The sequence below is a fragment of the Piliocolobus tephrosceles genome, chromosome 5 (genome assembly GCF_002776525.5).
Source record: "Piliocolobus tephrosceles isolate RC106 chromosome 5, ASM277652v3, whole genome shotgun sequence".
Lineage (NCBI taxonomy): Eukaryota > Metazoa > Chordata > Mammalia > Primates > Cercopithecidae > Piliocolobus > Piliocolobus tephrosceles.
In genome coordinates, this window is record NC_045438.1 from 90130120 (window position 1) to 90274298 (window position 144179).

Here is a 144179-nt window from a genome sequence, read left to right on the forward strand (position 1 = left end):
ATAAATGCATGTACCCTATGTAACCTACCCCTCCATCAAGATAGGAAATATTTCTACAACCTCCGAAAGTTTCCTCATTCTCCTTTTCAGTCAATCCCTATCCTCAACTTCTCAAAGGCAACTTTTTTTAACCTAATGTTGTTCACAATGTTCTCTTACTTTATTTTATTTTTTTGTTCTAATGTCTGTGGTATCTGTGGTGATAACTACTTTTTTATTCCTGATATTGGTAATTGGTGCTCTTCCTGGGAACAAATTTCCTGTGGGTTCCTTCATGTTTCTGCACATTCTGTGAGTAGAGGCACTGACAGCCATTGTTCTGGGTTATCTTTTAAAGATATTTGTATTGCAAATAGCTTGGTAAATGTGGAGCCCTCTAGTGCAGGTGACAGGTTTTTTGTTTTGTTTTGTTTTTTTGGGAGCTTTTTTGTTTTTTTACTTTCCGGTACAATAAAGATAATTTCTGCCTCAGGGGTAAAGTCAGGCAGGTTGCCTGCAGTCTACTATAAAGGAATAAGTTCCTAAGCCTGGGTTTCTTTAACTGAGATGTCAACCCACTACATTTGTAACACCTACCTGGCCCACTCTGTGTCTTTCTCATAGGACTTGAGGGTCTGAAAGAACTAATGCAAATGTGAAGCTCATGTTGCTTGCTGGCTGTGAGTGGTAAAGTGCTAGTCTCTAACCTAGGAATCTCATTTAGCAGGCCAGATTCCATGAAACTCTGGCAGATTAACTCGTTAGCTTTAACAGGAGGGTACAATCTCAGACTCCTCTTGAAATTCTTGATGGTTGTCAATCTTTCTTTCTTTCTTTTTCTTTTCTTTTCTTTTCTTTCTTTCTTTTTTTTTTTTTTGAGATGAAGTTTCACTCTTGTTGTCTAGTGTAATGGTGCGGTCTCGGCTCACTGCAATCTTCGCCTCCCAGGTATGCGTGATTCTCCTGCCTTAGCCTCCCAAGTAGCTGGGATTATAGGCACTTCCCACCACACCCGGCTAATTTTTTTGTATTTTTAGTAGAGATGGGGTTTCACCATGTTGGCCAGGCTAGTCTCGAACTCCTGACCTCAGGTGATCTGCCCACCTTGGCCTCTTTGTAATCCCCTGCTGGGATTACAGGCATAAGCCACTGTGCTTGGCCTCTTTTTTTTTTTTAAGTAACTAATTCTAACAAGGAGTTTATCAATTTTGCTGATCTTTTCAAGGAACAATTTTCAGCTTTGCTAATTTTTTCTATTATTTTGCTATATTTTAGTTAATTGATTTCTGTTGTTATCTTTATTTCCTCCCACTTACTTTGGGATTTACTTTGCTCTTTTTTCCTTAGCTTATTTATGTGGAACTTTTGGTCATTGATTTTTAGACATCTCTTCTTCACTAACATAAGCATTTAAAGCTATGTATTTCTGAATAGGCATTGCTTTGGATGCATCATACAAATTTTGATATGTTGTATTTTTATTCATTCAGTGTGAAATACTATCTAACTTCCTATGTGATTTCTTCTTTAACCAATGGATTATTTTAAATATCTTGTTTATTTATACATATTTGAAGTTTTCCCAGATCTTACTTTTATTGATTTCTAATGTAGTTCCATTGTGATCAGAGAACATGCTCTGTATGATTCCAATGTTTAAAAATGTATTAAGACATTTTAAGATCCACTATATGGTCTACCTTGCTGAACATGCCACATGTACTTGAAAATAAAATGTATTCTGGAGTTGTTGGATGTGGTGCTCTATAAACATCAATGAGGTTGTATTAGTCAGAGATCACCAGAGAAAAAGAACCAGTAGGATGTGTAGATGAGAGAGAGGGAGGGAGAGAGAGAGAAAGAGAAAGAGAAAGGGAGAGAGGTTTATTATAAATAATTGGCTCATGTCATTGTGGAGGATGATAAGTCTGAGATCTGCAGTCAGCAGGCTGGAGATCTAGGAGAGCAAATGGCATCGTTCCAGTCCTAGTCCAAAGGCCCAAGAAGTAGAGAGCTGATGTTGTAGTACCAGAATGAAAGCTAGCAGGCTCAAGACTCAGGAAGAGCCCATGTTTAAGTCTGAGCCTGAAGGCAGGAAAAAACCCTGATGTCCCAGCTCTAAAGCAGTCAAGTAGGAGGAGTTTCCTTTTGTTCCATTCAGGCCTTTCACTGATTGAATGGGGCTCAGTCACATTAAAGAAGGCAGTCTATTTTACTCAGCCTACCAATGCAAATGTTACTTGAACCCGGAAATACCCTCACAGACACACACAGAATAATGTTTGACCAAACGTCCAGACACCTTGTGGCCTAGTCAAGTTGACAAGTTGATACAAAACATTAACCATCACAGAAGTCAAGGTGGTTTATAGTATTGTTCAAATCACCTATACATTTCTTGATTTTTTTGTTTGTTTAACGATTCTATCTATTGCTGAGAGCAGAATGTTAAAATCTCCTGCTGTGATCATGAAATTGTCTGTTTCTCCTTTTAGTACAGTTGATTTTTCACTTCATGTATTTGGAAGCTCTGTTATCAGGAATGTAAATCTTTATGATTAGGCATATACAAAGTATTTTTTTTCTTTTACTACATCTGTAACAAAACTGCATACACATTATTTCTTCTGAAGAATTGACCCTTCTTCTTCTTCTTTTTTTTTTTTTTCGAGACAGAGTCTGGCTCTGTTGCCCAGGCTGAAGTGCAGTGACACAATTTCGGTTCACTGCAACCTCTGCTTCCTGGGTTCAAGTAATTCTCCAGCCTCAGCCTCCCAAGTAGCTGAGACTACAGGCATGTGCCATCAGGCCCAGCTAATTTTCGTATTTTTAGTAGAGACAAGGTTTCACCATGTTGGCCAGGATGGTCTCAATCTTCTGACCTCGTGATCCACCTGCCTCAGCCTCCCAAAGTGCTGGGATTATAGGCATGAGCCACTACGCCTGGCCAAGAACTGACCCTTTTATTATTATCATCAAATAATCCTCTATCTCCGGCAACATTTTTTTTTTTTTTTTTGAGACGGAGTTTTGCTCTTGTTGCCCAGGCTGGAGTGCAATGGTGCGATCTCGGCTCACCACAACCTCCGCCTCCAGCTTCAAGCGATTCTCCTGCCTCAGCCTCCTGAGACGCTGGGATTACAGGCATGCACCACCATGCCTAGCTAATTTTGTATTTTTAGTAGAGATGGGGTTTCTCCATGTTGGTCAGGCTGGTCTTGAACTCTTGACCTCAGGTGATCCACCCGCCCTGGCCTCCCAAAGTGCTGGGATTACAGGCGTGAGCCACCGCACCTGGCTAGTAGCAACAATTTTTGTCTCAAATCTGCTTTTCTGCTATTTTAATAGCCACTCCAGCTTTATTGTGCTTAAATCTTTTTCCATGCATTTCTTTTCTTTTCTTTTTTTGAGATGGTCTGGCTCTCTTGTCTAGGCTAGAGTGTGATCTTGGCTCACTGCAACCTCCACCTCCCAGGCTCAAGAAATTCTCATGCCTCAACCTCCTGAGTAGCTGGGATTACAGGAGTGTGCCACCACACCCAGCTAATTTTTTTGTTTTATTTTATTATTATTATTATTTTTGAGATGGAGTGCAAAGGCTCAATCTTGGCTCACTACAACCTCCGTGGGCCTCTGCCTCTTGTGTACCTGGAATTACAGGCACCTGCCACCATGCCGGGCTAATTTTTTGTATTTTTAGTAGCAATGGGGTTTCACCATGTTAGCTGGGCTGGTCTTGACCTCCTGACTTCAGGTGATCAACCTGGGATTACAGGCGTGAGCCACCGTGCCCTGGCTTTGCATCCTATTTTTTCAGCAGGTTCTTCCTGTATCTTGTGCCAGTCTCCTATCTCATCCTGACGCTATTCTTGCCTAACCTTCTGAGGATGCAGCCCAATAGATCTCAGCCTCATTTTACCCAGCCCCTGTTCAAGATGGAGTCACTATGGTTCAAATGCCTCTGACATCCCCCTACATCAGTCAGAAGTTCAGATCTCCAGAACTCCTGACTGATTGGCTTCAAGTTGGGGTTCCCATGACTCCCTCTTTGAGTTCTATTAATTTGCTGGAGTGGCTCACAGAACTCAGGAAATACTTATATTTACTGGTTTATTATAAAGGATATTGCAAAGGATATAGATGAAGAGATGCATAGGGTGAGATATGAAAGAAGGAGCGTGGAGCTTCCATGTCCTCCCTGTGTGTGCCACCCTCCAGGAATTTCCACGTGTTCACCTATCTGGAAGCTCATGAACTCTGTCCTCTTGGATTTTTATGACATCAGTATTCCTTCCCGCAGGGTACAGGGTGAGACTCTCTCATGGGAGAGTCTTAAGACCCAGAGTCAGAAAGGTGGGGAAACATTAGAGTGGAAGAAGGGCAGGAGAAGATCAGAGGCCTGTTCCTGAGGTTTAACACACTCAACTTTATAACAAATGACTTTAACAAGGGCTATGGGAGTTATAAGCCAGGAGCTGTGGATGAAAACCAATATATATCATGACACCACAGGCTGTTACTTCTTCCAATCCAGCCTGTTATTCATTTTTCAAGAACTCTTCGTAAGTTCTGGACCTTCAATGGCCAAGGTTCTTTTTTTACAATGCACTGATGATTTTAATTATGTTAAGTCTGTTTCCTTTTCTTTTCTTTTCTTTTTTTTTTTTTTTTGAGACAGAGTTTTGCTCTTGTCGCCCACCCTGGAGTACAATGGTATGATCTTGGCTCACTGTAACCTCCATCTCCTGGGTTGAAGTGATTCTCCCACCTCAGTCTCCCAAGTAGCTGGGATTACAGGTGCCTGCCACCATGCCCGGCTAATTTTTATATTTTTAGTAGAGATGGGGTTGTACCATGTTGGCCAGGCTGGTCTCAAACTCCTGACCTCAGGTGATCTGCCTGCCTTGGCCTCCCAAAATGTTAGGATTACAGGTGTGAGCCAACACGCCCAGTCTAAGTATGTCTTTTCTATCAGTCCTAGGGATTTATGGCATGAAGAGAAGGCTCCAATCACTATGTATCAAACTCACTCTTTTTCTTTCTTCTCTCTCTCTCCAGGTCAGCGGGACTCCTTCAGGAGACCAGTCCCCTGTCCTCACCCTCACTCCATGAAGAGATCCACTTATGACCTCGGGTCCTCAGACCAACCAGCCCAAGGAACATCTCACCAATTTCAGATCGGGTAAGCGTTCTTTTCACTCTCTTCTCCAGCCTCTCTTGCTACACTTCAATCTCCCTGTCCTTCCAATTCCAGTTCTTTTTTCCTCTCTAGTAGAGACAAAGGAGACACATTTTATCCGTGGACCCAGAATTCCAGCGCCAGTAATGGACTCGGGAAGACAGCCTTCCCTTGATGTTTAATCATTGCAGGGACACCTGCCTGATTATCCACCCACACTCCATTGGTTTCTGATCACCGCGGGGACGCCTGCCTTGGTCATTCATCCACATTCCCTTGGTGGCAAGTCAATTGCGGGGATGCCTGCTTTGGCTGCTCACCCACATTGTAGCCCAGGGCTGCTCCCCACCCTACTTCTCCATGTCTCTACCCTTCTCTTTAAACTTGCCTCCTTCACTATGGGCAACCTTTCATCCTCCATTCCTCCTTCTTCTCCTTTAGCCTGTGTTCTCAAGAACTTAAAACCTCTTCAACTCTCACCTGACCTAAAATCTAAGCATTTTATTTTCTTCTGCAACACCGCTTGGCCCCGATAGAAACTCAACAATGTTTCTAAATGGCCAGAAAATGGCACTTACGATTTCTCCATCCTATGAGACCTAGACAATTTTTGTCGAAAAAATGGGCAAATGGTCTGAGGTGCCAGATGTCCCAGCATTCCTTTACACATTGGTCCCTCCCTAGTCTCTCTGCTCCCAATGCGACTCGTCCCACATCTTTCTTCTCTCCTGTCTGTTCCTTCAGTCTCCACCCCAAGCTCTGAGTCCTTTGAATCCTTCTTTTCTACAGACTCATCTGACCTCTCCCTTTCTCCTCAGGCTGCTCCTCGCCAGGCGGAGCCAGGTCTCAATTCTTCCTCAGCCTCTGCTCCCCCACCCTATAATCTTTCTATCACCTCCCCTCCTCACACCTGGTCTGGCTTACAGTTTCGTTCCGCAACTAGCCCTCTCCCAACTTCCCAACAATTTCCTTTTAGAGAGGTGGCTGGAGCTGAAGGCATAGTCAGGGTACATGTGCCTTTTTCTCTATCAGACCTTTCCCATATCAGCCAGTGTTTAGGCTATTTCTCATCAGACCCCACTAAATATATTTACAGGAATTCCGACATCAACTCTGTCCTACAATTTAACCTAGAGTGACTTAACTGTCATCCTAACTTCTACCCTCTCCCCAGATGAATAGGAAAAGTTTTTCTCTAGCCCAGTCTCATGCTGATAACCGGCAGCTTCATGAGCCAGACCTCCAGGAAGGCATTAGAGCAGTTCCCTGAGAAGATCCCCAATGGAACTGTCAGGCAGATTCCCCAGGTATAGCTAGGTGAGATTACATGGTTTCCTGCCTAGTTGAAGGGCTTAAAAAGGCAACTCACAAAGCTATTAATTATGACAAACTTAAAGAAACTACCCAAGGTAAAGACGAAAACCCAGCCCAGTTCGTGGCCCGCTTAGCAGCAACCCTTGGACACTTTACTGCCCTAGACCCAGAGGGGCAAGAAGGCCACCTTATTCTTAATATGCATTTTATCACCCAGTCAGCTCCTGACGTTAGAAAAAAGCTTCAAAAATTGGAATCCAGCCCTCAAACCCCACAACAGGACTTAATCAAGCTCATCTTCAAGGTGTACAATAATAGAGAGGAGGTAGCCAGACGGCAATGCATTTCTTAGTTACAGCTACTAGCCTCCACTGTAAGACAACCCACAACCACGTCTCCAGCATACAAAAACTTCAGAACACCAAAGCCACAGCTCCCAAGGGCTCCTTTAAAACATCCTCGTGGACCTTGCTTCAAATGCCAAAAGCCTTGCCACTGGGCCTCAGAATGCCGGCAGCCCGGCATTCCTCTTAAGCCGTGCCCTGTCTGTGCAAGCCCCCACTGGAGGTTGGACTGTCCAACTCACATCGCGCCGCTCCTAAAGCCTCTGGAGCCCAAACGCAACGTTCCTTGGCCGACTCCTTCCCAGATCTCCTCGGCTTAGCAGCTGAAGACTGACGCTGCCCGATTGCCTTGGAAGCCCCCTGGACCATCACGGACACTGAGCTTCAGGTAACTTTTACAGTGGAGGGTAAGTCCGTCCCCTGTTTAATCAATATGGGGGCCACCCACTCCACATTACCTTCTTTTCAAGGGCCTATTTCCCTTGCCCCCATAACGTTTGTGGGTATTGACAGCTAAGCTTCAAGATCCCTTAAAACTCCCCAACTCTGGTACCAACTTGGACAACATTCTTTTATGCACTCCTTTTTAGTTATCCCCACCTGTCCAGTTCCCTTATTAGGCCAAGACATTTTAACTAAATTATCTGCTTCCCTGACTATTCCTGGGCTACAGCCACACCTCACTGTCGCCCTTTCCCCCAGTTCAAAGTCTCCTTCACATCCTCTGCTTGTATCTCCTCACCTTAATCCACAAGTATAGGGCACCTCTACTCCCTCCTTGGCGATGGATGATGCACCCCTTACCATCCCATTACAACTTAATCACCCTTATCCTGCTCAATGCTAATATCCCATCCCACAGCACACTTTAAAAGGATTAAAGCCTGTTATCACTCACCTGCTACAGCATGGGCTTCTAAAACCTATAAACTCTCATTACATTTCTCCCATTTTACCTGTTCAAAAACTGGACAAGTCTTACAGGTTAGTTCAGGATCTGTACCTTATCGACCAAATTGTTTTGCCTATCCACCCTGTGGTGCCCAACCTCTATACTCTTTTGTTCTCAATACCTTCCTCCACAACCCACTATTCCGTTCTTGATCTTAAAGATGTTTTTTCACTATTCCCCTGCACCCCTCATCCCAGCCTCTCTTTGCTTTTACCTGGACTGACCCTGACACCCATCAGTCCCAGCAGCTTACCTGGGCTGTGCTGCCACAAGGCTTCACCCCTCCACTTCTCACCTTATTCAATATATTGGTGACCTTCTACTTTGTATCCCCTCCTTTGAATCTTCTCAACTAGACACCCTCCTGCTCCTTCAACATTTATTCTCCAAGGGATATTGGGTATCCCCCTCCAAAGCTCAAATTTCTTCTCCATCCGTTACCTACCTTGGCATAATTCTTTATAAAAACACACATGCTCTCCCTGCTGATTGTGTCCGACTGATCTCTAAAACCCCAACCCCTTCTACAAAACAACAACTCCTTTCCTTCCTCGGCATGGTTGGATACTTTTGCCTTTGGATACCTGGTTTTGCCATCCTAACAAAACCATTATATAAACTCACAAAAGGAAACCTAGCTGACCCCATAGATCCTAAATCCTTTCCCCATTCCTCTTTCCGTTCCTTGAAGACAGCTTTAGAGACTACTCCCACACTAGCTCTCCCTGACTCATCCCAACCCTTTTCATTATACACAGCTGAAGTGCAGGGCTGTGCAGTCGGAAATCTTATGCAAGGAACGGGACCACACCCTATAGCCTTTTTGTCCAAACAACTTGACCTTACTGTTTTAGGCTGGCCATCATGTCTGTGTGGCAGCAGCTGCCACCCTAATACTTTTAGAGACCCTCAAAATCACAAACTATGCTCAACTCACTCTCTACAGTTCTCATAACTTCCAAAATCCAAAATGTATTTTCTTCCTCACACTTGACACATATACTTTCTGCTCCCAGGCTCCTTCAGCTGTACTCACTCTTTGTTGAGTCTCACAGTTATCATTGTTCTTGGCCCAGACTTCAATCCGGCCTCTGACATTATTCCTGATACCACACCTGACCCCCATGACTGTATCTCTCTGATACACCTGACATTCTCTCCATTTCGCCATATTTCCTTCTTTCCTGTTCCTCACCCTGATCACACTTGGTTTATTGATGGCAGTTCCACCAGGCTTAATTGCCACACACCAGCAAAGGCAGGCTATGCTATAGTATCTTTCACGTCTATCATTGAGGCTACCGCTCTGCCATTCCTCCACTACCTCTCAGCAAGCCAAACTCATTGCCTTAACTCGAGCCCTCACTCTTGCAAAGGAATTATGTGTCAATATTTACACTGACTCTAAATATGCCTTCCATATCCTGTACCACCATGCTGTGATATGGGCTGAAAGAGGTTTCCTTACTATGCAAGGGTTCTCCATCATTAATGCCTCTTTAATAAAAACTCTTCTCAAGGCTGCTTTACTTCCAAATGAAGCTGGACTCATATACTTCAAGGGCCACCAAAAGGCATCAGATTCCATAGTTCAGGGCAATGCTTATGCTGATAAGGTAGCTAAAGAAGCAGCTAGCATTTGTCCCTCATGGCCAGTTTTTCTCCTTCTCATCGGTCACTCCTGCCTACTCTCCCACGGAAACTTCCATCTATCAATCTCTTCCCACACAAGGCAAATGGTTCTTGGACCAAGGAAAATATTTCCTTCCAGCTCCACAGGCCAATTCTATTCTATCGTAATTTCATAACCTCTTCTGTGTAGGTTACAAGCTGCCAGCCCGCCTCTTAGAACCTCTCATTTCCTTTCCATCGTGGAAATCTATTCTTAAGGGAATCAGTTCTCAGTGTTCCATCTGCTATTCTACTACTCCTCAGGGATTGTTCAGGCCCCCTCCCTTCCCTACACATCAAGCTGCAGGATTTGCCCCTGCCCAGGACTGACAAATTGACTTTCTTCACATGCCAGTCAGGAAACTAAAATACCTCTTGATCTGGGTAGACACTTTCACTGGGTGGATAGAGGCCTTTCCCACAGGGTCTGAGAGGGCCACCTGTGAATTGTCAGACACAATTCCTCGGTTGGGCCTTCCCACCTCTATACGGTCTGATAACGGACCGGCCTTTATTAGTCAAATCACCCAAGCAGTTTCCCAGGCTCTTGGTATTCAGTGGAACCTTCATACCTCTTACCGTCCTCAATCTTCAGGAAAGGTAGAATGGATTAATGGTCTTTTAAAGACACACCTCACTAAGCTCAGGCTCCAACTTAAAAAGGACTGGACAGTACTTTTACCTCTTGCCCTTCTCAGAATTAGAGCCTGTCCTCAAGATGCTACAGGGTACAGTCCATTTGAACTTTTATATGGATGCACTTTCTTACTCGGCCACAACCTCATCCCAGACACCAGCCCTCCAGGCGACTATCTTCCAGTCCTCCAGCAGGCTAGACAGGAAGTTTGCCAGGCTGCTAATCTTCTCTTGCCTACTCCAGATTCCCAGCCATATGAAGACACCCTAGCTGGACGATCCGTTCTTGTTAAGAATCTGACGAATGCTCCTTCTAACAATCCCACAATATCACCCCTTACCCCAAAATCTTTCTTCAGTTGAATCTCTCCCACTGTAGGTTCCCACACTGCCCCTAATCCCACTTGAAGCAGCCCTGAGAAACATCGCCCATTCATGTCTCCATACCATCCCCAAAATTTTTCGCCACTCCAACACTTCACTATTTTGTTTTGCTTTTTTTATTAATATAAGAAGACAGGAATGTCGGGCCTCTGAGCCCATGCTAAGCCATCATATCCCCTGTGACCTGCACGTATACATCCAGATGGCCTGAAGCAAGTGAAGATCCACAAAAAAAGTGAAAATAGCCTTAACTGATGACATTCCACCATTGTGATCTGTTTCTGCCCCACCCTAACTGATCAACGGTACTTTGTAATCTCCCCCACCCTTAAGAAGACTCTTTGTAATCTCCCCCACCCTTAAAAAGGTTCTTTGTAATTCTCCCCACCCTTGAGAATGCACTTTGTGAGATCCACACCCTGCCCCAAAAACATTGCTCCTAACTCCACTGCCTATCCCCAAACCTATAAGAACTAATGATACTCCCACCATGCTTGCTGACTCTCTTTTCGGACTCAGCCTGCCTGCACCCAGGTGAAATAAACAGCCTTGTTGCTCACACAAAGCCTGTTTGGTTTTGTGTGACAACACAAATTTAATTATTATTCAGCTAAGTAGAGAAGAAACAGGAGCAATTCTCAGTAAGATGGGCTGAGAAAGGAAAATGATACATTTTTCAGTCATAGTAAAGGAAAGAGTTTTGGGAGTTCAGTGTTCTGATTATAATAGAATGCTAAGCCTGCTAAGTTTATAAGTTTGATTTATCTCAAAGTTCTGCTTATTTCATGTAGGCTTTGAATTTGCCTTGAATTTCTCCAGTATTTGCCTTGAATTTCAGAGATTTTTTTGGTGGACTATGCTTTTAAACATAAGATTCTAAAGTTATATTCAAATACTGCCACCTTGTGGGTTATTCTTTGTTTCCCCATTCCACCCTTTATTTTGGTGGAAACAGATTCAGCCAGGAGTTCATTTCAGGTTATGTCAATTAAGTTGTTAAGAGTTGTACTAAGAGCTTCATATCTATAATATATATATATATTGTATCTATATAATCTCATTTAAACTTCTTAGGAACTTTATGAAAGCAATACTATTAACTCTATTTCAGAGATGAGGAAACTAGGCTTAAAGGGTTTATGTAACTTGTCTGACATCTCACAGCTAGTAAGCACAGCAGTAAAATTTCATATCCGGGCAGCTTGCCTCTAGAATCCTTGTCTCCATTAGTAAAACTAACAAATCTAAAAATAAAACAGTATGATACATTATATGACTAAGTGATAGAAGCAGTATAAAGGGAATAATTGTTAGGAAAGGCCATCTGGAAAGGCTTCATAGATATGTGGGGAGGTGGCCCACTGTAAATAAGGATTGGAAAGATAATGATTCTATAGGAAGAATGCAGCTGGGATCATACACCTGAATCCAGAAGAACACAAACACCCTATGTGGCCTATTGTTTTGTCTGCCTCACCCTGCTTTCTTTTTTTTTTTGTATGAGTGTCTTGTTGTGTAGAGGCGGAGTTTTGCTCTGTCGCCCAGGCTGGAGTACAGTGGCCGGATCTCAGCTCACTGCAAGCTCCGCCTCCCGGGTTTACGCCATTCTCCTGCCTCAGCCTCCCGAGTAGCTGGGACTACAGGCGCCCGCCACCTCGCCCAGCTAGTTTTTTTTTTTTTTGTATTTTTTAGTAGAGACGGGGTTTCACCGTGTTAGCCAGGATGGTCTCGATCTCTTGACCTCGTGATCCACCCGTCTCGGCCTCCCAAAGTGCTGGGATTACAGGCTTGAGCCACCGCGCCCGGCCTCACCCTGCTTTCTTTTGGAGAACTACTCTTCACTCTGCTTTAACCGTGACTCTAATAGAGGCTGTCAGTCATGGTATCCTTGATTTCTCACCTAATCCAAGCTGACATGAGTCCATCAGTTGCCTAGAACCTTTGTGCTTTAGATAATAGGCTCAGTGCTATCTTCCCTAGTGGCAAACCTGAGGTGAGATATGTGATTTATGTAAGGTACTTAATTTATGTGCCAGAAAGCTGTAGTCAACCAGTGATGTTCTGCGGAAGATGGTGTGGAGTAGAAGAGAATGAGGCCAAACAATAAGGTTCCAGTAATCTCTAGGCCAGCTGCACTACTGATCTTCCTCTAATAATCATTCTTGCAGACCGTAATCAGGTTTGAGTTTCTAATCAAATTGTAATATTTTCTCTTCTGCCACCAGCACTGTCATTTCCTACTCCTATACAACTTGAAAGACAGAGAAATACACATAATGATATTAGTACTTTTAATTATAAAGGATAGTACTACCAATTTATTTTGGAAAAATGGTATATGGGGAGTTTACTATAGATGCCATGTGGCTTAGAAACATTTCTGCAGTGCTCCACTCTTGATGCCTGTGCTATTCTTTTTCTACTCCCTCCCCCCATCACTGCAATCTTTTAAAGCCATCTCTGGTTTTTTATTTTTTACTTTAAAAAATAAAACTACTTTAGAAACTCTAGTCAATTATTTTTCCAAACTTTGATTTTTTTAATCATTCAAGTAATATTTAAATTATTGCAATAAAAATTACAAAAGTCAAAATGATAGAAATTAAGAATCACCCATAATTCCACCACAGAAAAATCATTGTAGATATATTTTGACCTATTCTTTAAAGTGTAAACACAAAATTAAAAAAAAAATCAAACAAAATGGCTCATTTTGATTTCTTCCTCCCTTAACCACATCTACAATATATTTTTCATTTAATTGTATTTCATTTTTAATATTTCCTACTTATTTTAATATTTTGTCTTGCAAATAACCAGTAAGTACTTTTGAAAGCATCTAACTTTCCTGGGAAAAGGGGAGCAATTCTACATCCCTTCGCTTGGAAGGTTATTTCTTTCCTGCTTTATCTACTTATCTCCTCGTTATCTAGTTATCTGAGTTATCTTCTACTCATTCTTTACTTCATGTGTCACATCTCTGGGAAGTCAGATTAAATTTATCACAGTATTCTTTGTAATACTTATAAATGTTGCAATTTATTATGCTTGGGAATATCTGGGTCTACATGTATTTTTGTCCACTGTTGGATCCCCAATGCTTACCACAAATTGCCCAAGACCTGGTAAGTTTTACTTTTATTTATTATTATTTTTTGAGACAGGGTCTCACCCCGGTTGCCTAGGCTTGTGCAGTGGCCTGGTCTTGACTCACTGCAGCCTTGATCTCCCAGGGCTCAGGGTATTCTTCCACTTCAACTTCCTGAGTAGCTGGGATCACAGGCATGCGCCACCATGCCTGGCTAATTTTTTTTATTTTTAGTAAAGGCGGGGTTTCACCATGTTGTCCAGGCTGGTCTTGAACTCCTGGGCTCAAGTGATCCACCGGCCTCTGCCTCCCAAAGTGCTGGTATTACAGGTGTGACTCACTTTGCCTGGCTGTCATTTTTAAATTAATGAATGCCTGCTTGGAATAATTCAGCCACTAAGGTAATACTTCATTTATTAGCACTATTGATGAAGTATTATTGTGTGCTACTAAGGCCCTCTGCTAAGTGCTATATATTATCATTACATTTTCACAACCTCAAAATAGATTATTTCTCCCATTTTGCAAATGAGGAAACTGAGGCTTCAGAAAAGTGAATCAACTTGCCCAGATACAAGAAAGAGAAAAGTTATGAACTCAGGTCAATGCGTTTATTTACACTAGCAGCTTTATTTGCCATTATTGGCTTCTTTGTTCATGAACATGAAAGTCATTATATGTAGCTTCTTTTTTTTTTTTTTTTTTTAAATATCTGGAGATACAACTTAAGCTTATTTTCAAAATCACTCAATTTTTACATTACTAACTGGTTTTTGTTTTATAGGAAGTAGGGCATTCAGAATAAAGAGCAAAGAAACAATTATGTGCTGGGAAGGGCAGCAGGAGGGCTGGGTCTTAGTCTCCCTTTCTCTTTCGCTAAACAGCTGTGTGGCTTTGGGCTAGTAATCTACCCTTCCACAAAAAAGGCTTTAAAAGAGAGCAAGCAGAGCTCAGTGGGCATTAAGACATGCGCAACTCCTTTCTTTTAGAGATGAGATGAGGCCAACTCAATGGCTTGTAAAATTCACAACGTGGCAGAGCTGTACAGCCAACTTATGATTCCTAGTGTCGTTTGTTCTGAGTCACACTACCCCTCCTTGAACAATCATTTACCGAGTGCTTACCATATTAGGCATTCAGCAGCAGTATGTTTCCCATTCAGTACCCTAGTATTGATTATTGGCTACTGTCCCTCCTAGTTTTTTCACTCGACCACTTTCTAAATGGCCTTTAGATTCAGAGTTCAAGTGGAAAAAGCCTAGTGTAAGCCTGGTGTCAGGCACTGAGTGGCGTGACCCGGGTCGGCAGCTAGTTCCACTGTGGTGATCTAAGAGGGCAGTGAGGCCTTCTGACCAAAGGAGTGACTGCCAGATAATCCGGGTGTATAGTGATCCAGAGAGGGGTGAGGCTGGGTTTACGGAGACTACACCTTTGGCTTTGCAGTAACCCCACTGCTAAGGCCATGGGAGGAAACTCTTTTGTGCAAGACGCCTAGGCACCTGGCTTCTGCTGCGTAGTGACCGGGTGTCCAAGGCATCTGGCCAGGTCTCCTTCTCCACTCGGGTTTAGCCTCCCCTCCGAGTCTCCAGCTGCCTGGAGAGACGTTTCTAACTAGAGGTGGCTGGCCTGGACAGCGACACTCCCATCACCGCTGTTGGCCTAGAGTCCCCCGCTGCGGCCTTTCTCTCTTCCCCGCCCCTGGCCTTTGTCAGCCGCCCCAAGGCCGGCGAGGTCAAGCTCCTTTGGGGCGCCAGCGAAAAGACCATGGCAGAGGTGCTGCCACGCGAAACCTTCTGGGCAGGCACCAGCCAATCATCAAGAGACATACAGGAGCCCCAGCCAATCAGCGTCCGCCTTATTACTGAGTACCGCCCGCTCGGGCCCTTCCTCCACATCACCCTTCCCGATTATTGTAGTCGCCGCTGTGTTGCAGCCGCCTGCCAAACTGACCCGGGTCTGGGGACCGGCCCCTCTGGCGCGGTTCGGTTTCTCTTACTGCCTTCACTGAGGATGAGTCCCTGTGTGGTTCTGTGTGGACCCTGCGGAATCCACCGGCGCAGTTTCATCTAGCGACTGGTGAGGGAGGGCTTGGCGCTGCTCGACTGTGCGGAGCGGCTTCCCTTCAGTCTGGGGGCAGGGGGAGAGTATTCGCCTTCCGGAGGGTGCGGGTGGCTGCGGACAGCTGCGCTGGGGGACCGTAGGGAGGGGACTCTGCGGCCCTGAGGCTGCCGGGCTTCGCGCGAGGCGGCGCGGAGAGGGCCGAGTGGCCAGGGTCCCTACCGCCCCCCTCAGCTAATGAATGGCCTGTCCCGGCGATGCGCTAAGCCCCTGTCCTGCGGGACACGCCCTCCAGCGACATTGCATTCCTAGTTGTGATAGTTGTGTGGTATCACTTTCCTTCGAGTCTTGGATTTGAAACCATTCCTAGGGGCGCTCATGTTCTTTATCCCCTTCCTGGAGTCACAAGTTTGAGTCCACTCTGCAGATACCGACTCTTTCGGGAAGCAGGTGGTGAACTCTGATAAGTGGACATTGTTACGTAAAAAGGAACTAATTCTTTTTGGAGGGTGGTGGGGGGTGGTGAGAGAGACCGAGAAGACATGCCTTTTGTTTTTGTAACAGGCAGAGCTGTCTGGCTCAAAGAGTTTTAGTTCAGCTGCAAATTAGGTAACACAGGCCGGCCTTGACTCCTATTTTCCAACGTAGTTCATAAAACTTGGCTGTGTTAGCCAGAGATTCATGTAGCACCTTTTAACTTATGCTCGAAGTAGGCCATTTGAAATTTATCAGAAAAGGATGTGACTTTTATGAGTAGTAGTGTTTCAATGCCCATAAAGTCGTGTAAATTCACAGACTTGCCAGCCCCCTCTTGATCATTTCTGTTTTTGTATTTTGAATTCCTTAACTTTTATTTGTTTTAGAAATTGAAGCAAGGTAGATGAGGACGGAACTGATTTCTAAAAATAATTACATTTGCAAATATTTGCAGAAACTTTTAGTCAAACCAGAGTATACTTCAAGAAATTTTTCAGGCCGGGTGCGGTGGCTCATGCCTGTAATCTCAGCTACTCGGGACGCTGAAGCGAGAATTGCTTGAACCCGGGAGGTGGAGGTTGCAGTGAGTGGAGATCGTGCCACTGCACTCCATCCTGGGCGACAGAGTGTGACTCCGCCCCCCCCCCCCCCCCCCCCACAAAAGGAAAGATGCCTGTAATGCCAGCAGTCTGGGAGGCCAAGGCGGGCGGATCACTTGAGGTCAGGAGTTCGAGGCCAACATGGTGACACCCCGTCTCCACCAAAAATACAAAAAAATTAGCCAGGCATGGTGGTGTGTGCCTGTAATCCCAGCTACTTGGGAGGCTGAGGCAGAATCCCTTGAATCTTAAGCTTCCGAGTCGCCAGCTGCCCTACCAAACTGCTTTTGAATTCAATTATTTTGAACTGAATTCCATGGTACTTTTTTCTACTACGTTATACTACTTTCATTAAAAGTTTTCTAACTGCCTTTTGGAAGAGCAGTTTGGTGGTGTAGAATAGGTAGGATCAAGAGCACTTTTCTGTTGGTATTATTTTAGGTAGGCTTTTAAAATTTTCACATGAATTTCCTCATCAGAAAATGAAAGTGATCACATTTACAGGGGGCAATGATAAGACTGAAATAAGGATTATATTTATGTAGAGCACTATGTATAATGTATAAAACAAAATTTCACCTATAATTTTTGTGTTTGTTCTGTTGTTTAGTTTTGTTTTGCATTACTCACTTCCAAAGTATTGACCCCTTACTCTTCTTTCTAGTTTCCCTATCTGTTATCCAAGCAAGAAACCTGGGAATTACCCCCACATCTTGTCTTTGGATTGCCTGCCTTTTTTTTTTTTTTTTTTTAATCTCTAAGGAAAGGCACATAAGGCTGTCCAAAATCTGGTCTATCCTTGTGTGTATGTTAGGCCTCACTTCTGTCTTCTGAATTATTTAGAAATTTTGGAATGGACCAAGATGATTCTAGTTCTTTTATATTTACTATCCCTCTGCTTCAAATATGCTCTCACCCACAATTTATCAGGCCATCGCATATGGTACTCCTTTTTTTTTTTTTTTCCCCCAGAGAGAGTCTCGCTCAGTTGCTCAGGCTGGAGTGCAGTTGCATGATCTTGGTTCTCTGCAGGCTTGACTGACCAATTTTAAGTGATCCTCCCACCTCAGCCTCCAGAGTAGCAGGGATTACAGGGACGTACCACTACGCCTACTTTTTGTATTTTTTTTTGTAGAGACGGGTTTCACCATGTTGCCCAAGCTGATTTCAAAGTACTGGGCTCAAGTGATTTGCCTGCCTCAGCCTCCCAAAGTATTGGGACTACAGGCATGAGCCACTGTGCCTGGCCGGTACTCATCTTTTAAGTCTTAGTTTATACACAGTTTATATATCTCCTGTAGAAAGTCTTCCCTGGACCCCTCTTCTGCACTCCTCATTCCAGTGTGTCACTTGTTTTATCTTGACCATAGGTTTATAATCATGATATGTTTTAGTTACTTGCCTAAATAAAATTACTCTCTTGAGAGCTTGTTTGGAAGTTCTAGCAGGGGAGCGCAGCTACTCGTATACCCTTGACCAAAGACTGGCCCTCCTCTAGCGGGGATGGTCGTCCTTTTGGACCGTATTAAATTACTCTCATACCAAACAGTGACCCTTTGATAATAGGAACTGTGTAATAGATCATAAGTTTTGTTCAGTTAGTACATATGTTAAACTAGCTATGCATCCACCTGAGTATTATCCATGAACCTGTATTTTATTTTATCTAAAATATTTAGGTCCTAATTATTTTTGTATTCCCAATGCCTTGTGACCTACTGTGGATGTGCCGAAGAAGACAGTGTAGCGTAGCAGAAATAGCATGGACCTCATCATTAAACAGATCTGTATTTGAAGTCTGACTCCCTCTTTTCCTGGTGGTATGATTTGGGTAGTTTACTTGACTGGTCTGATGTAAAGCATTCCGTATGTATTAGGTGTTTAAATGCTTATTTCCTTTGTTTTCTTCCCCCTTCAATAAGCAGTTTTTGAATGCGTAGATAAGAAGTACAATCAATAGACATTGGAAATATGGGCCTGGAATTTAGGACAAATATGTGAGCAAGAGACAGATTTGGCGATTTATAATCATGTGTATGGTAGAGTTAAAAGCATGAAAAGGATTGAAACTATCAGGGAGAATATGAAGTAGAGGACTGAGGATCATTTGAGAGAAGCCAGTATTTGAAGGCCAGGGAAAGGGATAATGCCCTGGGAAGAAGTGGTTAAGAGAGAGAGAGAGACCATGCTTAAATGCGTCTGTGACTTCCTGCCCTTCCAGTATCTCTTTTAGACTCCTTAAGGGAAGGAGGTTTTAAAGACATAAAAGCAGGAAAAGCAAATAAGATAAGAATTGAAAATATCCAAAAGTGTTTGGTAATTTGGGGGTCATTAGTAACTTTAGCAATAATGGTTTCTTTGGAGAAGCGGTAACAGTGATAATGAAGCTCAAACATGAATTTTGGAATTAAAATTTATTACCTTTTTGTGACTGAAGAAACAATAGTAATGAAAAGTATCATTTGTTGAATGCATATTTAGTGCCAGGTACCACGTTACGTAGTTTCATTTATCATTATAGTAACCCTGTGAAATCGGTGAATTGTCTCTATTTTCAGATGAAGAAACAACTTGGAGAGATTATGTAATTTTTTAGTTATATAACTGATAACAGCTGTCATTGCTATATTTGAATCTATATATGTAAAACTCTAAGAAATCCTAGCTCTTAATCGTTTCCATGTTTATGTTCATAGTATTCTGTAGTTGCTACTTTCTCTGTATGATAGTATGGAATAACTTTTTAACATTCTTGTTTTCCCTTTTAAATGTTTAAATTATATATACTAGTGAATTAGGCAATTCTTTTCTGTTGCATCTTAATTCTTTAATGTAAGGTTTGAGGGATTCACCAATAAGTAGTTCCTTCCAGGTATTATGCATACACTGAAAATACAAAGATGGTGGGATTTTAGAGCTTTAAAAGAGTGAAATTAACTGGATGAACTGTTTTGCCACATGAATAAATAGTACCTACTTATCCAAGGACACATTCTAAAACCCCCAGTGGATAACTGAAACTGCAGAGAGTACTGAACCCTCTATATGCTATGTTTTTACAATTTTATAACCAAGAAAGCTACTCAGTGACTATCTAGTTGGTAGCATGTACAGTATGGCAATGCTGGACAAATGGATGATTCATGTCCCAGGCGAGGTGGAGTGGTTTGGAGTGGAACACTAGGAGACTTCATCGTACTGCTCAGAATGTTATGCATTTTAAATCATAAATTGTTTATTTCTAAAGTTTTCATTTAATATTTTTGGACTGTGGTTGACTGTGGGTAATAGAAATTGTAGAAAGCAAATAGATAATGGGGAACTACTGTATCATGCTTTCCATTTTTAACCTTTTAAACTACTTGAGGATTAATACCTTTTTTTCCTCTTTGCTACCAAATACTTTTTTGTTTGTTTGTGTTTTTTTTGAGCTAGAAGTCTTGCTCTGTCACCCAGGCTGGAGTGCAGTGGTGTGATCTTGGCTCACTGCAAGCTCCGCCTCCTGGGTTCACATCATCCTCCTGCCTCAGCCTCCCCAGTAGCTGGGACTACAGGTGCCCGCCACCATGCAGGGCTAATTTTTTTTTTTTGTATTTTTAGTAGAGATGGGGTTTCACCGTGTTAGCCAGGATGGTCTCAATCTCCTGACCTCATGATCCACCCACCTCGGCCTCCCAAAGTGCTAGGATTACAGGCATAAGCCACTGTGCCCGGCTCACTTTTTTTTTTTTTTCTGAGACAGAGGCTTGCTTTGTCCCCAGGCTGGAGTGCAGTGGCGGGATCTTGGCTCACTGCAGTCTCCACCTTCTGGGTTCAAGTGTTTCTCCTGCCTCAACCTCCCAAGTAGCTGGGATTACAGGCGTGTGCCACCATTCCCAGATAATTTTTGTATTTTTAGTAGAGATGAGGTTTCACCATGCTGGCCAGGATTGTCTTGATCTCTTGACCTCATGGTCCGCCCACCCTGGCCTCCCAAAGTGCTGGGATTACAGGCGTAAGCCACCGTGCCTGACCTCAAAACACATTTTTATTTGGTTCCGTTTTTTTGTTGTTGTTCAAATCAACATTTTAAGGGGAGGATGATTTTTATGAGTACTATATCAAATTACAGAATGTATAGATTAGTAGAAACAGATCTGGAGCTATTAAGTTGGTGCAAAAGTAATTGTGGGTTTTGCCATTAAAAATAATTGCCATTACTTTTAGAGGGTTGGTTGTTGTGTTGGTGGTGGTGATATAGTTTTAGGGGGTATAGGTTTGGGATCAGACTTTTAAATGTAATTGCCATTAATTTTTTTTTTTTTGATACAGAGTTTTGCTCTTGTTGCCCAGGTTGGAGTGCAGTGGTGCGATCTTGGTTCACCACAAACTCTGCCTCCCGGGTTCAAGTGATTCTCCTGCCTCAGCCTCCTGAGTAGCTGGGATTACAGGCATGTGCCGTCACGCCTGGCTAATTTTGTATTTTTAGTAGAGACAGGGTTTCTCCATGTTGGTCAGGCTGGTCTCAAACTCCCGACCTCAGGTGATCTGCCCGCCTCGGCCTCCCAAAGTGCTGGGATTACAAGCGTGAGCCACTGCGCCTGGCCATTGCCATTATTTTTAGTAGCAAAACCAGCACCTACTTTTCACCAACCTAATAGACAGGGTTATAACCATCTAGTTCAATGTTTTCATTTCCAGGTGGAGAAATCAAAGTAGTTAAGATCAGAAAACTAGTTAGATCTCAGATTTCTGACTCTTGTTGTGGTATGAAGTGGGAGTGGGAAAATACGGATTTAGAATATTTCATACTTCTCTCTAATACATAGAAGCTTTCCCTATACATATAGTAAACTCATGTATGTCCTTCTGAATAGTCTTCTTATAGCCGATTTTCTCTGCTCCCAAAGACTATACATTAAGGAAGATCTAAAAAGACCATATATATCGAGGGAAAATTTTCTCCTTTTGTCTTTAAAATTTTTTATGTAATTTTTAAACTATTGAATTAATCTTCTATGACTTTTGGATTTCAGATCCTACTTAAAAAGGTGTTTTGTACTCTGTGATTATAAAAAAAGAACCTTCTGTGTTTTCATCCAGTGCTTTCGTAGTTTCGTTTTTTTTGTTTGCCTTTGAACCATCTAAAATTTATATTGGTATAAGATATAAAGTAAGTACAGTATCTAAAGTTGTTTTTTAAAGATAGCTGTCCAGTTGTTTGAATACCTTTAATTATCATCTCTTCTTATGATGAAGGACCTTTCAGGCAGAAGTAACAATGTTAACACTGTGCCTGTGTACTTAGTAAAAACGGAATAACTGATGAGAGTGTTGGTTATTGTTGTGTTGGTGGTGGTGATATAGTTTTAGGGGGTATAGGTTTGGGATGGGATTCTTAGAAAGATGGTAGATTTAAGCGTATTCAAAGCTTGTGGGGGCATAACTAGTAGAGTGTAAAAATACAGCACAGAAGGAACGAAGGACTGGAAGGAAAGAGAGAAACTCTAGAGTACAACCAATATAGGTTAACTTTAAACATGAGAGTGGAAAAATGGAGTAAGGATGACTGATGTAAATATAGGTACCATAAATATGAAAGGTCGATAGATTTAAGAAAAAAATGAATTAACCCGTTTATGCCAGAGGTTGCAAATTTTTTTTTGTGAAAAATGAGACCTTGGCGATGACCTTGAGCATTAGGATATAAATAACTCCCGCAACCTTAGTGTTCCAATAATGGAACACTAAGCATAAATGGGTTAAGGGTATCTAAATATGGAGGTAGTTGTGTTCTAAAGTACTCAAGGAGAGCGAGAGACAGATTTTGAATTTTTATTTTCTCTTTTCTCCTTCTCTCATAGGTCACCCTTGCAATTATGGATATTTAAAAGGATCAGACAGTGTGGAGGGGGAGTTCCCCTCCTCACTCCCCCTTGGTGCTTGACTCCAGGAATAATTTATAAACTGGAATTTTTTTAAATGAAGAACTTGTATTTCATATGAACTTTATAGAGCTATTTATAACTTTTTTGATTTAAGTGCCAAAAAGTTGTATAAAGATATATAGTTTTATACTATTGTCATGAGGATTTAAATTATCCTAAAAAAGTCATTTATTCTCGGTAACTCTTCCTCAATAGCACCTTTGTGTCCTGGCTTTTTCATTTTTTAAAATTAGTTTTCACGATTCTGAAGTAAGCGGTATAAAAACAATTAGGATGGATTCACCCATGCCTGACTGCACATCAAAGTGTCGATCCCTGAAGCATGCTTTGGACGTCCTTTCTGTGGTAACAAAGGGGAGCGAAAACCAGATTAAGGCCTTTCTCTCCAGTCATTGTTACAATGCTGCAACTATCAAGGATGTTTTTGGCCGGAATGCTCTCCACCTTGTTTCCTCCTGTGGAAAGAAAGGAGTGTTAGATTGGCTTATTCAGAAAGGAGTGGATCTGTTGGTGAAAGACAGAGAGTCTGGATGGACAGCATTGCACAGAAGCATTTTTTATGGACATATTGATTGTGTTTGGTCTCTCTTGAAGGTAAGTGTCATTTGTTTATTTTAAACATATTTAGTCTGGAATATGTTTTTCTTAATCATTTTCATGCCTCCTACATGCTTTTTGGAAAAGATTTGCATTTTTTCTTACTTGTTTGCTATCTCTTACTACTGTAACTGATCTTTGGAATTAAAACTCCATATATCCTTTTACTTAACTTTTTTATGATGTAAAAATTTTAAACAATTATCAAAGCTTACTATATATAATGAACTGTTGGCCAATTTTATGTTATTTGTACATCTCATATCATTTTGAACTAAATTCTATACATCATTTGATGAGTATTATACATTATTAAAGGAAATGCTTTACATTAAATAAGCAAAATTTATTTGAGCAAAGAATGATTTATGAATCAGGCAGCGTTCAGAACGAGAAGAGGCTCAGGGAGCTGTGCTGCAGCCTGAGCAATGAGCTTTTATAGGCCGATGAAGAAGAAAGACAAAGAAAATGTATTTAATTGGTTAGATTGGAAAGACCCTAGTTAGAGGTTAGTTGGTGGTTTCTGTTTAGTAAAGACTCTAGTTTCATTTTACTGTTTACTGGTTTTCTATTTACTTACAGATGAACTTAAAGTGCTAGAGCTGCCCCAGTCTAATGGCATCCCATTTTATATTTTTGTAACAATATCTTTTAGTATTTTAAAATGGTTTATTCTTAAATAACTATATTATTAACTTTAAAAGGGTACTAGTTGTTGAACATTATTTAGGAATTGTGTTTTTGAGTAGTATGTTTCATTTCTTGTTTAGTTAGCATATGGTGTTTGTAAGTTATGAAGAAACTGATGAGGCCAGGTGTGGTGGCTCATGCTGTAATCCTAGCACTTTGGGAGGCTGAGGTGGGCCGATCACTTGAGGTTATGAGTTCGAGACAAGCCTGGCCAACATAGTAAAAACCTATCTCTACTAAAAATACAAAAATTAGCCAGTTGTAGTGGCGTGTGCTTGTAGTCTTAGCTACTTGGGAGGCTGAGGCACGAGAATCAGTTGAGCCCAGCAGGCAGAGGTTACTATTTGCCAAGATTGTGTCACTGCACTCCAGCCTAGGCGACAGAGTGAGACTGTCTCAAAAAGAGAAATTGATAGCCAGGCGAGGTGACTCACACCTGTAATCCCAGCACTCTGGGAGGCCAAGGCAGGTGGATCACCTGAGGTCAAAAGTTAAAGACCATCCTGGCCAACATGGTGAAGCCCTGTCTCTTCTAAAAATACAAACATTATCAGCTGGGTGTGGTGGCACATCCTGTAATCCTAGCTACTTGGGAGGCTGAGGCAGGAGAATCACTTAAACCTGGGAGGTGGCGGTTGCTTTGAGCTGAGATCGCACCACTACACTTCAGCCTGGGCATCTGAGCAAGACTCCATCTCAAAACAAAAAAAAAAAAAGAAAAAACACTAATCTTTAAAATTGCTTAATTTATTTAAAATTTTCTTTATAGTAGATTAGATGTGTTGTACTGACTAGGCAAATAATGAAGTATTTTGAGATACACTCTAATGTCGTTTCACTAATGAATGCAAATTAGAAACTCACTGTCAGAAGTCATGAGTTTTAAATTTAACAATTTTTTTTTTTTTTTTGAGACGGAGTCCCGCTTTGTCACCCAGGCTGGAGTGCAGTGGTGTGATTTCAGCTCACTGCAACCTCCACCTCCCAGGTTCAAGTGATTCTCTTGCCCGAGCCTTCCCAGGACCTGGGATTACAGGCATGTGCCACCATGTCCACCTTATTTTTGTATTTTTAGTAGAGACGGGGTTTCCCCATGTTGGCCAGGCTGGTCTTGAATTCCTGATCTCAAGTGATTCACCTGCCTCAGCCTCCCAAAGTGCAGGGATTACAGGCGTGAGCTACCGTGTCCAGCCTTAAATTTAACAATTTTTTTGTATAGGGATTTTGTCATGTTTGCGGAGGACCTGGAAAAGAAAAAAACAGTTCTGGTCCTTAAGGAATTTCTGGTCAAATCCAGAAGCTTATCTTCAGTGTCTTCATTTAATTTTGACTTAAAAAATATTTCTATAGTGGCTTTTATGTAGTAACATTTACTGATCAGAATAATTTTTAATTATATACTAATAGTAAAATATTCTTTTTTGGAGTTAAACTCCCTACTGATCTACTACTACTGCTGCTACTACTGCTACTGCTACTTCTTACTGAATCATTGTGGACACATTATTAAATCTTGAACTTCAGTTTTATCTATAAAAAGAGAATAATAATAGCACTTTCCTTATTTTTTTTTCCCCCAGGGACTATCCATGAAGAAAAGCATTTTTAAGTTTGTTAATGGTAGAGCTGATTCCTCTTATATCTGAAACCTTGGGGTATCTGTTTAATTTCCATATTGTCATTATAGGAAAACCTAGGTTAGTAAGAGTTAAAGCATCTGTCAGCTCCATTCTTCCCCTTTTCCAACTGTAAAACCTTGGGTTTTTTTCTCAGTTTCTGCTGGAAAGTTGGATGACTGCCTACCCTGTTGAGCTTGAGAAGGTCCCTGGGTTTGGTTTCCTGCCATCCTAGGGGTTGCCAGTTAGGTGTTAGCATTTAGGGCTACAGTTTGAAGTAGTTATGGTATGTACTGAATTTTGGTCCTTGCCCCATTGAAATCCTCAATCACTCTAACCACCTTGGCTAATAGAAGCCAGGAAATTGTGCCTTTGCCACCTTGCCCTTAGCTTGACTGTCTTATTGGCGTCAGAGCCCTGCTGATCAGTGATAGATATGTAATAGTGGATGTATTCTACTGATGGTTTTCCCCTAAATCCTGTATTGACCCTTCAGCATTCTCATGTTGGTAGGCTGTCTGCTTTTGTTCAGCATATTTTTTTCCTTTGACCTTCCAACACTTCTTTAATTGGAAGGGGTGCAGTGATAGGTCTTTGTGTCAGTTTCATCTCTGATGCCAGCTGTAGCACTTCAGGTATTATGGATTATCAGGAAGAAACCACACACATTTTAAGTGAATTTGCATTTGATAAAACTTTACAGCTATAATATTTCTAAATTGCACAGTAAATTGTCAGTTTCTTATTGCCAGAGGTATAAAACCTTAGCAGAAACTTGTTGCCTACAAAAAGCTGGAATGGAGACAGATGATCTCATGCAGGTTTTTTGGGGCTTCTTGATTCCATGACAGGATGCATGGCTGGTAAAGACTGTTTATGCTTGTGGAGTTCTGCTGTATCTGTTGTTGCTAAACCATTGCTCTTTTATACTGGTGGTTTACTTACTATGCTGGAAGAACTTGCTTTAGTGTTTCCCATTGGTAAATAGAAAACTTAACAGAATCATAGGTTATATGTATTAAATAATATACCATCTGTGAGGTATTTGCAAGAAATATTTTTTGAGTGCCTGATATGTGCCAGGCAGTAATCTAGGTGCTCGGGATATTGCAGTGAACAAAACAGAATCCCTTCTTTAAGTTTTTATTCTACTAGGGGGAGATAAACCAAAACCAAGCAATTAAATTAATGAACAATGGCCAGGCACAGTGGCTCACACCCGTAATTCCAGCACTTTTAGAGGCCAAGGCGGGCAGATCACCTGAGGTCAGGAGTTTGAGACCAGCCTGGGCAACATGGCAAAACCTCATCTCTACTAAAAATAATAAAAGTAGCTGGGCGTGGTGGCACATACCTGTAATCCCAGCTACTGGGAAGGCTGAGGCAGGAGAATTGCTTGAACCCAGGAGATGGAGGTTGCAGTGAGCCGAGATCACACCACTGCACTTCAGCCTGGGCAACAGAACTAGACTCCATCTCAAAAACAGAAAACAAAAAAAAATTAATGAGTAAATAGGAAAATGCTTGATAAATATTGATGTATTAGAGTTATTTTTGCATGCATTTGGAACCAACTATGGTAACATAAACAAAAGATATTGAAGGGATATCAGATACCTCACAGAATAAACAGGTCATAAAGAATTAACTGTCAAATTATAAATAACAAAAAATTCCTCAAACTAAAATAGAATAAGTATAAGCTAAATATAATAAACTGATTTGAAATTTTATGTCTCTCCTTTCCAGATAGTTTTTTTTTTGTTTTTTTGAGATGAAGTTTTGCTCTTGTTGCCCACGCTGGAGTGCAATGGTGCGATCTTGGCTCACTGCAACCTCTGTGTCCTGGGTTCAAGTGATTCTCATGCCTCAGCCTCCGAAGTAGCTGGGATTATAGGCATGCACCACCGCACTTGGCTAATTTTTGTATTTTTACTAGAGATGGGGTTTCACCATGTTGGCCAGGCTGATGTTGAACTCCTGACCTCAGACAATCTGCCCACCTCCCAAAGTGCTAGGGTTATAGTCATGAGCCACCGCACCCGGGAGAGTATGGCTCCTCAAACGCAAAAAGAGTTAAATGTTTATGTTCACGTGTACTCCCACACAGACACAAACCCAGAGCTAGGGACTTGTAGGGACAGTGCATTTATGGGGTATTAAAGGGGTATCAGACCTGCTTTACCATCAAAAATGTTCACATGGCCAGGAGCGGTGGCTCACACCTGTAATCCCAGCACTTTAGGAGGCTGAGGCGGGCTGATTACGAGGTCAGGAGTTTGAGGCCAGCCTGGCCAACATGGTAAAACCCCATCTCTACTAAAAATACAAAATTTAGCTGGTGTGGTGGCGGGCACTTGTAATCCCAGCTACTTGGGAGGCTGAGTCAGGAGAATCATTTGAACCCGGGAGGCAGAGGTTGCAGTGAGCTGAGATCGTGCCATTGCAATCCAGCCTGGGTGACAAGGCGGGACTCTGTTGCAAAAAAAAAAAAAAAAAAAAGTTCACTTGTAGTTAATTTTTATTTAAAGTGTTAATTTTGTATTTCTTCACATGTTCTGGTCCTTCCTTATTCCAGCAAGAGTTGGATATGTGATTTTTCTTAATTATTCTCTGCAGTATGTGAGAGAAAAATGTGTGTGAATATGAGAGATAATTGTTATTAAATTTTTTTTTTCAGTGTATTTATGGGATTGATTATCTGACTTTTTGGTATATAAGAATAGGAAGACGGCGTGGTGGCTCACACCTGTAATCCCAGCACTCTGGGAGGCCAAGGCAGGTGGATCACCTGAGGTCAGAAGGTTGAGACCATCCTGACCAACATGGAGAAACTCCATCTCTACTAAAAATACAAAATTAGACGGGCATGGTGGCGGATACCTGTAATCCTAGCTACTTGGGAGGCTGAGGCAGGAGAATCGCTTGAACCTGGGAGGTGGAGGTTGCGGTGAGCCAAGATCGTGCCATTGCACCACTCCAGCCTGGGCAACAAGAGCGAAACTCTTTCTCAAAAAAAAAAAAAAAAAAAAAAAAGTTACTGATTATAGGTAATTGATTATATATATATATTTATGTATTTTTTTGTTTGTTTGTTTTAGCATGGTGTTAGTCTGTATATTCAAGATAAAGAAGGCTTGTCAGCTTTGGATCTTGTAATGAAGGATAGACCAAGTCATGTAGTATTCAAGAATACTGGTAAGAAAATTTCACAAATGGGTCGGGCGCTGTGGCTCACACCTGTAATCCTGGCAATTTGGTAGGCTGAGGTAGGTGGATCACTTGAGGTCAGGAGTTCGAGAATACTGATAAGAAAATTTCACAAATGGGCTGGGCACTGTGGCTCACACCTGTAATCCCAGTAGTTTGGTAGGCCGAGGCAGGCGGATCACTTGAGGTCAGGAGTTTGAGCCTGACCAGCATGGTACAACCCCGTCTCTACTAAAAATACAAAAATTAGCCGGGCACGGTGGCAGGTAATCCAAGCTACTTGAGAGGCTGAGAGGCAGGAAGAATCGCTTGAACCAGTGAGTTGAGATCTCGCCACTGCACTCCAGCCTGGGCGATAGAGCTAGACTTCGTCTCAAAAAAAAAAAAAAAAAAAAAAAATTCACAAATGTATTCCTTAATTAAGGTGCAGCTTAGCTTAGAAAATTTTAATGAAATTTTATTCTTAAAGTAGTCGGGAAATTTATTTGTGTGTGGATATCTGCAAAGAAATTTTACTTTGATATATGTTGGATGGTTTTTGTTTGATATTCAGAACACTTATTTTGCATTTTAAAATTTCAATCCATATTTATGTCTATAAAAGTACAATCTAAAATGGGAGGACTGTTATAATTGTACCCACTGTAAAGTAATTCATATATATCCAGGAAGTAACATCAGCATTGAGGTAGAAGGAAAAAGGAATGGAAATTGTTCTTCCTTTTGTTTTTGTTAAGGTAGGGTCTCTGGAAATTATCATTATTTTTGTGGTTGTTGTTGAGATAGGGTCTTGCTTTGTCAGTCAGGCTGGAGTGCAGTGGCATGAACACGGCTCGTTGCAGCTTCAGCCTTCTGAGCTTAAGCGATCCTCTCACTTCAGCCCTCCAAGTAGCTGGGAATATAGACCCATGCCACCACGCTCAGTTAATTTTTTTTTTTTTTTGGAGATAGAGTTTCGCTCTTGTTGCACAGGCTGGGGTGCAATGGTGCGATCTTGGCCTGCTGCAACCTCTGCCTCCCAGGTTCAAGCTGAGAGATTCTCCTCTCTCAGCCTCCCGAGTAGCTGGGATTACAGGCATGCGCCACCACACCTGGCTAATTTTGTATTTTTAGTAGAGAGGCAGTTTCTTCATGTTGGTCAAGTTGGTCTCGAACTCCTGACGTCAGGTGATCTGTCTGCCTTGGCCTCCCAAGGTGCTGGGATTACAGGCATGAGCCACTGCATGCGGCCAATTTTTATATTTTTTTTATAGAGATGAGGTTTTGCCATGTTGACCAGGGTGATCTGTAACTCCTGGACTCAAGTGATCCTCCTGCCTCGGCCTCTCAAAGTGCTGGGATTACAGGCGTAAGCCAGCGTGCCCAGCCCCAATTATTATTTTATTCACACATTCTCAGATTCACTTATCCCTCCAGTTTATTTGCACTTTGAGATTTGGAAGTGGGAATTGGCAGAAAAGAAAAGATTTAACTGGGGCAGCGTATAGTTTGCATTTAACTAGTGAGGAAGCTGAGTAAGGACACATTCTGTATTTTCATTTCTACCCTGGATACTGTGTTGCAGGTAACAGTGATAATTCCATTCTAGGACTTTATTCATCTTCTAAAATAAAAATGAAGATTTATATCATGAACTTAGCTGTGATTTCTATTCCAGTTTAATGGGCTTTACCCTAATCACTAATTTGATTTTGTGTCTATGAAAAACAGAGTATTGAAAATTAGTGTTGCTGTACAAACAGTGAAACCACATTTGCTACATTTAGAACCTTTGTCTGTATGGATTTATAATATTTTACATTTGATATAGTTCTATATATTATTTTCATGGAAACTAAGCAGATATGGCCAGCAGTATTTTACTCATTTGGCAGTTAAACTTTAGCTGCTAAAGAAACAAGGAACAGCCTGGGCAGAGTGGCTCATGCCTATAATCCTAGCACTTTGAGGGGCTGAGGTGGGAGGATCACTTGAGCCCAGGAAGTGAAGACCAGCCTGGGCAACATAGTGAGACCTTGTCTCAATTGTTTAAAAAAAAAGAAAAGAAGCAAGGAACAAATGTTTGATTGCTTGCATTGAGACAGGCCTGTACTATGATTTGGATTTTCTATTTCTAGAATTACCTAATATCATATTAATAGATTCCTTCACAAAAGAGTGTTGGCATCTTTCAAATATTGGAGTTAAATTAGTTCTTAAATTTGTTTTAAAATATAAAAAAGTACAAAAACTAATTTTTATTTTAGATCCTACAGATGTTTATACTTGGGGCGATAATACAAATTTTACCCTGGGTCATGGAAGCCAGAATAGCAAACATCATCCAGAGTTGGTGGATCTGTTCTCCAGGAGTGGGATTTATATCAAGCAGGTATTTTGAAGTACAATCTGCATACTTTTAGAGATGAGAAAGAACTTTTGTATTTGATTGTTCAGCTTTTCATGTGAATTACGTAACTTTGTTTAAGGTACGGTAACATTTTAATGATGAAATCAATCAATAGAACTTTACTAATTTTATTTTAGATATTGTTAGCGTTAACTATATTTAGACTTTGTAAAATACCCTAAAATGTAAGATATTTGTGCAATTAGTATAAGAAATTAGAAAATGTTATACAGATAGTAGTTTAAGAGGGTAGAGCTTCTCTTGATTTTCTAGCTTTTCTATTTAACGAACATTAGAATTCTGTAAGCTGTTTCTCAAGTGAATTTGTTGTTGAAGCTCAGTGTTATTTTTGATACGTGAACAACAGTTTTTTTTTGGTGTCATTACAACATAAAATAATTTCAATTTAGAAAACAACACAATTCTTGCATTTTTCTGTAACAAAATAATGTTTTTAGGTTCCAAGCTATTTATCATGAAGATGAATATGTTTAATCTGATGAGAAGTTGGATGACAGCATTCTGGAAAGGCTATAGAGTTTTTTAACTGACGGTCTGGTAAACTGCCAGTCATTCTGTTTATTTATATTCACACTGACAAGCAATAAATAATTAAATGTCTAAGTCTCAGTTCTCAGATTGGATAGTAGGTAGTAGAACTAAAATTATTCATCACTTACGGAGACAGATAAGCAATGTTTTGGAAGGTGGAGTTCAAAAATTTGCTCTCAGGTACTGTAGGCACGAGTGATGCTTTTTGTGAACCTGAGTTCTTAAATGTAAGTAATTGTAAAAGTTTAATAGATACAATTGTAAAGATTTGGTCTGTGGTCTTACATCCTTATAATGCATGATATCTTCTGCTTCCCTAGATACAGCTACTGTTGACAAATCTTTCTGTATAACATTGTTTATACTTGTGTATGTATGTGTATCTCTAGCCCCAGTCTTTCTCTTGAACTTTATTTCAGTCGTACTGTGGGTATTCTTTCAAGATATTTAAATTTAGAATGTCTGAAGTGTTATTTTTGACACTCCTGAACTACCCTATTCGATTTTTAATGCTATAAATCTCAATTTATAAATCCTGAAGATGATACCTCAGAGCATGTCTATTTAGTTCTTCTCTGTCTCATGAACCTAAGTGCCATGTCCTTTTCAAGCTCTTTTTTTGGACAGTGACAACAGTGTCCTAATTTGACTCTTTGACTCCATTCATTTCCAACACTGATAATATTCTTCTCCGGAATTATTTGTCTTAAAAAAGAGGTAATTATGTCTTTATAGCTAAATCACCTTTAGATAAAGTCCAAACTCTGTGACTTGGAATGTAAGAACTTTTTCAGTCTTCCTAAATTACCATTGCAGCTTATATTTCCTACAGCTTCCTAGTTATATTCTTTCTGCATTTTGAAGTTCATAAAACTTCTTTGATCCAGAATATGAACTTGGAGTGTTTTTATCACTATAGTATTGGCTCTTTCTAACTTTCACCTATTATTCATATATGACATATATAACAACACTTAGCTTATATCCTGAGATTGAATTCTTAGACAGTTTTTAGAGCTACTTTGACAACATATCCCTAGTTTGCCCAGGACAATTCTGATTTATGATTATTTTCCTAGTGTAATTGTTAGTATCCTCTTTCATTCTCAAAAATGTTTGCATGATAAACTATATGACCACTATATTTAGGGCTCCATAGAGCACTGTTTTTTAAACTAAAAGTCGCAACCTAATGCATCACAACCACCAATTGAACAAAAAAGCAATAGAATCCTTAAACTCTAGATAATACTAAATTTTGAGAGAACAGGAATGAAAGCCCATATAGGAATGAAAAGTGGCTAGAGAAGTAGGGAGTAGAATGGTATCATGAAAGCTAATATTCTGGTGGGTCATCTACATAGACCTGGAAGGAACTTAGGATAATGAAAGGACTTGTGTTGGGCAAGAATCAAGCTTGGTGTCCAAGTCTTTAGTGAATGTGAGGGGGGTGAGCAAGATGGTGAGAAATCAGCGCAGGGGCAGCAAGTATACAAGCTGCTCACACCTAGTCTAGAGCTTTTTGCAGACATGCTAACCAAAAAAATTTTTTAATGCTGAGCTTGAGCAGGTCCTCAGACTCCTTAAAATGGTAATCCAACCATTAGCAGCCACTAATGATTGATTGGAATTGTGGCACAAGAAAGACACCTGTTTTTCCTTTTCTGAGGCAGTACATGATATACCTTTATTTCATGAACTGTTACGGAGCAGGGATTTTAAAGACAAGAGTGAAGGAATCATGATGGCATTAGGAAACCAGAGGGTGATTGAAATGTCTGATTCTAAGAAATATGTAGTTTGGAATATTTGAGCATGTTCCATTTGCGAGGGTTGTGAGTGAACTAGTGTACTCAAAGAGAGAGCCACATTTCAGGTAAGGCAAGGCAATGGGTGTATTTTGTGAAGGTATTAAGGATCTAAGGGATTTTATTTACCACAGAATGAGGATGAAGCAAGCATAGTGGATAGGTTTGAGAGGAAAGAAATCAGTATAAATGTCAGTCAGGGAAGAGAAAGCAAGTATGGGAGTATTAACTGAGTACCAGTTATATAGAGAGCCCCGTTAGTTATTGAAAAGGGGCTGATTCTGTATTATACAGTACCACATGAATTAACTACTATGAATGAGATAGAGATTATTAATGTTAGTATTATATATTCCAGATAATTAAAGTGAAAATCCATGCTCAGTTCTCATTTAAAAATTCAGGGGTTTTAGACTGGGCGCATTAGCTCACATCTGTAATCCCAGCACTTTGGGAGGCCGAGGCATGCAGATCACAAGTTCAGGAGATCGAGACCATCCTGGCTAATACAGTGAAACCCCATCTCTACCAAAAATACAGAAAATTAGCTGGGCGTGGTGGCGGGCGCCTGTAGTCCCAGCTACTCAGGAGGCTGAGGCAGGAGAATGGCATGAACCCGGGAGGCAGAGATCGCAGTGAGCCGAGATTGTGCCACTGCACTCCAGCCTGGGTGACAGAGTGAGACTCTGTCTCAAAAAAAAAAAAAAAAAAAAAAATTCTGGGATTTTAAAGTTAGATGACTTAAAACGGTCTAGTATTGTAACTGTTGTTTAGTAGTAACTGAAGCCAGCAATTGTAGGATGGCATTCTAATATTGAATATAAAGTTGAATGAAATGTATTCTTTCTCATTTCATAAAATGAATTTCACTGACAAATTGTAAATTTAAAATACAAATTTGGATTTTATTTTAAAACATTTTAGGTATTTGTGGTACAGCTAAATCAGATAATAATCTTTGCATTACTTTTTTTTTTTTTTTTTTGCTAGGTATATTGTGCTTACAAAATTCCGAGTGGTCTAGGATATGTGTCAGTATTTAGAGCTTGTTTGGCTTATAATTTTTTTGTTTTCCAAATCACCTTGACTTTCTGGAAATGATTTTAGGATTTCTTTATTTCTTACTCATCTTTTTATATCCTAAGTTAGAAATATTTGCAGATGTTGTAAGAAATATGAATGCAAACAATTTTCAAAAATGAGAAGGTTTAAAAAATATTATTAAGGTAAAGCGAGTATCATGACTATCAGAGCTTGGAAAATAGCAAAATGTGGCTCGGGGTTAGATATGTAAATATATATATATTTAAAACTGCTGATCGTTTCCTGTTATTGTGTTCTGCTGAAGCAGTTCAACTGTTTCAGTATCTTTGTCTTCTGTAGTATGTAAATGGTAAGTCTGTATATCAGGGCAAGGGAGGGTACTGAGATTGAGGCAGATAAGGAAAAAGGAAGTGGGAAAGGAAAGCGAAAAACCTGAAAATAAATAGAAAATTATTTATTAAAATAATTATAAATGTATAATATTAAAGATATGTTGATAAAACTAGAGATAAGGAAAAGGACATATTGCCCCCCACACCATGTATAAATGGCATTATTGTTTTTTAAAAACACTCTGAAGATGTTTCTGTTATTTTTATTAATACCATATATCACTATTTGGTAATCTTTATGCTTCCTGTTGCACTCTGCTCATTTTTTTCTATTTGATATTTCATGAAATTGGAAAACAACTGGCTACTAATTTTTGGCATTGAAGATTTAAAATTATATTTTCCTTTGGGTAATCTCTTCTGTGGGTAACATGCTTAATTCTGTCTTTGTTCTTTTTTTATGTCATTGTTTTCAGACATAATTTTAAAACAAAGCATATATATCTTTTATTTTTATTACAGAAAACTTAAAATGTGGAAATTTAAGTCTTATGAATTCCCCTTGTATCCATTATCCTGTTTAAATAATTAACAATATTCTATTTCTTTTTCATAAAATATATTTTATTCAGAGAAGTTTACTAATATTCTCTTGTTTTCCCTTAGGTGGTGCTTTGTAAATTTCACTCCGTGTTTCTCTCTCAGAAAGGGCAGGTTTATACCTGTGGTCATGGTCCTGGAGGGCGATTAGGACATGGAGATGAACAGACATGCTTGGTAATTGAAATGTCATTACACTGTTTAGAGTAACTTTAGAAAAGTGCTGATAAGCTGAAAGATACAGTTAACTAAGTTTTTTTTTTTTTTTTCAACTGTAAAGACGAAATAATACACCAATTGATAATAGATTTAAAAAAGTCTGTTTCCTGGTATATCACTTTCAAATTAAGGGTTTACATACAATGCAAAAGGATTAAAAAAGTAATACTTTGGTTATAGCAAATACCGAGTTAGGAGTGTATATAAGCTTTAAAATGTTTCTAGAGTTGAAATAAAAGAAGGCAGACCAGGCCGGGTGCAGTGGCTCATGCCTGTAATCCCAATACTTTAGGAGGCTGAGGCAGGCGGATCACCTGAGGTCGGGAGTTTGAGGCCAGCCTGACCAACATGGAGAACCCCTGTCTCTATTAAAAATACAAAATTAGCTGGACATGGTGGCACATGCCTGTAATGCCAGCTACTCGGGAGGCTGAGGCAGGAGAATTGCTTGAACCTGGGAGGCAGAGGTTGTGGTGAGCCGAGATCCCACCATTGCACTCCAGCCTGGGCAACAAGAGCTAAACTCTATCTCAAAACAAACAAACAACAACAACAACAAAAAGAAGGCATACTAATTGTAAAACACTTTTCCTAAAGTAGTTCTAGTTTTTGTTTTTAACTTCTCATTAAGATTTCTGTGGTGTAAAAACTGAGCCAGTATTTTCATTATATAGTCACAAAATTGATATTTATGCTACTGAAACTTAGTGCTAATTAGAAGAGACCTAGTACATTACCTATCAGAAAATTGGTTCACTAGGTTATTTGAATATTTTTTTTTTATATAGGGACTTCTGGTATACTTACCTATTAAATGGGGCTTTAAAAAAGGGGAAAGCTATAATGATAATAGCTTCGATTTTTGAGGGTTTATTTTGTTCTAAGTATTGTTTGTGCTTTTCATATATAATTATTACCTAAGCCTCACAACAGCCCTGTGAGGCACAAGTATTGTCTTCATTTTATGCATGATGATGATACTAGTAATAGAAATCATTTATTGACTGAATACTGTTTTCAGATGAAGAAAATGAGGTACAAAGAGGTTAAGACAGTTGGTTGAGATCAAATAAGTAGTGACAGAAGTAAGATTTGAACCCAGGACATTTAAATGACTCCAAAGGAATATGATACTATATGTTTGGTTACTCCCTGAAGGGAAGCATTGATTCTGTATTTTTGTTTTTTTCAATGTACCAGTGTATACTTTGATGAGTTCCCTTTATTCATACCAAACAAATATGCACTTGGTGTATGGTAAAGGCTCAAAAATCATTTGTTGAATTGAATTATTTCACTGAAATGTCTTACTGGGCTTTTGTATTTTGCTGATAAACTTACAACCATATCCTTTTAACTCATCTACCCTTTGCTAAATGTAGAATTTACCTGTGATAGATACAGCCATGTATCAGTCGTGTCATTTCATGTCATTTTAGATGTAGCGTCATCAAATTCTACTTGCATATCTGTATAAATGGTTACTGTAGTGTACTAAAGTTCATTTTATTTTGTAGGTCCCTCGGCTTGTGGAAGGATTGAATGGTCATAGTTGTTCCCAAGTGGCAGCTGCTGAGGATCATACTGTTGTGTTAACTGAAGATGGATGTGTTTATACATTTGGTCTAAACATTTTTCATCAATTGGGAATTATTCCTCCACCTTCCAGTTGTAATGTACCCAGACAGGTAAGCTTTACTTGTTTAAATAATAAGCTTTTACATTTGCAATAAAACCTGTATGGACAAAAAATGTAGGTTATTGACAGAGCAACTTATTTTATTTCTGTTATTTAACTTTATCTTCAGTGGTATATATTGTCTTTATTATTTATTATTATTATTATTATTATTATTTTGTTTGAGACAGAGTCTTGCTCTGTTGCCCAGGCTGGAGTACAGTGGCATGATCTTGGTTGACTGCAACCTCTGCCCCTCGGGTTCAAGTGATTGTCTTGCCTCAGCCTTCTGAGTAGCTGAGATTACAGGCACACACCACCATGCCTGGCTAATTTTTATTTTATTTTTTTGTGTTTTTAGTAGAGACAGGGTTTTGTCATGTTGACCAGGCTGGTCTCAAACTCCTGACCTCAGGTGATCTGCCCGCCTCAGCCTCCCGAAGTGCTGGGATTACAGGCGTGAACCACTGCACCCAGCCTGTTGTCTTTATTTTTAACAGGAGAAATTAAGCATAATATATATTAGCATTTGTCTGGAGGAAGAAAGAAAGCACTTGGGAAATTCTGCACTTGGGAGATTAGCCACCAAACTGCATCTTTTAAGTATTCATAAGCAAAAGGAGGTCCAGATATTTTGGGTTTGAAACTTAAACACTTTTAGGCCCTCCTTAAGAAAAAATATGAAATTTATCAATACCAAATGGGTTCATGCAAGTGAGGAACCCAGAGACTTAAGTTTTATTTGCTTCATTAAATCTGCCTCTGCACAGGTATCACATGTGACAAGTTGATGTTAGGGGACATGGGTTCAAAAACCAGTATTCTTTATTCTACTGTTTTACTCTCATGTGCACAGCCATCTCCAGAAGGTGCACAGTAGTGCACAGGACAATCTCACGACAAAAAAATCATCTAGCCCCAAATGTCAATAATGCCACTGTTAAGAGACCGTGGAAATATCTAATTTAAAAGTACTGTTTTCTATTAAGAATGAGACTGGCTGTTTTGCATATTGCTTGTTAGAAAAAGAAAAATAGCTAAAAGTTTAATAATTTGATTCTTATACCATGCCAATTTTCTGTATGTTAAAACTGCTGACTGAAAGTGGCCGCGTCACAATGTTTTGTGTTCCGAGAAGGATTCAGGTCTTAGTACGAGTGCTGAGATCTATTAGTGACAACTGCCATTTGCACGTGAAGGGGCCAATAACAGCAAGTATACCATATATTTGCTGGTCTGCTGGATCTTTAAAAAATTGTAGTAGGTCATAGATACATAGTAAATTGCAGTTTTATTTGTCTTTGAATAGATACAGGCAAAATATCTGAAAGGAAGGACAATCATTGGCGTTGCAGCAGGCAGGTTTCATACAGTCCTATGGACTAGAGAAGCTGTTTACACTATGGGACTAAATGGTGGACAACTGGGTAAGAAATCCTTGATGACAATATCTGGAAATTAAATTGGACTCTTTAAAAAATTATCTTTTCTTTTTAATTTTTATTGATTAGAATGGGATTATGAGTGACTTTTTATGGTTGTTTGAGACAAAGTCTCACTCTGTCATCCCAGCTGGAGTTCAGGGTGCGATCACGGCTCACTGAAGCCTGGGCCTCCTGGGCTCAAACTATCCTCCCATCTCAGCCTCCCAAGTAGCTGGGACCACAGGCCCTTACCACCATGCTGGGCTATTTTTTTGTAGAGATGGGGTTTCACCATGTTGCACAGGCTGGTCTCGAGCTCCAGGGCTCAAGCGATCTGCCTACCTTGGCCTCCCAAAGTGCTGAGGTTATAGTCATGAGACGCTGCGCTTGGCCAAATAGCTTAAAAGAACTATTTTGTGATTTGCTTATTTGTATCATTTTTTAGGTTGTTTGCTAGATCCCAATGGAGAAAAGTGTGTAACTGCTCCTCGTCAGGTCTCTGCCCTTCACCATAAAGACATCGCTCTGTCTTTGGTTGCTGCAAGTGATGGAGCTACAGTCTGTGTTACCACAAGGGGAGATATTTACTTACTTGCAGACTATCAGTGTAAGAAGATGGCTTCTAAGTATGTGTATTTCTGTGAAAGAAACATAACTTTAATAATAATTCAACTCTTCCAGCAAATATCTGGGTGTCAGCTTTAGGCTATGTTCTGTAAATGTCAAATGAAAAATATTGAATGAGGAGAAACATCAGGAATTTTTGTCTTTGATTTTTGTCTTTTGGCATGGATCTAGTGAATATATATAAAATTTCTGTGTAAGTTGTAAAGTGGTATTTCTGAATTATGTTTAATATGTAGTTAAATATGAGATATATGTTTTTCTCTTTTTATGCTTTCAGTGCACAGAAATATATTAATCTTAATTCTTGATTTGTGACACTCTTATCATTGGTTTCTCTATAGCCTTTTTTACATTATACATGTATTTGTCTTTAAGATATAATCATATGTCATGAGCCCTTTAACCAGACTCAGTGTTTATAACTGATAAGTATATATATATTTAAAAAATGTTATAATAGAATGCAGTAAAGTAGCAGTTGGTTGACAAGTCAAAGCAGAGAATCATAAAGTGTTTTTTTTTCTTTTTAATTGAGACAGGTTCTCGCTGTGTGGCCCAGGCTGGTCTTGAACTCCTGGGTTCAAGCGTCCCTCCTGCCTCAGCCTCCCAAAGTGCTGGGATTATAGGTGTGAGCCACTGCTTCCGGCCTGATAAAGTTTTAAGTATGAGTGGGTGTACCAACTGGAATTCTCTGTCTTTTCATATAAACCATACTCATAATGTGTCACCTGTCATTTCATTTTGAATGATTTAAGGAACCAGTGCTTAAAAACAATTGTGAAGTAATGTAAGTGAAGAATGCTACATTTTTAATACATTTTGAATCTTTTATAATTGATAATTTATTGACAGTTTTTTGCTGCGCATATTTATTGTGTCATTCCAAAATATTCAACTTTTATAGACAGGTTTCAGACTAATATTTTACCATTTATATAGTGTTTTACTATGAGAAATTCATTATAAATATATACATTATTAGTTTAAATACAAGTACTGAAATAGGTCTTCGTGCAAATATAGATGATTCTTGGAAGTGGATAGCTCAACTAGTGGAAGCAGTTGTGTACAGGAATTCTAGAGAATAGCTGTCTAACTTTTAAAACAATTAGGGATTTAAATTTAAATGCAACAAAATGCTTTTGATAATGTAAAACAGATACCATCCATGAAGGTACTCATGAACAGAAAATGTCTATCAGTTTGTAAAAATTTACCTTCTTTGTATAACAGTTCCTTTTTTTTTTTTTTTTTTTGAGACATTGTCTTGCTCTGTTGCCCAGGCTACAGTATAGTGACGCGATCTCCGCTCACTGTAACCTCCACCTCGTAGGTTCAAGCGATTCTGCTGCCTCAGCCTCCCAATTAGCTGGGATTACAGGCAGCTGCTGCCATGCCCAGCAAATTTTTTTGTATTTTTAATAGAGATGGAGTTTCGCGGTGTTGGCCAGGTTGCTCTGGAACTCCTGACCTTACATGATTCGTCCACCTTGGCCTCCCAAAATACTGAGATTACAGGTGTGAGCCACTGTACCTGGCAGAAAGTTACTTTTGACTTCAATTTTAGGTTATATTTCAGTTATAGAAACATGAAAATGTGAATATGTTTCTTAAAACTGACTAAATAGATTTTTTCCTGAGTTTGAGGTGATATGTAAGATATTAAGTTGTATTTTTAGTTAACATTTATAAAACTTGCCTATATAACATTAAATCACATAAATATGTTATATCCAAGTTTACATTAAGGAGATTATTTTGTTACAGATTAAGTTATACAATATAGTAATTTTGAAAAGTTTTTTTTCCTTTAAAAGGGAGAACAGTCATTGGAGTAGCAGCAGGCAGAATTCATATATTGCTATGCACATCAAATGTGCAGATATAATGAAATGTGTAGCTAATGAATGAGTTATTGAATAGCAGTACAGATGATTTTCATGGTAGCTATATCTGTTTAGGATTAGCCATTTTTGAAATTAAGCATTTCTATTTTGAGGTTTAAAATTTGTCTTTTCTGTTAAAATACAGATGCACTTAGGAGCTTATAGCTATACCAGTTATTTGTTTATTATTTATTTATTTTTTAAGACAGAGTCTCTTTCTGTCACCCAGGCTGGAGTGCACTGGTGTGATCTCTGCTCACTGCAACCTCTGCCTCCCTGGTTCAAGTGATTCTTCTGCCTCATCCTCCCGAGTAGCTGGGACTACAGGCGCACATCACCCGCACATCACCATGCCTGGCTGATTTTTGTGTCTTAGTAGAGCTCGAGTTTCACCATGTTGGCCAGACTGGTCTCGAACTTCTGGCCTCAAATGATCCACTGGCCTTGGCCTCCCAAAGTGCTGGGATTATAGGCGTGAGTCACTGCACCCAGCCCATACCAGTTGTTTAAACTCCAGAGTGAATGTTTGAATTAGCAAGTGGAACTTCAGGTGTTTAATGTGTGTGTTTGTGTGGGTAAAGGCATTTGAGGGAAAATTACTTGCCATAGAAAGGAACAGCCACCTTGTAGGGGAAATTTACAGAATGGAAGACTAGAGATACCAAAGACCAAATCATTTTACTTCACCTTTCACAATAATTGCTTGTAGATTGTTTGAATAGTAACTTCTTTGAAGTTTAGGCATGTGTGTTTTAGAGAACATATTAGTCTAGAGTTTTTTTTTTTTAATCTAGACAATTGAACTTGAAGAAAGTTCTTGTGTCTGGGGGTCATATGGAATACAAGGTTGATCCTGAACATTTGAAAGAAAATGGGGGTCAAATTTGCATTCTTGCAATGGATGGAGCTGGAAGGGTAAGTATATATTATGTAAAAGTATAATCTTACTTTCAGTTGATAGCTATAGCAGACCTAGTAACATGAAAATGTATTGCTATGTTAGTGACAATTCCTGTTGACTTTGATGATTACTGCTGGGTGCCAAAATAAGTATATTTGAGGCATCCATTACTAATTAGTATGGAGCTGGGATTTAGAGATAGTATGACAGACAACATTTAATCTAATGTTGCACAATACTGATTTGTTAAACCGTAATCAAAAAATTTATTGTGCTTAAAATGAAAGATTTTGGTGTTATTTACACTGAATACTGATAAGTGATACTGAATTGCATAAATATGAGATATGTAATGTAACTATAAATTTTTTTTTTTTTTTTTTTTTTTTTTTGAGACAGCCTCGCTCTATTGGCCAGGCTAGAGTGCAGTGTCATGATCTCGGCTCGTTGCAAGCTCCACCTCCTGGGTTCAGGCGATCCTCATGTCTCAGCCTCCTGAGTAGCAGGGATTACAAGCATGTGCCACCATGCCTTTCTAGTTTTTGTATTTTTAGTAGAGACGGGGTTTTGCCATGTTGGCCAGGCTGGTCTCAAACTCCTGACCTCAAGTGGTCTGCCCTCCCCGGCCCCACAGATTACTGGGATTACAGGTGTGAGCCACTGTGCCTGGCCTCACATAACTATTCTTAAAAAGGTAAAGATCAGGCAATATGATACATTTGTTGCATAGTTGGAAATTTTTTTCCAGATTTAATTTTATACAAATTATGCATTATAATGTGTGTATACATTGTAGCTATCCACATTATATGTGAAAGATTTTCGGATCACTAGTGTGTAAGGAATTTCTTATCTCTTAAATGAAAAGTTCTAATTTTAGTTCCTTATGCAAACATATCAGTACATTTCTCTAATAAATTTATTAATTTGAAATATTAAAAAAATTATTTTCTGAAATATATGCTTTAATTAATATATTTATATATTATATAAAATACATCTCTAAATTTGTTTTGAAGGGTGGGAGAGTGGGAGCCATCTCTAAATAATACAGATTTTAAAACTTAAAAGTATATATTATACACTAATGATACTGAAAAACACACAGTGTGGGTAGAAAAACACACATATATGATATAACTTTCTGGTTTTACTTATAAAATTAAAATAATGTTTTCCGAGGTTTATAATGTGCTGTAAAGTTTTACATTTTAGAAATTGAGGAATTAATCCTAAAACTCCACCTACTGGATCGTTATAGGCATACATTGTAGGGATGGAGAATGAAGATGATTTTAATAGTAGTAACTGGGTTTAAATATTAGAGCTCTACATCAGGAAGAATAGCTGTTGGATGGTGGGCGTAATACTTGGGTGATGTGATGCTCTGTGCAGCAAACCATCATGGCACACGTTTACCTATGTAACAAACCTGCACATCCTGCTCATGTACCCCTGAACTTAAAAGTTGAAGAAAAAAAGGAATTAGAGCTCCAATTTGTACTAGTGGAAGGAAACAAATGGGGTTACGTAAAATAGTTGAGTATAAAAACTTGTATTTGATTTTGAGATGTGTATCACTTACATTAAAATGGATATAGCTTATACTTCTGGATGTTTACTTCCTGCAAACTAGAGTCTCACTAAGAAAACCAAGCTCTAAAAGCATTAGTCTCAATCAGTATAGTCTTTTTGTGTGAATAACTTTTTAGTGACCTTGTCAGATAACCATTTTGTGTTCTAGTTTTCTTAACTTGATTATGAGAGAATTGAACTTTTAAAAATTAGCACTTCTAATTTTTCAAATGAAATTGTGCTTGGAGTACCAGTATATGAAACAGATAAAACAATTGCTGCTGTGGATTGGGAAGCCTGATACCCCATCTCTCATCATTCTCCATCCCTTAGCAAGTTCCCTGAAGCTACTTTTCAGGGACTCTGAGGTTTGCAGAACCATTTACAACCACTGAATTCTGTAATGATTTTTCTAAGATTTTGTTTTAGTTATATAATTGAGTTATGCATACATTTACTTTTTTCTTGAGAGTAAAGTTTGGATTTTCTTAGGGGGATCATTCTTCTTGTAAAGAGATAGTACTACAGGAAGTCTGACTTGTAAGTTGTAGCTTTAAGATTTTGTTTTTCTTTAGCATTGTAGCAGATCAGTTTGCCCCAAACAAGTAATACTGGAAATTGCTACTTCTTAAGAGGAGTGCCTTTGAAATAATTTCTACTGCTTCAGGCTTGCTTAATATACTTTTCTGAAAGATATTTCTTTAAAATATTTGATTTTTATTATAGTGTTTGTCTTTTCTGTGGAAGAATGAACATTGAAACATACTAATGAGAGCTTTTATTTTAACAGCATTGTCTCTTGATATCTTGATTTAAGGTTTTGGTTGTTCAAATGCTACTTGCTTTATATTTCAATGTGATTTGGTTTTGTTTTAGGTGTTTTGCTGGAGATCAGTCAACAGTTATATGAAGCAGTGTCGATGGGCCTATCCACGTCAGGTCTTCATTTCTGATATTGCTTTAAATAAAAATGAAATTCTGTTTGTTACGCAAGATGGAGAAGGATTTAGAGGGAGATGGTTTGAAGAAAAAAGAAAGAGTTCTGAAAAGAAAGGTCAGTTCATATATGTGAACAATACGTAAAAGTACCTTTCAATTATCCTTTAATTTGACAAGTATTAGGTTCAACTGACAAGTATTATTAGGTTTTACCTTTATGCATTTATCTTTGTGATTAGTTTTTTTAATGCCTGTTTCCAATTATAGTGTAAGGTTAGTGATGGCAAGGGCCATGAATATTCTTCTATTTCCTTAGCCTTTGGCATATTTCCTGGCACATTGTGGTCACTCATTAAATCACCTGTTGTATGAATAACTCAGTTATCATATGCCAAAACCAAATCAATAATGTTTATAATTACTCAGAAAATTATAAACATGTTCTTCAAAATCATAAAGCCACAGAGAAATGACCTTCGTAAAATTTAATGATTTAGTTGTATTTCTTTTGTTTCTTTATAGATTATTCAAGTCTGTAAACATTTAATACATATTTACTATGTGCCAGATATAGGGGAAAATTTTAAAGATGCAAAAACATATAAAATGGGCCTCTATTCTGAGGCACTCATAGGCTTGTAGGGGCAATAGACATGTATATAAATACTTGCAGTTCGCTGAGACTAATGTTAATATCCACATAGTAAGTTTCTTGCGAGCATAGAAATTGGAATGACTGAGTGTCAGAGGAAGATTAGTAAAGCCCCATATGACTAAAATGAATTAATTTGTGAGAGTAACTAGAACATATGTTCAACTTATGGAAGTCTTTAGAAATGTGTCAGTCATATTTAGTGATCTGAAACTGAATTCATGATCTCATGCTCCAACTTCTGCTTCTCTGTTTTCTATTTCAGTAAATTATTATCTTTGGCACTCAGATTTCCCTTACGCTAGAATTAATCAGTCATCAAGTTTTGTTCTCTTTCTCAAATGTTTCTTTCCACTTTTTTACAGATTCATTGCTACAACCTAGTCTATATCATCTTTTAATTCTTTTCCTGGATTTACAGTAATTCCTTAAATGGCCTCTTTATATCTATTCTTTGTTTACCTTAAACATTCTTCACACTACAGCCAGAATCATTTCATTCATGTAAATTTCATATCTTTGTAGAAGCACTGTATCCTTTGCCTTCATAACCTTGATTTTACTTGCAATGATATAATCATTTGTGTAATGTCTATCTTCCCTGCTAGATTATGTACTCTGTGAGACCAGGAACATGTCTGTCTTCTTCACTACTATATCACCAGACTGATGATACCACAGTAGCACTGTTTGGTCACTCACATATTTTCTGAATACATGCAAGAAAGGGGGAAGAGAAAGGGAGGAAGCAAATACACAAGCAGATTATGAAGATACTAGATTTTTATATTTTTAATCCAAGTTGAAGAATTTTTTTCCCTTTGGGCAACAGGAAGTATAAGTTGAAGGATTTTAAAAGCTAGTATGACACTAGATTTGCTTTTTAGAAAGGTAACTTCGGTTGCAATATGGAGGATGTGTTTGTTGAAAGAGATGGAATCACGGATCATTTAGAATCGATCTACCAAAAATTTCTTGTATAATACAACCAATATATTCAGTGCAAAATGTGTTGAAGAGAGGATGTAGTTCTTCAAAAACACTGAGTATATATGAAAAAGATTTCCATAGTTTTCTAACTGCTTTTCTATTCCATTTACTTCTCAATCATTTTAGTGGTTTCGGTAAAGCCTTGATTAATGGTAGTTTATTTTTTTTAACAGAGATTTTATCAAACCTTCACAATTCCTCATCAGATGTGTCTTATGTCTCTGATATAAATAGTGTGTATGAAAGAATTCGACTTGAGAAACTTACCTTTGCACATAGAGCTGTTAGTGTCAGCACAGATCCAAGTGGATGCAACTTTGCAATCCTGCAGTCAGATCCTAAAACAAGGTATACTTGTATATATTAAATTTCACTTTTTAGAAGGAACAATCACTGAATTTTCTTGTTTTCAGTAGCTCCTGGTGCAAATTTAATTGAAGAGCTGTTGCCAAGACCTATAGAGACCTTAGACATAATCATGTTTACAGGGTAATCCAGAGGTAGAATTTGTTATCCTCAGAGTGATGAATGTTTCCTTTAGTTTGTAAACTGACATTTATTGAAAATATCTATACATGCACTCGCAAAGTTTTTTTTTTATTTTTTATTTTTTTTAAGACGGAGTCTTGCTCTGTTGCCCAGGCTAGAGTGCCGTGGCACAGTCTTGGCTCCCTCTAACCTCTACCTCTGAGATTGAAGCGGTTCTCCTGCCTCAGTCTCCCAAGTAGTTGGGATTACAGGTGCCTGCCACCAAACCCAGCTAATTTTTGTATTTTTAGTAGAGATGGGGTTTCGCCATGTTGGCCAGGCTAGTCTTTACCACCTGACCTCAGGTGACCCGCCAGCCTCGGCCTCCCATAGTGCTAGGATTACAGGTATGAGCCAGCGCACCCCGCCTGACTTGTCTTTCATACTTTATGATGTACCCTAGGTTCTCAGATTCTGAAAAATGTATTATAAATATTTCTTAGGCAGTTTGCAAAAATTTCTGACCCTTGAATATGATGAGAATTGGCAAAAGAAGTGTTGTGGCGCCGTCTGTAAATCCCAGTGCAAATCTACTAAGTCACATTAGCAGAGAGGTATCAGATTAAGATAAACATCAAGGGTACTGTTGAAGAGGGAGGAAATTCTGCAAGTAGGGTGATCATCCATCCTGGTTTGCCCAGGCCTGCCCCAGTTTTAGCATTGAAAGTCTCATCTCCTGAGAAACTTGTCAATCCAAAGCAAACCACAGGAGGGTTGGTCTTCCTACTGAGAAGGGTGAAATGTGGTTGGGACGGCGTAATTGCATTCCCATAGTACTGTAAGAACCAGGGATACGGACAACTTAGTTCTTATCATTTTAATTTGAGAGAAGAATAGAATATAAATATAAAAAGGAATAGAAAACATATTAAAGGATGATATAGTATCTAGGGCTTTGTGCAATATTCCTGTATTTTAGGAAATGCCAAATTTAAAATTTTCTAAATGCTGTTTAAAAAATTGCATTTTAAAGGAAAATTGGCTAGGTATGGAAAAGGATTTCCTTCATTTCTTTTTAAGCATAATTTGTTTTTATCTTGTTTCTAGCCTTTATGAAATTCCAGCTGTGTCCTCATCATCCTTTTTTGAAGAGTTTGGCAAACTGTTGAGGGAAACAGATGAAATGGACAGCATTCATGATGTGACATTTCAAGTTGGCAATAGACTCTTCCCTGCACACAAATATGTTTTGGCAGTGCGTTCTGATTTTTTTCAGAAATTGTTTCTTTCAGATGGTAATACTTCAGAATTTACAGATATTTACCGGAAAGATGAAGATTCTGCAGGGTGCCATCTCTTTGTGGTAGAGAAGGTTCATCCTGACATGTTTGAATACCTTTTACAATTTATATACACAGATACTTGTGACTTTTTAACTCATGGCTTCAAACCAAGAATACACTTAAACAAAAACCCAGAAGAATATCAGGAAACTCTGAATTCTCATTTGAATGAAGTGAATTTCCATGAAGGTGATAACCAGAAGTCTGCATTTGAAGTTTACAAAAGTAATCAAGCTCAAACAGTTAGTGAAAGGCAGAAGAGCAAATCTAAATCTTGTAAAAAAGGAAAAAATATTAGGGGAGATGATCCTGTAAGAATGTTGCAAACTGTTGCAAAGAAATTTGGCTTCAGTAATTTGAGTAGCAGGTATGATTTCTCCTTTATATCTGTTCCTGTACGTCATTCAGTCCTCCTTTAAAAAATTTCCCACCCTTTTTTCCTTGCTTTTCTTTTCTTTCCCCTCCCGCAGTCACCTCTCACTTGTTCCATCCCCTTCTCTTCTCTTTCCCCTCCTCTTCCTCTCTCTCTCTTTCTCCCTACCCCTCCTTTTTTGGGGGAGGTACGTGGATGTGTCTTTCCTACATTTGCTGGCAGAGCTATCTCTAGGACTTCTTGGATTACATTAATGGATGGGAAAGCTGTTGTTGGGTTTGAACTCTGGTTTGGTTGGATTACATTAATGGATGGGAAAGCTGTTGGTGAGTTTGAACTCTGGTTTGTATATATAACAGGGATCTGGCGTGGCAGGCAGTGTGGTATGCTGGAAAGGTCTTTCAAGTTAGACATACATGTCTCTTAGCTTTATTATTCCTGGCTGGGACAATTTTCTTTCTTTTACCTCAGTTTCTCAATATAAGAAATGGGAAAGATAATATTTACCTCATATTGTTGGTATGGTTTTGTCATATTTAAATTGCCTAACACCATAGTATCATATTATGAATCAGATTATTTGAAATTCTCTCTTTTTTTAAGGTATTTATGTTGCTTGTGGCAGTTAAACCTTAGTTGTAGGGTGGGAACAGAGGAGGGGGGTGTATCATGTTTTCTGTTTAGAAGTAATGAAGGGGCCAGGTGCAGTGGCTCACGCCTGTAATCCCAGCACTTTGGGAGGCTGAGGTGGGCAGATCACCTGAGGTCAGGAGTTTGAGACCAGCCTGGCTGACATGGCAAAACCCGTCTCTACAAAAAATTACAAAAATTAGCCCCGCATGGTGGTGAATGCCTGTGGTCCCAGTTACTGGGGAGGCTGAGGGAGGAGATTCACGTGAACCTGGGAGGTGGAGTTTGCAGTGAGCTGAGATCACACCACTGCACTCCAGCCTGGGTGACACAGTGAGACTTCGTCTCAAAAAAAAAAAAAGAAAAACTTTGTGCTATGGCTTTGTTTGTCTTTTGTCAGTAATATTTAATCTATTTTGAATTCTAACTAAAATGGAAGGAAAAGTATGATACTTCTTTATCTCAGAGTAGGGGTTTGTTGAGATACTTTAGGATATAGTATTATATTTAGGTGTAAGCTAATTTGTTGGATTTTTTTGTTGTATGTTTATTTTTGTAAGGGAATTAGATATATCCATTGTTAATTTTTATCTTTCCTTGATAGGTTAGATGGAGTCAGATTTGAAAATGAAAAAATTAATGTTATTGCCAAGAAAACTGGTAATAAACTAAAGCTGAGTCAGAAAAAATGGTAAGTAAGGAAAGGAAGATTAACATTTCATCTCTAGATTTTGGCACTTAAGTGTGGAAATAGATCTCTGCTTACCCACATATGAAGCAAAATGTATAGGTAGATACCCTCTTACCTTTTCTGATATTCTGCATTTCTGGAAATGTTGGGGAGCTGTTGAAGTAAATTGATAAAATATTAACTGCTGAAGACATCAAAGGAGCTTTTTCTTTCCGATGACTTTCTAATAGAGAGAGGAACTTTTAATTTTTATTTTTTCTTGCCTGAATTTTGTGCCTTGTTATAGTTAGGAAATGTTGTGAGCCTCGAAACCAAATTAATTATATCTCTTCATCATTATGATTATTTCCTTTAGTATAAAAATGTTTAATAATAAATATACTATTCTAAATATATTGTTAAAAAGTTTTATTTTTAGGGCCTGGTGTGGTGGCTCACGCCTGTAATCTCAGCCCTTTGATGGGGCCGAGGCGGGTGGATCACCTGAGGTCAAGAGTTTGAGACCAGCCTGATTAACATGGTGAAACCCTGTCTCTACTAAGAAAATACAAAAATTAGCCAGGCATAGTGGCGAGTGCCTGTGATCCCTGCTACTCGGGAGGCTGAGGCAGGAGAGTCGCTTGGACTTGGGAGGCGGAGGTTGCAGTGAGCCAAGATTGCGCCATTGCACTCCAGCCTGGGTGGCAGAACAAGACTCCGTCTCAAAGAAAAAAAGTTTTGCTTTTAGCTAGTCATACTTTCTGTGTAAGTGGAAAGGTTTTGGAGAAGGATAAACTGTGGAGTTGTTTCAACTGTGGTTGGCCCAGATTAGCTACTACAAATAAGTGAATTACAGAGACTTAAATATGATATCACTTAGTATTATTAACAGTTTGTCTGAAATTAGAAAAAAAGGAAAATCAGAAAAATACTTTTTGAATATTTGTATTTGACTCCCTTTTCAAATACTGTCTTTAAGGCCCTTATTTTCCCTAAGGTGGAAGAAGAGGAAGTATTTTATTGTATGTATTCCTGCAAGTTATTTATTCTCTGCCACCTTTAAGAGAAAATCGAAAGTTAAGCCAAATCCTATAATCTTTTTCATTAAATATGTAAAGAAATTGCACTTGCTTCAATTAAACATTTTCTTCCAGTTCATTTCTGTGTGACGTGACCATGAAATCAGTGGATGGAAAGGAATTTCCTTGTCATAAATGTGTTCTTTGTGCTAGACTTGGTAGGTGTACTTTTTAAAGCTGCTAATTTATTTGCTCTATTATTGTTTCACTATTCTTATTGCATTGAACTTTTTTTTTTTTTTTTCCTTTTAGAATATTTTCATAGTATGCTGAGTAGCTCATGGATTGAGGTAAGATTTAAGTAAAATGCGCCTAGGTTGTAACTATGTTTCTTTATATTTTGTGGAAATTATGTAGTAAAGAAATTCAAAATCAGAACTCGATATTTTAGTTCAGTTGTTCATTTATATTAAACTTTATTTACGCTTGAGGCTGCTGGAAAATAGCAACTCTTAGAATTTAAAATTATTGCCAAGAAGCTACTTAAATAAAAATTTCCCCATTATTATTTAGAAATGTAGTAGGAACACCACTGTGTTTCTTGTTTTCTGAATTTTTTGTTCCTTTTTCATGTTGTGTTTTAAAATTAAATTTAATATTATTTTAGCCATGTGTTTTGTAAATTTTATGTTCTTTTGCATTTGATGTGATTTCCTGTTCAGAGTGTTTTGTACCAATAACCCAAATTAGAATGTAATATTTTATTGTTTACAATGAATTATTTTACTTTATTTTGTCTTATTTTATTTAGGCTTCCAGTTGTGCAGCTCTGGAAATGCCAATACATTCTGATATATTAAAAGTTATTTTGGACTACCTCTATACTGATGAAGCTGTGGTGATAAAAGGTATTAATAAGAGTTAGGACATTGTAGATACTTCAGATATAATGGAATAATGGTAAAATCAACATGAATCTTAATTTCTAATGAACAAAAGCCATCAATAAAGCTTAATTTATTTTATTTTTAAAATATTTAATTTATTTTTTATTATTTGTGGAGACCAGGGTCTTGTTATGTTGCCCAGGCTGGTCTCAAACTCCTAGGCTCAAGGGATTATTCCACCTCAGTCTTCCAAAGTGCTAGGATTATAGCGTGAGCCACTATGCCTGACCAATAAAGGCTTAATTTAGAATAAGCAATAGGAATGATTGCTAATAGTAAAGGAGCAGAAAAAGAAGGTTTTCAATACCCATGTGAAAATGAACTCTGAGAATTAGTGCTCACTTCGGCAGCAAGTATACTAAAACTGGAATGATACAGAGATTATATGGTCCCTGTACAAGGATGACATGCAAATTTGTGAAGCGTTTCATTAAAAAAAAAAAAAAAAAAAAGGAATTGTATGTAATCGTTGAAATTAGATTTAGCAGTTCAATTTCCAACTACTTCTATGATGGAGATGAATGAATTGACAACAGGGATAGTTTTGACAAATACTTACGTAAGTTCTTTCTTACTTGTTTTTCCCCTTTGTGGTTACACATCTTGAAAGAAACAGATTAAAAATTGTACCAAAATTTATGAAGAGAGGTCATTTATATACTTTGTTAGGCAAAACACTAACTTTTAGTTACAAGGTATGTTTAGTCATCGGAGTGGTACTGGATGTTCTGTCATATTCCATTAGTTTGTTTAACCCCAGCTGTATATTGGGGATTATAAAAAAGTGAATAGACCTTTTTCTATATTCAAGAAACTCAATCTAGTGGAGAAGACAAGCGTATAGAAAACAAATATAATCCAACAGAGTAATTCTCTAAAAAGCTGGTACATTTTTAAGAAGCTAGCCTCTGAGTCTGCCTAGGAAATCTGGGTAGTCTTGTAAAGGAGATAGAGTTTAACTGAGGACAAGATTTCTGAAGATTTATATACTTAAGAGTAAGATAATTGAGACATGGTATGTTTTTCTCTACTTCTTTCATTTCTTTTTAAAAATCAAGAAATTATTTGCATGGTAAAACTTATACTTTTAAAGAATACAATAAGTAGTTTTTAGTATGTTTACAAATTTGTGCAACTATCATCACTGTATAATTCTAGAACATTTTCATCACCCCAGAAAGATACCTTGTACCCATTAGCAAACACTTTCCACTCTCTCTCATCCCCAGTCCCTAGAAAACGCCTATTATGTTTTCTGTCTCTATGGATTTGCCTATTCTGGACATTTCATATAAATATAATCAAACAACATGCGGCCTTTCGTATTTAACTCATTTTACTTAAGTACGGTGTTTTAATATTTTTTCCGTGTTGTAGCAGGTACCAACACTTCATTCTTTTTTATTGCCAAGTAATATTTATTATGTGGATATAACACATTTATTCTTCAGTTGATGGATATTGTGGTTGTTTTTACCTCTTGTCTATTAGGAATCATGCTGCTGTGAACACTCATGCCTAAGTTTTTGTGTGGGCCTATGTTTTCATTTCTCTTGGGCATATACCTAGAAGCGGAAATGCTGGGTCATATGTTTAATTTTTTAGGAACTGCCAAACTGCACAGTGGCTAGCTGTACCATTTAACTTTACCACTGACATTGTGAGGGTTCCAGTTTCTCCACATCCTTGCCAACACTTACTAATATCAACCTTTTTTATTATAGCCATCCTAATGGGTGTGAAGTTATACAACATTGTGTTTTTTTTTTTTTTATTTATATTTCAGTAATGACTCGTGATGTTGAACATCTTTTCATATGCTTTTTGGTCATTTGCATGTCTTCTTTGGATACATACTCACATCGTTTGAACACTTTTTTTCTCAATTATTTGTTTTTTTAAGACATTGCAAGAGTTCTTTGTATATTCTGGATATTAGTCCCTTATGGGATATATGATTTGCGAATGTTTTCTCTCCTCTGAATTGTTTTCATTTCCTTGATAAAGTGTCCTTTAAAACACAAAAACTTTTATTTGTATTTTATTTTTGAGACAGGGTCTTACTCCGTTGGCCAAGCTGGAGTACAGTGGCATGGTCATGGCTCACTGCAGCATTGGCCTCCTGAGCTCAAGTGATCCTTCCCACCTCAGCCTCCCAAGTAACTGGGACTACAGCTGTGCACCACCATGCCTGGTTAATTTGTAAACAGTTTTTGTAGAGACAGAGCCTCCCTATATTGCCCAGGCTGGTCTGGAACTCCTGGCTCAAGTGATCCTCCTGCCTCAGCCTCCCAAAGTGCTGGGATTACAGGCATTTGATGATCTCCAAATTATCTATGTTGACTTGTTACTCATGTTTTTGGTGTCATATCTAGAAATTCATTGTCAAATCCAAGGTCATGATGATTACCCTATATGTTTTCTCCTAAGAGTTTTATAGTTCTCTCTCTCACATGTAGGTTTTTGGTCCATTTTGAGTTAATTTCCACCCCCCCCCCCAGTCTTATTAAGGTGTAATTAACAAGTAAAAATTATGTATAGTCACAGTGTATAACATGATGCTTTGAGATATATATATAATATCTATGTTTCTATATAGAGAGATAATTACCACAATCAAGCTAATTAGCATATCCATGACCTCACATAGTTACCTTTTTTTTTTGTGGCGAGAGTACTTGAGATCTAGTCTTTCAGCAAATCTCAAGTATGCAGTACATGAGTATCAGTGTAGTCACCATGCCGTATATAAGGTCTCTACATCCTATTCATTCATCTTATAACTGTAATTTTGTACTCTTTGACCAGTATCTCCCCATTACCCTAGTCCCCTGACCTCTAGTAACCACCATTCTTATTAAGTTAATTTTTGCATTTGTTGTGAGGTATGGGTCCAAGTTTATTCTTTTACATCTGTATGTCCTATTTTTTCAGTACCATTTGTTGAAAATACATTTGTTTTCCCATTAAATTGTTTTAGCACCGTTGTCAAAAATCAGCTGACAATAAACTTAAAGTTTTATTTCTGTACTCTTCAATTCTATTTCAGTGAACTCTGTTTATGCCAGTATAGCACTATCTGGATTACCATTGCTCTGTTGTAAGTTGTGAAATTGGGAAATGTATGTTTTCTTACTATGTTCTGCTGTTTTAAGATTGTATTGGCTATTTTGGGTTTCTTGAATTTTCATGTGAATTTTAGGATTAGTTTGCCAATTTCTGCAATAGAGGCAGCTAGGATTTTAATACGAATCACGTTCAATTTGTAGATCAGCTTGGGGATTATTGCCATTTTAATATTTAAGTCTTATAATCCATTAACACTATCTGTCTTTCCGTTTATTTAAGTCTATTTATTTAAGTCTTTAATTTCTTTTAATGATTTATGTAGTTTTCAGTGTACAAACCTTGCTCTTAGTTAAAAATTATTAAGAATTTTTAATGCTATTTTAAATGGAACTTTTTTAAATTTTATTTTTGGATTGTCCTTTGCTGCTATTTAGAATTACAGTTGATTTTTGTATGTTGATCTTACATCCTGTAACCTTGCTGAACTTGTTCACTAATTCTAGTAGTTTTTTTAGTGGATTCCTTAGGATTTTCTATATGCAAGATCATGTCATCTGCAAATGGAGATGGTTTTACATATGCCTTTCCAATTTGGGTGTGCTTTATTTCTTTTTCTTGCTTAATTGCCCTGATTAGATGAATCTCTAGTACTCTGTTGAATAGAAGTGGCAACAGTGGTCATCCTTTTCTTGTTTCTGATCTTAGGAAAAAGCATTCAGCCTTTTTACTTGTGGGTTTTTTGTAGTTGCCATTTATCAGGTTGAGGAAGATTATTTCTATTCCTGGTTTATTGAGTGTTTTTATCATGAAAGGATGTGGGATTTTTGTCAAATGTTTTTCTGTTTCTTAAGATGGTCATGTGTTTATTATACTTTATTTTTGTGTATTATATTGATTGATTTTTCATATGTTGAATCATCCTTTCATTTTGGATTTATTCTGCTAGGTCATATTATATAATTCATTTTTATATGTTACTGGATTTAGTTTCGTAGCATTTTTTGAGGATTTTCACATCTTTAATTGTAAGGGATATTGGTTTAGTTTTCCTGTGATGTCCCTGTCTGTTTTTAGTATCAGCATAATATTGGCCTCCTTGTCTAAGTTGGAAAGTGTTCTTCATCTTCTACTTTTTGAAGAGTTTGTGGAGAATTGTATTAATTTATCTTGTAATAATGCATCAATTGTATTATTCATCTTTAAATATTCAGTCAGATTAACCAATTAAGCCATCTGGTCTTGGAGTCTTCTTTGTAGAAGGTTTTTGATCACTAATTCTATATCTTTACTTACTGCTAATTGTTTGCCCCCAGATAAAAGGCTGTTGTCACTGGGCAAGCTTTGAGTCAGGTCAAATAAAGATAAGAATTCTAGTGGGATTTTCCGGGAACTAGCAGACAGGTCAAATAAGGATACTATTGCTCTACAACTGTTCTGTCTTCTTCTGTGGCTACTAGGCTGTCAATGTGATTCTCTATGATTATGGAGCTGTTGGTTTTCAGTACTGCTGTGGAGGAGGGGAGAGGAAGATCTGAATAGGAAAGGCTGCAGTGTCCCAGATCCCACTGTTTTTAACAAGATTCAATTGCTTTTCTTAAGTAAACACTTCCTAGATTATTACAAGCTTTTGGCTGATTTCAGAATTCTGAAAAAGTTGATTATGACAATTTTCCACAGTTGTCTTACTGTTTTTTTTTTTTAGAGGAGAGAATTAGTAGTTCTTAGTCTGTCATTCCTAGTGACTTCATCTTTGCCTCGTATTTTAAAGCTCTTTTCTATTTCAGATTTTTTTCTTCTTAATCTTTTTTTCCCCTTTCTTCTCTTTCTCTGTTGTTATTTTTTTCTTTCAATTTATGTTGTTATTTTGGCAGTGGCTCAGGGGTAAAAAGCCATTAGTAGTACTTAGGTCCAAGAAAGTTGTTTTATTTTTTTATTTTTTTGAGATGGAGTCTCACTTGCCCAGGCTGGAGTGCAGTGGTGTGATCTCGGCTCATTGCAACCTCTGCCTCCCATATGCAAGCAATTCTCATGCCTCAGCCTTCCCAGTAACTGGGACTACAGGCATGTGCCACCACACCTGGCTAATATTTGTATTGTTAGTAGAGATGTGTTCACCGCGTTGGCCAGGCTGGTCTCAAACTCCTGGTCTTAAGTGGTCCGTCTGCCTCCACCTCCCGTAGTGCTGAGTTTACAGGCATGAGCCACTGCATCTGGCCCAACAAAGTTGTTTTAAATTAAGGAACTCCTATAGTTACAAAAAAGCACTCTTAGATGACAAATTTTGTTTTAAATAAGAAAGCATAAGAGCATTATTTCCCCACCCTATATATATTAAGTGTGATGCTGAGATTTGACTTTTCCCTCTTTGTATTAGTTTGAGAAGTGTTTTTCTAACAACATGTGAGATTATAAACAAGTTAGGCATTCTAGTAGCCTTCTAGACTGAAATGATCAACTTAAGTTGGCCATTTTGTGGTCCTAGTGTGAGACCAAGACATTTTGGTGTAATTTTATCAGCTTTCTACCTAAAAAGTAGAAATATATTTTGATGTATTTACTTTTTATTATAGTTGCCCTTTCAACATTTAGGAAATAATCTTAAATTTCTTTTCTAGTGTCCTCATTACTTCAGATTTTTTTTTCTAGATATGATGTATGCAAAGAAAGAGTGATGCTTGTTTTCTTTCTTTTTTTAGAATCTCAAAATGTAGATTTTATTTGTAGTGTTCTTGTGGTGGCTGATCAACTTCTCATAACCCGGTTGAAAGAGATTTGTGAAGTAGCATTAACTGAAAAACGTGAGTAATTTTGAATTTGAGTATTAGTATGTTTTCAGATTCATCAAGGATTACTGTACTTTATTGACTTTATGATTCCATGTATGGTAAAATAGACTATTTTTTTGGTACCATGAAAACTTGCCAAAATATGTAAATTACTACATGCCATCATTTGTGAGTGAACTTTTATTGTAGAAATATGTGAAAGTATATACGACTTAGAATTGAAGTGTAATATTTTTATTGAAATGTCATAAAACCTTGAAGAATAAAGATGGTGTCAAATTTATTTGCTAATTTCCAGGGTGAGAGTTCGAAAGTGAAATTTTCCTACTCTTGCCCTGATCTTGGCTTTAGGTGTTTTTAGCTACCCATTTTCTACTATTTGCAACGATTTTTAAAATTTAACTTTCTCATTATATATCTGAACAAAGCACATCTCTTTTTTTCTCGAACTCTTCTTTCTTACTCTCTTCATTATTTTAGTTAATTTCATGGCTGTCCTCCTGAACATGCTACTTTGAAATCCAAAATTAGTTTTTCTTTGTATTTTGGTCCTGACACTCAAATTCATTCAGCTGTCAAAACTTACTCCTCTTAACTGTGTTGGTCACATTTCGCCTACCTTTGGGTTCTTACTGTCACTATGCAGTTGAGGTCACTGTTATCTGTTCGTTCTGTATAGTGTCACAGTAGTGTTTTAAGTGCTCTTTCTCCTGTCTACTTCTGTTTCTTTAAGGAAGCAGTTACGTCTTCCCCCATTTACATATTTATAATTGCTTACTCTAAAGTAAAGATTAACTTTCCTTAGCTTCCACATGACAGCCTTTCTGGCTTTCTAATCTTTCTGTTCTGCTTCATTGCTACTTCAAGAAGTGTGAAGGGAATTCCTGGCAATTTTTTTCTAGTTCATACTTGCTAGGAGTTTGTCTTGGCTTTGGCATTTTAGTTCTCACTTTTCTTGAGCTCTATGGACTGTCTACTCCTTTGTTATTAAATAGAGAGCAACAGCCCTGATCTTTTAAGCAACAAAAGAAAAATACTTTAAAATGAAGGACACGGCATACAACAGGTATAAGACATACATATAAGTGATATTTTACACTTGTACAGTTGCCTTTCAGGTCTTCTTCCTCAGTGTTCTTTCATGGTTCTGGCTGCACAGTTGCCTTTATTAATTCCTTGATGGTTCTAGAACCTAGGAAAAGGAGGCTACCACTTCCTTTGGTCTCTGATTGTTAGGAATATGTGGATACTTGTTCCCAAGTGAACAACTCTAAAGAAGTTTTTATATGATCTGACTTTATCATTTCTTCCATTTCCGTGTTCATCATTAGTTGAAAATGTAGGTTAGTCAGGAGTGAGACAGAGACCATTATTGACTGTAGCAGTTGCAACTTTTGATAGAATTACAGGGGAGAAAGAAAAAGAAATGCAAGAAACCACATGTAGAAAACAGCTGTGTGCCCCCATTGGCTGGTACTGATAGAGTCATTAAGAAAAATAGTGGAGGGAACAGGAAGCTGAAAGTTACCTGTTATGTAGATAGAATATTCTGGGAGAGTCTCTAGGAAAATGGGTACTTTATATAGAATGTTACTAGGATTGTAACTAAATCCAGAATCTTTTGCACAGTATATCAGATTTTTCACTGGCATGAAAAATATTATGGTATGATTGTGATGTACATATTTTCAAAATATGTATATATTTATATACTTCATATATATATAAATATACCCACATAAATTCTGATAGATAACTCAATGTTAATAATTTTATAGAATTATTTCATTAGTTTTTCTTAGTTTAATATCTTTTTTAGTTTTATGGAAGAGGGAATAACTGCTATGTAAGTGAAAAGGAAAGTTGTTCATTAATGAAAACTTTTTTAAAATACTCAGAAAATGTTAGGTGGAAGATTGTCAGTTCTTATGTGTTTGCTTTTGGGTGGCACTATGCCCCTTCTGTATTTTGTTTTGCTTAGAATATTCTTGTGTGTGAGCTTATTTTTCCTCATAGCCAATCTTTTGAAATTATTTTGGCATATTGGGATGGAAGAATTACATATTTGCCCCAGAATTGACTTATTTTTGGCAATATTTTTTTTTCTTTATTCCAAATGTTCAAATCTTAGAGCTTTAGACATAAATGTATTTTATTTTGCTGTGGTAATGTGCCTTTTATCTAATTTTGCAAATCTTTTCTTTCTTTGTAGTTACCCTGAAGAATGCTGCTATGCTACTGGAATTTGCAGCAATGTATAATGCAAAACAGTTGAAACTGTCTTGTTTGCAGTTTATAGGATTGAATATGGCAGCTTTACTTGAAGCAAGGTAAGTAAGGTACATATGTTGTATGATTGTTGCAAAAGGAGATATTTATATATGATAGCAGATATTATTAGTGATTTAAATGTGAACAGTGATGTTTACCTGGATGGAAAGAATTTGATAAATGCTGATGATTTAGAAGTTATGTACATTTTAGAATTAGAGCGCTCTTGAAAACTTTTGAAAGTTTTTAACAGTGATCTTTTTAAAATGAAATAAATTTATACTTTTTAAAAAATATAAAGTCAGAGTATTTTACTTGCTATAAAATCATTGGAGAGAACAGGAGAACATAGAAATTTGAGATTAGAGTTCCTGATGTCAGTTTTTATTTTAAAGCTTCATTGTGTAGTTTGTTTTTATATTTTACTTTAATAGTAATGACTGTTAACTGTATGCTAGACAGTGTTCTAAAAGCATTACATAGATTCATTTAGTTGATTTTTATGAAAACCTTCTGAAGTAGAGAAGATTCTTTGTACATTTATTTATAATAGTTGCTTGAGGCCGCGTGTGGTGGCTTATGCTTGTAATCCCAGCACTTTGGGAGGCTGAGGCAGGTGGATCACCTGAGGTTAGGAGTTCAAGACTGGCCTGGCCAAGATGGTGAAAACCCTATCTCTAATAAAAATACAAACATTACCCAGGCATGGTGGTGTGTGCCTGGTAGTCTCAGCCACTTGGGAGGCTGAGGCAGGAGAATCACTTGAACCCAGGAGGCAGCAGTTGCAGTGAGCTGAGATTGCACCACTGCACTCCAGCCTGGATGACAGAGTGAGACTCTGTCCCCACCCCCCAAAAAAAAAATTGCTTGAGTTTTATTCAAGATATTTGTGTAATATGTTTGCTTTTCTGTTTATTTGAAATACGTAATATATAACCACATCTATTTCCAAGTTTGTAGCAACTGCTATATATGATGCTTAAAAAATAGCTTTGTTACTTATCTGGCAATATGAAATATCTACATATGTGAACATCTTGACAGTTATCAAGTAACTTGAATCTTAAGATAGAATTTTGTATCCTGTATCTTAGGTCTCTTGATGTTTTAAGTGATGGTGTTTTGAAGGATCTTTCTGAGTTTTACCGGAAAATGGTAAGGTTTATGTTTTAAGATTTTCATGGCTATAATATTAACAGCTTAAGCAGTGTATTAGATCAGACTTATCAATGGAATAGTTTCCTAATGACTTCAAGTACATTAAGATCTTTTAAAACTGAGGCTATAGGATTCCTTTACAGCTCTCACAGATAAATATGATAATCAAAATTCAAGATATTTAATAATAAAGTTAATATTTATTAATTTATTTATAAATGAAAGTTACTGAAAGCTTCAGAGTGAGTCTTTTGTTATTTACCAAAGGTCGGGACACTGCAAAAAGATGAATTCATATGATCCTTAAGAAGTGGATTACTCTATGTTTAATAATAAAGTGGAGCTTTTTCTAAAGTTTCTTTTTTTGGCAGGTTTATGGAATAAAGTTTTTATTCAGTTGAATCAAAATTCAACCCACTCTTGTAAATTTCGGAAGTTATTGAGCATTTAAGGCTGTTCTAGTCAATGTCACCAAATATAAAAAATGGAATATCTTACATAATTTAAAAAACATCTTTAGGCTGGGTGTGGTGGCTTATGCCTGTAATCCCAGCATTTTGGAAGGCCAAGACGGGAGGTTCGCTTGGGCCCAGGTGTTCCAAACCAGCCTGGCCAACATGACAAGAGCCCCGTCTGCACAAAAAACAAAAACAAAAACAAATTTACAGATTTTGTGTTTGAAAAGTGATATCTTCAATTCTGCAGATTCCAGCAATGGATAGAAGAGTCATTACACCATATCAAGATGGACCAGATATTAGCTATTTGGAAGTAGAAGATGGAGATATCTTCTTGAAAGAAGAAATAAATATGGAACAAAATCATTCGTAAGCTCTGTTTCTTTGTTTTTTTTTCTTTTCCTCCTTTTCTTCTTTCTTTTCTCTACTGTGTCCCTTCACTCTCATCTTGGACATGTAATACTTTTGTGTTGTTATTGGAAGACGAAATTGAGAAATTCTGACATAAGAAATATGCATTTATGTTCATTCTTAACTTTGGTATAATACAAAGTAAATACATAATTAATATCTGTAGGTCTAACAAATTTAAAATATAAATATTTTAAAAAGTAACCTTCAGGTTAAACATGTTGGGTTAAATAAGTGCATTTATCTTAGTTACATCCCTAAACTCTGCTGAAAGTATGTTTGCTTTTTCCTAGGGAAACTATGTTCAAAAAGGCAAAAACTAAAGCTAAAAAGAAGCCACGTAAACGTTCAGATAGTTCTGGAGGTTATAACCTTTCAGATATTATTCAGAGTCCATCATCTACAGGTTCGTGGAAAGTGAGCATGTATTTCCAGTTCTAATCTTGTATGTCTCTATTCATATATGTCATCTGCTGAGGCTACTGAAATAAACAGTCCTTATGGAGGTACCAAAAGTGATAGTTTATTGTAAGTACTCCAGTTGAAGTTTGCTCTGGGAGCACAAAAAGAGGTACCCAAACTAATCTGAGATCAGGGAAGTCCTCTTAGAGGAAAGCAGCGCTAAGCTGGGTCTTGAAGAATGAAGTTATCTAAGAAAAGGAGGCAGATAGATATATTAAGCAAAGGGGGCAATGTGTTCCCAAGCTTAGTAGCGAGAGAAAGAGTTGCACATTTCTTGTGCATATAGTTCAGTATAGGAGATAGGTTTGATAGGATCAGATTTTGGAGACTCTTATATGCCAAACTAAGGAATTTGTGTTTTAGTCTAAAGGCTATGGGTGGCCGTCGATGATTTAAAACAGGATGTGACTGGATGAGATTTGTCTTTAGAAAGACCACTCTTTCCAGGGGCATAGGGGTTTAGAGGTTGGCAAAACATGACAGAGATAACTATTATCATGGTGATTCAATTTAAATATGTCAGTACTCCAAGTAAGATGCCATTCGTATGCTTAAGGAGGTTATAATCTGGTAGTAGAATATAAAATATATTTAGGCATTATGTGAGCCTGTTTGAAAGTAAAGGTCAGGTTATGTAGTTTTTCTAAAATATTTTTCCCCAGTTTTTTATTTTGAGAATATTTAACTTACTAAAAAGACGAAAGAAAAATACCACAAACACCTATGTACATTTTATTCAGATTTATTGTTAACTTCCCATCACATTTGCATTTTCTTGCAGACTCTTTGTCGCTTATTATCTGCTCTTTCCTCCATATGTTATACACACACACACACACACACACACACACACACACACACAATACAGAGACTTAAAAAAAATTATTCCACTTGGAATAAGTTGTAGACATGATCCTTTTCCTGTAAATACTTGAATATGAATCTTTTAAGATGGTAATACTCTTATACACAACCACGATACCATTATCATACCTAAGACAATTGACATTAATTAGTCAATTAGTGTAATTAGTATTACACTCCATATCCACATTTTCCTAATTGTTGACAAATGTTTTTATAGTCTTTTTTTTTTTTTTTAAACATTAACAACAAAAAAAATAGTATTTTATCAAGGTTCATATTGTCTTTGCTTATTAGTATCTCTTTAGTCTCTTTAGTATAGTCCCCCTGTAGTTTTTTGTTTTTTGTTTTCTGTTTTCCAAAAGGTCAGTCCAGTTGTATTATAGATTGTCTCACATTTCAGATTCATCTGATCTAGATTAAACTATATACATTTTAGTAGTTTCTTCAGATAAAACATGAAGTGTGACTATAAAATAATGAGACTACAGTATGGCTTTCAGAAATGGTAGGTTACTCTTATCTATAGCACTAAGACATAACCTAGTACAGTTTCTACTAACAGTACTTCATAGTCTATCAGCTGTATACAAACAACTTTGAAAAATAGAAGAGTACATTGTTTTGTGTTCCTTTGGAAAAAAAAGCTGTTAGGCAGGGCAAAGAAGAAGGATTTTTTTTTTTATGCTTACTGAGATGCTTCAGATTAAGTGCTTGATATGTTCACTAAAGCTCAAAGGAATGTCAAGAATAGTTTTAGATAACATAAATATATAAAAAGGATAGTTAATATGCCTAAAATTTATTTATGAAGCACTGAAAATAGGAATCAGGAGACCTAGTAAATGGGAAAGCTATATCTTAGGACTTTTCTTAATTTAAAATTCTGTGATTTTGTGTTCTCTGTGTCTTAGTGTTTAGAAGGAGGCAGGGGTGGATTGATGGAAGGATGAATAATGGATAGACAGTCTTGAAAGTAATGATTTGCCAGTCACCTAAATGACTTAGGGAAAAGCAGATATTTACTTTGTTTTAAATAATGTTATTGTTACCATTTGTGTTAGAATCTTAGAATTTCAGAGCTAGAAGTGACATTAGTAATGAAATAATTTATGTCCCTTACTTTAAACCTAAGGAAACAAGCTCAAAAAACATAAGTGATTTGAAGTAGTGACCAAAAGAAATAAAATTTGTTCTCTTGATTCCAGGTCCATACTTTCCTGGTGTGCTGTTCTTTCTGTGACCAGGATATCTGTAGTCAGTTCTTTCTGTGACCAGGATATCTGTAGTCAAAGATAACTAAAAGGTCAAATTTGATTGGAGGCCAAAAAAATCTGTTAAGGAAGAAAATTTGAGTATGATGCCAATTTCATCAAAGACGGTTACGTAATAGCTTAATGTTTGTGTCAATCTTAAAGTTAGACAAACGACATTCAGCGAAACTGTTTTTGACCAGAAGTAATTGTTGGTCACATTAATTGTCCTCTTTTTTCTGGATTTATTTCTAACTGACTTTTGAAAGTGTTCTAATATTAGATGTATTCTCTTAGATGAAAATTTGCCAGCCTTAAAAATATTCAAAAAGAGGCAAGACGTGGTGGCTCCCGGCTGTAATCCCAGCACTTTGGGAGGCCAAGGCAGGCGGACCACAAAGTCAGGAGTTCCAGACCAGCCTGGCCAATATGGTGAAACCCCATCTCTAGTAAAAATACAAAAAAAATTAGCCAGCTCTGGTGGTGCGTGCCTGTAATCCTAGCTACTTGGGAGGCTGAGGCGGGAGAATCACTTAAACCTGGAGGCAGAGATTGCAGTGAGCCGAGATCACACCACGGCACTCCAGCCTGGGCAATAGAGTGAGACTCTGTCTCAAAAAAAAAAAAAAAGAAAAAAAAAAATTCAAAAGATTATGTGGAAAAAAATGTTTAAATGTTCTTTCCAAATTGCAGTGATAACAATGAAAGGAACATTTAGCTTGTTAAGGTGATTTACTTTAAAGAGAACAATGTATAAGAGACAGTAGGTTTTAAATCAATTATACAACTTTTAGTTACAACTTAGATAACATCTTTATTTTATAGCTTATTTTGGTGCTTCATTTAGATTCTAATAAATTTGAAATGTGTGGAAATGAACATGTGAATCTAAGCAAAAGTTTGAACCTGGATACCAGGTGTGTCATGAGGCCAGGCATTTAGCTTGCCTAAGAGAAGAAATGATACATACATTTCATAACAACCCTCTTGCTTTAAGCGAGCTCAATCGCCAGAGATTTCAGGGAAGAACACACTTCAAACAGGCCGCAGTCGTCTTCTGTGGGAGCCTCTGCTATTGGGTCAGTTAGCTGGCTAAGTGAGAGGCAAAAAGGCTACAGGTTTCCTCCCGTATAGAATGAAGCTACCCTCCTCGCTTGAGTGCAGAGACCACTGTACCAAGAGACAGATGAGAAAAGGAAAAGAGGTCTGGACTTTAATTATTTTCCCTTTCTCCTTTGTCTCTTAGGCGGACAAAAATATTTTCAATCACTTTTTAAAGCAGATCCAAAGAACTGTCTTCCTCAGGTTCATTACACAGTTGGTGTGTGATTGTAATGAATAAAACTATTGTTTTATAATCTCTTCCATTTCAGTTTTTCACTTAGACTGATTTCTTTCTCCAGTTAACTTAAATTATTAAGATTTTTATACCATAAATATAATTTGAATGTTATTAAGTCTGGATAAATGAAAGTTTTTAGCTGTCTGATTCACTGAATGTAATGCATATATGTTTAATGCATATGTGTTTAATTTTTTTTTTAATTTCATGTTTTAGGATTATTAAAGTCTGGTAAGACCAATTCTGTGGAATCTCTTCCAGAACTATTGACATCAGACTCTGAAGGAAGCTATGCAGGAGTGGGTAGTCCTAGAGATTTACAGTCCCCTGATTTCACCACAGGATTTCATTCAGATAAGATTGAGGTTTGTTTTTTGAAGCACTGACTCCTTACCTTCAGATTTTAGGTTTATAGATAGTTTGTCTTTAATATTTCCTTATTTTTGCCCTAATTTTAAAACAGTCTCCAGGTTGGTATATAAGAATCACACAATATAGTGTTAGTTTTCTTAAATTTGCATAAGATTTCTAGTTTTAGAGATTTTAATGGCAGTTTTAAGCCCTTTATGATGTTATTTCTAATCTTTATGCAATGAAAATATAATGTTGATGTAAAATGTAATACTGTATAGACATATTGAAAAAATATATTCATAGCTAAATTATTGAAATTTATCTTGTGAAATGTCAGTTAACATCAGTTAAAAATTGTCAAGGCAAATGATTTCGAAATAAGCCTGCTTTCAAATTTTGCAGTCTCTTTCCTCCCAGGTATTAACTGGAGCAAAACAATTTGGAAATGATTGAGTTCTTCTCCTAATCTAGCACATTAAGCTGCAGGATTCCTAGCGTGATCAACTCTGGGGAGGGCATTTCTTAGACACTCCTTAAAATTTGATTCCATAGTTGTTAACCTATTAGAGAAAAATGTGTAACTGAATAGAGATAGAGTCACTTTTCCGTAACCCTTACACATCCACAAAACAGATAGGAATTCCTAGGAATTCATGAGACAACAGAAGTTAACCCTTTCTTCTTAGAGTCTTTTAGGCCTCAAGGATTGATTTGATTTTTTTTCTTTTTTGGGACAGGGTCTCTCACTCTGGTTGCCCAGGCTGTAGTGCAGTGGTATAGTATCAGCTCACTGCAGCTTTGATTTCCTGGGCGTAGGTGATTCTCCCACCTAAGCCTCCAGAGTAGCTAGGATTATAGGTGCGCACCATCACGTCCAGCTAATTTTTTTGTCTTTTTGGTAGAGATGGAGTTTTGCCATGTTGCTCAGGCTCGTCTCGAACTCTTGGACTCAAGCAATCCACCCACCTCAGCCTCCTAGAGTGCTGGCATTACAGGTGTGAGCAACCGCGCCCCGGCAGGGTTGATTTTTTTTTTAAATATAGAATAGAAGTTTGGGGGCAATTTATATTCACACTAAGGTTGTTCTGTAAGACAACTGAGGTTTAAAGGAAGGCTCAGGGCATATTGTGAGTGATCTGTAGTAACAGAAGAATCTATCCTGGAAGTAGACATACCATTTTAATAACTTCCTTGACGTATTACAATAGCAGTAGTTTTAGGGTTCCTTTCAAGGTGTCAGTATTATTTGACTTTAATTTTATTCACAGTACTTTACATCAGAGTGAGTTATATGACATTTATACAAAACTTTCATTTTGTTTCGTACTCAAGCCATGGATATTAATTTTAAAATTACTGCTTCATGTCTTATTTGTACAACTATTACATATTTACTATTTGTGTAGAGATTTAATGTGCAAACTAGTTCCCCTAAAAATTGTTCTCAAAGCTCATAATAATTCGGTTATAGTCAATAATGTGATTTGAGAGTTGGCTAAGGCACGAAACTGTAGAAGAACATGATTTGAAAATACTAGATGGCTTATTGTCATAAGATTTTACTCTTCATTATAATGTAACTAACATTTATTAAGTACCAGCTATGTGTTAATTACTGTTCTAGGTGCTCATTAACTTCTTTTTTTTTTTTTTTTCTCTCCCCAGGCGAAAGTCAAACCGTATGTTAATGGTGCATCTCCTATGTATTCTAGGGAAGATTTAAAACCGTGGGAAAAGTCACCAATACTTAAAATATCTGCTCCACAGCCCATTCCCAGTAACAGAATTGATACTACCAACTCTGCCAGTTGGGTTGCTGGTTCCTTCAGGTAGGATTTTTATTTTATTCTGTAACTGTTAGTTTGAGAAATATCATTCATTTTTAATGCAATTTAAATTTTTAGTGATGAACATTTAAGAAATATTAGTATAAATTTCTAATATACAGAAAATTGCCTAAATGCCTACAAATTGCTAACCAACTATAATAGGCTTCCCCCCGCCACCAACCCCAGGCAAAATTTAGTTGCCTTTGTATTATCATCAGTGAATAGTAGCAAATACTATGTTTTACATATATAGAGAGAAACTTAATATCAGCAGTTATTTCTTAGATAATGTATATATTGGTTAAAAATGCCACACAGGAAGACCATTTTGTCAATCATAGACTTTATCTCTTAGAGTATGTGAAGGGGTATTTAAAATTTCACAAAATGTGTAACTATTCAGTTAATTTTCAGAGATATTAATTTAATGTTATACTATCCTTTTAACTTGCCTATATTGTATATATATTTTTATTTTATTTAGAAATATCAAATGAAGGCTGGGCACGGTGGCTCATGCCTGTAATCCTAGCACTTTGGGAGGCTGAGGTGGGCAGATTACCTGAGCTCAGGAGTTTGACACCAGCCTGGGCAACATGGTGAAACCCCATCTCTACTAAAATACAAAAAACTAGCCAGGTGTGGTGATACACACTTGTAATCTGAGCTACTTGGGAGGCTAAGGTGGGAGAATTGTTTGAACCTGAGAGGCAGAGTTTACAGTGAATCCAGATCGTGCCACTGCACTCCAACCTGGGTAACAGAGCAGACTCCATCTCAAAAAAAGAAAAAAGTCAAATGAAGGTGCAGGTGTAATTAGAATGTAGTATTCTTTCAAAATGTTAATTGAGCTTGTGCTTCATGTTTATATGCCTACAATGGTTGATAAAGTCTAAAACTGTTAATTGACTTATGGATTATCTTATCATCTGGACTATTTAATTCTTTTGAAATAGGCTATATTTTGCAGAGTTGGAACAAAGATTATGATGTTCCATTTTATATGCTTCATGGTTTAAAGTTTAGTTCAGAAATTAGTTTCTTTTTTTTTTTTTTTTTTTTTTTGCTTAAGTACACAAATTGGTGCATATTTAATATGTGGGGACATCTGGCAGCATCTTCTGATTGCTAATGTTAGGATATTTTGTTAAACATGTTTTAAAAATAGCATGGTCCACAAGATAGATTAGGCTGTTTCAGTACTATGCTCATTGACAAAATGCTTAGCAATAGGCAATAAACATTCTCAATATTAACATATACACAAACATTTCTACATTCATTCTGAAGTATTGCCTAGTGTAAATAATAAGTAGAATTTGTTTTTGATGAAAGAAAAAAAGTACAGGAAACAGGTTCCCCTTTAATATGAAATAATATGACTTTTTTTTGAGACAGAGTCTTGCTCTGTTGCCCAGGCTAGAGTGCGGTGGCATGAGTGGCATGATCTCAGCTCACTGCAACCTCCACCTCCTGGGTTCAAATGATTCTCCTACCTCAACCTCCCGAGTAGCTGGGACTACAGGCACGTGCCACCGTGCCCGGCCAATTTTTGTATTTTTAGTAGAGATGGGGGTTCACCATGTTGGCCAGACTGGTCTCGAACTCCTGATCTTGTGATCTGCCCACCTTGGCCTCCCAAAGTGCTGGGAATTCAGGCGTGAGCCACTGCGCCTGGCTGACTTATTTTTATCTGTAGTGTAGATTTCATTTAGGTCAAAAATCACCTTTTTGTCTTTTGAGGCAGAGTTTCACCCTCATTGCCTAGGCTGTAGTGCAGTGGTATGATCTCAGCTCACTGCAACCTCTGCCTCCCAAGTTCAAGCGATTCCCCTGCCTCAGCCTCCCAAGTAGCTGGGATTACATGCACCTGCCACCACCCCTGACTAATGTTTATATTTTTAGTAGTGATGGGGTTCCACCATGTTGGCCAGGCTGGTCTCGAACTCCTGACCTCAGGTGATCCACCCGCCTCGGCCTCCCAAAGTACTGGGATTACAGGTGTGAGCCACCACACCTGGCCAGAAATCATCTATTTCTAATGATCACAGAATTTTTTCCTTATTATGGTATAACTCCCTCTAGTGGGCCTCCAGTATTGTTTAGTATCCCCAAGTTTTTCTATGAAATTTTTGTTAATATTAAACAGTAGAATGAGTTTTGTTTGTTAAAAATAGAAAGGAAAGAGTATAATTTTCAAGCTTCATTCAACCTAAAGGTAAGAATTTAATTAGAACTTTGGTGAGTTTTTCTGCCTAATTTAGTTAAGAATCTTTCTATTGCTTGGCTTTTTTAAAAAATGTTTTTTTTTTTAAATATAGGAATTTCAGTTATATCACAACATTATGACTTTGGATACATAGTAGTTGTTATTTGTATATGTACTATATCACTTAACATTATGACTTTGGATATATGTTAGTTAATATTTATATGTGTGTATATAAAAGTAGCTTTTACTCAAAATATCCTTTTTGAAGCTGGCTCACAACTGATAATTCTAAATTATACTCTGACTATTAATCTCACATTTCACTTATGGTTTCAGTGAAGTTAGGGGTTGGGCTTTATAGGTAAATGAATGCCTTGCAAAGTAACCTTTTATGTCTTTTAGTCCGGTCAGCCCTCCTGTTGTGGATCTCAGAACCATCATGGAAATAGAAGAAAGTAGACAAAAATGTGGAGCTACACCAAAGTCACATTTAGGGTTGGTTAAAAAAATTATAAAAGATCATTTCATGTTATATTCTGCCCTAAGAATTGGACAGACTTATTGCATCTTTCCTATTATTTTTCTGCATTTGATGTTATAGTTAATTATACATCCTTTTCTGGGCAATTTAGCCTCCATAATATTATTTCTTAAATATGTGCTGAAGATAGAGTTGAGTTAATAGTCCAGCTCTTGTAGAATACAATATTACATCCCAGAAACTTGACTCTAAAATGATCATTGTGGACTATTGGCTACAAAAGCCAAAGAGTTAAGGCTTATGATGCAAGTTCTTGAAGTTTGTAATATGTTGGAGGGCTCATATGTAGCTATTACTTGATCATTGTTAGTATAAACTGATATTTTCATTGTTGAAACTTGTGAGCATTTTGATCCAATAATGGCAAAATAACATCAAATAAATAGAAAACATTATTATTACCAGTAACCTTTATTAAGCAGAAATTAATGTTAATTGATTTAATTTCTAGCAAAATCATTTCTCATGGAATTAAACTTTGTCAGAAGAAACCACTGAAACTAATTGTTTTAATTTAATTTCTAGCAAAACAGTTTCTCATGGAGTTAAACTTTCTCAGAAGCAACGAAAAATGATTGCATTGACTACCAAGGAAAACAATTCAGGAATGAATAGCATGGAAACAGTTTTATCTACTCCTTCAAAAGCCCCCAAACCAGTGAATGCATGGTATGCTCTTATATTTATTAAAATTAATATAGATCTGTGCATTTGCTTTTAAGGTAGTACTTGACTTTTGAGTTCCTTCCTACTTCTAGTGTTTCTAAAGTCTTTTCAAATATTTCATCTCCCCTTCTGTTTTCAAATTAAAAATTGAAACTTGGGAAGCAAACACTTTTTTTGTTGTGTTTATTTTCTTTTAATTTGGGGTATTTTGACGTACACGTACGTCATGATGACGTACATCATCATACACTTCAAAATGTGGATATAGTTTTCATATATAATTTCTTCTTGATATTCTAATTAGATTTTCTTGCTAAAGTGATTTGAAATTTAATTTTTTAAATTTTTATAAGAAATTAAATAGACATATAAAAAGAAAACTTTATTTATACTACACTAATTTTTTTGTCCTTCTGCATGCTGCATAAATATCTTTACATGATTATAATCATAGCTTGTTATTTTTCACTTTTTAAAACAGTGCTCCTTACTTCATGTTGTGTTAACATTTTCTCCATTGGAATTTACATAGTGGCAGTATTGGAATAATCTCCAAAGAGGTCAGATAAAATTTTGAGATGTGTAAAATAGGTTGTACTCCAGCTTCCCTTCCATCCTTCCTTTTCTTTGTAACTTAAAGTATCTGGAAACCAGTACTGGAGAAGTACATGGAGAATGTGAAGCCTTATGAAGAAATAAGTAGAACTCTCTTTCGCTCACAAGAATTGGGGAGGATCTTGGCAACTACCCATGGTTTAGGGGAATCCCTTCAATGTTTCTAAGGCCACATTATTCTGTTTGTAAGAAGGAATATTTTTCTCAATTAAAATGTTAATTATTTTGAAGAAAGTAGCAAATAATTTTATTCTAAGTGTTACCAATGGAACTAAATCAGTGCCTGTTATGGTTACTAGTAGGTCCAAAGCATGGTTACTGAAAAAGTAAAATAAGAGGTAAGAACACCCAAGGAAAAGATAAAAGAGTGCAAAACTGGAGGATGAGCTTAGCAGAATTTTAAAATTTATCAGTATTTTTTAAGCCTCTTCTAAATGTAAGGAACTGTGCTAGTTTCTGATGATAAGGCAATGAACAAGACAGATTTGACCATACCCTTGTAGGGTGTATGATGTGACTGCTGCAACACTGAGTTGTGCTTTCTTTAAACAAAAATATGGAAAATCCAAAAAGGGGGAAAAGTTATTGGAACCACTGTCATGTACTAAATTGCAGTTTGAGAGTATTAACTAAGCTCATGATGAAGCTTTGGACTTGGTAATATAGCTATAACCATGTCATCAATCATTTCCTTAAGCAAAAAGTGAATGAGTGAAAGTTGTTTCACTTATTTTTTTGAAGGCGTATTCTTTAGAGTCCTGTGTCCTTTTGAGATCTGAACTGGGTCTTTTCCAGGCTTGCTGAATATCTGTCATCTTGAGATTTTCTTTAACTGTTGTCTTGCAGATCTTCTCTTCTCTCCAGTGTTTGATCCCCAGTTTTCTTGATCCTGTGGCTTTCTATTTCTTGATACACTCCTTGTTTTGATGAATCACAACCCAGTAGGTTTCTGATAAAGGATGGATAGGACATATATTTTTGGAGCTCGTATATTCATGAAAATGTTTTTATTCTAGCCTTCATTCTTCTAGAATGACAGATGGGAACGAGATTCTAAATTGGAAATCATTTGGAGAATTTATTCAATGCCATTTAATTCCTAAATCTTATGTTACCTCCTGTTTTCTTTTCCACTTTTTTTTTTCTCTGAAAGTTTTTAGGGTCTTTTCTTTACCTCTGATGTTCTGATATTTTACAGTAATATAATGTAGGTCTTTTTTGATACATGCTGGATACTTGGGCTTTTTAAATTGGCAACAGCATGTCTTTAAGTTCTAGGGAAATCTTATGTAATGTTATATTACTTTGATACTTTTCCTCCTCACTGTTTTCTCTACAAATCACATTAGTCAGATATTAGTCCTCCTAGGCCTCTCTAAATTTCTTACTTTTTCTTTTTTTTTTTTTGAGATGGAGTCTCACTCTGTTGTTAGGTTTGAGTGCAGTGGTGGGATCTCAGTTCACTGCAACCTCTGCCTCCCAGGTTCAAGTGATTCTTCTGCCTCAGCCTCCTGAATAGCTGGGATTACAGGTGCCTACCACCATACCCGACTAATTTTTGTATTTTCAATAGAAACATGGTTTCACCATGTTGGCCAGGCTGGTCTCAACCTCAAGTGATCTGCCTGCCTCAGCCTTCCAAAGTGCTGGAATTACAGGTGTGAGCCACCATACTTTTTCTTTTCTATTGTCCACATATATGCCTTCCAATTCTACTTTCTGGAACATTTGCCTGACTTTTTTCAACCATTAAAATCTTTATCAAGAGGTTTTTTTGGTTTGTTTGTTGATGATACCTTTTTCTATAGTATTCTGTTTAATATTCTAATGTTGAAGATCTCTGTACTCTGTAGACATTTTCAGTCTTCAGTATATACCCAACAGAAACATACACACATATGTACCACACAACATGTATAAGAATGTTCATAATTTATTATTTGTAATAGCCCAAAATGAAAACAACCTAGATGTCTATCAGCAGTCAATGGATAAATTATTTTTATAGTAGAATACTACAGAGTAATGAAAAAGAATAAATCATGACTAAATACAACAGTGTGAATGAATCTTACCAATATGATATTGAACAAAAGAAACCACTCAACCGAAAAAAAAAGAAAGCTAAGATTGATTTACCTCCATGTTTTATTCATTCTACCTTATATATATTTTATTTTATTTCATTTTGTCAATTTATTGATTAATTGTTTTCTCTTAAGTTCTGATTGGAAGCTCTGTGTACCTGTGTGGTACAAGTAGACTGATAGGTGTGATTATAGGGTAATGTATCAGTTTCCTTAGGGACCCCCGAATCTCCCCATATGTTGGTTATCTCCCCATATCTTTTCTCCTTGGTCTCTTTAGTCTGTCAGTTTTTCTAAAGAGCAGCCTTTTAATTTTTTTTTGCTGGTAAGGTGTACATTTGGTTGCTAGCATTCTGGAAGCATATCTCAGTGTAGGGAGGTTAGAGCTGGGACTGAGCTTGTCACTATTTGTAATAGGTTTTCGCTTTGTACACAACAGTTCACTCCTGCCGTCTTCTATTACTAGTGACTTTGAATCAAATTTTCCTTCTGCCAGAGTAGAGGAGATGTAGTCATGTGACCATACAGAGATAGGGAGTACATCTGGCACTCTGAGCCCCTCCTTAAATGAACTGAAACAATTTTCACACTTTCATCCTCATGTCGACTTCAGGATTCGATACATACTCTGTCTCCAGTATATGCCCCTTTCCAGAGTTCTCAGTTTCCCTCCTTACCATCACCCACCTGATGACTGTTAGTTATTCTTCTTGTCCACTATGTGACATCAGTTTTATCATTCCATCTCTTTTGCTATCCTTCAAAAATGTTTTGCTATTTTTAGACTGCCATTGTCCTAATAGCTTATTATTTTTGCCCTTGTGGGTTTATTCCTTTCTGATTACTTTGCTGTACACTTTAGGATTTCAGAGGAAGGTATTCAAGTGGTCATTTATCTGAAACTTCTGACTAATTTTCAAACATAGGAAAAATTTTTCCTTGGTAATTATTTGCAACACGAGCTTAGAGTGCCACATTGAAGGGACTATCTATCCACATTTTAAAAGGAGTCTATTATGGCATATTAAGGAGAATTCTAGGAAGATGGGAGGAAAGATGCCATAAATTTTGACCCAAAACATAGGGTATTTTTCTTTGAAAAGAATTTGATAATTATCTGGGTGGGCATGATGGCTCATGCCTGTAATCCGAGCACTTTGGGAGGCCGAGGCAGGCAGATCACCTGAGGTCAGGAGTTTGAGACCAGCCTGGCCAACATGGAAAAACCCCGTCTCTACTAAAAATACAAAAATTAGCTGGGCGTGGTGGTGCATGCCTGTAATCCCAGCTACTTGGGAGGCTGAGACAGGAGAATCACTTGAACCCAGGAGGTGGAGGTTGCAGTGAGTTGAGATCATGCCACTGCACTCCAGCCTGGGCGACAAAGCAAGACTCCATCTCAAAAAAAAAAAAAAAAAAAAAAAAAAGAATTTGATAATTATCAAATAAAAGTGATATTTGTTATACATTTATTTTATGAAAATGTGATTGGAAAACTTAAGTACAAACATGAGTAATGAGTTTTATGTATCTTAGGACACCAAGGAAATTTATCTAACTGACCAATTATAGATAATTTAGATAATTATAGATGTTATAGGTATTCTGAATTATTATCATCAAGGTGAGAGGTGTCTGAATTGTCTAAAATTAGTAGTTTATGCTCTTTTTATGGCTTCTTAAGACTATACAGGCATACTTTGGAGATACTGCAAGTTCGGTTCCAGACTACCTCAATAAAGCAAACATCACAATAAAGCAAGTCACAAGAAATGTTTGGTTTCCTGGTGCCTATAAAAGTAATGTTTATACTATACTGTAGTTTGCTAAGTGTGCAATAGCATAATATCTACAAAAAAAACCTTAATGTAAAAATATTTTATTGCTAAAAAATGCTAATGGTCATCTGAACCTTCAGTGAATCATCTTTTTATAGTGGAAGATCTTGCCTTGATGTTGATGACTGCTGAGTGATCAGGGTGGTGCTTTCGTCACTAAGCTTAATTGTTTCTAGCTTTTGATTTAAAGTGAGAGACATGTGACTTTTTCTTTCTCTTGAACACACAGAGGCCACTGTAGGGTTATTAGTTGGTCTAATGTCAATATTGTTGTTTCTTAGGAAATAGAGAGGCCTAAGGAGGAGAGGGAGAGAGATGGGAGAACTGCCAATTGGTGTAACAGTCAGAAAACAAACATTTATCAATGAAGCTTGCCACCTTGTGTGGATGTGGTTCATGGTGCTCCAAAACAATTATAATAGTAACATCAAAGATCACCATAGATACGATAATAATGAAAAAGTTTGAAATACCAGGGGAATTACCAAAATGTGACACAGAGACACAAAGTGAGCATGTATTGTTAGAAAAATGGCAGGATGTAGTTGTTCCATGCAAGATAGCCACAAACCTTCAGCCTGTTTAAAAACACAGTTAACTATGAAGCACAGCAAAGCAAAACACTTCAGTATAAATTGAAATTACTATTATTAAATTGTTGAATAATTTTCTTTCTTGAACTCTTATGAGACTACAAAGTATTTATTTATTTATTATTGCATTTTAAGTTCTAGGGTACATGTACACAACGTGCAGGTTTGTTACATATGTATACATGTGCCGTGTTGGTGTGCTGTACCCATTAACTTGTCATTTACATTAGGTATATCTCCTATTGCTATCCCTCTCCCCACCCCACAACAGGCCCCGGTGTGTGATGTTCACCTTCCTGTGTACAAGTGATCTCATTGTTCAATTCGCACCTATGAGTGAGAACATGCGGTGTTTGGTTTTCTGTTCTTGCAATAGTTTGCTGAGAATGATGGTTTCCAGCCTTATCTATGTCCCTACAAAGGGCATAAACTCATCCTTTTTTATGGCTGCATAGTATTCCATGGTGTATATGTGCCACATTGTCTTAATCCAGATGGACATTTAGGTTGGTTCCAAGTCTTTGCTGTTGTGAATAGCGCTGCAATAAACATACATGTGCCTGTGTCTTTATAGCAGCATAATTTATACTTCTTTGGGCATATACCCAGTAATGGGATGGCTGCATCAAATGGGATTTCTATTTCTAGATCCTTGAGGAATCACCAAACTGTCTTGCACAATGGTTGAACTAGTTTACAGTCCCACCAACAGTGTAAAAGTGTTCCTATTTGTCCACATCCTCTCCAGCACCTGTTGTTTCTGGACTTTTTAATGATCACCATTCTAACTGGTGTGAGATGGTATCTCATTGTGGTTTGGTTCAGCATACAAGAATCAATAAATATAATCCAGCATATAAACAGAACCAAAGACAAAAACCACATGATTATCTCAATAGATGCAGAAAACGTTTTTGACAAAATTCAACAGCCCTTCATGCTAAAAACTCTCAATAAATTCGGTATAGATGCAATGTATCCCAAAATAATTAGAGCTATTTATGACAAACCCACAGCCAATATCATACTGAATGGGCAAAAACCGGAAGTATTCCCTTTGAAAACTGGCACAAGACAGGGATGCCCTCTCTTACCACTCCTATTCAACGTAGTGTTGTAAGTTCTGGCTAGGGCAATCAGGCAAGAGAAAGAAATCAAGGGTATCCAGTTAGGAAAAGAAGAAGTCAAATTGTCCCTGTTTGCACATGACATGATTGTATATTTAGAAAACCCCATTGTCTCAGCCCAAAATCTCCTTAAGCTGATAAGAAACCTCAGCAAAGTCTCAGGATACAAAATTAATGTGCAAAAATCACAAGCATTCTTATACACCAGTAACAGACAAACAGAGAGCCAAATCATGAATGAACTCCCATTCACAACTACTTCAAAGATAATAAAATACCTAGGAATCCAACTTACAAGGGATGTAAAGGACCTCTTCAAGGAGAACTACAAACCACTGCTCAGTGGAATAAAAGAGGACACAAACAAATGGAAGAACATACCATGCTCATGGATAGGGCGAATCAGTATCGTGAAAATGGCCATACTGCCCAAGGTTATTTACAGATTCAATGCCATCCCCATCAAGCTACCAATGAGTTTCTTCACAGAATTGGAAAAAACTGCTTTAAAGTTCATATGGAACCAAAAAAGAGCCCGCATTGCCAAGACAATCCGAAGTCAAAAGGACAAAGCTGGAGGCATCACGCTACCTGTGTGTCAAACCACAATGAGATACCATCTCACACCAGTTAGTAATGGTGATCATTAAAAAGTCGATCTTGGCACAAGACCAAGTTTGAGACCAGCCTGTCCAACATGGTGAAACCCCATCTCTACTAAGAATACAAAATTAGCTGGGCATGGTGGTGTGCGCCTGTAATCCCAGCTACTCGGGAGGCTGAGGCAGGAGAAGTGCTTGAACCCAGGAGGCGGAGGCTGCAGTGAGCCAAGATCGTGCCACAGCACTGCAGCCTGGACGACAGAGCAAAACTCCGTCTCAGGAAAAAAACAAACAAACAGATAAATCACCATAGTCATGAATATATTCTATAAATAACAATCTATAAATCTGATTAAAAGTTAACTTCAGCCAGGAACAATGGCTCACGCCTGTATTCCCAACACTTTCGGAGGTGGAGACAAGAGGACTGCTGAGCCCAGGAGTTCAAGACCAGCTGGGGACACACAGGAAGACCCATCTCTACAACAAATAAAAAATTAGCTGAGCATGGTGATGCACACCTGTGATCCCAGCTACTCAGGAGGCTGAGGTGGAAGGATTGCTTCAGCCTAGGAAGCCAAGGATGCAGTGAGCCAAGATTGCACCACTGCACTCCAGCTTGGGCAACAGAATGAGATCCTGTCTCAAAAACAAAAAAAAGTTCCAATTTTTTTTAAAACCAATGCATACGAGGTATGTCCTCACACAAACAATCTATTCCATTTTTACTTCAAGCATATATTACAAGTATTTACATTCTCTGTGTATCTGATTAAAAATCAAGTGATATGCTGAATTCTGTGGTTATCTCATAATTTTATAATGACATGAAAAATTACATCACATTATATTCACTCAATGATTAATGTTTTACCTAGAGTTCAGGTTAAAATACTTTGTAGTCTTTTCCAATTCTGTGGAGAAAGTCATTGGTAGCTTAATGGGGATGGTACTGAATCTATAAATTACCTTGGGCAGTATGGCCATTTTCATGATATTGATTCTTCCTATACATGAGCATGGTATGTTCTTCCATTTGTTTGTGTCCTCTTTTATTTCATTGAGCAGTGGTTTGTCGTTCTCCTTGAAGGGGTCCTTCACATCCTTTGTAAATTGGATTCCTAGGTGTTTTATTCTCTTTGAAGCTATTGTGAATGGGAGTTCATTCATGATTTGGCTCTCTGTTTGTCTGTTACTGGTGTATAAGAATGCTTGTGATTTTTGCACATTGATTTTGTATCCTGAGACTTTGCTGAAGTTGCTTATCAGCTTAAGGAGATTTTCACCTGGATAATTTCCTGGACACGTACACTCTTCCAAGACTAAATCAGGAAGAAGCTGAATCCCTGAACAGACCAATAGTAGGCTCTGAAATTGAGGCAATAATTAATAACCTACCAACCAAAAAAAGTCCAGGACCAGATGGATTCACAGCTGAATTCTACCAGAGGTACAAGGAGGAGCTGGTACCATTCCTTCTGAAACTATTCCAATCAATAGAAAAAGAGGGAATCCTCCCTAACTCATTTTATGAGGCCAACATCATCCTGATACCAAAGCCTGGCAGAGACACAACAAAAAAAGAGAATTTTAGACCAATATCCCTGATGTACATTGATGCAAAAATCCTCAGTAAACTACTGGCAAACCGAATCCAGTAGCACATCAGAAAGCTTTTCCACCATGATCAAGTGGGCTTCATCCCTGGGATGCAAGGCTGGGTCAACATACACAAATCAATAAACGTAATCCAGCATAGAGGCAGAACCAAAGACAAAAACCACATGATTATCTCAATAGATGCAGAAAAGGCCTTTGATAAAATTCAACAGCCCTTCATGCTAAAAACTCTCAATAAAGTTGGTATTGATCGAACGTATCTCAAAATAATAAGAGCTATTTATGACAAACCCACAGCCAATATCATACTGAATGGGCAAAATCTGGAAGCATTCCCCTTAAAAACTGGCACAAGACAGGCATGCCCTCTCTCACCACTCCTATTCAACATAGTGTTGGAAGTTCTGGCCAGGGAAATCAGGCAATAGAAAGAAACAAAGGGTATTCAATCAGGAAAAAGAAGAAGTCACATTGTCCCTGTTTGCAGATGACATGACTGTATATTTAGAAAACCCCATCGTCTCAGCTGAAAATCTCCCTAAGCTGATAAGCAACTTTAGCAAAGTCTCAGGATACAAAATCATGTGCAAAAATCACAAGCATTCATATACACCAGTAACAGACAAACAGCCAAATCATGAATGAACTCCCATTCACAATAGCTTCAAAGAGAATAAAACACCTAGGAATCCAATTTACAAGGGATGTGAAGGACCCCTTCAAGGAGAACTACAAACCACTGCTCAGTGAAATCAAAGAGGACACAAACAAATGGAAGAACATACCATGCTCATGTATAGGAAGAATCAATATCATGAAAATGGCCATACTGCCCAAGGTAATTTATAGATTCAGTACCATCCCCATTAAGCTACCAATGACTTTCTCCACAGAATTGGAAAAGACTACAAAGTATTTTAACCTGAACTCTAGGTAAAACATTAATCATTGAGTGAATATAATGTGATGTAATTTTTCATGTCATTATAAAATTATGAGATAACCACAGAATTCAGCATATCACTTGATTTTTAATCAGATACACAGAGAATGTAAATACTTGTAATATATGCTTGAAGTAAAAATGGAATAGATTGTTTGTGTGAGGACATACCTCGTATGCATTGGTTTTAAAAAAAAATTGGAACTTTTTTTTGTTTTTGAGACAGGATCTCATTCTGTTGCCCAAGCTGGAGTGCAGTGGTGCAATCTTGGCTCACTGCATCCTTGGCTTCCTAGGCTGAAGCAATCCTTCCACCTCAGCCTCCTGAGTAGCTGGGATCACAGGTGTGCATCACCATGCTCAGCTAATTTTTTATTTGTTGTAGAGATGGGTCTTCCTGTGTGTCCCCGGCTGGTCTTGAACTCCTGGGCTCAGCAGTCCTCTTGTCTCCACCTCCGAAAGTGTTGGGAATACAGGCGTGAGCCACTGTTCCTGGCTGAAGTTAACTTTTAATCAGATTTATAGATTGTTATTTATAGAATATATTCATGACTATGGTGATTTATCTGTTTGTTTGTTTTTTTCCTGAGACGGAGTTTTGCTCTGTCGTCCAGGCTGCAGTGCTGTGGCACGATCTTGGCTCACTGCAGCCTCCGCCTCCTGGGTTCAAGCACTTCTCCTGCCTCAGCCTCCCGAGTAGCTGGGATTACAGGCGCACACCACCATGCCCAGCTAATTTTGTATTCTTAGTAGAGATGGGGTTTCACCATGTTGGACAGGCTGGTCTCGAACTCCTGACGTCATGATCCATCCACCTGGGCCTCCCAAAGTGCTAGGATTACAGGTGTGAGCCACCATGCCCAGCCAATTTAACTGTTTTTAAAAATCCTTCTTAAAGGTACATCATTACCTGAAGTATCATCTAATGAGATTTTACTTCTTCAAAAGATTTTTAAAAATATGTTTATGTTAATATTAAGGTTAATGTGCAATTCATTAGCAAATCACAGATTAGCACTCTAAATATACTTGTGGTTATGGTAGGATTTTCACTAGTTTGTTCACGCATTCATTCACCTAGTCTGTACAAATTCCCAGTGTATATTGTACTCCTGCTGCTGGCAGGTAGGTGTGGCAATGGAAAGTATTAGAGATAACTGGGTTTTTGCATTAGATTGAAGTTCCAACCAGGCAAATTTTAAATTTAATGTGAAAACGCTAAGTATGTATGGGATTTGGCTGCTTCTCAAAATTAAATGTTTTATTTGGAGAAATAATAGAACATTTTTCATCAGTCATCTTCAGTGGAAGAATACATGGTCTTTGTGGCCTGGCTTGATGTTTGAAAGTAAATTCTTTCAAATTCCATTTAGAGCTAACGCATGCAATATAAAACAATTTCAATTATTTAACATTTTAAAGCTAAAAATATTATTTAGAGTAAAATTACAGGACTTTAGCTGAGGAACAAAATTCTGGTTAATTTTTATTTAGGTTCAAATGTCTAGAATGCTTCTCCATAAATTTTCTGTGGCTGTAAAGGTGGAAAATAGCTGGAGCTTGTGAGTTAGGAAAGTAAAATTGTGGGAAATCAGACACTCTTTCAAATTATGGCATAGTCGGTGGAAAGAACAATAGAACATATTTGAAGAAATCTGTTTGTCGATCCTTTTGCCAGTATCACACAGTCTTAGTTCATTTTGTGCTGCTGTAACAGAGTGGGTAATTTATAACGAACAGATACTTATTGGCTCACAGTTCTAGAGGCTGGGATGTCCAATATCAAGGTGTCGGCATCTGGCAGAAGCCTTGTTGCTACTTCATAGCATAGTGGAAGGCATATGCCAGCAGGGTGAGAGAGCACAAAAAGAGTTAACTACTCTCAGTGATGATGGCATTAGTCGGTTTGTGAGGCACCCTCATAACTTAAACACCTCTTAAAGGTGTCATCTCACAATACAAGCACAGTGACATTTACATTTCAACATGAGATTTTGGAGGAAATACATTCAGGCCTAGCATATACTATCCTGATTACCGTAATTGGTTTTGTCTTCTTCCAACTTTGTATTTTTTTTTTAAAGAATGCTTTGGCTAATCTGGGATTTTTTATTCTCATATACATTTTGGAATCAGTTTGTTAATTTTTACAGTTAAAAAACCTGGTGAGATTAATTCAATTTTTAAAATAGCTACAGTCTATATAGATTTTCTGTTATTTTCAGTAATTCAGTTTTTTAAAAATGATATTTGTCTATTCCATGTAAATTGTGAAATTTATTTGTGTTAAGTTGTTTATAACATTTCTATCTTTTTTTTTTTTTTCTGTTTTGTTTTTCATTTTTTTGAGACAGAGTCTTGCTCTGTCACCCAGCCTGGAATGCAGTGGCTCAGTCTCAGCTGCAACCTCTGCCTCCCAGGTTCAAACAATTCTCATGCCTCAGCCTCCTGAGTAGCTGGAATTACAGGTGTGCGCCACCATGCCCAGCTAATTTTTGTGTTTTTAGTAGAGACGGAGTTTCACCATATTGGCCAGGCTGGTCTCAAACTCCTGGGCTCGAGCAATCCACCTGCCTTGGCCTCCCAAAGTGCTGGGATTATAGGCATGAGCCACTGTACCTGGCTCTATAAGATTTCTTTATCACTCTTTTAATTTCTGTAATTATTTATTGCTTCCTAACAGATTATGCTTGAACAACATCTTAAAACAACCACCATTTATTATCATAATTCCTTTGGGTCAGGAATCTCAGCTGAGTGCCTCTGACTCTTTCACTCTTTCACAGTGCTGCAGTCAAGGTTTGCCCAGGGCTATCATCATTTCAAGGCATGACTTGAAGAGGACCTACTTTCAAGATTACTCACATAGATATAGAATTCTGGATTGACATTCTTTACCTCTTTCATCATATTAAAGATTCCCTTCCATTGTCTTTTGGACTTCATTGTTTCAAATAACAAGCTACTCATTTTCATTCTGTGTTGCGTTTCTCTGGCTGCTTTCAAGATTTTCTCTTTAGCTTTGGATTTCAGCTGTTTATTTATTATGTGCCTAAGTATGGTTTTCTTTGTTTTATCTTTTTTGGGGTTTGCCAAAATTCTGGAGTCTTTAAATTTATATCTTCTACCAAATTTGGGAAAATTTTGGCCATTGTTTCTTTTTCTAAAAACTGCCATATCTCTCTTCTTTATTTCTGGGACTTCAGTTATACATATGGCAGACCTTTTGATTTTATCTTATAACTCACTATGGGATAATTTTCTTCAACTTCTCTTTTTTGTTTTTCAGATTCAAAAATTTCTTTTGGTTTATCTTCAGGTTTACCAACTCTTCGATCTATACAGTGAATTTTTAAAAATATATTAAAAATTCTTGAATTTTCGTTTTGTTCTTTTTTAATAGCTTCTTTTGCCGAGCTTACCTATTTTTAATGAACTTTTGTTGTCATTATCTGATGCATAATTATAATATCTATTTTAATATTATTGCTGATTTTAACATCTAAGTTATCTCTAGACTTGGTCTTCATTGATTGCTTTTTCTTATGGAATAGTTTTGGATATTTCACAATTGGCATCAAGAATCCAACATCACACTGAAAACTGTAATTGTATATTGTAAAAATTTTGGTATACATTCTCTTATTGTTCTCTTATAACTTCCAGCAATGCCCTTTTACAAAATGGATGTTTTAACATGATCTTTGCTTTCTTTTGCAGGGCATCTTCTCTACATTCAGTTTCATCCAAGTCATTCCGGGATTTCTTACTAGAAGAAAAAAAGTCTGTTACTAGCCATAGTTCAGGCGATCATGTCAAAAAAGTTTCTTTTAAAGGAATTGAAAATTCTCAGGCACCAAAAATTGTCAGGTAATAAAACAAACTTAAAACTAATACAGTTTCTGCCTTAAAATAGTCTGTGGTGGTTTTATGTTCTGAAATAATCTTTAAAACTTCGTGAGGCAGATTTTTTTGTACACTCTTTTACATTCAGAATTAAAATTAGCATGTGTAAATTCCTTCCCCACTTAAAAAAATTGAAACAATTATTGAGATATAATTGACTTAAAATCAACTGCATCTATTTAAAGTACACATTCTGTAGTTTCAGCATATATATACACCTGTGACACCACCACAACATTCAAAATAGTGAACATAAGCATCATTTTCAGATGTTTTGTCATGACCCTTTGTAATCCCTTCCTCTCTTCCTTCTGTTTCCCCCTCCCAAGCAGCTACTAATCTGCCAATACAGACTAGCTTGTGCATTTTAGAGTTTTATATCAGCAGGGTCGTGCAGTATGTACCCGTAGTAAAAACTCTTCTTTTACTCAGCATAATTATTTCAAGATTTATTCATGCTGTTATGGGTATCCACTGATTCTGTTTCATTGCTGAACAGTATTTCATTGTATGGGCATACCACATACAATGTGTTTATCTGTGCATCTGTTGATGAACCTTTGGGTATTTGCAATTTTTTCTCTAGCTATTTTTTAATTTTAATTATCATGAAAGTAGAGATGGGGCTCTCATTATGTTGCCCAGGCTGGTCTCGAACTCCTGGCCTCAAGCAGTTTTCCCACCTCAGCCTTCCAAAGTGCTAGGATTACAGGCATGAGCTGCCACACCTTGCCTAGCTATTTTTGATACTGCTTTAGAAAGTCCAATGTTTTTTTTTTTTTTTTTTTGAGATGGAGTCTCGCTCTGTCGCCCGGGCTGGAGTGCAGTGGCCGGATCTCAGCTCACTGCAAGCTCCGCCTCCTGGGTTTACGCCATTCTCCTGCCTCAGCCTCCCGAGTAGCTGGGACTACAGGCGCCCGCCACCTCACCCAGCTAGTTTTTTGTATTTTTTTTAGTAGAGACGGGGTTTTACCGTGTTAGCCAGGGGTCCAATGTATTTTAAAGAAAAATGTTTCATATTTTAAATGCCTACATGAAGCATCAAAATCTATCTGTAATTTAAAAGCAGTATTTTCAGTGAGCTGTGATCAAACCACTGCACTCCAGCATGGGTGACAGAGTGAGACCTGGTCTCAAACAAACAAAACAAAATAAGTAAGATATGTTATGTCCAATTCAAGTGCATCAAACAGATAATATAAACTTCTCTGACTGAAGCACAGAACAGAGACTGGAGAGTTATACTAGTTTAATGTCACTTTACCTGCCCTGAGGAACTATCAAAGTCTTCTGACGACAATGTTTGGAAACTCCTGATTTAGGTTAAATGTTTAGGCATATTTTCCTGTTAGTATTGTGACTGTCTTCTTTTTTACAGGTATTTACTTTTAGGAGGAAAGTTCTTGAGCCTTAAAAGATCTGAAGTCATCTCCCTAACTTGTCTAATACTTCTAGCATTAAAATACTGTTTTAAAATAAAAATCTTAGGCTGAGTTTGGGGGCTTAATGCCTGTAATCCTAGCACTTTGGGAGGCCGAGGTGGGCAGATCACTTGAGTCCAGAGGTTTGAGACCAGCCTGGCAACATGATGAAACCCTGTCTCTACAAAAAATAGCAAGAAAAATAAATTAGCTCAGCTTGGTGGCATGTGCCTGTAGTGCCATCTATTCAGGAGGCTGGGTTGGGAGGCTTGCTTGAGCCTGGGAGGTAAAGGCTGCAGTTAGCCATGATTGTGCCACTGCACTCCAGCCTAAGCAACAGAGGGAGACCCTGTCTCAAAAACAAACAAACAAACAAAACAAAACAAAAAAAAACCTTAAATGGAATACTAACACATGAAGCAGATTGTCTTTTTGCATATTAATTTATACAATTATAATTATGATAGGCTTATAAATATAAAACTAGGTACACAGTCTTAAAATTGGCTATCAAACATTTATTGATTATGAACTTTGTATCAGACATTATGCTAAGTATTAAAGTTACAGTGGTGAACAGATTAGCCCCTGCCTATTTAGAACTATCCTCCTTTCTTGTTTTGCCATAGAAAAGTTCTCTCTCTTATCTTAGGCCAATACCTGTGCTTTTATCTTAATGCTTCCCACTTCAGAAGCCTGAAAACTATTAATTATCCCTTTCCTTTCTTGTGTAAGATTCAACCTTTTCCTTTTAACTAGATTTTTCCCCTCTGATTTTGAATGTGCTCAGGTCTCTTCTGTGGTCTGGGCACAGTTTCTTCTATCAGTTGTCCTGTCATTACCAATTCTCCATCTCCTTCACAGCCAGATTTCTCAAAAGAGTTGTCACCTCCCACTCAGTCTGTAATTCATTCTGTCTCCCAGCCCCGTTACTAGTATCTCTTGCCCGTATCTATCATCTGGGCTTTAGACTTAATTATCTCTTATTGACCCTACCATTCTATCTGGATGTTCAGAAACACTGCAAACTTCATGTCCAAAACGAAACTTAGTGTTTTCCTCATCTCTCATAAAACCAAAATCAAACAAAAATATAGAAAAACATAGCATAGCCTTTTCTTTTGGAATTTTCTTCCTCTGTAAATAGGAAGAAATTTGTGTCTTTGGCACTTCCATTTTCTTCACAAGTATTCAGTCTACTGTTAGAGCATTCCAGTTTTATCTCTTAAATATTTCTCAATTCCATATACTAAATTTTATCTCCAGTGCTATCACTTCTGATTCAGTTTACTGTGATACTTCACCCGGGCCACCTGAGTTGCCCTACTGACTGGTCTCGCTTTTCTTTCCTCCAATATATTAAACCAGTGTGTTCTTTTTTAAAATTTGGAGTTTACTGCTTTTAAGAAAAAAGCTATAGCATTCTTAGTATGGCCTTCAAGGCCTACATAGTCTGGCTCCTGCCTACTGTCTTTAACTTGATTTTGTAACCTGATCTCTGTGTTCTAGTCCTCTTGGCCTTCTCTTAGTTCTCAAATGCACTTTCCGTCTTTCCACCTCCTTACCCTTTGACAGACTGATTCTAACTCTTCTTTCAGTATCTATTCAGTTATATTCTTTGGAGAAGTCTGACTTACTGGGGCAGTTTACTGTTGTATGTTCTCATAGTACTTTTTATTGTACGTCTCACATTTATTAGTGTAATTCTTTAACATTTGTCTAAGTATTTTCATGTCTGTATGTTTAATTATATGTTCAATAAGAGCAAGGAGGTTTGTCATTGCTCATCATTTTACTACCAGTGTTCAGACTGGCTCCTGGCATGTAGTAGGTGCTTTGTGAGTTTGGTGAATGACTGAATGAGTAAATTAGTTAAAATTGTTACCCTGTTTGAAGTAACATTTCTTTCTAATGTAGTGAGTTGTATTGCATGTCTTAGATATATCAATTTAAAGGTATGAAAATTAAGATAATTTTTGTATTTTTATATTTTAAATATTAATATTCATTGAAACTTTAAAAAATGTCTTTAGATATATAATGATTTGTCATGGAACTTAAAATATGGATCTGCAATTTCATAGTTGATCACTAGAGTGTGCTATAACATCAGGGCTCTTAATTATAAGCGTGCCCTGTTATATACTGCTTTGGAAGTTTGACTTAATGGAGTTTATGACAGTATGACATATCCATAGCTTCAGTATTTTTGGTATGGGAGTTAATGTTTTAAATAGCTGTGGCTATCACTGATAGTGATTCTGAGAAAGAAAACATATAGCTTTGAGTTTCAGAATTTTTTTCTATCATAGAAAACATAATAAGTATGCTTTTTTAAAAAGGAAATATAAAACATTACAGACAAACTAAAATATTCATTAATTTGCAAATTATAGGCTACCTGGTACTGGCCTCTGTTGGGTATATATAAAAGTAGAATGTATCGGCACAGCCTTTCATGTGTCTGAAATCTAGTTGATAAATATTAATGTACATACAGGGACGTTAAATGACAGAATAAGAATGAAATTACAATACAAGGTCCAGGCACTGTGGCTCACGCCTGTAATCTCAGCACTTTGGGAGGCCGAGGCAGACGGATCACCTGCGGTCGGGAGTTCAAGACCAGCCTGACCAACATGGAGAAACCCCATCTCTACTAAAAATACAAAATTAGCCAGGCCTGGGGTGGCACATGCCTGTAATCCCAGCTACTTGGGAGGCTGAGGCAGGAAAATTGCTTGAACCCAGGAGTCAGAGGCGGAGGTTGCGGTGACCTGAGATTGCGCCATTGCACTCCAGCCTGGGCAACAAGAGCGAAACTCCATCTCAAAAAAAAAAAAAAAAAAGCCAGGCATAGTGGTGCATGTCTGTAATTCCAGCTACTAGGGAAGCTGAGGCAGGAGAATTGCTTGAACTGGGAGGTGGAAGTTGCAGTGAGCCAGGATCATGCCACCACACTCCAGCCTGAGTAACAGAGTGAGACTCTGTCTCCAAAAACAACAGCAAGAACAACAAAAAAACAAAAAGAAAGAAATTACGATACAATATAGAAGTATTAAAGAGATTACAAAATGATGAAGTACCAAATGAGTGGTTCTGAGAAGGAAAACTGAGCATAGGCTGGTGTTGTCAGGAAGACTTCATTGCAGAAGGATTTGAGCTGTGTTAGTTCATAAGCACTTTTTATATTCATTTCTAAATATTACTATATAAGCATGTGAATAATATTAGAAAAAAAGAGATCACTTAATTCTTGATTCCTTTCATTGTCATAAGCTTTTGAATACAGGATGGGATTTTTAAAAGAAGAAGTAAGAGAAGATGGGGCAGTATAAACAGAGGAAATCGTAGGAGTTAAGAAGATAGGAATGCTTATGGTCCTTTGGGGAGTTAGTGTGCCAGGGGTTAGGGACTCATCTCAGGAAATTCCACAAATTATACATTCGTGTTTAAGTTGTAGAAAATGTAGTTTTTTCCAAGATTAGGGCAAGAATGATAATGTAATTTAAGGGTGTTAACATCTAAAAGTGAGCAATTTGTACAATTTTTATTTGTTTATTGTTGCTTAGGTATTCTTTTTCATTTCATGTGCTCTTATTTCCTATTTTCCTTTCACTGAAATGTCCCCTTATGTAATTCTGGAAAGAAAATGTAAGCTGTGTTTCCTTTTTTTTTTTTTGAGACAGAGTCTTGCTCTTGTCACCCAGGCTGGAGTACAAGGGTGTGATCTCCACTCACTGCAACCTCTGCCTCCAGGTTCAAGTGATTCTCCTGCCTCAGCCACTCCAGTAGCTGCGACTACAGGCGCCTGCCACCGCGCCTGGCTGATGTTTGTAGTTTTAATAGAGACGGGGTTTCGCCATGTTGGTCAGACTAGTCTCGAACTCCTGACCTCAGGTGATCTGCCCACCTCAGCCTCCCAAAGTGCTGGGATTACAGGTGTGAGCCACTGCACCCAGCTGAGCTTATGTTTCTAATTAGTGAGAAGAACTACTTGTGAGACAAAAATTATTCTATGATTATATCAGCTCTAATCTTATATAAAAATCTTTCTAATTAAGCTAGTATAATTTTTTTTAAGGCCAACTGAGCAAAGAATAATTTAGTTCCTTTAAAGTGTAAATGTGACAATATTAATGTGTTTTTGGTTTGAACAAAAATCTTTTTTTTTTTTCGAGATGGAGTTTTGTTCTTGTTGCCCAGGCTGGAGTGCAATGGCGTGATCTCGGCTCACCGCAACCTCTGCCTTCTGGGTTCAAGCGATTCTCCTGCCTCCGCCTCCTGAGTAGCTGGGATTACAGGCATGCGCCACCAAGCCCAGCTAATTTTGTATTTTTAGTAGAGATGGGGTTTCTCCATGTTGGTCAGGGTGGTCTCAGACTCCCTACCTCAGGTGATCTGCCTGACTTGGCCTCCCAAAGTGCTGGGATTACAGGCATGAGCCACTATGCCCGGCCTGAACAAAAATCTTTTAAGGAAAATGTCAGTTAACCTTTTTATGTTGCTGTTTATTTTCAGAAGGCTAAATTTTATACAAATTGTCTCTTGTGATATCTACTTTTATGTTGCTAATGTCGAAAACTCAATAATGCTATATTTATTATTTGAAAGTTTAGAATGCTTTTGATATTTGTTTAATCATCGCTCTATTTTATTTGACAAATTTGGTTCATTTTAAGATGAAATTTTGACAGACTACATGTTGTTTGGATAAATTTGTAATTAATGAAATTATCCACTGAAAAATCATGAGTGGAAAAAGTTATGGAATTGTAGTCTTAGGAAACATATTTGAGATTCAGTATAACATTATACAGCTCTTTCTGAATCTTTCTGTATCTCAGTTTCATCATATGGAAATGAGAGTAGTAATACCATGCAGGTTTACTACAAAGCTTATATCAATTTGTAATTCAGTAGCTATATCTCTAAGAAAAGTTATCAGTAATTTAAAGCAATAAAGAACCTAAAAACCTCTGCTTTTCATTATCGTATACTGAAAAAACCCTTTGAATTTCTGTTTCAGTCATTAATTTTCTAATTAATTTTTCATAAACAAGTATTTCCAAGTATTCTCCTGGACACTGAGATACAAAGATGAATGAAGCAGCCCTGTTCCTCAAGAGACTAGTCTCGCAATTAAGATTGACATGTAAACGATAATAACAGTGTGTGATGCTTTATCATAATGATTGAAGTTTTGTAGGAGGAGAGAGAAAATGACATTTGAGCCAACAGTATAAGAATGAGAAGACATTTGAAGTAGAATGTATTCCAGAATAAGGGGAATAGTGGAAATAAAGGCAGCTGTGTGATCATGGAAAAAACACTGTACTCTAAATCAAAAAGACCAGATTTTTGTTATCTCTCTGCTACTTATCTAATTTGTGAATCAGACAAATTATATAATATTCTTTGAGTTTGTTTTTTCATCTCTATAATGGGTTAATATATGCTTTCTTCACAGGGTATTGCAAAGATTAAATGGGATGATACACATGAAGTACTTAAGCTCTTAGTAAATTTGTTTGCCCACACATCAGGGCTAAACATTTTAGCTTTCAGTGCATTTTGTACTCTAGCCCTACTGTTTCTTTTAAACTTTATTTCTCTTTAAGTTTCTTCCTTGCCCTGAATTCAGACATTCTTTGCTTATTGAAGAGAACAGCCTGCCTTTACTTAAAGCACTTAAAAATCTTTTATAGGTCTATGTATTTGTACAACCAAAATTCTTTTTAATTGTCCCTCTCCTCAGCTTTAATGTCATTTCCTCAGTGAAGCCATCAGTGTATACCATCTTCCATATTTTAGTTTTTCTCCTGTGCATCCATAGTACTGTATACATTGTTTTATCATTGCTTAAGTATATTTTTAAATCTTCCCCTTCAGAATTTTTTGAGGGGAGAAGATTGGGTTTTAATCAGCCTGATTTTCAGCACCTATGTTAATCCTGACATGCTCAATAAGTGTGTGTAAATGAGTCAGGAAGTCAGTATTTTAGGTCCTGTTAATTTACTCTCTGACTTTGTGTTGTTAAACCTGTCTAGTCCTCAGTTTGCTCATTGCTGAAAGAGAGCATTGGAGTGATCTAGATAATTTCTAGGGACCTTTCTAACTGTAAAATTCCACAATTAGCTCGTCTGCATTGTACCTTTTTAAGTTTTTCTCCTTACTGGAATGCTTCTTACTGCTTTCATCATATACCTCTTTTTTATTATCTTCTCAAGTTCATTCTTCTCCATGAGGCCCTCTCAAATGATTAAATATTGTGATTTGTATAGTTCTTATAGCCAGTATAACTCAATTTGTTATACTGTCTTAAATTCTGTTCTGTTATTTTATATGTCATTTTGTATGTTATTTTCTCAACTGGCTTGTGAATTCTTAGAAGGTAAAGATCATATTTTGTATTTCTGTCCTATCTGTAATTCTTTGCTCATAAAGTATATTAGCGCCTCACAAAATTTGGCTGTTAATTATCTGATTTAGAGATTATTGGTTTATCTGGTATATATATAATATTATTAGAAATAGGCTATTTCTTGCAATATCTTTATGATATTTTATACAGAAGGTTTTATAAATATATATAGATTATTTTGTTTACTTATAATTTTAAAGGTAAGCTTGACTGCACTTATTTAATTTGCCTCTGGAGTCGGGAGTTTACAATTCTTCCTCTGTATATATTAATAAGTAGTTTGACTAATATTACTAGAAGCTTTAATCTTTAATTTTGGCATTTGTTTTGCAGATGCTCTACCCATGGTACCCCAGGACCAGAAGACAACCATATTTCAGATTTACCACTTCTAGACAGTCCCAAGTAAGATTAATTGATAAGTTATGGGCCTCCAAAGCTAAGCATTTAGCTTAATGTTTGCTGCTTAGCATTGAAAACATTAAGGCCAAGTGCGGTGGCTCACACCTGTAATCCCAGCACTTTAGGAGACTGAGGCGGGTGGATCATCTGAGGTCAGGAGTTCAAGACCAGCCTGGCCAACATGGTGAAACCCTGTCTCTACTAAAAATACAAAATGTAGCTGGGCATGGTGGCGCACGCCTGTGATCCCAGCTACTCATGAGGCTAGGGCAGGAGAATCGCTTGTACCTGGGAGGCAGAGGTTGCAGTGAGCCAAGATCATGCCACTGCACTCCAGCCTGGGCGACACAGAGAGACTCCATCTCAAAAAAAAAAAAAAAAAAAAAAAAAAAAAAAAAAAGAGAATGTTAAGAAATTGGGAATAGTATGGTGTTGAGTAGAATGTATTACTTGAATCCTCTCTGTACTGTAGTTGGAGTTACCTTTCTGTTCAGTTATGTTGTTTCTGCTCCCTCCCCATTTCCTGGTACTTTCCAAAATCTTCTCTGTAACACTGGTCCAAATAAAACATTAGTTCTCCTGTTTTTCTGTTTCTCACCTCATCATTCTGTAATCTCTGTGAAAGCTTCCAGGTTTGCTCATTGTAGGTCACTGGAAAAAAATTGTAGCATTGCTAAAGAGCATTTCAGAGAAAATTTTGCAGGCAAAAATTTAGGAAGATGAGTGAAACTCATCATTCTGTAAGCTGCGAAAGCTTCCAGGTTCACTCATTGTAGATCACTGGAAAAAACTGTAGCATTGCTAAAGAGTATTTCAGAGAAAATTTTGTGTGCAAAAATTTAGGAAGATGAGTGAAACTCACTATTATTATTCTTTCAGTCCCTGGCTATCTTCTTCAGTGACTGCTCCATCCATGGTAGCCCCAGTCACTTTTGCATCTATTGTAGAAGAAGAACTACAACAGGAAGCAGCTCTTATTAGAAGTCGAGAAAAACCCTTGGCTCTGATTCAGGTAAATAACACACTTAGTAGGGTTTAATTCAGAGAAGAACTGTATTTCCTACTTAGGTTTTAAGAAAATCATGTTTGTTTGCTTTGAATAGGTTCCTGTATCTATGAAATTAAAATGTAAATGCCAGGTAGAATTGAACTGAGGCATCTAGCAGTGTATGTATTAGTTGTAGATATTCAGGACAGTTAATTTATGACTAATAAATTATGATAAATCTTATATTTTTGCGTTGGTGATACTTTGGATTATTTGTTTTTTAAAATGACCAGTAGAGAATTTGGCAGTATTCTCTAGTGTTACACTTGGCTTCTGTATCAGTAAGAATTCTAAGATTGTAAGCAACAGAAGCCTACTCTGGCTAACCTAAGGAAAACATAATTTATTTGAGGGCTATTAAGATTCCATAGACTTAGCTGAAAGACCAGACAGCCAGGCTTGGAAACAGAAAAGACCCATAGTAGCACTGGAAAGCTCAGAAGCAAGATTTAGAGGACTTGTGCAATAGCAGAAAGTATCTCACAGAATAAAGCTATTGGAATGAATGAATTTCAGCAATCATTTTCAGTTTCTTTTTCCTTCTGCTCAAGATTCAAATTCAAGAGCCCATGGGTATCTCATGACTCTACCTCAGGCCTCAAGCTTTTTCCTTGCCACAAAGATAGCAGGATACTTGATTTAATTTCACTATATTGTATCCATGGAAAGTGGTAGTACCTCAAAAGGAAATTGGAAGGCAAATACATCCTGCTTCGTTTATAATCAAAAGAGTAAAAAGTCTTCTTTCCCTTCCTCCTTTCAGATCGAGGAGCATGCCATACAAGATTTATTGGTTTTCTATGAGGCATTTGGCAACCCTGAAGAGTTTGTCATTGTTGAAAGGACACCGCAGGGACCACTGGCAGTACCTATGTGGAATAAGCATGGATGCTAGTTCACTGTGGAGTTGAGATGCATTTTTCATAATTATGAATTTGTTTGTATAAAGAAAAGTTGTGGAAAAGAGTCTTAGAGATTTTATAATATCATTCTAAATAGATTAAGAAAGGATATAATTTCTTTACTGCAGTCAAATCATATAATGTTTGTATGATTAAAAATAAATTTCTGAGAATTGTGATTTTAGTAACTTTATATAAAATGTGTGAGACAAAAACTTACTAAGGTTAAATAGAATTGTTTCTTCTGAATAATCTAACAAAGGAAAATATAAGTGATTGAATCATAAGATATAAGGGGAGTGAAGTATTAAAAATAACTTTTTTGTTTGAGAACTTGAGAATTTAGAAGATTTTGCCAAGTATGTGTTGTTGCTTGACTTTTTAAGTATAGCATTGATAAATTTAAAGTAGAGCATCAGTTATTACTTCTGATTCATTAATGGCCAGAATTTTGTGTTTGGTCTAATAGTTGTGTCACCATTCTTGTTGCTTTTTAAAAATCAGGCTATGCCTGTGGTTCATGTCTATTCAAAGCTTGACCTGCACAAATGCCGTATTTCTGTTTGGACCATATATTCTCCATTTTGCATTAAGCAGTAGAGTACAGTGGAAAGGGAATAAGAATACTGATTCTGAAAAAAAAAAAAAAATGATTTGGAGTCATTGTGGGTTGTTTATTTTTAGTGGGATGGAGGATCTTAAAAACACCTAGTTGTGAGAGAATCAATTTCTAAAAGTATTAAAATTTCTGAAAATAAATGCTTAATTACACATACAGGAATTAAACAGTTTGGAAGAGGGTTGGATTATCATTACCTTTGTAATACTGTATAATCAGAAGTTTTCTGAACCTCAGTTGTACGTCTAGACATAAAAGTTGTTTTCTTTATAGGATGTTGTTTGGTTTGTTTCTGCGTGTTTAAATTTTTGAAAAACAAATGTTAAATTTGTGCTTCCGTACCTAGATAAATTGGAAAGGTTAACGTTCTAGTTTCTGGAAGATAAGTCTGGAAGACACATAAGCAATTCACTGCTATAATTTAGTTGATGTAAAATGGCGGAAACTGACTCAATATTTCAGGTTTAGCTCTACCCAAAAGCAGCAGACATGTAAGCAGATGTGCAATAAAAAATGATCTTGATCCATTTCACTAATGTGTGCTTCACATTTTTTACAATATTGACATTTATTATGGAAAGAGTTAATATTTTTTCTGATGTGCTACACTAATAGCCAGTACATGGTTAAGTTGATGCTGCATTTATTCTAAGATGGATTTAAAAAGGCAGTTTTCTAAATATGAAGTTGTGAATTTTTATGTGTGAGTAAATTGAGAAATGAATTTTATAAATGTTTTATCGTTGTTGCTGTAAAGAAGCCTTTTAAGTAATTGATTTCATTTGAAACTTTGATTATGCTCTATATATTGACATCTTTAATATTTACAGATGCTATACAGTGATGATTTTCTTGCTGTCTTCTCTGCTGCCTGGGAAGCAGTCTTGGGGGTCTTTGTTGGATGGGGTGTGAAAGAGGGGCATGAACTGAACCGAGTCTGTGAGGCTTTAGGCCGTTAAAAACCACAACCAGAGCAGTTGCACTTTATGGTCTGTTTTATGTAGTGAGGTATTATATATAATTTTATTGGGAAAAAAGGAGTTCTTTTGCTAGTAAAGTTAAACACTGCCATAAACTGTATTTCTTCATAAATAATTCCGTGAAGATAGCTATCTGACACATTGCTGTCAAAACGCCCAGGAAAGTGATAGGGGTTTTCTTTCTCCCCTAACAAAATAACATTATTCTGCTACAGTATTCATCTCTAATTCCATAACCTCAAAAATATCTGATAGAATTGAAGAAATACTGGAAATGACAAATTTAAAAGATCAGTGGGATAGAGAGATCTTTAAGATTTATGGAAACACTTACAGAAGTTTTTTTTTTTTTTTTCTTGAGGCACAATCTCACTCCATTACTCAGACTGGAGTGCAGTGGCACGATTTTGGCTGACTGCAACCTTCGCCTCCTGGCAGAACTGTTCAGCCTGAAAAAGTGATGGTTGGGTAGGACATTGGGATAAGGGCATGTCAGAGGCAGAATATGCTTAAAATTTGCAAAATCAAGAAGATTGCAAAGTCAAATTTGTTGACAAGATATTGAGATTCAGGACTCTTCTTCAAGTCCTAAAGAGATGGTTTTTAAAATAAATTTAAGAAAACTTAGCTTTATATAGGAGCAATATCCAGTCATTTGAGAAAGTTATTGCTAGTTAATGTCTGGGTTGATTCCCTATAACTCTTTTGGAGGCCAGGGTGTATATATTTGTTCATGATAAGGTGGAAGTAGCTCTTTCATGTAATTTTAGATCTGAAGCCTTATTGATTCATTTTATGTATATTCTCTTCATTTTATAAATTGAAGAAAGCTGACCAGGCGTGGTGCTCATGCCTATAATTATAGCACTTTGGGAGACCAACACTGGTGGATCACTTGAGACCAGGAGTTCAAGACCAGGCTGACCAACATGGTGAAACACCGTCTTTACTAAAAATACAAAAATTTAGCTGAATGTGGTGGTAGTGGGCACCTGTAATCCTAGCTACTTGGGAGGCTGAGGTGGGAGGATCACCTGAGTCTGAAAGACGGAGGTTGCAGTGAACGAACATCATGCCACTGTGCTCCAGCCTGGGTGACAGAGTGAGACCCCATCTCAAAAACAAAACAAAACAAAAAAAATACTGTACGTATAGTGGTGAAGCCAAACTAGACCTAATGTTTCTCCCAAATATGCTTCAAGCTTTGCTTATGCAGATCTCTACCTAAATTTTTCTTTCTCTTCAGATAAAATTCTGCCTATCCATAATTAAGGCAATCAAAATTCTCTTTACTTTATAGTTTTTCTGGTTTCCCTCCATACACCCTCAAACATAAAGTAACATAAAAATAGTAGCATATATGGATCACCTATGTTCTCACTTCCTTGTAACCCTATACATTTTAGGGTACTTGTCGTATTGTGGCATTACTTTTGTTTTTCTATTGATCTAGTCTTTATTACTAAATTACTTGTACTTTGAGGACATAGACTAGGCATTTTTTTCTTTCTTATATATGTTTATGTTTAAATCTTTTAAAATCTTGAACCATAACTTAAAGAGATAAGTGCACAGGACAAAAATATTTAGCTAAGTAATTTACCGCTAAGTCAAGAAGTGGACCATGACAACACTTCGGAAAGAGGTCCTGGATTTGATTTGCTAACATTTCAATGAAGACTTTTGCATCTGTATTCATGAGGGATATTGGTCTGTGGTTTTCTTTCTCTTTTCCTTTTTTTCCCTATCTTTTACTCTGATATCACTTTAATACTAGCCTTATAGAGTGAATTGGGAAGGATTCACTTTTATAGAAGTGTTCATAAATGATTGGTGTTATTTCTTATTTAAATTTTGATAGAATTAACTCATGGAATCATCCAGGTATGGGCTTTTCTTTGTGGGAAGACTTTAAATTATTATTATTATTTTCTATTCCTTTACATATTACAGGCCTGCTGAGATTTTCTATATGTTCTTTATTCAGTTTCAATAATTTATTTCTTTCTAGGAATTTATCCAGTTCATCTCAGTTGTCTAGTTTGTTCATAGTAGTGCCTTACAGTTCTTTTAATTTCATAAGGTTTGGTGGTCAAGTTCCTCCCCACTTTTGCAATTTTGGTAATCCTTATTTTCTTTCTCTCTCTCTCTCTATTTTTTTTCCTTAATCATATCACTCAACATTGAAGTTGTCAAAGAAGTTATTGAAGTCAAAGAACTAACTTGGGGTTTATTGATTTTTCTCTATTCTCTTTTTCATTGGTTTTCGTTGATTCTGTTCTCTTTATTATTATTTTCTGCTTCCTTTAGCTTTAATTTGCTGTTCTTTTTCTATGTATTTAGGCATAGAGAGTTCTCTTTTTCTTAAGTACAGGAATGTAGAACTATAGATTTCCCTCTAAGCACTGCTTTAGCTGCATCTCATGAATTTATATATGTCATGTTTTTATTTTCATTCAGTTCAAAATATTTTTAAATTTCATCTTGATTTCTTCTTTGAATTATGGATTACTTAAAAGTATATTGGTTAATTTTCAAATATTTGGGAATTCTTACCAAATATCTGTTTTTTACTGATTGCTAATTTAATTTTGTTAAATTTGGAGAACATATTTTGTATTGTTTCAGTCCCATTAAGTTTGTTGAAATATCTTTTATAGTCTAATATGTGATATGTCTTAGAGAATGTTCCATGTGTACAGGAGAAGAATATGACTAAATTGACACCAATCTTATGAAATAGTAGCTTGTAGAACTTTGTATGTTTGTATGTTTCCTGTGTTGAGGACATAAATGTGTCCACCTAAATAAAGGATAAGAATCTGAGGAACAAGAAAGATGGACCATACGGTAAGGGATATTGCTTATTTGCAGATCCGTTCTTTGTTCTCCACTATATCTTGTGAGAGTAATCTCTAGGACTTTACCAACCAGCTTATTTTCCCTCTGACAGCCAGTTATCACCCTCCAGGTGATTCTGATGTGTACTAAAGTAGGTATTTTGAGTCGTAAGAGAAGGAAAGATATGCACAGACTTGATAGCTATTTGGAGCACTAGCAGAATATTGGCATGTTGGCAGGAGAAAGAGAATGAAGCTTTTTTTTTCTGCCCTCTCTCATGATGTTGTTATGAGCCACAATCAGGGGAAGGTCACAGCTCCTGTTAGGCAGCTGTCTCCGTACAACAATCTTTCCAGCTTCTGGGGATGTTGCTTTCCCTCACCCTCAGGCCTAAGAATGGCAAAGGATCTCATGTTATATCTAGTCCAACTAACTGCAGTATCCATTGTGGTTTTCCTACATCCTGCCCACACTTTTATAAAGAATTTGATAATAATTCTCCCAAGTTGAGAGTGTTGTCTGTTTCCAGCTTGGACTCTAATTAATTGAAATATGACCTAAGTAATGGAGAGAAGTAATAGAATGTGGAGATTTTGTTGTTTTTTTTGAGACGGAGTTTCGCTCTTGTCACCCAGGCTGGAGTGCAGTGGCGCAGTCTCACCTCACTGCAACCTCTGCCTCCTGGGTTCAAGGATTCTCCTGCCTCAGCCTCCCAAGTAGTTGGGATTACAAGCATGTGCCACCATGCCTGGTTAATTTTTGGTATTTTTTTTTTTTTTTTTTAGTAGAGATGGGGTTTCACCATGTTGACCAGGCTGGTCTCAAACTCCTGGCCTCAAGTGATCCACCTGCCTCAGCCTTCCAAAGCACTGGGATTACAGGTGTGAACCACTGCACCTGGCTGAATGTAGAGGTTTTGGTTCAAGGATATTTTACCTAGAAATTTGGCAGTGAACAGATTTATGAGAGACATATAACTTTAAAATAGATGGTGCATTTGTTTTATATATATTTTTAAAAAGAGGTCTGTGCATCTAGAAGGCAGAAAGGGAGGAGTCAAAGCACATAGAGACTGAGATGCTGGAAAGACAGAAATAATGGTAGAATGAGAATGAAGATAAAACCAAGAGTGCAAAGTTAAAACTTGTGGGAAAGGAAAGAAGTGCTACTTAATTTTCTTAAACTGAAGGAAAGAAATTGAGGATAATTTTACTGATTCCTGGAGTAGCAACATCAACATCACTGGGAACATGTGATAAATACAAATTCATGGACTTCGCCTGTACTGAATTGGAAACAAGAAAGGGTGCCCAGCAATCTGTTTTAACAAGCCCTCCAGGTGATTCGGATGCGTGCTAAAGTAGATATTTTGAGGCAAAAGACAAGGGAAGATACGCACAGGCTTGGTAGTCTAGAAATGTTTTCTATTGCATAGCGAGGGTTGGTAACTGGAAGAAAATGGAAAACATTTGCTATACAAATTTAAAAGGCTCAATTTTGTTTATTAGGAATGGGAGGCTTTTCCTTAATTGATAGTGAAAGGGAGATGTTTGTAAGTTGCTTACTTTTAAAATCTCAAACATTTAGTACAGCTTTAAAAGATTTTGAGATTTCGTTGGGTGCCCTAGAGTTCACTGATTTTAATTATTTATAACTTCTGTGAAGAAAACAAAAGTTCTTCCAGCTACATGGTCTGTTAGAAAATGAAAATTAAATGGCTCAGACTAAGAAGATGTGGAAGAAATTATAGGGCCAGACTCATTTTCAGATACTCACACGATCAATTGCCAAGTAATGAAGTACCTCTTTTACATTCTCTCACCTCACCCATTCTTTATACATTTAATTATGTGTGTATGTGCTTTTTAGATCCCATACCTGTATAATTATCTTTAATTTTTAGTTGAATGTGGATAGGAAATGAAGAACTGGATACATTTAAAAAATTTTGTTTTGAATATGAATTTATACAGCAGGTATTTTTCAAAATACTTACAATATGCTTTAGCTATGGTGCTCAACTTAGGATGTATTTGGAGCCCCTAAACGATAAAATCTGATGAATATACTCCTTTTAAAACAAAAGCCATATGAAATAGAACATATCCATAATACCCTTTTAAAAGACTGAAAAAATTAAGGGAATTTCCAACCCCTTCATCTTCATGTGAAAAGGTGAAAGAATTGGAGACAATATACCTTTTTCCTTTTTAGTAGAGACTTTGAGGCACAATTTAATGTGCAGTAGGATTTCTTTTTTTCTTTCTTTTTTTCTTTTTTTTTTTTTTTTCTTTTATTTTTTGAGACAGAGCCTCACTCTTCTTCAGGCTGGAGTGCAGTGGCGCAACCTTGGCTCACTGCAGCCTCCACCTCCTGTGTTCAAGCAATTCTCCTGCCTCAGCCTCCCAAGTAGCTGGGATTACAGGTGCCCACCACCACACCCAGCTAATTTTTTGTATTTTTTAGTAGAGACAGGGTTTCACCACGTTGGCCAGGCTGGTCTCGAACTCCTGATCCACCCACCTCAGCCTCCCAAAGTTCTAGGATTACAGGCGTGAGCCACTGCGTCCAGCCACAGAGCTCTCTATTACGTACAAAGATAGAATAAAGGTATTTTCAAATAAAGCCTCTAATAAACCTACCATATGCCCTTTCTTAGAGGCTACTGGAGAATGTACTCCACTAAACGAAGAAATTGAGAGGAAGACATGATATCCAGGAAATAGGGTAACCAACAATGAAGAGGGGGAGATACAAGTGGAAATCTCAGGTTAATGGTGAAGGGAAAGTTTATCAGACCCAGAGAGCAAATCATTCTGGTGAACTGGGGAGGATGGCAGGCCCCAGGAAGGTGACTCGAAAAGTGACAATTGGGTTATCTGACAGGTTTAACAGATGGAAAAATGTTGAGAGAAGCTTTACAGAACTGTCAAAGGTTGGCTAAATATTTTATCCAAAGAGTTAACAAAAAGCAACATATTAAATTATCTAGAGATAGCAGAAAACAAAGCAGAAAGAAGAAACCTTTAAAGATTGGAAGTTGATTGGCTCTGGGCTGAAGTCAGGGGACAACGATATTGGTTTAATTTTTTTTTTTTTTTTTTTTTTTTTTTTTTTTTTTTTTTTGAGACCGAGTCTGGCTCTGTCGCCCAGACTGGAGTGCAGTGCCACGATCTCGGCTCACTGCAAGCTCCGCCTCCCGAGTTCATGCCATTCTCCTGCCTCAGCCTCCTGAGTAGCTGGGACTATAGGTGTCCGCCACCAGACCCGGCTAATTTTTTTTTTTTTTTTTTTTTTTTTTTAGTAGAGATGGGGTTTCACCGTGTTAACCAGGATGGTCTCGATCTCCTGACCTCTTGATCCACCCGCCTTGGCCTCCCAAACTGCTGGGATTACAGGTGTGAGCCATCACTCCCGGCCACTACTGCAGTCTTTGTTAACACAGCAGTATAAATTCATATTCAAAACAAAATTTTTTTAATGTATCCAGTACTTCATTTCCTATGCAAATTAAACCAAAAATTAAAGATAATTATACAGGTATGGGATCTAAAAAGCACATACACATAATTAAATGTACAAAGAATGGATGAGTTGAGAGAATGTAAAAAAGGTACTTCATTACTTGGCAACTGATCGTTTGTTTTGAGCATCTGAAAATGAGTCTGGCCCTATAATTTCTTCCACATCTTCTTAGTCTAAGTCATTTAATTTTTATTTTCTAACAGACCATGTAGCTGGAAAAACTTTTGTGTTCTTCACAGAAGTTATAATAATACCACGCCCAGCTGGTTTAAATCTTTTAAAACAAGGTTTGACTTTTTCAAGCTCTGCAAATATATCACTTTTATAATTTAAAAAATTTAAAGTCTAAGCTCTAAAATGTAAATAGATAGATGGCCTTATAGAAAAGAGAACCAGACATAACTCTTACTCATATAAATTTTAACTTTATATTTTTAATATTTTAAAATTTGAGACTATAAAGCAATCGCCTTGAGCTTAGTTAACATGAAAGCTCTAATTATTATTATTTTTGAGATGGAGTCTCGCCTTGTCACCCAGGCTGGAGTGCAGTGGCACGATCTCGGCTCACTGCAAGCTCTGACTCATGGGTTCATGCCATTCTCCTGCCTCAGCCTCCTGAGTAGCTGGGACTACAGGTGCCCGCCACCAGGCCCGGCTAATTTTTTTTTGTATTTTTAGTAGAGACGAGGGTTCACCGTGTTAGCCAGAATGGTCTCGATCTCCTGACCTCGTGATCTGCCCGCCTTGGCCTCCCAAAGTGCTGGGATTACAGACATGAGCCACCATGCCCAGCTGAAAGCTCTAATTATTAAGCCAAATTTCCTTCATGAAATAAGCCCCAGTTTTTGAAAATGCATCTATCTTCACCCTGTCTTATAACTACCAGATATTTTAAGACAGAGTCTGTGGTGGAATATAACGTAAGCCTTTAGGTTATTTACATATATTAACTCTTGTTTTATAGGATTTAAACTTGTTTCATATTTAAAACTTATTTAAGTTTCAAATTAAACTTATTAAAGGTAAACCTTTGAATCCATTATGATGTGTTAATGCGAAGAGACAAGTTATGTATTCTGATAAATGACCAGTGTAGGCCACATAGTGATAGCACATTTGAAGAAATCTGATTCTAATACACATTAATTGCTGAGTTGTCTTAGCAGCTGGACTTATTAACTGGCAACTTAGCAGTTAGTAACTTAGCAACTTACTAACTGGACTACCAGGTAAAGAAATTGATTTGAAGGAGGATAACAAAATTAGTTAAGATTTATGAATGCTTGTGTCAATTTCTATTAAAGTTTAAAACTTTTAAAATTGGTTTTAATTTTGTGCATCACTGGACCTCAAATTCTTTGGAATCACAAGAACATATGAATCCTAAATGTATTCTGAAAGTAGAAATTAGAGCTTTTTTACAAGTTACTGGTTGTTCAGAAATCCAAATTTTCATACTTTAATGTAATAAAAGTTTCCAAATATGGCAACATTTTTAGATTCATAGCAACAGATGGCATGTTAGTTTAGAATTTTAAGTTGTGAATTGTATTACAATTATTAGCTTAAGATTGGAAAGGTAATAGCATTTTTGTATTCTGTATGAAAACTTCTAGAGTTTCTAGGTGGACAAGTGTTTAAACAGAATTAACACAAAGTACATTTGTCAATTGTCTTTCATTTTCATTGCATCATGACCTGAATAAGCTTTAAAATGTTACAAAGTTAGAAGGCAAAGTAAACTTTGGTTTATTTTTAAACCAAATCATGAACTTCAGATTAAACTAAATTTTGTTCCACTCTAGTGTGTAGCATACTCTAATGACTCAGTCTTAAAGTTTTGGGAAACGGTAAGTTCTAGTATATTATAAAAGTATATTTTATGTACTTTAAGTCATTTAGGACACAGAAAAAGCAGTATTCACCCATTAAAAAAATTAGTAATAAAATAGCAAACAAAAGCATCTTAATTTAGTTTGATTAGTAACAATTTGTGCCTGACAAATGCCTTAGTTTAGAACCTTTAAAAGTATTCTATAGGTAGAAAATATAGATGGTTCTATTAAAAATAAGTGTTGTCTTAGTTATTATAGCTCAGTTTGGCATTTCTTATATTTAGATAAAATAGTTTTAATTAATTTTTGGAGAAAATGAGTTTTAGCCATTGTGTCTCTAATGTGCTGTTTGTTACATAGCTTACTGACCTAAATCATTTACAGGATTTAAAAATATCTTTAAACAAAGTACTAATTACACTTATCACTAGAAAGAGAAAAACATTCAAGTTTTTTAACTCTAGTATTCGTTTTATTTATAGCCTAGTGAAATGGAAATACCAGGTAAGCTGGAATGGAAAGGTGAATTTTCTTTTTCCTTATAAGAATAACATAGCAGTGACCAGCCTAGGTTTGCTCATTACTCTATGCTGTGACTGTAAAATAGAACAGTGTATTTGACTCATTTTGCAATTGCATTAAAAATGAAAAACTGATATGATTAGGCTTTGTGTCTTTACCCAGATCTCATCTTGAATTATAAACTCCGTAATCCGCACCTGTCAAGGGAAAGACCAGGTGGAAGTAATTGGATCATGGAGGCGGTTTCCGCCTGCTGTCCTCGTGATAGTGAGTTCGTACTCATGAGATATGATGGTTTTACAGGGGACTCTTCCCGCTTTGCTCGGCACTTCTCCTTCTTGCCACCTTGTGAAGAAGGTGCCTTGCTTCCCCTTTGGCTTCCACCATGATTGTAAGTCTCCTGAGGTCTCCCCAGCCATGCTGAACTGTGAGTCAATGAAACCTCTTTCCTTTACAAATTACCCAGTCTCAGGCGGTTGTTTATAATAGTATGAAAGGGGACTAATACAAAGACATTTAGAAAAAAAAAGACACTTAGTATGATATTATCTTAGGTGTATGTCCATAACTTTGCATCTAAAACTATCGTTGTCATTATCATCACACCCATTACCAAGCATTTGTTTAAATATCTAGTTGACAGAGGGTAGAGTTCAAGGACAGGGAATAGAAAGTGTAGGCTCTGTCTAGAAACTGACTTTTGAGCTGAGAGTGGTAGGTAATAATATAATGTAGTATGTTACAAGAACCGTGTACAGACACAGGTAATAAGTATTAAAATTAAAACCAGCAACTGAGATTTAAAGAAAGTAAATTCTTTAGTATATGTTAAATCCTATTTTGCACTAGTTAAATAGACACCCCCCAACCAATGACCTTGTTTTCTTAAACTTTTCACAATAGTATGCTATTCCATGTGAAAATCAAGCTCATTAAGGAGATGTTTGGTTTTTTTAACAGCACTTGCCTTCAGACTTGGTGTAAACTTTCTACTTCTCTAGGGTTATCTTCAGAAACCAAAGGAACACACACACACATTTTACTACTTTTGCCATAGGGATTATTATCTCTATTGGTAAGATGCTATAATGCCATATAAATGAACTGTTCACTGAGTTCTTGTAACATAGTAGCACTTTGGTGTCTTTCTTACAGGATTATATAGTTTATAGAAATATCAGGTATTTTAAAACAGGGCAGAATGTATGTTCAGAACAGAGTTCCCTAAAACATATTCTGTGGAATTATGGAATGCTGGCTATGAGGAGTGCTGATTGTGTTTTTCTAAAAAGCCCTGTGGCTAAATTAATTTGCAAAATGCTGGGTTAAACGATTCCTTCTCTTAGCAGGACTTCTTGGAGGCTTCATTATGCTAATATGCATTGAAAACTGTCAAGAAGGGACTTCTACAACATACTTTATTTTAAAATGTAAACTAAATTCACTTAACCAATGAAGGCTTTTGTCAAGCAATTTATCTAGGGACTGAAATTCTCTGGCAATTATTCTGGATCATAGAGGCATCAGCATTAGATATAAAAACTCTGGAATTAGACAAACTAGAAAGTCATTTTACCTTTTTGAGTCCCAGGTTCTTATCTGTACATTAGGAATAATAATTTCTACCTAATGAGAGTATTACAGATTGCTAATTCATTAGAGATTGCTAGAACATAGCTTATAATAAGCACTAAAAGATGCTTACTTATCAAAACAGCATTAGTTGCTGAAGCAGAGATGGCAGCCAATATAATTCCTTGACACAATGTAACAAGCCTAGATAAGCTGAGCAGTATGTCACCAAAGACAACTGTGATGTAATAGAAAAACTTGATCCATTTTATATTAAAATATAAATTTTTCTTTGGCTTATGATTCATATTTTTGTGATATATAATAGATGTACTTTTTTGGGGGTACATGTGATGTTTTTATACATTCATATAATGTGTTATAATCAAGCCAGGATAAATGGAATATTTATCACCTTAAAATTTTTTCTTTATGCTGGGAACATTTGGATTATTCTCTACTAGCTGTTTTGAAATATACAATAGATTATTGTTTACGACAGTCACTCTACTGATTTATTGAACACTAGGTCTTAATTTATCTATTTAACTGTGTATTTGTAACCATTAACCAACTTTTCTCTTCATCTTTCCCCATCCACACACGTACCTTGGCCAGTCTCTGGTAGTTATTATTCTACTCTCTACACCCATATTAACTTTCTTAGTTCTCACCTATGGATGAGAATGTGCAATATTTGTCTTTCTGTGCTTAGCTGATATCACTTATCATAATGACCTCCAGTTTCATCCATGTTGCTACGAATTATAGGATTTCATGTTTTTTTAATTTCCAGATTTTTTTTTCAATAGTTTTTGGGGAACAGGAGCAGTGTACACTGTACCCAATGTATAGATTTTTATCCCTAAGCCCTCTCCCACCCGTCTCCCCGAGTCCCCAAAGTCCATTGTATCATTCTTACACCTTTGTGTCCTCATAGATGAGCTCCCACTTATAAGAACGATGTTTGGTTTTACATTCCTGAGTTACTTCACTTAGAATGATGGTCTCCAACTCCATCCAGGTTGCTGCGAATGTCCTTATTTCATTCTTTTCTATGGCTGAGTAGTGTTCCATGGTATGTGTGTGTGTGTGTGTGTGTGTGTGTGTATAACATATATATAACTGCATATAATCACATATATATCATATATAAAATGTATCACATATTTATCATATATAAGATGTGATATATATATATCACATTTTTTAACTACTTGATTGATGGGCATTTGGGCTGGTGTCATATTTTTGCAATTGTGAATTGTGTTGCTATAAATATGTGTGCAAGTGTCTTTTTCATATAATGACTTCTTTTCCTCTGGGTAGATACCCAGTAGTGGGACTGCTGGATCAAATGGTAGTTCTACTTTTAGTTATTTAAGGAGTCTCCACATTGTTTTCCATAGTGGTTGTATTATATTCCCACCAGCAGGGTAAATGTGTTCCCTATTTACCACATCAACACCAATATCTAGCATTTTTTTTTTTTAATTATGGCCATTCTTGTAGGAGTAAAGTGGTATTACAGTGTAGTTTTGATTTGCATTTCCCTGATAATCAGTGATGTTGAGCAGTTTTTCATGTTTGTTGGTCATTTTTATATCTTTTTTTGATAATTGTCTATTCATGTCCTTATTCCCATTTTTTGGTGGGATTATTTATTTTTCTCTTGCTGATTTGTTTGAGTTCCTTGTAGATTCTGGATATTAGTCCTTTGTCAGATGCATAGTTGTGAAAATTTTCTCCCATTCTGTGTGTGGGTTGTCTGATTATTTCTTTTGCTATGCAGAAGCTTTTTAGTTTAATTAAGTCCCATATATTTATTTTTGTTTTTGTTGCATTTGTAACCATTAACCAAACTCTCTCTTCGTCTTTCCCCATCCACACACACACCCTGGCCAGTCTCTGGTAGTTATCATTCTACTCTCTACCTCCATATTAACTTTTTTAGTTCCCACCTAAGAATGGGTTCTTGGTCATAAACTTTTTGCCTAAGTCAATATCTAGAAGAATTTTCCCGATGTTGTCTTCTAGAATTGTTATGGTTTCAGGTCTTAGTTATTATTATTATTATTATTATTATACTTTAAGTTCTAGGGTATGTGTGCACAACATGCATACATGTGTCATGTTGGTTTGCTGCACCCATCACCTCATCATTTACATTGGGTATTTCTCCTAATGCTATCCCTCCCCCAGGCTTCCACCCCTCAACACGCCCCAGTGTGTGATGTTCCCTGCCCTGTGTCCAGGTGTTCTCATTGTTCAATTCCCACCCATAGGTGAGAACATGTGGTGTTTGATTTTCTCTTGTGATAGTTTGCTGAGAATGATGGTTTCCAGCTTCATCCATGTCCCTGCAAGGGACGAACTCATCCTTTTTTATGGCTGCATAGTATTCCATGGTGTATATGTGCCACATTTTCTTTATCCAGTCTATCATTGATGGACATTTGGGTTGGTTCCAAGTTTTTGCTATTGTGAATAGTGCTGCAATAAACATATGTGTGCATGTATCTTCATAGTAGCATGATTTATGATCCTTTGGGTATATATCCAGTAATGGGATTATTGGGTCAAATGGTATTTCTAGTTCTAGATCCTTGAGGAATCGCCACATTGTCTTCCACAATGGATGAACTAATTTACACTCCCAACAACAGTGTAAAAGCATTCCTATTTCTCCGCATTCTCTCTAGCATCTGTTGTTTCCTGACTTTTTAATAATCGCCATTCGAACTGATGTGAGATGGTATCTCATTGTGGTTTTAATTTGCATTTCTCTGATGACCAGTGATGATGAGCATTTTTTCATGTGTCTGTTGGCTGCATAGATGTCTTCTTTTGAGAAGTGTCTTTTCCTATGCTTTGCCCACTTTTTGATGGGGTTGTTTGTTTTTTTCTTGTAAATTTGTTTAAGTTCTTTGTAGATTCTGGATATTAGCCCTTTGTCAGATGGGTAGATTGCAAAAATTTTCTCCCATTCTGTAGGTTGCCTGTTCATTCTGATGGTAGTTTCTTTTGTCGTGCAGAAGCTCTTTAGTCTAATTAGATTTTGTTAATTTTGTTAAATTTGTCAGTTTTGGCTTTTGTTGCCATTGCTTTTGGTGTTTTAGTCATGAAGTCCTCGCCCATGTCTATGTCCTGAATGGTATTGCCTAGGTTTTCTTGGAGGGATTTTATGCTTTAGGTCTAACATTTAAGTCTTTAATCCATCTTGAATTAATTTTTATATAATGTGTAAGGAAGGGATCCAGTTTCAGCTTTCTACATGTGGTTAGCCAGTTTTCCCAGCACCACTTATTAAATAGGGAATCCTTTCCCCATTTCTTGTTTTTGTCAGGTTTGTCAAAGATCAGATGGTTATAGATGTGTAGTGTTATTTCTGAGGCCTCTGTTCTGTTAAATTGGTCTGTCTCTCTGTTTTGGTACCAGAACCATGCTGTTTTGGTTACTGTAGCCTTGTAGTATAGTTTGAAGTCAGGTTGCGTGATACCTCCAGCTTTGTTCTTTTTGCTTAGGATTGTGTTGGAAATGCGGGCCATTTTTTGATTCCATACGAACTTTAAAGTAGTTTTTTCCAACTCTATGAAGAAAGTCATTGGTAGGTTTATGGGGCTGGCGTTGAACGTATAAATTACCTTGGGCAGTATGGCCATTTTCATGATATTGATTCTTCCTATCCATGAGCATGGTACGTTCTTCCATTTGTTTGTGTCCTCTTTTATTTCGTTGAGCAGTGGTTTGTAGTTCTCTTTGAAGAGGTCCTTCACATCCCTTGTAAGTTGGATTCCTAGGTATTTTATTCTCTTTATAGCAATTGTGAATGGGAGTTGGAGTTCACTCATGATTTGGCTCTCTGTTTATCTGTTATTGGCATATAGGAATTCTTGTGATTTTGGCACATTGATGTTGTATCCTGAAACTTTGCTGAAGTTGCTTATCGGCTTAAGGAGATTTTGATCTGAGATGATGGGTTTTTTTCTAAATATACAATCATGTCATCTGCAATAAGGGACAATTTGACTTCCTCATTTCCTAATTGAATACCCTTTATTTCTTTCTCTTGCCTGATTGCCCTGGTCAGAATTTCCAGCACTATGTTGGATCAGAGAGGGCATCCTTGTCTTGTGCTGGTTTTCAAAGGGAATGCTTCCAGTTTTTGCCCGTTCAATATTATATTGTCTATGGGTTTGTCATAAATAGCTCTTACTATTTTGAGATACGTTCCATTAATACCTAGTTTATTGAGAGTTTTTAGCATGAAGGGCTGTTGAATTTTGTCGAAGGCCTTTTCTGCATCAAGAGATACTCATGTGGTTTTTGTCACTGGTTCTGTTTATGTGATGGATTACATTTATTGATTTTTGTATGTTGAACCAGCCTTGCATCCCAGGGATGAAGCTGACTTGATCATGGTGGATAAGCTTTTTGATGTGCTGCTGGATTCAGTTTGCCAGTATTTTACTGAGGATTTTCGCATCAATATTCATCAGGGATATTGGTCTAAAATTCTCTTTTTTTGTTGTGTCTCTACCGGGCTTTGGTATCAGGATGATGCTGGACTTGTAAAATGAGTTAGGGAGGATTCCCTCTTTTTCTATTGATTGGAATAGTTTCAGAAGCAATGGTACCAGCTCCTCTTTGTACCTCTGGTAGAATTCGGTTGTGGATCCCTCTTGTCCTGTCTTTTTTTTGGTTGGTAGGCTATTAATTATTGCCTCAATTTCAGAGCCTGTTATTGGTCTATTCAGAGATTCAGCTTCTTTCTAGTTTAGTCTTGGGAGGGTGTATGTGTCCAGGAAATTATCCATTTCTTCTAGATTTTCTAGTTTATTTGCGTAGAGGTGTTTATAGTATTCTCTGATGGTAGTTTACATTTCTGTGGGATCGGTGGTGATATCCCCTTTATCACGTTTTATTGTGTCTGTTTATTCTTCTCTCTTTTCTTCTTTATTAGTCTTGCTAGTGGTGTATCGATTTTGTTGATCTTTTCAAAAAACCAACTCCTGGATTCATTGACTTTTGAAGGATTTTTTGTGTCTCTATCTCCTTCAGTTCTGCTCTGATCTTAGTTATTTCTTGCCTTCTGCTAGCTTTTGAATTTGTTTGCCCTTGTTTCTTTGATTCTTTTAATTGTGATGCTAGGGTGTTGATTTTAGATCTTTCCTGCTTTCTCTTGTGGGCATTTAGTGCTATACATTTTCCTCTACACACTGCTTTAAATGTGTCCCAGAGATTCTGGTATGTTGTGTCTTTGTTCTCATTGGTTTCAAAGAACATCTTTATTTCTTCCTTAATTTCATTATTTACCCAGTAGTCAGTTAGAGTAGGTTGTTCAGTTTCCATGTAGTTGCGTGGTTTTGAGTGAGTTTCTTAATCCTGAGTTCTAATTTGACTGCACTGAGAGAGTTTGTTGTGATTTCTGTTCTTTTACATTTGCTGAGGAGTGCTTTACTTCCAATTATGTGGTCAATTTTAGAATACGTGTGATGTGGTGCTTAGAAGAATGTATGTTCTGTTGATTTGGGGTGGAGAGTTCTGTAGATGTCTATTGGGTCTGCTTGGTGCAGAACTGAGTTCAAATCCTGGATATCCTTGTTAATCTTCTGTCTCGTTGATCTAATATTGACAGTGGGGTGTTAAAGTCTCCCATTATTATATATGGGAGTCTAAGTCTCTTTGCAAGTCTCTATGGACTTGCTTTATGAATCTGGGTGCTCCTCTATTGTGTGCATATATATCTAGGATAGTTAGCTCTTCTTGTTGAATTGATCCCTTTTCCATTATGTAATGGCCTTCTTTGTCTCTTTTGATCTTCGTTGGTTTAAAGTCTGTTTTATCAGAGACTAGAATTACGACTCCTGCCTTTTTTCTTTTTTTTTTTTTTTTTGCTTTCCATTTGCTTGGTAGATCTTCCTCCATTACTTTATTTTGAGCCTATGTGAGTCTCTGCACGAGAGATGGGTCTCCTGAGTACAGCACACTGATGGGTCATGACTCTTTATCCAATTTGTAAGTCTGTATCTTTCAACTGGGGCATTTAGCCCATTTACATTTAAGGTTAATAATGTTATGTGTGAATTTGATCATATCATTATGATGTTAGCTGGTTATGCTGCCCGTTAATTGATGCAGTTTTTTCATAGTATCAATGATCTTTACAATTTGGCATGTTTTTGCAGTGGCTGGTACCGTTTGTTCCTTTCCATGTTTAGTGCTTCCTTCAGGAGCTCTTGTAAGGCAGGTCTGGTGGTGGCAAAATCTCTCAGCATTTTTTGTCTGTAAAGGATTTTATTTCTCCTTTACTTAGGAAGCTTAGTTTGGCCGGATATGAAGTTCTCGGTTGAAAATTCTTTTCTTTAAGAATGTTGAATATCGGCCCCCACTCTCTTCTGGCTTCTAGGGTTTCTGCCAAGAGACCCACTGTTAGTCTGATGGGCTTCCCTTCGCGGGTAGCCCAACCTTTCTCTCTGGCTGCCCTTAACATTTTTTCTTTCATTCCAACCTTGGTGCATCTGACAATTATGTGTCTTGGGGTTGCTCTTCTTGAGGAGTATCTTTGTGGTGTTCTCTGTATTTCCGAATTTGAATGTTGGCCTGCCTTGCTAGGTTGGGGAAATTCTCCTGGATAATATCCTGCAGAGTGTTTTCCAACTTGGTTCCATTCTCCCTGTCACTTTCAGGTACACCAATCAAATGTAGATTTGGTCTTTTCACATAGTCCCATATTGCTTGGAAGCTTTGTTTGTTTCTTTTTACTCTTTTTTCTCTAAACTTCTCTTCTCACTTCATTTCATTAATTTGATCTTCAATCACTAATACCTTTTCTTTCACTTGATCAAACCGGCTATTGAAGCTTGTGCATGTGTCACGAAGTTCTCGTGCCATGGTTTTCAGCTCCATCAGGTCATTTAAGGTCTTCTCTACACTGTTTATTCTAGTTAACCATTTGTCTAAGCTTTTTTCAAGGTTTTTAGCTTCCTCGCAATGGGTTAGAACATGCTCCTTTAGCTGGGAAAAGTTTGTTATTACCAACCTTTTGAAGCCTGTTCAGCTTTGTTCTGTTGCTGGCGAGGAGCTGCAACCCTTTGGAGGAGAAGAGGCACTCTAGTTTTTAGAATTTTCAGCTTTTCTGCTCTGGTTTCTCCCCATCTTTCTGGTTTTATCTACCTTTGGTCTTTGATGTTGGTGACCTACAGATGGGGTTTTGTTGTAAATGACCTTTTTGTTGATGTTGATGGAAACATCTAACAAACAGAAAGACTGTTAGTTTTCCTTCTAATAGTCAGGTCCCTCAGCTGCAGGTCTGTTGGAGTTTGCTGGAGGTCCACTCCAGACCCTGTTTGCCTGAGTATCATCAACGGAGGCTGCAGAACAGCCAATATTGTAGAATGGCAAATATTGCTGCCTCATCTTTCCTCTGGAAGCTTCATCCCAGAGGGGCACCTGCCTATATGAGGTGTCTGTCAGCCCCTACTGAGATGTGTCTCCCAGTTAGGCTACAGAGGGATCAGAGACTCACTTGAGGAGCCAGTCTATCCATTCTCAGAGCTGAAACGCCATGCTGGGAGAACCACTGCTCTCTTCAGAGCTGTCAGGCAGGTACGTTTAAGTCTGCAGAAATTGTCTGCTGCCTTTTGTTCAGCTATGCTCTGCTAACAGAGGTGGAGTCTATAGAGGTAGTAGGCCTTGCTGAGTTGCTGTGGGCTCTGCCCAGTTCGAGCTTCCCGGCTGCTTTGTTTACCTACTCAAGTCTCAGCAATGGCAGCTACCCCTCCCCGAGCCAGGCTACTGCCTCGCAGTTGGATCTGAGACTGCAGCGCTAGCAGTGAGCAAGGCTCCGTGGGCATGGGACCCACTGAGCCAGGCACGGGAGAGAATCTGCTTGTCTGCCAGTTGCTAAGACCTTGGGAAAAGCACAGTATTTGGGCAGGAGTGTCCCGTTTTTCCAGGCACAGTCTGTCATGGCTTCCCTGAGCTAGGAAAGGGAAATCCCCTGACCCCTTGCACTTCCTGGGTGAGGCAACACCCCGCCCTGCTTGCCTCACTGTGGGCTGCACCCACTGTCCAACCAGTCCCAATGAGATGAACCAGGTATCTCAGTCGGAAATGCAGAAATCACCCGTCTTCTGCATCAATCATGCTGGGAGCTGCACACCAGAGTTGTTCCTATTCAGCCATCTTGGAATGGCTATCTTCAGGTCTTAGATTTTAATCCATTTTAATTTGACTTTTGTATATTATGAGAGATAGGGATCTATCTTTTGCATATGGTTATCCAATCATTCTTCTGCATGTGATTATCCAATTTTCCCAACACCATTTTTTGGATAGATTGTACTTTCCCTAATGTATATTCTTGGTATCTTTCTCAAAAATGAGTCAACTATAAATGGAGGGATTTATTTACAGGCTCTCTATTCAGTTCTATTGGTCTATGTGTCAGTTTTTATATCAGTACCATGCTATTTTGGTTACTACAGCTTTATAGTATATTTTGAAGTCAGGTGTTGTGATGCTTCCAGCTTTATTCTCTTTGTTCAGGATTGCTTTGGCTATTCAGGGTCTTTTGTTGCTCGGTACTTGTTTTAAGTTTTTTTTTTATTTCTATGAAAAATGTCATTGGCATTTTGAATCTGTACATTGATTTGGGTAGTACTGACATTTTAATAATATTAATTCTTCCAATTCATGTTCATGGAATATCTTTTTTTTTTTTTTCTGTCCTCTTCAATTTCTTTTACCAGAGGTTTTAATTTTCCTTGTAGAGATCTTTCACTTTTTTGTTTACATTTATTTTTAGGTATTTTATATTTTTTTCTAGACATTTTATTTTATTATTTATTTATTTATTTATTTATTTATTTATTTATTTATTTATCTTTTGAGACGGAGTCTCGCTCTGTGGCCCAGGCTGGAGTGCAGTGGCCGGATCTCAGCTCACTGCAAGCTCTGCCTCCCGGGTTTACGCCATTCTCCTGCCTCAGCCTCCCGAGTAGCTGGGACTAAAGGCGCCGCCACCTCACCCGGCTAGTTTTTTGTATTTTTTAGTAGAGACGGGGTTTCACCGTGTTAGCCAGGATGGTCTTGATCTCCTGACCTCGTGATCTGCCTGTCTCGGCCTCCCAAAGTGCTGGGATTACAGGCTTGAGCCACCGCACCTGGCCCTAGACATTTTAAATGGCATTGCTTTCTTGATTTTTTTTTAGGTCGTTCACTCCTAATGTATGTAAATACTACTGATTTTTTGTACATTTTTTTAAATCTGATAGCTATACTGAGTTTGTTTTTTAGTCCTAACAGTTTTTTTGATGGAGTCTTTAGGGTTTTCTAAATACAAGGTTATGGCTTCTGTGAACAAGGATAATTTGACTTCTTTGTTTTCAATTTGGTTGCCTTTTCCTTCTCTTGTCTGATTGCTGTGGCTTCAACTTCCAGTATTATGTTGAATAAAACTGGTGAAAGTGGGCATCCTTGTCTTATTTCATATATTAGAGGAAAGTCTTTGGATTTTTTCCTGTTATGTATGCTGTTAGCTCTGGGCTTTTCATATAGGTCTTTATTATCTGGACCTGTGTTCCTTTTATATCCATTTTCTTTTTTGGCGGGGAGAGTGGGGAGTTGTTTACAATAAAGGGACGTTGAATTTTATTGAATGTTTTTTTAGCATGTATTGAAATGGTCATATAGTTTTCGTTCTTAGATCTATTAATCCAGTGTATCACATTGATTTATTTGTATATGTTGAGCCATCTTTGCATCCTTAGGATAAACCCCACTTAATCATGATAAACAATCTTTTTAATATGTTGTTGAATTTGGTTTGCTGATATTTTGTTGAGGACTTTTGCAGCTATCTTCATCAGGAATATTGGCCTGTAATTTTTTTTGTTGTTTCCTTGCCTGATTTTGGTATCAGGGTAATGCTGACCTAATAGAATGGGGTTGGAAGTATTCTCTCCTCTTCAACGTGTTTGAAGAGTTTGAGTAGAATTGATATTAGTTCTTTAAATGTTTGATAGGATTCATCAGTGAAGTCATCAGTTCCTGAGCTTTTCTTTGATGGAAGATTTTTTTTCTAATTGTTGCTTTACTGTCATTATTTACTGGTTTATTCAGGATTTTTATTTCTTCTAGATTCAATCTTGGACAGTTGTGTGTGTCTGGAAAGTTATTCATTTCTCCTAGATTTTCCAGTTTATTGGCATATGATTGTTCATAATAGTCTTTAATATTTCTTTGTATTTCTGTGATATTGATTGTTATGTCTTCTTTTTAGTTTTTGATTTTATTTATTTGAGTCTTCTCACTTACTTTCTTAGTCCAGCTAAAGATTTGTTGATTCCATTTATCTTTTCAAAAACTGACTTTTTGTTATGTTGGTTGTTTGTGTTTGTTTTTTTGTTTCAATTTCATTTGTTTCTGTTCTGATCTTTATTATGTCCTCTACTAAATTTGGGTTTGGTTTTGTTCTTACTTTTCTAGTTTCTTGAGATGCGTTATTAGGTTGATGATTTGAAGACTTTCTACATTTTTGATGTAAACATATACTGCTGTAAACTTCCCTTTCAGCATTGTTTTTGCAGCTGGGTATGAAATACCCATGTAATTTGATATTATTTCTATTGCTTGTATAATTTGGTTGTATTTCTATTTTCATTTGTTTCAAGAAAATCTTAAATGTTTTTCTTAATTTCTTCAATGGTGTATTTATTATTCAGGAGCATGTTGTTTAATTTCCATGTGTTTGTTTAGGTTCCAAGGTTCCTCCTATAATAATAACTAGAAATATCTAATTTCTAGTTTTACTCCATTATAGTCAAAAAAATACTTGATATGATTTCAACTCTTTTTGAATTTATTGAGACTTGCTTTATGGCCTAACATATGGTATATTCTGGAGAATGTTCAATTTGCTGATGAGAAAAATGTGTATTTTGTAGCAATTGGGTGAAATGTTCTGTAATTGTCAGGCCCATTTGGTCTAGTGTGTAAATAAACTTTGATTAACATTTGCTTTTATACTTGTGTGCTCCTGTGTTGGATGTATAGATATTTATAATTATTATGTCCTCTTGCTGGATTGACCCTTTTATCAATATATAGTGACCTTCTTTGTCCCTTTTTACAGTATTTGGCTTACAGTCTATTTTATCTAATATAAGTATAGCCACTCCTGTTCTTTTTTGGTTTCCATTTGCATGGAATATCACTTTTCATTTCTTCATTTTTACACGGTATGTGTCTTTATAGGTGAAGTGGATTGCTTGTAGGCAGCATATATTTCTTATTCTTTATCTGTTCAGCCTATGTCTTATTTCTGTTTCTGTTCAGCCTATGTCTTTTAATTGGTGAATTTAGTCCATTTACATTCAATGTTACTATTTATAGGTAGAGACTTACTACTGCCATTTTTTATTTAATTTTTGGTTGTTTTGTAGATTCTCTGTTTCATTCTTCCTTTCTTACTGTCTTCCTTTGTGATTAAATGAGTTTCTCTGGTAGTATGTTTTAGTTTATTGCTCTTTAGTTTTAGTGTATTTATTGTAGCTTTTGGTTTTGCGGTTACTTTGAGGCTTACAAAAAAATCTTAGAGATGTAACAAGTTATTTTAAACAGATTACAACTTATATTTGATCACAAAGAAAAGAACAGAAATAGGTCAGGCATGGTGGCTCATGCCTGTATTCCCAGCACTTTGGGAGGCTGAGGTGTGGGTAGATCACTTGGGGCCAGGAGTTTGAGACCAACCTGGCCAACATGGTGATAAACCGTGTCTACTAAAAGTACAAAAATTAGCTGGGCTTGGTGACACATGCCTGTAATCCCAGCTACTCAGGAGCCTGAGGCATGAGAATCACTTGAATCCAGGATACAGAGGTTGCAGTGAGCCAAAAAAAAAAAAAAAAAAAAAAAAAAAAAAAAAGAAGAAGAAGAAGAAGAGAAATAGATAAAACTACAAAAACTCTATAATTTCATCCCCACCTCACATTTTGACTTTTTGTTATTTCTCTTTTTTTTTAGAAAGACTTTTTGTTATCTCAGTATAAGTATTTTATATTGCCTATCTCTTGATAGATTGCTGTTGCTATGGTTTTTGACATATTTATCCTTTAGTTTTCATATGAAAGTTAAGAGTTGCTGTTACAGTATTAGAGTATTCTGAGTTTGTGTCCTTAATTTTGCCAGTGGGTTTTCTACCTTCAGCTGTTTACTTTTTAAACATTAGTGGTCTCTTCTTTCAGGTAGAAAAACAACTTTTTATCATTTCTTGTAAGACAAATCTGGTGGTGGTGAATTCTGTTAGCTTTTATTTGTCTGGAAAGATTTCATCTCTCCTTTATAATTGAAGAATAGCATTGCAGGAAACAGTATTCTTGAATGGCAGGTTTTTTTCTTTAACACTTTGAAAATGTTGTCCCACTCCCTCCTAGCTTATATAGTTATGGTTTCAATTGAGAATTCTGTTGTCTGATGAATTAGAGTTCCTTTATATGTTATTATCTTTTCTCTTGTTGCTTTTAGGATCCTTTCTTTTTCCTTGAGAATTTGATTATTAAATGCCTTGGGAAAGGTTTATTTGGGTTTAATCTTTTTGGTGATCTCTGACCTTCTCGTCCCTAGAATTTATATCTTTCTCAAGTTTTGGAAAGTTTTTCAAATAACTGTTTTTGTTGTTGTTTTGAGGTGGAGTCTCACTATGATGCCCAGGCTGGAGTTCAGTGGTGCGAACTTGGCTCACTGCAACCTTCAGCTCCTGGGTTTGAGCAGTTCTCCTCCCTCAGCCTCCCAAGCAGCTGGGATTACAGGTGCCTGCCACCACGCTTGGCAATTTTTTTTGTATTCTTAGTAGAGTTGGGGTTTCACCATGTTGACCAGGTTGGTCTCAAACTCCTGACCTCAAGTGATCCACCTTCCTCAACCTCCTAAAGTGCTAGAGTTACAAACGTGAGCCACTGTGTCCTGCCAAGGTTTTTTTGGAGACATGGTCTGGTTGTGTCGCAGGATAGAGTGCAGTGGCATGATCTTGGCTCACTACAGCCTCTACCTCCTGGGCTCAAGCCATCCTCCGACTCAGCTTCCCAAGTAGCTGGGACTACAGGTGCATGCTACCACACCTGGTTAATTTTTATATTTTTTGTTAGAGATGGGGTTTCACTATGTTGCCCAGTCTGATCTGGCCTCAAGCCATCTACCCACTTTGGCATCTCAAAATACTGGGATTATAGGCATGGGCCACCACACCTGGCCAAAACTGGTATTTATTTATTTATTATTATTATTATTATTATTTTAAATTAAAAGAAAGAGAAGTGGGGGTCTCACTATGTTGCCCACGCTGGTCTCAAACTGAGCTCAAGTGATTCACCTGCCTCGGCCTCGTAAAATGCTGGGATTGTAGGCGTGAGCCACCGTGCATGGCCCAAAACTGGTATTTTGTAATTCTTGTTCAGAGAGGTTGCCTATTGCCATCTTGTTATGGTCAGTCACTGCTTCCTTGCATTGATTCTTTGGGGAAGTCATGCTTTTCTGTTTGCTGCTGTTATGGATGTATGTGGGGCAACATAGTGAGACCCCCACTTCTCTTTCTTTTAATTTAAAATAATAATCGATATGTGATCAAAACAGAGCCAAGCAGGCCAGGCCAAGTGCAGTGGTCCATGCCTGTAATTCCAGCACTTTGGGAGGCTGAGGCAGGTGGATCACTTGAGGTCAAGAGTTTCAGACCAGCCTGGCCTGCTTGGAGATTTTTTTAATAATATACCTGTTGAACTTTTCTTCACACTATGTTGCTGCCTCCTTTTCAGCACTAGATGGCACCTTAAGCCTAGGTTTGCCTCAGCTATTGCCAACTTTGGAGCATTGTCCATCCTGACACAGAGGAAGTCCCCAGGGCGATATCCTGACAGTGTGGGAAGGCTGGGGGTTCTTGCCCAGGGTACCTGTGGAATGTACCTCCTAATGCATGGTGCCCAAGACACAGAGAAGAGTTTCCTGGTCTGGGGATGCTTGTCCTACCTGCCTGCTCTTTGTCTCTGGCTCTCCTCAGGAATTTTTCTCCCTTCAGGCATCCTTGATGTGTTCCCTGGGTTGAGGCAGAGACAGTTCTTCTGCCAAGGAACCCAAGGTGATGGGGAAACTGGTTGGCTACCTTGATCTCACTTTTTTCCAGTTTAATAACTGTAAGTTGAGAAATTTATGCTTAGTAAAAAAAGTCAATCTTAAAAGATTACATACTGTATAATTCCATCGATATACCATTCTCAAAATAACAAAAGCATAGAGATAGAGTACAAATTAGTGGCTTGCAGGGGAAAGAGACTGAAGGTGGGGAGGGAGTCACTGGGAGAAGGGGCCACAATACAAAGAAGTAGCACAAAGGAATTCTTTTCTGATGATGGACCAGTTATCATCTTGATTGTGGTAGTTGTTACATGAATCTACATATGGTATAAAATTGCATAGAACTATATGCACATACACACACATAAATGAATTTAGGTTAAAAAATCAAAACAGTAAGGTCTGTATTCTAGTTGACAGTAATACACTGATGTCAACTTCCTGGTTTTCACATTGTACTATATCACTATATATTGTACTGTAATTGTGATATTGTACTACAGCTCTAAATTTTTTTTTTTTTTTGAGACGGAGTCTTGCTCTGTTGCCCAGGCTGGAGTGTAGTGGCATGATCTCGGCTCACTGCAACCTCTGCCTCTTGGGTTCAGGTGATTCTTGGGCCTCAGCCTCCTGAGTACCTGGGATTAGAGATGTGTGCCACCATGCCTGGCTAATTTTTATATTTTTAGTAGAGACAGGGTTTCATTATGTTGGTCAGGCTGGTCTTTAACTCCTGACCTCATGATGCGCCCACCTTGGCCTCCCAAAGTGCTGAGATTACAGGTGTGAGCTACTGTGCCCAGCCCCATAGCTATACTTTTTATATTAACACTTAGGGAAGTTGATTGAAGACTACATGGAACTCTTACAACCTTCTGTGAGACTATAATTATTTCAAAATAAAAAGTTTTTAAAAACTGCGCATGTGAGATGGGAGAGATGATTGCTACCACCTCAGAGACAAGTTGCACACACCTCCAGCTAAGTGAATAAATAGTAGTAGGGAGACTTAGAACTTGGGCCTCTGGAGCCAGGAAACTCAAATCATGATCCCAAATGATATGCCTTTATTTCGTTGAGAGTACAAGGACAGAAGTCGTACATAGCTGTAGATATTTGTTGGCGAAAACCATTAGGGCTCTTTCTCCATTAACTCAGGCTCAGAATCTAGCACCTGTCTTTGAGGGTAAAGAGTGTACTAAACAGGGCAACTAACTGGCAAAAATTAAAGGGGAACCCAGGCAGAGACCCAATCCTGTAAACAAGACCGAATTGGAGAAAAGAATGGGCAGTGTGGGGATTAGGTAGAGCCAAAGAGTTTTTGCAGCAAGTAACCTGAGCAGGGATAATCTGAACTAGTGAATCCTGTGTTGGTCAGTGGGACTTCTTACCAAGTCCTACACTGTGGGCTTCAGAGGCAGATGAAATGTACAGACTCTTGAAAGATCTCTGAAATTGGGACAGACCTGAGCCCACAGAAGATGTCATGGTAAAGGGCTAGTGAATGCCCACAGTGGAAATCAAGCAAGGGTCAAAGCACAATGAGAAAATAGGCACTTGCCTTTCCCCAAGGAATCCTAAGTTTTATGTCTTTTTTTTTTTTTTAATTTTTTTTTTAACCATTGCATCTTTTGCACATGTTTTCAATTTAGAAATGACTATGTGCCAGCTGCTTGGGAGGCTGAGGAGGGAGGATCACCTTAGCCTGGGGAGGTCAAGGCTGTAGCGAGCCACGATTGTGTCCCTGGACTCCAACCTGGATGGCAGAGTGAGATCCTGTCTCAAAAAAATAAAAACAAAACTACAAAGTGCTATACAGATTGTCCCAGGCTTATGACTGTATGTCAATGGACTTACAATTTGTTGACTTTGTGATGGTATAAAAGTGATACACATTCAGTCAAAACTGTAGTTAAAATTTTGAATTTTGTTCTTTTCTGGGGCTAGCAGTGTGCTCCGTGATCTTTCTTGTGATGCTGGGCAGCAGCAGTGAGTTGCAGCTCCGAGTCAGCCATTATATCACGAGGGTAAATAACCAGTACTCTACAGTGTACTCTGTACCAGATGATTTTGTCCAACTGTAGGCTAATGTAAGTTCTGAACACCTTTAAGGTATGCTAAGTTAAGCTAGGATGTTCAGTAGGTTAGGTGCATTAAATACATTTTTGACTTATGATATTTATCAAGATATAACCCCATCGTAAGTTGAGCAGCTGTACTTTTTACAAAACAAGGGTACTAATTTACTAGAAATGTTAAGTTTATACTTAGCTGGACTCAAACCACATATGGTGACTGAAATCACCTAATTTCTTTGAGGAAGGAGCTTTACTGCATGGCAATGTGCTTTATAAACACTGTTTTTGCTTTTTCTTTGAAGAAAGAAGAGCATTTAAAATAATCACAATATAATCCCCCCAAAAGCTATGCCAATAAATTTAAGCATTTGGGCTTAAAATTTTTCCTAAGTAGTAGCTTTCTTGTTCACTGTCTAAGATAGTAAAATGGTGTATTTTAAAAATTTTTTATTTTCAGTCCCTCCTTGCACCGCAGGACACTATAAACCAGTAGGTTGAGTTACTGTTTTCAGTAATTGTGAATGGTCATGTGAATAAATGCGGACTGTCTTATTTTGAGTCCTTTCCTTTCCACCCCGTCCTTGAGAAGAATGTTTTCTACAAAACTAGCTCCATAGTCCTGCAGTTGCCCAACTCTATGCTCTTTATACCCCCATAGAACTGCCACTCAAACCCCTATTCCCTCGTGAATGTTAGAAATGTCAGGTACTTGGCATATACTCTCTGCACTCGAAAAATGTCAATAAGAAGTATGTCCACAGAAGGAAATGTGTCTAATCACTTACCATGTGCATCCTCCTTACTATATTCTTTGGAGAGGAGGGAGTGGAAAGAGTGACTTCATAAGCAGGACCAGGAGGAGAATGGAAGCAGTGTTGTTCTGTTATAGCTACCAGAGCTGACAAATGGTTAAGACAATTCATTCTGTTCCCCACAACTGCCCTGATGCCATCCTGTTATTCTCAGGCTGTTTCTCATCCCTACTTGCAAAACAAATCTATAAGGTAAATCTACCTCACCTAAGAAAAGTTAATTGTGTTATTCCTGTGTTACTGGAAAGTTCTTCTCACACGCACACAAAACATCTATTGGGATGTCATGTAAATATATGCAGAGCAGACAGATGATTTCTAGAGATAAAAATCAATTTGTCCATTTTTCCATATAGAGGAGAGGACTGTTTTCATTGACTACTGAGTACACAGTGCTTCGAAATTGTGATTTAGTTTGGAGCACTATTTAAATGTATACTCTTAGTTAAACTAAACACTTGGAATAACAAAGCCCAAAGCAATTGTGAATAATACTTTCAGTGAGGAATGCACTTGCTCAACTGAACATAATATGACTTTTAAATTTGACATTTATTTTATACAAGTATATCCATTGGAACATGATTCTGTGGTACCAACTATCACAATAGCTGTGTTTTAACAATGACAATAGAGGCTCTAAAGGCCAGGGTTTCAACTAGCAGAAGTTTTATACACTAATTTAACAGGAAGATGATTCTGAATTTAGTTTCACATATTGAATAAGTGTGTTGCATGAAAGCATGAAGTGATGCTTCAGCAGGAAGCAAGGCTTTTGGCACATGGACTGGAAATTAGGACTAATTATTGTTCAATTGTACTGCAGTTTGCTTGTTGGCATACCACGGCCTTCCCTGCCTAGTATTCCAATCTTCCAATAAGAATCTTGTTAACACCTTTTCCTTATTTCAGTGGGTTGCCATCAAAGTTAGTTGTTTTTTTTTTTCTTTAATACAATGCTCTTTGAACCTCTTTGACATAAGTGGGACTTATTTTTTATTTTCTATTTGAAAATAAACCTAGGAAAGGAAGACACAGATCTGGGCTCAGGCCATAGGGAATAAACAGCTAACAGTCCCCTTCACGCATTGTGCAGAAAGCACAGACATGGCCAGACCCTAGCACTAGAAACCTCAGGAGGGAGCCAGTATGATAAACTGCTGTCAGAACAACCAGAACTATTTTCTATTTTGATAGAAGAGATCTGAAAATACTTTTTATTAGAAAAGGAATATACTTAAGAGCTGTGCCTGTTTTATATTTGACCCTGAAATCTTGGTTTCATGACTCTTGCCTACAAAGTATCTTTCAGTAGCTTCTAAAGAGATTTGAATGACTGAGTACGTATTGCCAGGCTCTGCTAATCACTGCATATTTTAATGGAAGAGAAAACATGGATACCGTTTGCATTCTGAAAGTCAATGAAGAATTAATCAGACTTTGTTCTGAGCATTGAGTAAAGGTTTTAGTAACCAGGCAGGGAGTGGAGTGGACTTAATTAACACACCTTCACTGGGGCAACTTTTACTTGGGCTAAAACCACCAGGAAGATATTTGTAATTGGCAGTAAAATGTGTAGGATAGCACTAATGTAGGATATTTTGACGAGGTAGTATAACAATGTCTTCTTTGTCATTATAGATATGTTTACATTCTGTAGATGACTTTGCAGTTGATCTTGTGATGAGTTTGCAGGTCTTTTATTGCAAGATAATATGGTAAGTAATGCAAAACAGTAATTTGTATCTGCCAGAATACACTGACATACACTAGGTGGTCAAAAACTGCTTGATATTTCTGAAAACATCCTTTAGATGCCAAGCCTGACACGAAGAAATGAGTGAAGGGATTAGGTGTTTCTGCAATAATTAATATGGATAAGAAACAAGGTAGAACCTCGGGAAGACTAAAGCTCTTAGTTTTGGTAGTGAGGACTGCAGGTGGTTTTACTTGTGTTAATGAAAGCCAGAAACACTGATGATGTGGCTTAAGAAGATGTTTTGACACCTGAAGTAATTTATGGTGTAGGGCTTTAGGACTTCCTATGAAGAACCAGTTTCTTCCCCGGTGGCTTTGTGTCACCTCCTGTAAAATGTCAAGTGGAAGCTTTCAGCCACATTAACTGTTTGAGCACTGTAATCTCAATGCATGGTGACCACAGCAGTTTTGGCCAAAGGCCTGGATAGAGAACCCCAGCAACTCAAGAGATCAAGTAACCTGAATGGTTTGGACTCTCTAGGAAAGTATTCAGAGGGTCTGCTTCTTTGGACATAAAACAACCAAACTCTTCCAATTTCTCACTGAACCATCATTGTTAAGGGCTCCTGGTGTCCTCTCTGTCTGTTCACCTTAAGAGAGGGGCACGGAAGCCTGCACTTAGCTACTGTTTCTGAGCCACATTGTGCGGAGGAAGGAGGGTACTCAGACAAACAAGGCTCACTAACCAGTTTTTGCACTGTTACAAATTGGGCTGAGCCCTAGGCATCTTTCCTAGCACCCTTGAAATAGCATCCAATTTTTGGCTAATTCCAGGCGAGGTGAAGAACTATGGTAAGCAGTAGCATCATCACCATGCAAAACCAAGGCATATGGGAAAAGTTAAAGATGTGGTGTTCTTGTAACTGTGGCTTATAATCAATGTAAGTAAGGCCCCTATTTAGCAATAGTAAAGAGCATTTGTGTTTAGACTTCAAACTGCAGCCCTTCCTGGGTTCTGCTTAAACTTGATTTTTAGTATCTTGAGGTGGTTTTGGAATTATAGTTGAGATAAAGATAGTAATATCACAATATAGATTTAGCCTTTAAATTGCATCAAGTAATATTGGAAGGTTTTACAACTTACTTTAGTACTCAAGCATAGAACAGGATAGACTCAGACTATTTATACTTTCCCTTTGGAGCTTGAATTGCGTACATTTATGTAGGTGAGTGTTTTGAATGTTTTCTACTAGGTTTTTAGCTACGATAGGGCACATTGACTTATTTACACTCCAGCATAGTGAGCAGCAGCATAAGCCTTGGATCTGATAAAGTCGTGATTCTGTGGGAACATTTCTATCACGTTTTCTGTCTCTCCTAAAGGGCGACTGAGGGAACCGATCCCTCTGGGACTTTTGCGTGAGTCATTCAGCAGTCAGCATTGCTGCTTGTGAGCTATTGACAGGCACTAACCGCCCCTCCCTCATCATTCCCTGTTCTGAGAATCATACCTTTATCACTTCCATGCATTTCTTCTGTTCTGAATTTTTTTTAACAGAAGGTATGTGTGTGTGTGTGTGTGTGTGTGTGTGTGTGTGTGTGTGTGTAGGGTGAGAGAGGAAGAACAGGTGATTTATATGCTTTAAATTCCTTTTCATTTTGCAAGGAGATCACATGCCATTTCTAAGACAGAGACATCCCGTGAGAAACAGATTTCATTAGAGAGTCTGAAATGACAGGAATGGTTTAAATTTAGCATCGAGGAAGGGAATGCTGCCTCTAGGTAATGCACAGCTAAAGTGGTTCCAAATGTTTTATCTGATGCCAGCTGTGCAGCCTTCTGGATAAATCATTTCATATCATACACTTCAGAGCATCCAGTACAGATGTATCCCCCTGCCACAGAGATCCTTAGTGGAAACAAGCGGCTACTGCACTGCTACCGCCCCAAAAGGAGCTGCTTCTTCACCCCCATCCGTTTCAGCATTTCCAGCACCATCACCTCATCCCAACAGCTCCGTGACGGAACTCAGAGTGATGCAGACCAATAAACTCTGCCCGTTGGGACTGAGTTTCCCTGAGTACACTAGCCATTCACTTCTATTTATTTTCCTTTAGACCTGGTGAATCATCTTTTGTGCCGTCTTACATTGTGTGACTCACTGCAGTCTATTTTTCTGCCCAGACTCAGCCCAGTGGCTCATTTCTGGAGAGGCCCCTTGTCTTAAATGTCATGGATCAAAACATTGCACTTTGTAGGAATCTCAAGCTCGCTTCACCGGAGATTAGTGTAGTTAAATGGTAAGAGGATGACAAAGAAATTGCCTTTGTATGGGTGAAACTACCCAGGCCTCTCAGACCCTTATTTTAAGGCCATAATTTGCATATTGCTTTGTGGTGATGACAGTGTTGGACTTTGAAATTTCGTTCCTTTTGCTTTTATCAGGAGACACATGTGTATCAAATGCAGCACATGAAATCAACATCTGCTTAAAGAAGTTTACAGCACAAACCTTAGCTGGTGGTGGTGGCCTTTCCTAATGGCCTCCCTTCCCCTCCCCTCTGCTCTTCCACTTACCTTTTCTCCATGTACATGTTGGAGCAAAATAATTTTTATTTCTTCTTGTTGCCCTTTCTAATTTATGACAAAATAGCTTTTCCAGATGACACATTACTAGTTAAATCAGAAAAAAAAGAGTTTGTCCAGTATACTTAGAAATGATAAACTTCACATTTTCTGGAGATTTGAGGAGATTTTGGTGTCTGTCTTTGATAGTAAAGAAACCAATAGTAGTCTCTGCTTCTCCTAAAGGGCCAGGAGGAGATGCAGCAATGTCTTGTGTCTGTCAGGTGTGAAGGGATGAGCTTGGCTGCCTGCATACCTTGGCCATGATTCCTGATGGCTAGGCTGGCTGTGGCCATTGGGCAAATGTTGAATCTTCTCAGCAGAACAAAGCAAATCTTTTCCCAATTGTTTTGTTTAATCACATTTGTTTTTCAGGGCAAATTTTGGGTTTATTCAAGGGTAAGATTCAGCTTTTCCTGGATTAGGAAACGGATTGTAAAATATTTTGCTGGGTCAGTACATAAAATACCTCACCCTGAGATGAGCTCAGGCTCTTGCTCAAGGCCCAAATGCCTCGAAAGTTTAGGTTCTGAAGAAAATGTGACAGGAAACAATTGCATCTCCATGCTAGACAGTTACCTAATGAACAAAAGAGGTCCTATGTAATCCATGCAACAGTCCTGGTGAATGGAGAGTGTTGCTTTTAATAAAGCGCTCTTGACAGAGCCATCATGTGGGCTTAGAGATATGCAGCCACTCCCACAGCTGCAGCCCAGAGAACGTAAGGCATGCCATGCTTTTGCCGTGTGTTTTCAATTAGCTTAGTCAAGCTATAAATATTTTTGGTAATTTCTAAAAAACGAAATGTTTCTATCTAAGCCAGAAGACTGGGTTGTGCAATATAAATTAACTTCTTATGGAATTGAGGTCTGGAAAAGAGAATGGGAGCGTGTTTCTGACCCTGGCTGGTCCAATAGGATTAATTATAATTGGTCAAATTTGCTCTAACAATTTCTCAGTTACTTCAGGAATGAAATTCACATTTCTGCCCATGGACTCTAATGACCTCCATGAAATGCCCATGCCAGCTTCATATAAGTGTCTTCATCTCTTGATGCACACCTTCATGAGCTGCTTCTGATTGGTTTTGCCTCATCTCAATATACTTTGTCTAACTAGGGTAATTTCTGTCTTCCTTTCTGCCATGCCCTGGGTCTTCATTTCACTTGTCAACACCAGTTGAGACTCTATTTATTTATTTATTAATTTATTTACTGGGGGGACAGGGTCTCACTCTGTCACGAAGGCTGGAGTGCAGTGGGGTGATCTTGGCTCAGTGCAACCTCTGTCTCCCCGGTTCAAGCGATTCTCGTGTCTCAGCCTTCCGAGTAGCTGGGACTACAGGTGTGCGCCCCCATGCTTGGCTACTTTTTGCATTTTTAGTACGGATGAGGTTTCACCACATTGCCCAGGCTGGTCTTGAATACATGTGTTTAAGTGATTCACCCTCCTTGGCATCCCCAAGTGCCAGGATTACAGGTGTGAGCCACCGCACCTGGCCCCAGTAGAGACTTATTCTAAGAACCTATTCTGAAGAAATTTGAACAATTTCTAATCATTTATGCTTACTCCTGTCTTTTCATTCTGTAATGATTATATAGACAGTAGACCATTGGCGTTAACTAGAGATCCATTCTGATGGCCATTGGAACAGGAAAATGTTCCATATCATATGATATTAGAATGATGATGATTGAGAGCGTGGAAATGAAATGACATATACATAGCATTTATTCTCTTTCTTCTCTCCTTCTATTGCCTCATTGCATGAAAGAGATAAGGAATCATCAAAGGTGAAGTTCTTGATCTGGACACACCTGCGCTGGAAACATTGGGCTAACTGAGTGATGCTGAGATTTTTCTAGACTTTGGAACTAGTTTTGATGCCTTAACTGGAGCTCTGGTTAACCAGACTTCTACTGGGGCCGTAGCAGCATTACCTGTGGGTATTGTTGGAAGTACCCACATTAGGGTTGTGTGGGAAGGATACAAAAAATAAAAGGAACAGAAAAATCTACCATATTCAGATTTTTTTTTTTTTTTTTTTTGAGACAGGGTCTCACTCTCACCCATGCTGGAGTGCAGTAACATGATCACAGCTTACTGAAGCCTCAACCTCTTGGGCTCAAGCCATCTTCCTGCCTCAGCTTCCCAAGTAGCTGGAACTACAGGCATATGCCACCATGGCCATCTCATTTAAATTTTTTTTGTAGAGATGAGTTCTCATTATGTTGCCCAGGCGTATCTTAAACTGCTGGACTTGAGCAGTCCTTCCACCTCGGCTTCCCAAAGTGTTGGGATTACAGGTGTGAGCCACCATGCCCAGCAGATCATCAAATCTTTATCATCTGTTGGGTTGTGTCCTGTGCTGTGATGGATACCATCCAGTAGCAGTTATACAACTACACATTTTTGGTCCTAATGATTGAAAGGGGCACAATGTTATAGGAATTGGATTGAAGAAGTCAGTTGAGTATGAGAATTTAGATGTAATAACAGGATGATGAGATGTAGAGAGCTTGAATTGGTTGTAGGTGAATGGCTGGCAGGAAGGGGAAGGCTGGTCTGGGCTGCCATTTAGGCTTTCCTCCTGGGAGACAGAGTGGATGCTGGTGTCATTCAACTGAGAAGAATACATCAGCCTAAATACAGCACTGGAGACTTCCAAGTCTGCATTTACAGGCACTACTAAAGACATTGTAAACTTAATATGGCCAAACCAAAGCTCTTAATTTTTATTCCTCACCCTTAAACCTATTTCTTGATCATTTTTCTCTATCTCAGATAATAGCATCCACCCTATCAAAACCTCAGGGTAATTCTTGGTTCTGTTTTTATTTGCTTTTCCTTCAACAATAACATAAGTTGGTCCACTTCAAAAATATTTCCCAAAGACATGCCTTTCTCTCTATCTCCATTGCTACCATGTGTCTACCTATCATAGAAGGTTAAACCAATAGTGTTTTAATGGCATAATCTTAATTCTCTTTTCTTTGAACAAAAACAGAAAACTACCATCAGAGTGTGGGGCTATGAAGTCTGGGGGCTCAGGTATATTACAATGTCTAATACCCTCTTCTTTTCCAACTCTACATCCTTGAAGAGTCACCAATGAACAGTATTATGTATGTGAGATCTCACCTTGACAGGGGAAAAAGAAGACACAAGAGGACATTGTGTAACTTTGGGGAAGGCACAACGTTTTTCCCGTGTATTGTGGTAGGGTTTATGAGGTTATGTCTGTATTTTTGTGAGCTTCTAGAGGAATGCCCTCTTTTTCTCCTTCCCTTTTTCCTTTCCCATCCCTTCCTAGTCCAAATTCTTCCCATGAGTCCCTCTCCTACCCTTAACAAGGGAATCTCAGAGTGCAAATCTTACGGTACGTCCATTTGCCATTGTAAGCTATTCATCTGGGATAGTTCTGTCAGAAAGAAGAGAAAATTGAATAATTCCTTCCCAATCTCAGGGAAATTCAGGCTAGAGACAAGATGAGTCAAATATTTTATATATATATACATTTCTTTGGAGTACTAGATTGTAATGAAATTTTGTTAAGATTTTATTTCAAAGTATCTGCAATTTAAAAAACTCTCTTGATAAGAGCACATTTGATCTATTTAATTTTAACTTCAGCTCTAATAGACATGGAGACTATTTTCTAAGACAGCCCTGCCTCCGGTAAAGTAAGTCAAAATGGTAACCAGTCATGCTATTCACTTTTTACCAAGTAGATTAGGAGTCGAGAGTATTTTTAACAACACTGACTGTTAAATTATTCTATTTCTGAGAAATTCAAAATATTTCAGAAGATTCCTAAAGACATTTTAAAGAAAAAAGTCAAAAATGTGAAGTCTAAAGAAGAAAAATAAATTGATGCAGCTTTACAAAATTAACATAGCTTCCACAAAAATGCCCAGGATTCAATGCTTGTTCTTTATTCATTCCATCAATACATGCATCTTCCATTCTTTCTGAGTTCAAAATAATTTTAACACACTTTTTTTTCCTTTTAGTTAGGGGTGAGTTTAATAACTATATAATTTTTGATGTGTACTTTGTGAGAAAAAATTATATAAAAAGTCTATTCATTACCTTATATGCAGTTATCTTTTTTTGTTATTATAAATGTTTATGCACAAAAGACTCGGATTATAGTTAGAAAACTTGTCTTGAAATTCTTTTTAGGACACAAAGAGAAAAGTGCACATGACAGAAACATAAACTCACCCAAACCCATTTGTGAACTTTTTTGGTGACATTATTTACTATTAAATAGCAACAGAAACTGGAAAATTTAAGCTCCAGACCTATTTGCGATAGCCATCTGGACCAATCTTACCCCCACATCTCAAGCAAGATATAATAAAATTCAATCAATAATTTTTTTTTTCTAAACTTGCTCTACAATTGAGGCCTTATTACAAAACTCAGCACACAATAAGAGAGAACCTGTAGTCCCTTCAGGATCACAGTCCAAAAACCTAAAATATGAAAATTTTGTATTGGAAAGTTGCAGGGGAACATAAAGGATTAAAAATAAAAGACACACATTCTAATGTAGCTGTCCTAAGTTTGACCTAGAGGAGAGGAAATGAGTCAATTAGCTTCTAGAATTCTCTATTATATCTGTTTTATTATCAAAATGTATGTTTTTATATGCTGTTCATCGTACACGTAATGCCTATTATCAATAGACCATGTTACTTATCAATAGTTTATTTTTTGAATAGTACGGTAGACACATTTATACCCATCTTACTATATTGTTGGCAAAAAGTTGGTGGCTGACTTGCTATGAGACAAGTAGAGTTATTTGATCTTTATGAGATGGGCATCCTTGATCTGAGACTCATAGCAGTGCTTTGTTAAACCAGTTTCTGTTGTCTTTACACCAGCACCAATTATTCTAGCGATTCAATATTAATATGTTCATTCATTTTGTTATTCAATAAGCATTTATTTAGACACTTAACTGCATGCCTGACACTATTCTGGGCAAAAAGGGTATAGTGATGAAACTGTTCTTGTCCTCGAAGAGTTTAAAAATCAAGAATTATAATACAGTGAGAAATTTCTTTTATGAAGATATGTGCAAAGTACAGTCAATATAGAAGCCCCTATTTTCTCTGAGATATTTAGAGAGGACTTTACACTGACAAAGACGCTTACCGAGACTTTAAGGATGAAGAGTTTTCTTGTTACATAAGAAAGGAAAGTCCACATGAAAGAGAGACACAATGTGCAAAGGAGTGGAAGCATAAGAGAGCATGATGTGTTCTGTACAAATAGTTTAATATAGTGAGAAGGCAAAATTAGAGTGACGAGAGATGAAAGACAGAAGATGAGAGTGAACATGTTGTTAGAGTTCAGATAATGAAGGTCCACGTGTAAATTAAAGGAATTCAGTTTCACCCTTTGGACAATTAGAGCCAGTAAAGAATTTTGAGCCAGTGTGTATAATAGAAAGGTCTCTCCACAAAACCTGGGGAAGATAGATTAAAGGTGTGTAGGAGGATCTAGAGACAAAGAGAACATTCAGGGTTACTGAATGTACAGAAAAGGATGATGGTTCTTGAATAAGTGAGTAAGGATTTGGAGATATTTAGGAAGGAGAGTCACAATACTGAGCTTTTATTAGAGAGGGTAGAGGCAATGGAAGAATGTAATATGACTCGCAGCAATCTAGTCTGGATGTGTCAGTCATGGACAACGGCAGTATAGGTGCAGTAGCTTGGGGGAAAGATAATGAATTACAGTTTGGAGATGCTTGGAAGTAGTCATTAATGTGTAAATTTATAAAAGACAAGTGTATATATAGGTCTGGAACTAAAAATAAGTCTTGGCTGGAGATAAATAATTGAGGATTATTTGCATTTTCATGGAGAGCAGACCATGAAATATTTACCAGTCCACACTGCATGACCCTGGGAACAGTCTGCATGGTTTCTCCTGGAGGGGGGCAGGTGTTCCCTTTGATAAGAGATACAAGAAGAGATCCCACTACCAGTCTTTCTGCCTTTGAACTACATTGAATGAGGAAGTGACGCCTTGGGATGAAGGCTAACATGGTGAGGACTGCAGAGTGGAATGATGGGAAGAAGTTGGGGCCTTGATGCCATCAGTTACTGCATTGACCTTTAAACTTCGTGCTTCTTGTTCTATGAGTTTATATATTCTTGCTATTTAAACCACATTCATTTTAGTATTCTGGTACTTACAGCAGAATTTATCCAAACTAAAAGGCTTCTCTTTGTGAAATATTGCAGAAAGAATTAAAAATGGATGGACAAGCACCTTATTTTGTGCTAGTTGGGCAGTAGACTGAGAGAGCATTCTTTTTTTTTTTTTTTTTTTTTTTTTCCTGTGGTTTAAGAAGCTAAATGATGAGAGAAGAGATGATATTGAGGATTGATGACAATGATGAAGGCAATGGGAGGAGATCTGTCTGGAGACATGCAGTAAGGTTGTTGTTTGTTTGTGACAAGGTCTCACTTTGTCACCCAGGCTGGAGTGCAGTGGCATGATCACAGCTCACTACAGCCTAACTTCCTGGGCTCCAGTGATCCTTCCACCTCAGCCTCCTGAGTAGCTGGGACCACGGGCATGCACCACCACGCCTGGCCAATTTTTTATATTTTTTATAGAGATGGGGTTTTGCCATGTTTCCCAGCCTGGCCTTGAATTCCTGAGCTCAAGCGATCCACCTGTCTCAGTCTCCCAAAGTGCTGGGATTACAGGTGTGAGCCACCGTGCCCAGCCAAGATTGTCAAACAGCATGTTGGGCATAGACAAGTCCAAAGATCACATGAGACAATGGCACTAATTTGTATAATTGCATAATTTTCTCCATGTTGTCTAGGGTGGATGGGAAGGAAGTATGGGTGGAAGAACTGATATAGTTTTGAATCATGTAGTCAGGGGCCTGGAGAACATAATGAATGAGTGATCCAGTGAAGGGACTACAGGGGTAAGAAATTATGGCCACAGAATGGGCTGTTGGGGCCTATAAACATTCAACAGTGAAAATAGATCCAAGCTGCCCATGTATAGGATGTGGTTAAAAAAATAAAATCTGTGTGTCTGAAATGTAGACAATAAAGGGGAAGTGAAATGAGATAATAATGGAGAAGTGGACATAAGCCAGATGTTGGAGGGCCTCCATCTAACATCTAAAGTTGAGGGGTTTTTTTTGTTGTTGTTTTGTTTTTTTTTTTAATCTAAAGGAGCTAGGAAGCCAATGACATGAGGTCATTGACATGATTGATATTAGGCAGGTCAATGACATGATCTGATATTTTTAAAACATCACTCTAGAGGTTGTGTAAAGAATGAATTATAGTAAGACAAGAAATAAATCAGGATGACAGTTGGTGATTGCAGTAGTTTAGGCAAGAGATAATGATGGCTTGGACATAAGGGTGATAATGGAGGCAGACAGAGAAATGAATAGCTTTAGAATGTAATTGGAAGATGGAACCAATAGAACTCACTGATGGATTAGATTACTGGGTAAGGAAAAGCAAAAAGTCAAAGGTAATCTCCAAATTTTGGTGTTAGCAAAGTAATATATAATGATGCCAATTACTGATAAGGGAATATTGGAGGAGAAACCAGATTCAGTGAGGGCATATGGTAGCAAGAGAGGGTTAGCTTGGTCATGTCACATGGAGATGTTAAATATAGTCATGCATCACTTCATGAGAATATATTCTGAGAAAAGTATCATTAGGTGATTTTTTTAATGGTGTGAACATCATAGAGTGTACTTACACAAAAATAGTTGGTATAGCCTACTAAACATCTAGGCTGTATGGCATAGTCTAGTCTACACACCTGTACAGCATGTTACTGTGCTGAATACTGTAGGCAATTGTGACACAGTGCCAAGTATTTGTGTATCTAAACATGTCTAAACATAGAGAAGGTACAGTAAAAATACAGTATTATAATGTTACGGTACCACCATTGAATATGCAGTGTGTTGTTGACTGAAATGTCATTATATGGCACTTGACTATTAATAGTTGGATACTTAAGTCTGGAGCTCAGAGGAGAGAAAAAATAAAGCATCATTTTGGAATATTATATATGGTTATAGTGGTTACCTCCCCACCATCCCCTCTTTCCTACCACTATTGTGTGACACCCATATTATTTGGAGGGAATTGACTCCTCACCGGGAGTCTGGTGTAGATATTGATTGTGAATACTCCTTCTGCTTCCACATTATGGTTATTTATTTTTGAGACAGAGTCTCGCTCTGTTGCCCAGGCTGGAGTGCAGTGGCACGATCTCGGCTCACTGCAACCTTTGCCTCCCAGGTTCAAGCAATTCTCAGCCTCCTGAGTGGGCAGGATAACAGGCATGTGCCACCATGCCCGGCCTATTTTTTTTTTGTTGTTTTTTTTGTGTATTTTTAGTAGAGATGGGGTTTCACTATGTTGGCCAGGCTGGTCTCAAACTCTTTGCCTCAAGTGATCTGCCTGCTTCAACCTCCCAAAGTATTGGAACTACTGGTGTGAGCCACCGTACTCGGCCCACATTACATTTATTGATTAAAGTAAACTAGATTTAAGTCATTCTACACGTGGCATTAACCTTTCCAAATAAACTGGATTAGGAGTAGGTCTGTAAAACATTTGGGCAAATAGGACATGTAGAATCTCATTTTCTGGGATCTTCTACAAAATAATATTTTATTCCCTTCGGAGAACACTGAAAAATCTACCATAAATCAAATATCCCTCTCATTACGGATGATATGATTTGTGGATGTCAAGCCTGGAACTGTTGCAGCCACTTTGTCAACATAAGGGACATTGCTTTGAGGATGAAACTAATATAATAAAAGGCAGGACAGAGAGCCAAAAAGAAATTGATCCTCTGATGACACCATTGGGCCTTCAGGATTATCTTGCTTGAGGAATTTTCAGTTATGTGAGCCAAAAAAACCCTTTATTATTTAGGACAGAGTTTGATTTTTGGTTATTTGCAGTATGAGAGTCCTACTTGATGACTCCTTAGTCATTGGAACATAAATAGCAGTACAAGCCATGAGATTTGATGAGATAACCCAAAGAGAAAACATACAGTAGGAAGATTGAATCCTGAGCCCTTCTAATCTTAGAGATTGGGCCAAGGATGAGTAGCACATAAAGAAAGAAAATAAATGGCAGAGACATAGATGGAGAGTAAGGAAATTATGGACTCATTGATTCCCTAAAAGGAAAGTGCTTCAAGAAGAAGGGAATGGTCACCTGTTTGAGAGCTACTGAGAGTTTATATAACATGGTGGCAGATAGACCCTTGGAAGTGCAATGTACAGCTTATGGTGACCCTGGACAAAGCAGTCAGTGGTGTGTAAGATGAAAGACTGATAGGAGTAGACTGGAGGTTAAAGGGGGTTAGGAAGTGAAGACTGTGAATGGATGGATACAAGTTCAAGAAGTTTTTCTGTGAAGAGGAGCAGGGCAGTGAGTCAGGTATCGAGGGTTCTGTGGGATCTAAGGGAGTTTGCTTTCATTGCTATTGCTATGTGTTTTTTGAGAGTGGACAACAGGAATATGTCCATGTGCCAGTGGAGTGATCGAGAGGAAAAAAAGTAAGTAGAGGATGCTGGAAAGAAGAAACAATTGCAAAAGTGATGTCCTTGTAAAGGTAAAAGGGGATGAACTCATTCTTTTTTTATGGCTGCATAGTATTCCATGGTGTCTATGTGCCACACTTTCTCTATCCAGTCTATCATTGATGGGCATTTGGGTTGGTTCCAAGTCAACATACTAAAATCTCTGGGACACACCTAAGGGAGTGTTAAGAGGGAAGTTTACAGCTCTAAATACCCACATGGGAAAGCAGGAAAGATCTGAAATTGACACCCTAACACCACAATCAAAAGAACTAGAGAAGCAAGAACAAACAAATTCAAAAGCTGGCAGAAGACAAGAAATAACTAAGATCAGAGCAGAACTAAAGGAGAAAGAGACACAAAAAACCCTTCAAAAAAAAAAAAAAAATCAATGAATTCAGGAGCTGGTTTTTTGAAAAGATTAACAATATAGATAGACCACTACCCAGTTATTTTCTTTCTTACATGAAATTCCTATTTGTCTCAGCAAGTTTGCTTATGACTGCGGTCTTTGTTTGTTTTGTTTTCTTTTTTGAGACGGAGTCTTGCTCTGTAGCCCAGGCTGGAGAGCAGTGGTGCCATCTCAGCTCACTGCAAGCTCCTCCTCCTGGGTCCAGGCCCTTCTCCTGCCTCAGCCTCCTGTGTAGCTGGGACTACAGGGACCCGCCACCACGCCCGGCTAATTTTTTGTATTTTTTTTAGTAGAAACGGGATTTCACCGTGCTAGCCAGGATGTTATCGATATCCTGACCTCGTGATCCACCCGCCTCGGCCTCCCAAAGTGCTGGGATTACAGGCCTGAGCCACCGTGCCCGGCCACGAGTGCGGTCTTTGTTAACACAGACTTAGCCTTTTCTTCAGTTCTTTGGTTGGAAGAATTTTGTTAAAAGTCAGAAAAATAATTTATAACACTTATCCAAAGCTATAACCAAAATGTATATTCTTAATAGCCTAGATAAATACTAAAATATCATATTCCATTTTTCTAGACAGTTTCATAATAAACATCAAGTGGTGAAACTGCATGATGTTTCAAGATGATTGACTGTGACTTGTAAGTTATAAGTTAGTAGGAAGTTTTCATTATATTGCAATGATAGGTTTTAGCTAACAAAATCATTTAATTAGACTACTATGAAGACCATCTAGAGGAGGAAAGAGTGTGGGTTATGGTTTTGTGAACACTGCTGAGTTTGTGCTCATTTTAGGCAGTATGAAATAACTTGTGTTGCACAAAGCTACTTAAGGGACTTGAAATACTTCTTTTGTATCCCGCGTCTCTAGCCATGCATTTCTGAAGAGCCAGTGTATCCATCATATCTACCTGAAGAATTGGTTTTAAATCCTGATGACACATGGCTCAGAACAACGACTAGTTTCATTCAGGTGAAGTCAAATCTAGGTCAAACCCATTGTTCATGAACCAAATAACCTTTTTGGCAGAGATGAAAATACAAGACTTGTTAGTTGTGTTGTTTAAAACATGTGGCCCAGGAGAGAATAAAATAAGACATTCATAAAACACAATCACTGGGCCAGTCCCTGGCTCTTTAAAGGGCACCAGTTAAAGCTACCTTAAAGATGTTTTATTTAAATAGAAGATTTCAATCATAGTCTCTAGCTATCAATGTGTAGCTATTATATAAAATTTTATATATATAATGTGTTATGTTAAATTCTATGACATATAATTTTAAGTTCAAATTTATGTGAGTTTTAAGTTATATAACAGCAAGTGCTTATATATATTAAATATGTATGTGTATATATACACACACATATATACATGTATACATACATGTATACACACATATATACACATATCTACACCCACATATATCCACATATATACACACACACACACATATATATACACAACACATGGAGCTCAATCCTCAAAGTAGCATAAAGAAAAGCAAACACTGTATGTGTGTGTGTGTGTGTGTGTGTGTGTGTACAGTGTAATGTAACTTTTAATGAAGGGACTTTCTTTTTTTTGAAACAGAGCCTTACTCTGTCACCTAGGCTGGCGTGCAGTGGCACAATCTCGGTTCAATGCAACCTTTGCATCCTGGGTTCAAGTGATTCTCATGTCACAGCCTCCCTAGTAGCTGGGATTACAGGTGTGTCACCACACCCAGCTAAATTTTGTAGTTTTAGTAGAATCAGGATTTCACCATGACTCTACTACATGGCCAGGCTGATCTCAAACTCCTGGCCTCAAGTAATCCGCCCACCTCAGCCTCCCAAAGTGCTGGGATTACAGGCATCAGACACCACACCCAGCTCTAATGAAGGGACTTTTAATGGTGGGGGGGTGAGAGATAAGATAGAGTCCAAATAACTGTGATCTTTTAAAACTGATTTTGAAAGTCTTTTTCTTATTGCACGGAATGCGTCAGCAGCCTTAAGTTATGAGTATAAAGATATTCCTTAAAGAAGAGGAACCTGATGAGTGATCCTTGTTCCTGAAATGTTTGATATATATTTGTTGGGATGGTGTTGTTTTAGGGATTGTTAGTAAAAAATTCAATGTGCTTTCAGCTTTTAGTCAGGAGAGTTAAGTTAGGATCAGTAATTAGCCAATTAGTAATTAACATACCTACTATTTTTATTTTTCTTAATTGAGACAAGCTACCACTGTCCCCTGCCTGGTACACAGAAGTGAAAAAGGCAAGGGCAAAAAGAGAGAAAAGAAAATAAAGTCTCAGTCATTAACCTTGGATTTGTGCCTTTTCTCTTGAATCTTCTTTTTCTTCAATAACTGAATGCCATGTTCTATCATTAGGATTTTGAAGCCTTTGACCAGCTTTGTTATTGGTTCAGATCTAGCCCATAGTCAAGTAGTTATTTGGACAAAACGGTTTGCTTTTCATCAAGTCATTCAGACCTATCTGCAGTGGCATATTGGCAGGGCCAAGTGGGGACGTGTACATAGCCCTGTCAGAAAAGATGAGCCAAGTGCTGTGAAGAGGGCAGGGCATTGGTGATCTACGTTCACTTACGATGCATGGAGCTCAATCCCCAAAATAGCATAAAGAAGAAAACCAAACAAACAGTGTTCTCTTCTTCCAGATGCATGCAGATTTCTATTTTCTCTTGAGTAAGTCTGACAATCAGAATTTTCAGGCAGAAGATAATGGAAGATTTAATGTTTCTCTTCTTTTAAAAATATTTAGGCACATTAAGCTAGAGAAGTGAAATTTTGGACAATTCTACAATCCTTATTTTATTTACTATTTTTCCCAAATTGAAAGAAAAGTCTAAATTATGAGTGTAACAGATTTGGGATAGAATACAAGATTTGTTTGTGGTATAATTTTGCACTGCCCTGTGGTTCTGGTTCCTTCTTCCACCATGGGAAACGCAGGATGCCCTAGACCCAGAGAGATTTTCATCTTCTGTATCCCTAGTGTGGGGTTTCTCAAAATGTGTTTCTAGAACCAGTGGTGCTGAATGCTCCCTGTGGGGGGTTATATATCTTCATGATTTGCTTGACCCACATGACTTGCTTCAGCCAATGAAATGGCACACAAGGTGCTAGTTGCTACTTCCAGCAAAAGCCTTAAACCATCACATGGTTCTAGCATTTTCTGTTTCCTCCTCCATGAGACTGGCAATAACCAGATGAGAAACTGATTGTTTAGGCTTGATCCAAGAGTGAAGAAAATGCTGAATACAGCTGCAGCCAACTAACAGTTGCCACGTAAAGTGAACAAGAAATAAAGCATTGTTGTTAGAAACTACTGAGATTTGTGTGTGTGTGTGTGTGTGTGTGTGTGTGTGTGTGTGTGTGATTTTGTTACCACAGCATTACCCAACTCATGCATCCTTACAGGTACTTTCTTAGAGAAATGGGATTACAAGCACATTCCTTGAAAAAATGGATTCTTTGTGTCAAGTAAATTTTGGAAAAGCTGCATATGTTATACCACTCAAAGGAAATAATGTACATTGGCATCTTAAAGGATGTTAAAAATCCTGCAGAAAAGAACTTTTTGCCACTGTGAATCTAGCATTTTCCCAACTATCTTGATTAAAAAGTTATTTTTAAATGACTTTTTGCTGAACACACTTATTGAGAACAGCTTTAATGCATTTTTTTTCTTTTACCTGAAAGATAGATTTAAGAAGCTGGTGGCCTTTGTGAACTTTTGCAAACTAGTGATTACTAGCTTCATTTCTTTGTTATTTCATTCATTCATTCATTCATTCATTCACTCATTCATTCAATAATAAAGAAATATACGAGGTACTGCAGTTGGTAATGGTAATACAAAGGTCTCCCACTACTGTCTTATGGGATGTGCAAGAAATATCACTGTCATTAATTTCCATAACTCAATTTCTGACTGTATTTCTAAGCTTTCACATAGTATGACGTTTCAGGAGTATGATTACTGCTGGTTACTGCTCAGATGTCCCCATTGGTCAATGCTCAGATGTTTATTGCTCAGTTCCACTTCAGTACTTGGGGCTTTGACATTGGCATGCTAGTTTCATGCAAACTGGGGCCATGTGGGAATCTTCGCTTGACTCCTTAAGATCCTTTGTTCTTGGGTACATCACCCAGCCATTGCCTCCATAACCCTGATGGTGCTGCCAAGAAGCAAGGCTCAGTTCCTGGCTTTGGTACTGTAGTAGACAGAATTCTGTGATGGCCTTCAAGATCCCTGTTGCCAGGGGTCCACCTACTTTTCTCCTAATTATTCAACAAGCAATAACCTAAGTAATACTGTAAAGGAATTTTGCAGATGTAATTGAAGTCCCCAAATCAGAAGACCTTAAATCAGGGAGATTATTCAGATGAGCTGGCCTAATTACATAAGCCCTTTAAAAGTAGAGTGTTTTTTCCTATTGGTTGCAGAAGAGCAAGTCAAAGATTCAAAACATGAAAAGGATTCGATATATCATTGCTGGCTTGAAGATGGAATGGGCCATATGGCAAGGAATGCAACTGGCCTCCTGAAGCTGAGAGAAGCCCTTCCTGACAGCCAGCAAGGAAATATGGGCCTTAGACCCACAACCTCAAGAAACTGAGTTCAGCCAACCTGAAAAGCTTTGAAGCCAGTTTCTCCCCAGTGTCTCCAGACAAGAACTCAGCCTGGCTGACACCTTGATTTCAGCCTTGTGATACTCTGCACAGAGAACCCAGCCACACTGTGCTGTACTTACAGAGCTGGGTCCATAGAACTGTGAACTAGAGAGCTATAGAGCATGCTGCATCTATAGTACTGAGAGCTAAGAAATGGTATTTTAAGTTGCTATATTTGTGGTGATTTGTTATGCAGCAATAGAGAACTAATTCCTGTATAGGCACCAAAGGCTTTGCTTGCTCTTTCTCCTCTTCTGTCTGAGCTTTCTGTTTCCAATTTGGAGAAGTCAGAAAGGGGATCCTTTGTTTCTCTCAGGCTTTATACCCTCTTCCTTTCACTTTCTTCAAAACCCCTGTATGTTTTCTTAAAAGCTTACACTTTTAGAATGCAAAATCCAGAGATACTTGCAGGCTGTTTCTGATACAAGCTCTTCGCTTCCTCCATCCTCCAAAACACACTCAGAGCCCCACCTGCTATCCTAAGACCACAAGACTAGAGCCTACTACTGGTTTGAAAGCGGGGAGAGGAAAGGGGAAAATACAGGGAGAGGAAGCTACTCCACAAACTAGTATCATCACATATTGTTCCATCCCAACAGCTTCATCCCACTTATGTGTGGATTTAGATATGGAAGAGCAGAGTTTTCCAGCAGTGACATCAGAGACAGCATCTAACCAGGTGACAGCCTAGCCTTGTGCATGCCTGTGCAGGTCCACCCCTGGCTCCATGTGTTAAATGGTGCAGGATGAAACACCAGTTCTACCAGCTGCTTCTGGTAAAAAGCTCTTCCTTTCCTCCATCCTCCAAAATCCAGAGATACTTGCAGGCTCTGTTTACCAGAAGAGAGAGCCGTGCCTCAGGCTCTGGTCAGGTGGCTTGACACCTTCAAGGGGCATTGCCCTGAAGTGGTGGCATGTAGCAATAAAGGGAATTATGGACAGGTTAAAAATTCTAGAGATTCCCAAAGGGAGAAATCATCTGGTAAAATCTCCTGTTATCATGATCTTGATGCGTGTGGACCTAGTCCTGCTTGGTAATTTCATAAAGTATATGTCTCTCTTGGAGTCCAAAGAAGAGGTGACTTCAGGCCCTGGAAAATGGACTGTGAAGTATAGAGCCTCTGAGAATCACAGGCAAAGCAAGACTCATATTTTCTTTCCCAAGACATCCTCTTGGGAGGAGGGCAAATAGAACGAGCAGTTTCTAGTTATTCAGTGCTTTTTTTT

The 144179-nt window shown here is 37.7% G+C and overlaps 1 protein-coding gene and 1 non-coding gene across 2 annotated transcripts; both read left to right on the forward strand.

Moving 5' to 3' along the window:
- The first annotated feature begins 15422 nt into the window (after positions 1 to 15422).
- On the forward strand, positions 15423 to 96142 carry IBTK (inhibitor of Bruton tyrosine kinase). Its single transcript, XM_023223080.2, has 29 exons — positions 15423 to 15623; positions 22525 to 23202; positions 28613 to 28709; positions 30968 to 31092; positions 35513 to 35623; positions 37183 to 37353; positions 38653 to 38770; positions 39213 to 39393; positions 42075 to 42195; positions 44633 to 44810; positions 46511 to 46685; positions 47913 to 48515; positions 49756 to 49842; positions 50976 to 51058; positions 51153 to 51190; positions 51652 to 51748; positions 57553 to 57654; positions 59855 to 59972; positions 61008 to 61068; positions 61777 to 61898; positions 62234 to 62346; positions 66078 to 66226; positions 67881 to 68044; positions 70659 to 70751; positions 71323 to 71466; positions 84609 to 84758; positions 92973 to 93044; positions 93921 to 94053; positions 94853 to 96142. Exons 2-29 carry the CDS (start codon positions 22882 to 22884, stop codon positions 94982 to 94984), a joined length of 4059 nt encoding a protein of 1352 aa, XP_023078848.1. The 5' UTR covers positions 15423 to 15623; positions 22525 to 22881; the 3' UTR covers positions 94985 to 96142.
- On the forward strand, positions 52122 to 52224 carry LOC111549915. Its single transcript, XR_002733869.1, has one exon. It is a non-coding gene; the product is annotated as a U6 spliceosomal RNA (small nuclear RNA).
- Positions 96143 to 144179: the final 48037 nt, after the last annotated feature.

Excerpts from the sequence above, each read along its gene's own strand:
- IBTK (XM_023223080.2), top strand. The coding sequence starts at position 22,882 with ATGGATTCACCCATGCCTGACTGCACATCAAAGTGTCGATCCCTGAAG. Across the intron at positions 39,394-42,074 it reads TGTAAGAAGATGGCTTCTAA|ACAATTGAACTTGAAGAAAG; the intron begins GTATGTGTATTT and ends TTTTTAATCTAG. Across the intron at positions 68,045-70,658 it reads TGGGTTGCTGGTTCCTTCAG|TCCGGTCAGCCCTCCTGTTG; the intron begins GTAGGATTTTTA and ends TATGTCTTTTAG.